Raw genomic sequence first — 144,179 nt, 5'->3', positions numbered from 1 at the left:
TTGGTGGGCCAATTAACAGTCTGGGCTGCACCTGGAGGGGGAGCCAGGGAATAAGGAGGACTAAGCTGGAGAGGAACAGGAGGGGCCTGTGTAAAGCCCAGTAGTGAGAGTAGAGGGGGATGGTCAGAGAGGGTATATCTGCAGTCACTCTCAGGATGTGAGAAGACAAGGTAGGAGGTAGCTCAGGGATACAGCAGTAAGGTTTAAGACTGTGCAGACCTTGGCTGCTGATTGTAAGGTCCCTGGGCTGGAACCCAGTGTAGATGGCGGACCTGGGTTCCCCTACCAGCCACTGGGGAAGTGGCCCCATTAAGGGGCAGTGAATGGGAAGACTGGCTGGGACAGTGGGTCTCTAAAGAGACTTTGATACACACACACACACACACAGCTGGAAGGGGGAGCAACTATGGTGACCTGGCTGGAGGGCCAAGCCATGAAGCAGGAGCAGACAAGTCCTGAGAGAGAGAGAGAGAGATGGAATGAGCAATTGCAGGAAGGGGTGTCAGACTGACAGAGCTAATCCCCAGATGTGACTACAAGGAGGCACACCAATGGTGAGTAGAGCACCCCGTGACACCTGCTGATGGGGAATAGAACACTATGTTGATTCATAATCCCGCTATGGTGTCTGGGTGTAGAGATGCTTCACCTGCATTAAGCTTTGCATAGAAGAACCTGCCCCTCATACTTGCCTACCATCAGTAGATCTCAAAGCACTTTAAAAAAGAGATCAGTATCATCCTCATTATATACCTGGGGAAACTGAGTCACAGGAGGCAAAGGCACTTTGTCACCCAAAAGCCAAGAATTGAACCAGGTCTTCTGCACTCCTGTCCAGTGCTCTGTCTACTCCATGATGCTGAATAGACTAGAGGGGGGATGGAGAGTTCAGAGATGCTTAGATGCAAAGGAGACAGTATTTGAGCCCCATTGTCCCTGTCCAGATTCACTGAAAGTATGGGATAGATGTCTTTTTCCTGATTTAAAAATTTTAAAAAATATATTTGCTGTCAGTGATGGCTCTGCAGTTTCATATGGTAAGTATGCCATGGAACTATGATGGCAGCAATACCGCAAAATCAATATCTATGATACGGGATTTGAGAGAGGCTTTTGTTGGGCAAACTTTTCTTACATTCTAGTTCTGAGAGTTCTGCATCTGTTAGGGAAGTTGAATAGCAGTCAAATAGAAACCATTCTTTGTCTCTCACAACCTTCTCCGATGTGTTGCTTTTATAGTAAAAAGGAGCAAAAGCTAATGAAAAGCACCTTAGATGCCTGGCTTGCTAAAGCAGAAGTCTTAAAATGGAAGAGGCCTATAAACCACTGTGTTTTCAATATGTGAACAACATATTAGAGTGTCCATATTAAGTAATAATGTTGTACAGAACAATCGTGTATTAGATGCCAAGGAAATGTGAGTTTTACATACCAGAAAACCTAACATGGACTCCCTGCTGGCTTTTTCTTCTTCTTCCCAGTACTCACAGCAAGAGAATATGTATCTGAGCTAATGAATCAATTAGCTTTGAATTAGCTGATTGAAGGTCTCGTTGCTATACCAAACAGCCAAATAAATCGTCACAATCTGGGTTCGCAAACAGATTTTTTTTTTAAACACACACATCTTTCTGCCTTGTTTTTCCCTCACTGTAAAAGTTCATTTATTAAACGTTATTGCTGTGCAAAAAAAAACAAAAAAAAACCCCACACCTACTTCGTTTTCCTAGGGCTCTGTGTAGAGTTTCTTTGACTTTTTTCCCATTCTGGTGGCTTTAGAAACCTCAAGCTTTTCTCTAAGTTTTGGCCTTGTGTAATTTCAAAAGCCTAGAGTGAAATTCATTTGAAAGTTCTGAGTTTATTTTGGATCCATGAGGAAGCAAGAGATCGGTATGATTTCAGTACAAAACCGTCCTGGTCTGCTTATTATTTATTGATAATGCTTTTGTTTATTTGTGGTACCATCCACTCTTTTGCTGGATGCTTTCCTATTATTGGCAACCCTAAGCATTCACACATCATGAGTCAGGCTGAAAAAATCATGAGATTTTAATATAATATATATATGGGTTCTTTTTATTTGACCTTCCGTCTTTTGAGGCTTTAGGGTGCACTCAGGTCATGTTTACTAGTTTCTCTCCTCAGCCATATGAACTAAAAACTTACTCTTTTTTTTTTAAATGAAAGCTGAGATTCTCACATACTCGTATGAATTCAGGAGCTGGGATGTGAGGAAAAAATACCGAATATCATGAAACTTGGGATAATATTGCAAGAACTGGCAACCTTGCTTTCCGGATAGACAAAGCTTTGCTGCTGGGAGTTTAAGGATGGACAGAAAAACAGGTGAGAGGGAAGGTACAGCCAATTGGTACAGCCAATAAGTAAAGTGGTTTAGATGGTCCTTAATCTTATTTTTGCCAAAATGGCCAAGATCATTTAGATTCAGGTGAGTATAGGTTCTGTCAAAACTCAACCCAAGTTCACTCAAAAGGCTTAATAAACCTGGTCAGTTTCTAGTTTATAACAAACCTCAACCTGGCATATTTCATGTGTTGTGAAGTTTTGTAGCATATGTTCTACATACATTTTTAACTTATTTGCAATTAAATACCTCTCCAGGATCTGGGAAGAAACACTGTCATGGTCCCATCTTAGTGAAAAGAGGGGACTAAGTTAAGAGAATCTGTGTTCAGCACAAATGGGACTATAATCAGGATGGAAGTATTATAATATAATGCCGTCTTCTCTGTGAGAAGGGGAGATTTAAATCTGCCCTGTTTTTTAGTAAAAATAGTTTTCTGACAGCCAGGAAAGAAGTCATCAGTAGTAACTGAAGAAGTGGTTGCTTGCCTGCAGAGAGAGAAAACAGGCTAGAATAAAAGCAAGGGACTAAAAAGTTTAATAAATTTAAAGGCCAGGGAGGTAGCAAACTACTGTCATTAGTCACAGGCTCACCCTTAGTGAAGAAATCCTGGTTATAATGGCTGAGACTAAAGCTTTGTATAGCTAATAATCCTCAATATTCTCATAATTTCCAGAGGAAAGGGGGAAAGGCACAAGAGGTTGGTAATGTTGTCTCATTCCTGAACCAATGAGCCCATCACAGCTTGCAGGGACAGACCGCACAGGCATGCCAAGAGGTTAGTCAAAATATCGCAGAGAGTAAGGTAGGAGGGATGGTCTAATAGAGACAAAAGGAGATGGTCTAGGTCAGTGTGTCACAGGCTTGTCAGATTGGAGACCTTATTTAAAGTCAAAATTTCATGATCCCCTTACTTTTATAATAAATGTAAGGGTAGAACTTCTATGAGTGATAAATTTATATAATTTGTGTGTGTGTGTTTCTCAAGAGGTTGACAGAGAATATTTGACTTTCAAGTTGAAGGGGGATGTTGTTTTTTTCTTGGACTGGAATGTGATTGTTATTTGAAGAGTAATGTAGGTTGGAGGGGCTCTAAAGTAATATTTTGTTTGATTTCCTATGATGATCACGATTCACGGTAGCGTTGTCTTGTTTTGTATATAAAACTATGGACTTTTCATTCTTGTGTTAGATTCATGGATGACGATTCAGTTATGTTTGGGAAGCGAGGGAGACTGCAGACCTGCCAAAGCTAGTACCAGAGGACCAAAAGAGGCAACTGATATTCTTCGCACCTGGTAGCTGCAGGAAGTGCTATTGCTTTCTTCCGTTTCACTTGGGACATGATGTAAATGTAACACAGATGCTCAGGAATGGGATAAATAATTGAATGGGAAACAAGGGATATAAAATTCATGAGCTGTGAACGTGCAGTCAAGACAACTACTGAAGTTGCATTTTTCATCATTGTGCAGGCAATATCAGCATTTGAACTTCTTATCCCGATGTTAATCGCTAATGGGGACAAAACTGTATATTTTTTCTTGGAACTTTGCTGCAGCCATGACATTTGTACAATAATGCCAGTGCATGCCCATTCTCCAACACGCTGTTTTTATAGCACAAAATACACAACTGTAATGCCACCCTCTGGCTTTCTCAGATACAGCTTTCCCATTTGAAAGAGTTAAGCAATGGCTTTCACACTTATTACAAGAATAAGCTGTATTGTTGACAATGGGCTAATTTTTTTCAGAGCCTCAACCTGCCCTCTATCTTTGTGCCATCTAATTGTGGGTACAAATGTTATACTTTAGCATCATGGGCCAGATCCACAGCTAATAGAATTGGTGTCATTCCATTATTTTCAGTGAAACTACACGGATTTATGCTGGCTGGGGATCTGGCTCCTACCTGTTACATCCGATCTATGGTCACAAATAGCTTCTTTCACGGGCACCTACCCACAGAATTGAAGTCAATTAAACAAAGTCAAAAAAAGATGTATTAGAATTGGAAAAAGTACAGAGAAAGGCAACAAAAATGAAAGGGGTATAGAACAGCTTCCATATGCAGAGAGATTAAAGAGACTGGGTCTGTTCATCGTAGAAAAGAGGGGATATGATGGAAGTCTATAAAATCAGGACTGGTGCAGAGAAAGTGACTAGGGAAATGTTATTTACCCCTTCACATAACACAAGAACCAGAGGTCACCCAATGAAATGAATAAGCAGCAGGTTTAAAAACAAACATAAAGAAGTACTTCTTCACACAATGCACGGTCAACCTGCAGAACTCATTGCCAAGCGATGTTGTGAAGGACAAAAGTATATCAGGGCTGAAAAAAGAATTAGATACATTCATGGAGAATATGTCCATCAATGGCTGTTAACCAAGATGGTCAGGGCTGCAACCCCATGCTCTGGCTGTCCCTAAACCTCTGACAGTGCTGGGTCTGGATGACAGCGGATTGATCGCTCAAAATTGCCCTGTTCCATTCATTCCCTCTAAAGCGTCTGGCATTGGCCACAGTCGGAAGACAGCATACTGGGCTAGATGGACCATTTGTTACCACACAAATATGGGGAGGTCTCAGACCTACACATTGGTCTGACCCAGCATGGCTATTCTTATGAATTTTATCCATTTTTGAGAATTTCATTCCAGTGTCTCCATAGTATGCAGCTTGTCTTCTGAACGGGGCTTTTGATTTATCAGTTTGTGCAGGATATGACAATTGATTAGTATACCTGCTCCTGTTTAACACTGAGCATGGAGGCTTCCAAAGTTCAGCTCTTTTATTACCTGGAGTATACGTGGAGAAAACTGCTTCACAATCCTATTGGAAAATGTTGAATGAGAGGGAAAGAGGATTAATTAAAAAAAGCAGTATGCGAGGTGTTTAGAGACTAATCAAGGTCACATGGGATTTAAAGGAAAATTATTCATGTTGATTAGTGAGCTCACTTCTTTGAGAAAGGCAGCTAAGCAAAAGAACAGTCTCAAGCCTATAATAAGGACCTGTTAAATAGTTAATACCATTTCACTCCAAGGGGCTGGCAATAAGATAGTCCATGTTGGAAATGTTTGTTTTTTTGCCAAAGTGATCTCTTTAGCTCATTCCAATACCAGTAGTAAGTATGCCCCACATTGGGATTGTTGAGGTGGTTGGAGAGGTTGCAGAAAAGTCTCCCTATCCCATTCAGTTACATTTCCTTTAGTCAAGAGTCTTTCTTTCCCTACGTTGTGCAGGGTTGAAGAAGTTCCAGGCAATCATACAGAGAATCCGCATCTGGGCACATCTGGAATGATGCAACAGAATTAAAATGCCTACTACATGCAGGGGATTGTGGTAGCCTGCTGGACTATGTTGACCTTTTCAGTATTCCGTATTTTGATTGATTGGCCATTTTTCCTCGTTGCCAGATTGTAAACAGAGGAGCAATGAAATAGCTGGCCAAAATGAATGCTGCAAGTTGCATAGGCTAAAGCAGAATTTATATAGAATTTATGAGATGAAATTCTGCTACCTTGTTCTCATAAAAATTATAAAGAGAACAGAAAATGACATAAAATCAATCAATTTTCATCACAAAGATCATTATGAGAATAGAAAGTAGTGTCCTGTTTTAGCTCATTCTCATTACAATTATAAGATTATCATCTCAAGTTGACACACAAGGGGCTAAGTGGAAATTCTTCCTTATCTTGGCACTGGAAAAAACAAATAAGCTAACTTACCCTCATCTTGTCCTATGTGTGATCTTGTCATATTTCACAAGCCATGTAGGCATCAAGACAGATCAAAACTTCGATAGGAGCCTCCCACTGGATGCTTTGGTGGTTCAGTGGATGACACTCCTCCTCCTGAGTTCATAATAAACCAACTCTCCAGCATGGTCTTTGGAGGCATTGGATGTTGGTGGTGTCATTTGTTTAAGTAGATGCAAAACCAAGGTCCCATCACTTGTGTTTGCTAAAAAACCCAAGGCACTATTTTCTAAATAGTATCAACTTTGCTGAACTGCTCCTCAGCCACCTCCCCCACATCCCTCAATTTAGCCGTTAAGCATTGGCTGACGTCTTACAGGTATTGCCTACTAGATTTTTCTATTGGTTCATTGATATTTTTGTTTGTTCTTGAATTCCTTTTCTGTAGACTAATAAACACCATACAAATCAAAATATTGACTAACAGACATTGTGTGTAGTCTAAACATCTCTTGCATGCCTACAACGTTATCTAAGTCCTCCTAGCCAAGGTGAAAGAAGTCTGCGGTTAGGTATGTAACATCTCATGTTGCATCAAGGTCAGTAATAGACATTCTACATAAGTACTTCCTGCTCGTGGGGATGCATTTAAGTATCCTAATGTACAATAATGTGCCACACTAAAATGGAGAATATATTGCTTTATTGCTATACTCTTTTTAAAATGTAATTTAAAATGCCCATAATATGTGGTGATTGCATATTTTTATAGCCATTTACTGCAAATGGAGATGTTGAGAACATATAGATGCCTAGGGTTCTTCCAAGGGTGCTATTAGGTCTTGCAAGTTTACTGTAAAACATTTAATTGGGGGCAGCAGTTGTTTGCCAAGGCACAGGGTTATGGAGGTCAAAGTGGCTGCAACTTTAATATCTTGATCCTTCTCCCGTTGACTTAATGAAAATAGGATCAGGTCCTTATTGAATAACCCATTGAACCTATTCAACCAAATTTAAACCGGGTTGCATGTTCTTGCAAAACTCAGCTCAGATCCATGTACACTGGTAACTGGTGCTATCACAGTAACCTGGGAGCTTGTTAAAGGGCCCCGTCCATATGATAATTCTAAATGCACACTGTACTAGGAGCAAATGAGATTTTTACCCTTCTGATTGTTTATCTAGGCCTCATCTATAATCCAATCAGATGCTAGTTGATTTAAGACCTCCAGTATGTTTCTAGTAGGCAGGTACAGATCCAATTGCTGTTCTGAATCATGCTTTATTGGCAAGGACTGACTAGCAGGATATGCAGTCAGAAGCGGGCGGGTGGATGGTATGTAAATAAGGGGGACTGGGGTACACAGAACTAGAAAGGCCAGTCACTCCTGGACCAACCCGATAGGTCAGCTGTTTGAGGGGACAGCTGTAAATTCCAATCAGTCCCTGCAGCTCTGGGTCTCAGTACTACTAATGCAGAATAACAAGCCCAAAGTGTTCAGAGTAGCAGCCGTGTTAGTCTGTATTTGCAAAAAGAAAAGGAGTACTTGTGGCACCTTAGAGACTAACAAATTTATTAGAGCATAAGCTTTCGTGAGCTACAGCTCACTTCATCGGATGCATTTAAGGTTTTTTCCACCAAATGCATCCGATGAAGTGAGCTGTAGCTCACGAAAGCTTATGCTCTAATAAATTTGTTAGTCTCTAAGGTGCCACAAGTACTCCTTTTCTTTAAGCCCAAAGTGGAAAGCCCAAGCCTTTCACTTTGCAGAGAGGATGGTTGCACCATTTGTGATGCAAGTCCACAGCACTGGATCTTGTAGGGTACATTCAAAAATCTAATCTTGTCTCTGCATGCATTGTTCCTCGTGTACAGCTGAACAACTGTAGTTCATTTTGGAGCTGACATTGGACGGTGTCAGATTGTATAAATCGTACTGACTTGTAATGAGAGCTGAACATTCTGATCTTTATAATATATTTATGGGATATGATAGTCCTTATTCATAACATAGATACAGTAGTCATTGCACAGCATATGTAATCCAGGAATTTTGCATGCAATTATGTTGAGAGAGAAAAAAAGAAAGTTTATGAAAAAGAAGTCTTCCAAACGTGGCCAACATAAAACTTCACCAACCTGCCGAAGAAAGGATGAATTGACATGGTAAATGTAGGGCATAATGCCCTAATCAAAGCAGACATTTCCTCATAGCAGGATTACAAATGCTGCTTCTCAGTTCACCCAGCCCATGCACATAAAGTTCCCAGACTTCACCTAGGACCTGCAGAGCATGGAATGTGATGCCTTAATTCTCTCCAGATGGCTGCATGCAGCCACTGAATATATAGAACTCCACACACTTTGCTTTGTTTCAAAAGAACACCTGGGTATTAATTTAAGTCTAAAGATGGAACAGTTAGGGAGGTTTGCTGAAATCTCCCAGCTTTACTTAGAGTGATGTTATTTTAGGGTTATTTCCTTTGCCATCTGTTGATAACATACCTAGCTGTGGTGCTGTTATGTAGTTGGAATCCTTGGGATATTTTAGTTCAAGTTATTTATCTGGTGCCTATTGTCATAGTATGTGAGCACCTCACAATACCCACATGATGTAGGGAAGTGATATTACCCCATTTTTCAGAGGGAGAACTGAGGCACAGAGAGTAACTGGCCTAAGATCATATGGGAAGTCTTTGGGCTGCAGGGAACTGAATCCAGGTCTCTCAAGTCCCAGGCTGGTGCCCCCAACCACTGCACCATCCTTACTCTATGTAGACTGTTACGCTGAGTCCTGTATTCTGTCTGTGGGCCAGCTTGTGCCTTTCAATCACTGCCCTGAATATAGAGTGGTGTGGGCTCATGCTGTGACAGGCATTGGGGAGACATGACAGGCCAGATTCTCTACTGATGGAGCTCTGCCTAACTACACAATCTAAGGGTCTATCCTAGTGTCTCCCAGAGAGCCTCAATGCAGATGTCAGTAGCCTACTGCACCATCCTTAGGAGGGTGAAGGGTGCAGTAGGACAAAAGCATGTTGCTACCTCTTTCCCAGCCCTTGGCGTGTTAGCAGCTTTTGGTCCCTGCACACGTGACTGCACGGGAAGTGCAGTTGTTGCTGGACCCTTCTCCCCTACTTCCACTTCTTAGGCACATAGAGCTCCTCCTGGTGCTCCCTAGGACACAGTGAGGGTATGGCCACTGCTACACTCTGTCAGAGTGCAACATGCTTTTCCCTGTGCACCTGGCCCATAAAAATACTTGGCCTGCATTTGTGTAGGAACTCAGACCAGATGATCATAAAGGTCCATATGAATGACAGCTAAATACACAATCTGATTTTTCTTCACAAATGTTTACTTTGAAAACTTGTATTTGAAAAAAGCGAACTCAAAGCAAAAGTCCAGTGAGTACCCAGACAGATTCTTTCTTGCTGTGAATTCACTCCTGTTTTTATTCATTTTCAATATTATGGCCATTGAGTCTTAGCACTGACCTTTTTCGTGCCAGATGCTATAAAATTATTGCCATTCCTCATTTAGAAATCTGCTGGAACATGTCTTCTAAAAGCATGGGATGTTTCTTCTAATGGATCTTCGTTTTTGACTGTGCAATGGAGAATTATGTTGCTGACCTTTCTTTGTGCTTAATAGGATTCTTTCTCATGCAATTGGTTATAATTAGGACAAAGAGCAGTATTTTCATGTTTGTGTGTGTGCTGCCATGTGTTTAAATGTTTATGGAGTTGTGTTTCAACAGTACTTACAGCAGAGCATATTGGCTAGGAAATCTCCCTTTATCGTCACTTATAGAATACTAATGGCTAAGAAATCTTAAAAGGTAAAAATGCTTTAAAAGGTATGGGTAGGTAAAAAAATGGAAACACCGGTTCACATCGTGTTCTTCCTCATGCAGATAAAGCAAAACATACTGTGTGGAAAAGCAGCTAAGTTTTCAGTCATTTCCCGGCACAATTAGCTTTGTGTGTATTCAAGGAGAATTTTGTTTGACCTCTCCAGTTCAGTGGAAGTTGGACTTGAGCTTTGCATTTGTGTGGAATGTCCATTCTATTCTCCTCGGGGGGCTGGTAGCTCTGCCTACTATTAAGGTTGCTCAACACTTCCCTTTATAAGAGCCTTGTTTCAGTTGCTTAAAACTCTTGCCAATCGCTAACCATTTAGAATGATATTTTGCATGCTGGGCAGCTGCTTCACACTGAATTTGTCCGGACAGTTGGAGCCAAAATGGTTCTCTTGTTTCTGAGAGTGAGGATAGAGGGGGGAAATGCTGTTTTGCCAATGTTTTAAAAAAAATTCTGGTGACTTTTCTTTCTTTTTTTCTCTTTAACAGCTCTACCACTCTCATGCTTTGGAGCAGGGATTTGAAATGTGGCATTTGTCAGAGATTTGCCTTTGGCCGTCCCTGTGAAACTGCCTAAATTGGGCCGGATGATAAGCCGTTCTAAAAAGGCAGTTTGCATGTGTTCAGTAGAGGCGTCTTCAATTTTTAGCAGCTACAATCTCCAAAGAGTCATCCTCGCTGATCGTACTCAAGCCTCTGAGAGCTTGTCATGTGGATGAGACTGAGCAGGTACCAACCTCACAGGCAACCTTAATTCTGGGGTTTCCAAACTTGTGAATGCTTGACTTTACAAGTGTAATAATGTTCTCTTAATGTAGTGTGTGTGTGTGTGTGTGTATGTGTGTGTGTGTGTGTGTGTGTGTGTGTGTGATATATGTCGATTCTTGTACCTCCTTCATCATTGTAGTGTCTGAGTACCTTCCAGTAGTGCATTAAGTGCCATGATTAAAACCTCATGTGCCATTTTTCGCCCGTCCTATCCCCAGAAGAAGAATTATGTGTGCACTGGAATGGTTTTGTTGTGATAGGGTTTGGTTTTTGTTTGTTTTTATTAGCGAAAGCAAGATTGAAGTGTGCCTTTTGCACTTGGAGCAGAAGGTGGGGGAGGTTTGTGATGGTTCTTAGTTCCTGTCAAAGTTCATTATGCACTCTCAGACGGGCCCCTCAGAAAGCTCTGTTTCCTGCACAGAAAGGCTTTACTTCTATGGCACAGTGCAGGATTAGGCCCTTTGTGTGAAACAGATTTATCCTGTTTTGGTCAATTTCAAGTCTTGTTTCTTGAGGCATGCTGCAAACAGACCAGTCTTAACAACTTGGAATGTGATGATGTGTTTTGGAGACATCTCCGTACAGCAATAATAAGAAAACTTTGCACTGGCAAGGACAGATCCTCAGCTGGTGTAAATTGGCATATGCCACTTGAACGTGACACACTTAATACAAGAGACAGCTGCTTTCTGCATCAGGAATGCTGTATCCCAGTTCTCTGTGCTAAACACTACCCTTTGCAGCTCTGTATTCAGATGCACAAGTTCTTGTGTTTGCTTAGGAGCTGCAACTCAATTTGGGGATCTCATTTTATAGAGAAAGTGAGAAATCAAACATGTCCAAGGCACAGCGATTGAAATACACGGCCCCAACTCAGTCCCACAATGGGACTTCTGAAGCACATGCTTAAGCATCTTGCTGAATCGGGGCCTAACTGACCTATAAGCATTCAATTTGTACTCCTCCAGGCAAATTTCAGGAGCCAAATTGTATCTTCGGATGCAGGTGTCTGAAGTTCCTTTGCAGAATTTGGCCTTAATCAAGGCCCAAATAAGTGGGGGACTGGATTTGAATGTGCCATGGTGGACCATAATGCTCAGCTCCTCCATGCATAAAGCCTGCTGGAAGGGCTTCTCGCCTCTGCCCCTCTTTGTATTTAGCAGTGTTGGAGCAGAAGAGGAAGGATTTTTCCAGTAGCACCACTAGTTTTCTGTATCGCCACCATGCTCTACCTCCAGCTGTCCTGCACTGCGATCCAGTGACAATAGATATAAATAGCAGCAGTAAAGGAAATAGTAGCATCATGCTGTCACCAGGAATGTTAGCTGACATTCGTTTTGAGCTGTACGAGTGGGTCACAAAACAGAGCCTCATCCTGCAGATGGTTCACATGTAAAATTTCCATTGATTTCAGTGGAACACCTGCAAGGCTGGGCCCATACTATCTGTGTTTCCACTGACTTTCTGCTTTTTGATTCATCAAATGAATCCCCCAGAACTGAAGCATTTAAACTTAGTGTATTTCTTGTTTGGTCATAGCATATAAATCTGTCATTCTTCCTGCCTAATTAGATAGAGTGCAAACTAAAACAATCTCAATTTGCTGTTATATTTTATTCTATACTTAATCAGTGCTTCTTGTTTGTCTCTAAATTGCCACATAAATACAAATTAAATGCCATGACATCTCTTTTTGGGTCTCAGTCAATACTTTCCAGTTAATTTCTCTCTTACAGCAAGATTAGGATCTTGGATATATGATTGCATATTTGTCACACTTCATGTAAAATCATCTACAGCATACGCATGAGCAGATTCAGTAGCTAATATGATAATGCTCCTCCTCTCCTATGTAGTGACAAGCACTTTTTCAGTACTAAGCAAATACATAATGATGATATGTCTCCATCTGCTGATTGTGAGATCAGAATCAAGTTCTAAGTCTGGCACCTGCGGAAGGAAATAAGGCGATTTGGGAGTAATCACTTGTGTGATTCCCCATTCTCCCCTTTTTCCTCCTCTCTTTCTCCATCTCACAGGGATCCTTTCTGAGCAGTATCTTGTAGTTCCAGCAGAACTGCTGGCTCCTGCATTCATTGTAATTTCCACTCCTCAGCAGATGCATACTGTGATTTTTGGCATTTCAGAGAGGCTTGAGGTTCATCACAAGACTAATGGGTGAACATCAACTATTTAGGCTTTCAGGGTGGAGGTTTCAGCGTTTCCAGGATCTGAATATCTGACAAGCAGATGCCTCTTCTGCTCATCATAAAATAGCCATATGATGCCATGTTGGCCAACAGTCAACTCTAGAAATAGACAAATGCTAAAAGAAATCTCTGACGATGTTCACTTGAGTTTGTAAACATATTCGTGTCCCTTTTGTGCTCATTCTCCACAAAGATTGAAGGTTACTGGCGCAAATGTTTGTAAAAAGTGGATTTCAAAACCTTGTGCACAAACGTTTGCAGAAATGGAATTTTAAGTTTGCACACTCTGGAAGGAATTCAGCATTCATTCAACCAGGTGTCAAAAAAAATATCATGTGACTTTTGTGACTGCTCAGAGCTCACCAGGCCAGCTCAGGTGATGAACAATGAATATTGGATACCCAGAGATCATTGATATTTTTTAAAGGTTTTCAAAACCGTTCTTGAATAACAATCACAATTTGCTCATAGCTAGTTTGCAAGAAAACAGGATGAATATAACATCTTATTTGCTCAGCTCTAGTTACTTCTCAGGGCTGCAGTCTCATCTCCTTTACAAAGAAAGCAGACTAGACCAAGCACTTCTGCAGATTTCAGCTGTGGCAGTACAGCACAGGCAGTCTGTCATTTAGGAGATATGTGAGATACCACAGTTATTCCATCTCTTAAACACAGACTAATCTGATACTGTGGTGTTTTGGATACAACTGTACAATGACAGAAATGGAGTACCAGACCTCTGAGACCAGAAGGGGTAGCTTGAGAGGCCAGTCACCCTGCTCCAAGTAACCAAAGCAGACACTGAGTGAAAGGAAGATGGTTGCAGAGAACAGATAGCGTGAGGACCTACAGGGCTAGAACCTGGGTTTGCTGGTCCCTCAGCTACTGCTGTATTCATGTCACTATCCAATAGCTCCAGCAGAGCAGCAATCAATGGGCCTGAGCCTTGTGGGGCCCAGCACTACAGGCTGAACTGGCCACAGAGGGTCTGACTGTCAGTGGTCCCAAGGTCCTGGCTTCCGACTCCAGCTCTGACCCTTAACCCTGGTTCTTTGTTTCTGGTTCTAGCTCTGGTCCCACTCCAGCTTCACACATTAGACTTGACCATCCATGCCCTGGCCATGGGAAATAGTATCTTGGAGGGGAAGGCATAGAAAAACCCAGCCTATTATTCCTTTAAGGACCCTGGAGCAGGAACCTTGTTGAGTGCATGAGACAAAACTCACCTATTTCCTATTCAGCCCAGATAGGTGTTTGGGGGGTATTAGACCCACTTGAGAAAAATTAAGGGAGTGGTCAGACAACTGGGTGGGTGGATCTCAATAGAAGTTTCCAAGCCCAGTTAAGGGGGAGCTGTTGAAGCCAACTGATAAGAGCCCAGAAAAAGGAAGAATTCAGCCAGCACACAACCTTTAAGAGGAAGGCTGTGAAGTCCTGATCTAAAGGGGTGAGTTTGTGGGCCCCAGAGGCCAGGACTCCGATGATACAGTCTAGAAGGAGGTCTCTGAAGCCCTGATCTAAAGGGATGAACTTGCAGGCTGAGGAAACTAGGACTTGAACCACACAGCCCCTGAATTAGCAGCAGATAAATCGGGGCTCACTTTGGGAAGTGGGACCTATGAAGAATAAATTAGAGCCCAAGAAAGGGGGAACATGACTTTAAAAACATTGTTGTGAGTGGATTATTTTTGGAAACCTCATGGAAACTGAGGCAGGGTGCCTGCAGGGCCACCCCAGGCCACAAGGGGGTGCCCTGGGAAGTCACAGATATACAGTGAGTATTAGCAAATATTGACTTTCTACAGGTGACCACACTCTGTAGTAGAGACCTAGCTGTTAATCCTTGATAACAATGTTTCCCTAAATACATTGTTCTGTTCAATCTAACGCTCCAGATTTAAGGAGACATGTTCAATGCCAGATGTTTCCTAAAACATTAAGACAAATTCTGCACTCTTTGCTGAGTTTGAACTCAGTCACTGAGGCAGACTCGCATGGCATATCAGTGGCGTGACAGAAATCCAGAGTTGGAGCACAATTTTCAGCATGTCACTTCCCACCCCCCTCCACCCCCTTATTCCCTGTGCTTTTCAGTTCTCCATGATAATTCGTCATGGCTGGTTACATTGGCACATCATGTTCCATTTATCACTGAGAAGCAAAATGAGAGAGGATTAGACAACTTTGGGAAATATTTGAAACTGAACTAACGGCTAAGACACGGCACTGAGCTAGAGGGCAGAAGGGACAGCTCTGTTTGAAGGCAGTCCAGCCGCTGTGTCACTGCTCAGGAAGGTCAAGCGTGTGTGTGCTCCTATCTATAGTGAGGGTCAGGAGTTCCACGCAGCATGGGGTCAGCTTCCACCAACTCCAGTGGCTACAGCTGCACTATCCACAGTCCTGAGAGCCAGTGTGGAGGAGTGGGGGGAAAGGGCCTCCATCTCTCCCCACGTCAGAGCTAGTCCCCAAATACAACAGCTCCTATTATGCTTCTCCCCTACTCAGGGGACAGAGCAAAAGCAATGGATCCTTGTGATCTCTCCCTTCCTTGCATATACTGTGTGCATCATCCGGCCATCGATTTTACCTCTTTGTTGTGAGACCATTTTAATCACCAATCTAGTAGAAAATCACTCTGGGTAAATATGTCTGCCTGTAAGAACTGGAGTCTGCATGGATGGTGCAGGGAGTGGAATCTTTCTGCTTTGCTTCTTAGTATTTTCCAAAGATTTGGGTTTTTTTAAAAAAAACAAAACAAAACCCTCAGTGGTAATCTTTTTAGAGGTAACTCTGTTTTAAAATATTATTAAATGTAGGTTGTAATATGATATGAAAACTATTCTGTAGCTAAAAAGAGAACTGATGTGAGATTTACTACAGCATGCTAATGGAACCAGGGGAGTGAAGTGAAAATCTTCTCAGGGCTGGCTCCACAACGTGGGATTATTCATGAATGCCTAAGAATATACACATGCTTAAATGCTTTGCCGGATCGGGGTTTATGTGGTTTGATGCTATGAGTGTATGTCAATGGACATTTATGTGGATAACCGGCATACCCAGTAAATATTACAAAGAAACAAGGGTTTTGGAAGGGATATAAATCATCCTGCTTCAAATCCTATCTCTGACGATAGGGGTGAGGAAGAAACTTTCCCTGGGCCCAGATTATCCCATAACTGCCTGTGCTGTAGGGGTCTTGTGTAAACCCTGTGGACTGAAGATCTAGAGGGGAAGTAAGCTCTCCATTGGTGAACAGGGGGAAGTATGGGTTACAGAGAGAGAGTTCATTTGCATAAGCTTTCTACCCAGAATTCCTTTCAGAGCCATCATAACTGTACACAAACTCGGAATTGGTTGGGTTATGGAACTACACTAAGGCCCCTATATCTATCAGTTAAATAAAGCTGAACTCATTATACTGGGTTAAGTGGTGGAGCCTCAGAACAGGACCAGGTGGCACTTTCCAATGGCCTGGAGACATGAGCAGATGGAGAAGGGGGAAGTGATGTGGTAAAGGAATGTTTGCCTACTAGATGTTCACATAGGCAGGTGGGAAAACCCAGTTAACAGACTTCTGCCAAAGTTACCATGGGGGGATGTTTTATTTGTCGTTTATTTAGAGGTATTGTTGCTGTGCTTTCCCAAGTTGATGCTCAGTTCGCTTTTCGCCTAATAAAACATTCCTTTTTTCATACACAGACTCAGAGCTTGCAAGTGGGGAAGTGTTGCCTATTAAGGACACTCAGGGACGGTATTTAGTAACCTTAGAAATCTGGGTGGGGGCTCAAGCTAGTGGGGTTTGTGAGTTTTACGAATGACTCTTAGCTATTTGAACCAGGCAGGAGCGTTAGAGTTGTAATCTGGTGCTGGCCACTGTTGGTGATATGACACTGGACAAGAGAGACCACTGGGGTGGCTCACTATGGCAATTCCTATGTTCTTATGACAGGTTTCAGAGTAGCAGCCGTGTTAGTCTGTATTCGCAAAAAGAAAAGGAGTGCTTGTGGCACCTTAGAGACTAACAAATTTATTTGAGCATAAGCTTTCGTGAGCTACAGCTCACTTCATCCGATGAAGTGAGCTGTAGCTCACGAAAGCTTATGCTCAAATAAATTTGTTAGTCTCTAAGGTGCCACAAGCACTCCTTTTCTTTTTATGTTCTTATGAATTTGTAGTTTTCAAAAAACTACAGAGACCAGAGCACCGAATAAGGCTACTTTATATCAAAAGGCTGAAGAACCACTTGCCTCCATTTTTTGCCATACTTCTTTGCCCAAGAGAAGACTTGATGAATACTGGGCACTCCAAAAAATGGTGTTAAAACCTATTATAATTTTTACTTCAGTGAGGCTCTGATGGGCACAAAGGTCTGCCTGCATGGCTCAGCTTGCAGGAGCAGGGCCAATGTCATCAGTGCTTTGACCAAAGGAGCTTTGCTTGTGTTCAGAAGATAGAGCTGGGCTGACCTAGGAATGTCCGGCTCCTAATCTCAATGTCAGCATTCAGGCCTGGGAGCCACTGCAGCACTCTGGATCCAGAATCCAAACCAAAATGAGGAAAGTGTCACCAGAATAGATAGATAATAGGACAGAAAATATCATATTGCCGCTATATAAATCCCATGGTATGCCCACATCTTGACTACTATGTGAAGATGTGGTTGCCTCATCTCAAAAAAGAGATACTGGAATTGGAAAAGGTTCAGAAAAGGGCAATAAAAATTATTAGGGGTTTGGAACGGTTTCTGTATGAGGAGAGATTAATAAGACTGGGACTTTTCAGCTGGGAGAAGAGACAGCTAAGGGAAGATATAATTGAGGTCTATGAATCATAGAATCATAGAATCATAGAATATCAGGGTTGGAAGGGACCCCAGAAGGTCATCTAGTCCAACCCCCTGCTCAAAGCAGGACCAAGTCCCAGTTAAATCATCCCAGCCAGGGCTTTGTCAAGCCTGACCTTAAAAACCTCTAAGGAAGGAGATTCTACCACCTCCCTAGGTAACGCATTCCAGTGTTTCACCACCCTCTTAGTGAAAAAGTTTTTCCTAATATCCAATCTAAACCTCCCCCATTGCAACTTGAGACCATTACTCCTCGTTCTGTCATCTGCTACCATTGAGAACAGTCTAGAGCCATCCTCTTTGAAACCCCCTTTCAGGTAGTTGAAAGCAGCTATCAAATCCCCCCTCATTCTTCTCTTCTGCAGACTAAACAATCCCAGCTCCCTCAGCCTCTCCTCATAAGTCATGTGCTCTAGACCCCTAATCATTTTTGTTGCCCTTCGTTGTACTCTTTCCAATTTATCCACATCCTTCCTGTAGTGTGGGGCCCAAAACTGGACACAGTACTCCAGATGAGGCCTCACCAGTGTCGAATAGAGGGGAACGATCACGTCCCTCGATCTGCTCGCTATGCCCCTACTTATACATCCCAAAATGCCATTGGCCTTCTTGGCAACAAGGGCACACTGCTGACTCATATCCAGCTTCTCGTCCACTGTCACCCCTAGGTCCTTTTCCGCAGAACTGCTGCCGAGCCATTCGGTCCCTAGTCTGTAGCGGTGCATTGGATTCTTCCATCCTAAGTGCAGGACCCTGCACTTATCCTTATTGAACCTCATTAGATTTCTTTTGGCCCAATCCTCCAATTTGTCTAGGTCCTTCTGTATCCTATCCCTCCCCTCCAGCGTATCTACCACTCCTCCCAGTTTAGTATCATCCGCAAATTTGCTGAGAGTGCAATCCACACCATCCTCCAGATCATTTATGAAGATATTGAACAAAACGGGCCCCAGGACCGACCCCTGGGGCACTCCACTTGACACCGGCTGCCAACTAGACATGGAGCCATTGATCACTACCTGTTGAGCCCGACAATCTAGCCAGCTTTCTACCCACCTTATAGTGCATTCATCCAGCCCATACTTCCTTAACTTGCTGACAAGAATGCTGTGGGAGACCGTGTCAAAAGCTTTGCTAAAGTCAAGAAACAATACATCCACTGCTTTCCCTTCATCCACAGAACCAGTAATCTCATCATAAAAGGCGATTAGATTAGTCAGGCATGACCTTCCCTTGGTGAATCCATGCTGACTGTTCCTGATCACTTTCCTCTCCTCTAAGTGCTTCAGGATTGATTCTTTGAGGACCTGCTCCATGATTTTTCCAGGGACTGAGGTGAGGCTGACCGGCCTGTAGTTCCCAGGATCCTCCTTCTTCCCTTTTTTAAAGATGGGCACTACATTAGCCTTTTTCCAGTCATCCGGGACTTCCCCCGTTCGCCACGAGTTTTCAAAGATAATGGCCAAGGGCTCTGCAATCACAGCCGCCAATTCCTTCAGCACTCTCGGATGCAATTCGTCCGGCCCCATGGACTTGTGCACGTCCAGCTTTTCTAAATAGTCCCTAACCACCTCTATCTCTACAGAGGGCTGGCCATCTCTTCCCCATTTTGTGTTGCCCAGCACAGCAGTCTGGGAGCTGACCTTGTTAGTGAAAACAGAGGCAAAAAAAGCATTGAGTACATTAGCTTTTTCCACATCCTCTGTCACTAGCTTGCCTCCCTCATTCAGTAAGGGGCCCACACTTTCCTTGGCTTTCTTCTTGTTGCCAACATACCTGAAGAAACCCTTCTTGTTACTCTTGACATCTCTTGCTAGCTGCAGCTCCAGGTGCGATTTGGCCCTCCTGATATCTTTCCTACATGCCCGAGCAATATTTTTATACTCTTCCCTGGTCATATGTCCAACCTTCCACTTCTTGTAAGCTTCTTTTTTATGTTTAAGATCCACTAGGATTTCACCATTAAGCCAAGCTGGTCGCCTGCCATATTTACTATTCTTTCGACTCATCGGGATGGTTTGTCCCTGTAACCTCAACAGGGATTCCTTGAAATACAGCCAGCTCTCCTGGACTCCCTTCCCTTTCATGTTAGTCCCCCAGGGGATCCTGGCCATCTGTTCCCTGAGGGAGTCAAAGTCTGCTTTCCTGAAGTCCAGGGTCCGTATCCTGCTGCTTACCTTTCTTCCCTGCGTCAGGATCCTGAACTCAACCAACTCATGGTCACTGCCTCCCAGATTCCCATCCACTTTTGCTTCCCCCACTAATTCTACCCGGTTTGTGAGCAGCAGGTCAAGAAAAGCGCTCCCCCTAGTTGGCTCCCCTAGCACTTGCACCAGGAAATTGTCCCCTACGCTTTCCAAAAACTTCCTGGATTGTCTATGCACCGCTGTATTGCTCTCCCAGCAGATATCAGGAAAATTAAAGTCACCCATGAGAATCAGGGCATGCGATCTAGTAGCTTCCGTGAGTTGCCGGAAGAAAGCCTCATCCACCTCATCCCCCTGGTCCGGTGGTCTATAGCAGACTCCCACCATGACATCACTCTTGTTGCACACACTTCTAAACTTAATCCAGAGACACTCAGGTTTTTCCACAGTTTCGTACCGGAGCTCTGAGCAGTCATACTGCTCCCTTACATACAGTGCTACTCCCCCACCTTTTCTGCCCTGCCTGTCCTTCCTGAACAGTTTATAACCATCCATGACTGTACTCCAGTCATGTGAGTTATTCCACCAAGTCTCTGTTATTCCAATCACGTCATAATTCCTTGACATCACCAGGACCTCCAGTTCTCCCTGCTTGTTTCCAAGGCTTTGTGCATTTGTATATAAGCACTTGAGATAACCTGTTGATCGCCCCTCATTCCCAGTATGAGGCAGGAGCCCTCCCCTCACAGACATTCCTGCCTGTGCTTCCTCCCGGTATCCCGCTTTCCCACTTACCTCAGGGCTTTGGTCTCCTTCCCCCGGTGAACCTAGTTTAAAGCCCTCCTCACTAGGTTAGCCAGCCTGCTGGCAAAGATGTTCTTCCCTCTCTTCGTAAGATGGAGCCCGTCTCTGCCCAGCACTCCTCCTTCATGGAACACCATGAAGCCATGAAATCATGACTGGTGTAGAGAAAGTATATAAGTGTTGTTTACTACTTCTCATAACACAAGAACTAGGGGTCACCAAATGAAATTAATAGGCAGCAGGTTTAAAACAAATAAAAGGAAGTATTTATTCACACAGCATACAGTCAACCTATGGAACTCCTTGCTGGAGGATGTTGTGAAGGCCAAGATCATAACAGGATTAAAAAAAGAACTAGATAAATTCATGGAGGATAGGTCCATCAATGGCTATTAACCAGGATGGGCAGGAATGGTGTACCTAGCCTCTGTTTGCCAGAAGCTGGGAATGGGCGACAGGGGATGGATCACTTGATGATTACCTGTTCTGGTCATTCCCTCTGGGGCATCTGGCACTGGCCACTGTCGGAAGACATGATACTGGGCTAGATGGACCTTCGGTCTGACCCAGTATGGCCATTCCTAAGTTCTAATAGCTGTTCTTTTGAAGCGTCTACTGTTTCTTCCTCCCTCAGGGTCTCCACTCACCCCGTCTGTGTTGCATTCAATCTGGCCAGGGGTGTTGTTATAAATATAAAAGGAAGGATAAACACTTTTAAATCCCTCCTGGCCAGAGGAAAAACCCTTTCACCTGTAAAGGGTTAAGAAGCTAAGTTAACCTCGCTGGCACCTGACCAAGATGACCAATGAGGAGACAAGATACTTTCAAAACTGAAGGGGGGGAAACAAAGTATCCTCTCTCTGTCTGTGTGTTGCTTTTGCCAGGACCAGAGCAGGAATGCAGGTAAGAACTCATGTAAAAAGTTAGTAAGCAATCTAGCTAGATATGCGTTAGATTCTGTTTTGTTTAAATGGCTGATAAAATCAGTTGTGCTGAATGGAACGTATATTCCTGTTTTTGTATCTTTTTGTAACTTAAGGTTTTGCCTAGAGGGATTCTCTATGTTTTGAATCTGATTACCCTGTAAGGTATTTACCATCCTGATTTTACAGAGGTGATTCTTTTACTTTTTCTTTAATTAAAATTCTTCTTTTAAGAACCTGATTGATTGTTTTTTCCATTGTTCTCAAGATCCAAGGGTTTGGGTCTGTGGTCACCTATGCAAATTGGTGAGGATTTTTATCAAGTCTTCCCCAGGAAAGGGGGTGTAGTGCTTGGGGGGATATTTGGGGGGGGGGAGATGTTTCCAAGTGGGCACTTCCTCTGTTATTATTGTTAGACACTTTAGTGGTAGCAGCGTTTAACCTAAGCTGGTAAGAATAAGCTTAGGGGGTCTTTCATGCAGGTCGCCACATCTGTACCCTATAGTTCAGAGTGGGGAAGGAACCTTTACAGGTGTACAGACTGTCCACTCACTTCTTGGTGGGGATTGCCCCTTTTGAGGGGCGGGATAGCTCCGTGGTTTGCTAAACCCAGGGTTGTGAGTTCAATCCTTGAGGGGGCTAGTTAGGGACTGGGGCAAAAATTGGGGATTGGTCCTGCTTTTGAGCAGGGGATTGGACTAGATGACCTCCTGAGGTCCCTTCCAACCCTGATATTCTATATTCTATGATTCTATGACAGGCTGCCCAGACCAACAGATATCTCTTGGGGATGGGATGGGAGTTGTGCTAGAAGGCCCAACACATACATACATGGGGCAACAGGCAGTGGCACCTTGTATTCCTTCACTGGAAATATGCATTCTAGGAAGAACTGCTAGTTTCCCCTTTAGTTTTCTTGAGATTTTTTTGTATAAATAGGAAATTAAAACACAAATAGATTGCTATACGAAGATGTGGCACTAATAAGACATAATGAAAACAGGTAGGAACATAATAGAAAAATAAATTCTGCATAAAAATCTTGCCCCCAGACTGAAACATTCTGAGAGGAGAGTGCATCTCTCCTGTGAGGCAATGGTTAGAGTGTATGTGTATCACATACAAATGCGCAGACATTGCTGTGGATGCCAAGCACAGATCCTCTTGACCCCTCAGAACACATACACATAAAGCAAGATGCACATCTCTGCATCCGATGAAGTGAGCTGTAGCCCACGAAAGCTTATGCTCAAATAAATTTGTTAGTCTCTAAAGTGCCACAAGTCCTCCTTTTCTTTTTGCGGATACAGACTAACACGGCTGCTACTCTGAAACCTGTCAATAAAGCAAGTGATTATTGACTGAGGCCGTACTTACAGAGAAACAAAACCTATCCTAAAGAAAAATACGTCATTCATCTATAAATTGCCTGTAATTAATTAATGACACCCAGGCCTCAGAAGACATGTGACTATCCTCTAGGAAAACCTTATGTTCCCTGGGGAGAACAGGTACATTCAGAAAATCAGATCTTAAAAGCCAAAAGGCATGCTCTAAATGAAACTCTTTCTTTCCAGCCTGGCATCGAATGCGGAGGGAGACTGATCTCTAGTGGTTAAATCCAAACACTGCATTCAGCTAGAGAAATCTCTTTACAGCCAGAGCAGTTGCTATAAGACAAAAATAACCCCTCTTCTCCTCAATAGAATACATGTTCAGCACGTTAGTCTGTGTGCCATTGCTCGCATTGTGCAGATAACTAATTAAAAGATAAAATAGACTGTTTAAAAAAATAAGAATTACAAAGGAGAGGTTTAGGTTCTTACATGTTGGCTGCTGTTTTGAAGGTACAAATACCAGGTACATGTAACTGGGTGGTGCAGTTTTCCACCGATTACAATCGAGGCCAGGTTAAGAGCAGACTGAAAATTTGCCCCTTAGTATCTTTACCAGACAACACAAATGTACCAATATATATTTTACCTCAAACAGAAGTAACACCTTTCCTATCACATAATGTATTTCTTGGAACATAGCTGATGACAGACCATCAGAGCTGGCTGAAAATAAGGATTTTGCATGAAAACTTTTGGAATAATAAATAAAAGAAATATTTTGATTTAAGTCATTTTCCTGGAAATCTATTTTTTGTAAAAAAAAAAAATAAAAAAATAAAAAAAATCTTGTTTCTATTCAAAATGAAAAAAATGCTTTTCCGGCTGTGTTTTTTCTTTTTTCTCTAAATTTTCCCTTCTCCCATTACCCTCTTTCCCCGCCCCCCAGGATAAGGAGGGGGAAAAGGAAAGAAGAAACCCAAAACTGAAAACCAAAATATTTTCATTTTGGTTTAGAAACAGAATTTTTTCTTTCACTTTGAACAAAAATAACCAAACAATACAAAAATTTTCCACAAGAAATGCTTATATTGTTTGAAAAGGGCATTTTTAGTGGAAAAATGCCACTAAAGAAAAATAGAACCAGCTTTTTAAAGCATGCATGTTTTCAGTCCTACCCAAATCATTCTTAATGAGATATGTACCACAATGTTAAGGCCAGAAGAGACCATAATGGCCCTCTAGTTTTATCTCATACATAACACAGTCACAGAATGACGCTAAATAGTTCTTGTATCAAGTGATTCCTGCATAACTTCCAGCTGAACTAGAGCAGGGGTGGACAAACTTTTTGGCCCAAGGCCACATCTGGATGTGGAAATTGTATGGTGGGCCATGAATGCTCATGAAATTGGGAGTTGGGGGCAGGAGGGGGTGAAGGCTCTGGGGTGGGGCCAGAAATTAAGAGTTCAGGATGTGGGAGGGGGATCTGGACTGGGGCAGGGCGTTGGGGTAAGGGCGGGGGTGAGGGCTCCAGCTGGGGGTGAGGGCTATGGGATGGGGCTGGGGAGGGTGCTCTGGGCTATGACCAAGGGGCTCAAAGGGCAGGAAGGGGATCAGGGCTAGGGAAGGGAGTTGGGGTGCAGGAGGGAGTCAGGGGTGCAGGCTCTGGGCAGTGCTTACCCTCAAGCAGCTCCTGGAAGCAGCAGCATGTCCCCCTCCGGCTCCTGTGCAGGGACATGGGGAGGTGACTCTGTATACTGCTCCATCTGCATGCACTACCCCTGCAGCTCCCATTGGCTGCAATTCCCAGCCAATGGGAGCTGGGGGGGTGGCACTCAGAGCAGGGTCAGTGTGCAGAGCCCCCTGGTTGCCCCTATGTGTAGGAGCCGGAGGGGGGACATGCCACTGCTTCCAGGAGCTGCGCAAGCCCCGGACTCCACTCCCCAGCAGGAGCTCAAGGGCTGGATTAAAACATCTGAAGGGCTGGATGTGGCCCCCAGGCCGTAGTTTGCCCACCCCTGAACTAGAGCATATCTTTTGGAAAGTCATCCAATCTTGACTCAAAGACTTCAAGTGATAGAGAATCCACCATGTCCCAGGTAAACTGTGACAGTAGTTAATTACCCTCCTGTTAAAAATGTGTGTCTTATTTCTAGTTTGAATTTGTCTAAATTCTGCTTTCATCCATTGCATCTTGTTATGCCTTGACTGCTAGATTAAAGAGCTCTCTATCAGAAATTTTCTCCACATGTAGTTACTTATAGACTGTGAGCACATAACCTGTTAACCTTTTCTTTTCTCTTCTTTTCTTTTCTTCTTTCCAATGAACTGGTCACACCCACTCACCTTTTGCTTCAATTCTTGAACTACCCTGGCCCACATTTTCAAAAGTGACTTAGGATATTTGGATACCCAGTTTGAGTCTCCATAGTCTAGATTTTCAGTGAGCGGGTGATCAGCACTTTATGAAAATTAGTCCCCTTTGCTGTGCCTCTGCTTTGATACCAGGAAAAAAAATGGAGGAACCCAAAATCACTAGTGGCTTTTGAAAACTTTTGAGCTTTTTGGCTTGATCTCTTTGGTGTGACTCAGATTTCTGCCTTCATATATAGGTCACACGCATTGAAAATGATTGCATTCTCTGGGATCTACTTGCAACACATGTCATTACCCCAGGGTACTTCTGAATATTCCCCTTTTTTAAAAAAATGCTCACATTTAAAAAAATTACATGAGTTGTAATTTTTGTCCTTTTTTTAAGTTGGCTTTGATATGCATAAATAAGTACTTTACAGGCTGCACATAAGACCCATTGGAATCACTGGGAAAAGTCAGTTCTGTCTCAGAGTTCTGGCCCTGGGTAGAATTTTTAGGAGAATTTACAACAACAACAAAATAAAAGTAATTAGTATCAACTTAAAAGAAATATTGGAAGTCTTGAGAGGAATGGATTTCCATTGAGTTGTGATGTATAAAACAAAAATATAGAAACACCACTTTGTTCACATGCTGTAAGTGACTCTGATTTACCTGACTATTTCTGTTGACAAGTGCTTGAAAATGAACAAACGCTTAGAAGTGCATCCTGACACTGATTTAGTCCACACCTATCTTTAATCAAGTGGGGTTTTTAAATTATCTGATAAAATAACAATAGTGGTATCATGTATATTTGTATATGATTCATTAGCAACCATTACTTAATGTTGATTGATGAACTTTTGAAAAACTCAGGGGAAAAGACTGGAAAGAGTACAGAAAAATATGCCTTCATCTATAGCTCTCACATGAAATAGCAAACCAATTTTCCCCAAATAATTAGGAAAGCAGTTTATTAATCCTTTATATTGTTGTAGTACGCTTCATGCCGCAGTACTCTGCACACAACCTTGATACCATATAAGCCAATCTAAGTACGTAAGTGCCTTGGGGCAGGGACTAGGCTTTTATTCTGTGTTTGTACAGTCCCTAGCACTATGGGGTCCTGGTCCATAACTGGGACTTCTAAGTGCTACCCTATACAAATAATAAATAAGATCACTGAAAAAGCGGCCATTTCCGGGGGGGGGGGGGGGGGGGGAGAGGGAGGAGTAGCAGCCAATCAACACATTGCAATAATGCACTGGGAGAAAAGTTGGCAAAGAACACGAATTCTTGCAAAAGACTGGATTGTTAACAGTGCTCAGCATTGGTCCAACTCTACTCCCATTGAAGTCAATGGTAAGCCTCCCATCAACTTCAGCCAGAGTAGAGTTAGGCCAATGTTGAGCATTTTTGAAAATCCTATCCTCACTATCCATCCAGAGCAGACAGCATGTCTGGGGCCAGATCCAGTCCTGGGGTGAAGTCATTGGAGCTATGCCAGCTTACACCAGTGGAGGAGCTGGTCTAGTCTTTAAGATATCATTCAAAATGCCTCCACATAGTGAACTGCATGAGACTCTATTTATCTACTTTGGAAGTCGAGTTTGTCTTGGTGGGATTTGAACCCCGGGCACCAGGGAATCTAGCTATTCCTATCCAGTGCTAAAACTATTAACTCTTCCCCTCCGGCAAAGGCAAAGCTGCTTTTCTAAATAGCATTTGCATGGGGTGAAATGGGGAACTTCTAGAGAGCTTAAACAGTTTTCCATTGCATCCATCCACCCTGTAATCTACCAGCTGATTGGGCAGGGAGACATTCAAGGCAGGCCAGTTGGGCATGTAAATGCCTTAACATATGGCATACAGGCTTTTCTGGGACTGTAAGTATAGCAAAGCAATGTATGGCAAATTTAAATTTTGCATGAGTAGGCCGATATACAGTAGGCTATGCCATTACCTGGTCGGATAAAGGCTCCTGGAGTTCTCATGGGAAACGCACTGGAATTTATAGCACAGACTCCCTTATATTAAAATGCTGCAAGCACTGTTTTGGTGTAGGTGGTTATGCAATGCTTCCCTCTTCTGCAAAACGAGAGCACAAAACTATATAGAAATACCCCATCAATTTTATTGTCTCTTCTGCCACTTTTTGATGAGTGCTGTCTCTCTCTTTCTCTCTCTCTCACACACACACACGTGTGTGCGTGCGCGCACTCGTGGGGAAGTATATCCCCAAAGTCTCACTTGGATTAGGAAAGTGCTGGTTTCTCTATCCCCTGCAGTGAGAGAGCCTGCACTTGCTGCAGGTGAACTGGGAGGCATCTTAACCAGGGCTGAGGCCCGTGGCGTTGTAAAAACAACCCTGCATGTTTGCTGGCCACTTCAAAGCAGATCTGCACATTTTGCTGCTGGCCGTCGCTATTGTGTCTCCCACAGCCAGCACTGAAAGCATTTGCTGCCTTGCGACAAAGGAGCATCTCAACATGCATCAGGCCATAAAACGCCTTAGGCAAGCTCCCTACTGCAGGCCAGTTCCTGCCTCTCTCTGCAAACACTCGCTCACCAGTGTAAATGAGGAATAACTCCGTGGCACTGCACTGGCAGAAAACCAGCTCAAAGACGCTGACCTGAATCCTCTGATTTGGGGCCTAATTCTTCTGACCCTGATATGTTTGAAGAATAATGTAGTATGCAAAGATGGCAGCTTAAGGTCAGGGAGTATAAGGTGGGCAAAGATGTGTGGTGGTTATTATAGGACAGTGACGTGCAACCTTTCCAGAACAAGGACTCCCCTCCCCTGCCCCTTCTCCCAGGCGTCTTCTCCCATGGAACAATTCAGGAGAGACAGGCTTGGTCAAAGTTCCATGGCTGTAGTTAAAGTAGAGACGGCGCTTTCTATTCGACTCTCACCCAGACTAGAGGGTCAGGTTTAGGGCTATTCTTGTGCCTGTTTCAAATGGTTTCTTGTTCTAATCTGACAATGATGCTGACTAACTAGAAATCTTTTACTTACTTATTTGGCTGTTACCGTGAAGTCAAAATGAATGTTATGGGCTAGCTTTTCATGACTTAAAGAGCGAAGGCATTTCTACAAAAGGCCCTGTTGCCTACATGCCTTTGCTGTACAAATGGTCTCTGTGGACTCTTAGCCTAGGAACGCACCAGAGCTGATTCTGCACTCACTCACACTAGTGTAAATCCAGAGTAACTCCACTGAAGCCAAGGGGAGGTACACCAATGTACAAGTGATGTGAGATCTGAATCAAGTGTCTGCATTAGCTGGTATTGGACATTTGTTCTTGCACAAAGCCATATTTTTGATTAAATAGTATGAGTGAATAGCAGAAAGAACAATGGAAACAATGTCAGATACCGAGGGCATGTGATGGGAGAGAAATGGGTAGGGAAGAATGAGTCTAAAGCTATTAGGCCAGATTTTCCTTTGACTCCCACCACAGGTTTTACTGTCATGGAACACCACTGGCTTCTGTCGAGTTGCTTCTGAGCACATCAGGGTAGCTGGCACTTCCATGAAAGATCGTGAGGCTCAAGCCATCACCCTGGTGCATCCAAAAACATGATGCAGCTTAGCCCCACACCCTCCTCGAGGTCTCTCTATTTGCAGGCACATTTTACACTCACTGAACTTCTGCTCACACTCTGCCACACTGAATTGTCGGAGCAAATCCAATAACTTATGCCCCCTGCTACCTGATTTGGGCTTGCAAATTTCGCCTGCAAGGAGGGAGGTTCTGGCCAGTTTATAGTCACTAGCATTTCTGAGAGACAGGTTCTTTTGCTGAATGAACCCCCACCCATTTCTTCAAATGGTACTTATAATGCCTACGTGCTTGGGAGTAAAGCAAAACCGTTGGCTTTAACATATTTCCATCTTTATTTTTGTGCTATAAGATCAATTTCACAAACTTTTCTAGGTAGGCTGATTGCCAGCATCAGGAAGAGCTTAGTAAATTAATTATAGATGTATGTTAAATTACTTTCATTACTGTCCTCCATTCTGGGATGGGCTCCCGCAAGCAGGAAGACTGATGAAATAGCATTTTTATATTGCCCACTGGTAGTGGACATTTTTACTCGACTGGCACTGTCGTTTCTGAATTCAGGAAAGCTGGAACTGTGTTTCAGGAAGCCCAGGGCCAATCTAACATAAATGCCAACCATTGTAAGGGTATTGTGGCTAAAATATACGCACTAAAATTTGAGCTATCCATCTTGATTCTAATATTGGCACCCCTTAATGGAGTATATGGCTACAAGCCCCTTATTAGAATCTAAATAGTGTTTAGAAGTTGACTAGAATATTTAGACATCATTCAAGAAACCTGGTTAGCTAACTGGGCATTATTTCTATAGACATGCCCAAGACATAGCTGCTAAAAACTGAATCAGCTATGAAAGAAATCCATGTACATTTTTCCTTCGTTCCCCTTTATAGCAAATTTGGCAAAGGGTATTTTCTAGGGAGACATGACCAGATGGAGTTAATAACCCTCAGCTGAACTTCAGGCTATCCGCTCTTCACAGGCAGTCATTAATCCCCAGGAACTATCCTGTTCTATGATTTTTTATTAAAATCAGTACATTACATTATCACCAGCCCTAATTATTAGCTTTAGATACACTTCACAAGGCAAGTAAATTATCTACAGTGTAGTTAGGTTGCAATTACAATCCAGTTACAGTACTATCCTAATCCTTGTTACATGTGATTACCACTAACTCCTATAAGTAGAAGCAGTGCTTAATGGCTGAATTACTTAGTATTATCCCTCCAGTCTCATACCATAATGTAACTATACTGTATTTAATGTACCTGCATTTAGTTTATCCAAACTTGTGAATGACTAAGCTAATTTTACATTGAGCAATTTACTTAAATAGTTCATATAACTGATTATTTATAAATGTTTTAAAATAAACTGAGTAGCAATATTTTACTTGCAATAAGAAAATCAGAAAAGTTAATACGTTATGAAGAATTTAGGCCAAGACTAGAGGACATCATAGAAAAATGTGAGAGATGGGGCTAGTGTAGACTTTGAGCACTGCATGGTGTCTTCCTCAGAAGACGTAGATGTTTAAACGAAGATTTAATGGTGGGTCAGCTGCAGAATGAGCACCTAACAAAGTTTAGGCAAATCAATCTTGCCACATTCAGGGCATATTTCAAGACCCTCCTCTTCAGTAACCCATCCTGATGTGTATATACTACTAATCTCAGCCTATATTTACTATTAATGTATCATGACTAAGATTTTCAAGAGAGTCTAGCAAAGAGCCAGTGAGTTAAAACACTGCTCCCCTCTTGTATGGCTAAACACTGGTGGCAAGCTTGACCCAGAGAGATGTGATGTAGACCCAGAAATAAGGGTACCCATAATTAGAGGCCACTTTAGCAAAATGTGTGGCTCAGTAAGTCTGCACCCTGTGAAAACAGGCTCTTAAAGATAGAATATGTTGGGCAGCATAAATGGAGGTACCCCCAAATCACGCCAGGTACATGGCATTATAACTAGCTAGCTCTCAGAATAGGTTACTGTTTGACTATGGTAAAATGGATAACTTGTTTGCACATCATTCAGAAGCCCCACAAAGCTTTATCCCACTCACAACACAACAGGGAGGTCTCGCTCCTGGTCTTCATTTATCACTACAAGTAATTAAGAGAAAATGTATCTTCTTTATTAGCTTCTTGAATGAAACACAAAGACTCATTCATCTTCAATATATCAACTTGCTAACACTATTGCCAGAGAGAATAATGACACACATTGTGAAGAACACAATCTGTCAGGAAGGAATATATTTTCTCCTAAGTCATTCTGCATCAATATACACCCCCTTACTCTTACTAGACTGGCTTGTGAGAGTAATGCTGGAGGAGCTACAAAAACTCAGTCACAGAGAGGAAGAAGAATGTGGCATCCCAAAGCTCATCCCTCAGAAACGAGGCCTACATCCATGTTAAAAATCTCAGCTCATGAGCTGGAAACAAACCCTACATTTTTGAGGGGGGGCCACAGCCATGGTCAGTCTCTTCAGTCCCCTACTGCCCTATGCTTGTGAGAATAAATATGCATAGGTGTTCCCCACTCTCCTTGGAGTGCAGTCATTGTTTGGATTTCCCCGTACCCTAAGATGCTGTCAGAATCCATCAGTAGGAGGTAGCTATCTGCCTGCAGGACATGTATGGGCCTATGATCATAATATCTGAGCACCTCACAGTATTTTCATGCATTTATCCGGACGTCCCTGTGAGGTAGGATTGCCAACTTCATAATATTTAAGAACTGGACACGCCAGCAGAAGCGCCAGAAGCCCCCCACTCCACCTCTTCCCCCTGAGGCCCCATCCTGTCCCATCTCTTCCCCAAGACCCCGCCCCTTGCCCTATGGCCACGCCCCTCATTCACTCCTCTTCTCCCTTCCTCCCTGTCGCTTGCTGCTTTCCCCCCCTCTCCCCGCACGCCTGCCATGGTCAGGGACCGGGGTTGGGAGCTGCAGCTGTCCGTCGCAGGTAGGAGGTGGCCCTGGCTGAGTAGGAGCTGGCGCGGGTCATGACCCAGCACCTCCCCACCTCCTCCACCTGCAGTAACCAGACTTTGGGTGTCCAGTTTGTACTACTGACCGGACACTGTCAGTAGGGTGACCAGACAGCAAGTGTGAAAAATCGGGACGGGGTGGGGGGTAATAGGAGCCTATATAAGAAAAAGACTCAAAAATCAGGACTGTCCCTATAAAATTGGGACATCTGGTCACCTAACTGTCAGGTCCCCTTTTTGACCGAAATTTCCGGTCAAAAACTGGATTTCTGGCTACTCTACTGTGAGGTAGGGCAATGCTGTTGTTCCCATTTTACAGATGGGGAGCTGAGGCACAGAGAGGCTTACGGTTACGCAGGATGTCTGAGGTACAACTCTGGTCTCTCAAGTCCCAGGCTAGCTCTCTAGCTGCTGGACCATCTTTCAGGAGAAAAGGACAAGGGGTTCCTTCAGGGATGGCTGTCAGCTGCAAAAGCTCTGTCAACATGGCTCCTTCAGAGATGCATTCCTGTGGGAAGAGGTGCCAGTGGAAACCAAGAGTTGGCTCAGAGCGAGAGCTTCTGCATGTGTGGATCTAACCTCCTGCTGTTCCTCCATGATCCACTGGGGATTGGGTGAGGGGAAGGAGGCAACCAACCACCCTGATGAAATAATGGGGGCAATTTTGCAGATTTCTTTCTCTGTCATGCCTCTTCCATGATCAGGCCTTCAGTAGTTCCCTCCAGAGCTGTAGAAGGTGCAGAAAAGTTTTCCAAGAGCTGATGACAGATGCTGGGTTGTAAGGAGGATGTGGGTCATCCTGGACATTCTGAGAAACTTTGTGCTGATACAAAGGATGGTCAGCATTGATTATCAGTATTGATACTGAGTTAAACACAGATTAAAAATGTGAGAGGGTCATCTGTTCAGGAAGAGAATGCAAGCCCTGCCACTACTAGTAGGAAACTTCCACACCCCACCCCCACCTCACTTTTTCATTTCAGCTATCATTCTGCATTGCACAAGAAAGAGAAGGCAACATATAATACAGCTTTAATATGTGCCAGTTTTAATCAGAATTAGATCCAGAAGATAAAGCTCACTGATGCGTGAATGATTGTCTTTTCTCATAAATACACGGATTGCGATGATAAAAGAATGAAAAGTATGCTAATTGAGGATGACTAGCCTATCAAAAAGAGCGATACTCCCCTATCTTCTGGTCGTGAGCCAAACGTTTCCGTAGTAGAGTGTTTTGGCTGCAAGGCTTTGTGCTGACCATCTGCAAGTGCAAAAAGTAGCGCTGTCGCTTAATCACAGTTAACTCACATGATTAACGCAAAAAAAATTAATAGTGATTAAGAGTTTGCAGCCGCAATGTAGTTACATTTGGCTAAAGGCACAGACATGCCATTGGTGGATTCGATCTGACATTGTGGAATGAACTCCCACAGTAAGGAGGGGGTCATCACAAACCTCACCACTTTCCACTTCAAGTGCAAGGTGCATTTCTTTACCTGCCTTCACTAACAAAGCATATGGTGGGTGGGTGTGTGCGTGGGTGGGTGGGTGTGTGTTTAAAAAAAACCACAACACTCCAGTGCACACACTTCTTCCCCCTGGAGATGATCAAAAAACAAACAATGTGACAGTCATAGCACTTAATGCATGACTGGAAGACTCTTAGGTCAAGGGTGGGCAAACTTTTTGGCCTGAGGACCATATCTGGGTATGGAAAGTGTCTGGTGGGCCATGAATGCTCACAAAATTGAGGATTGGGGTGTGGAAGGGGATGAGGGCTCCAGCTTGGGGTGCGGGCTCTGGGGTGGGGCTGGGGCTGTGGGGTTTGTGGTGCAGGAGGGTGCTCCAGGCTGGGACAGAGGGGTTCAGAGGGCAGGAGGAGTATCAGAGCTGGGGAAGGGGATTGGGGTGCAGGAGGCAGACAGGGCTCCAGGCAGCACGTACCTCAAGCAGCTCCCAGAAGCAGCAGCACGTCCCTCATTCTGGCTCCTATGCAGAGCCATGGCCAGGTGGCTCTGTGCACTGCCATGCACAGGCGCCGCCCCTGAAGCTCCCATTGGCTGCGGTTCCCAGCCAATGGGAGCTGTAGAGCGGGTGCTTGGGGTGGGGGCAGCATGCAGAGCCCCCTGGCTGCTGCTACGTGTAGGAGCCAGAGAGGGGACATGTGGCTGCTTCTGGGAGCCTCACGGAGCCATGGCATGAGTGGAGCAGGGCAAGCCCCTGACCTCGCTCCCCGGTGGGAGCACGAGAGCAGGATTAAAAGGTCTGATGGGCCAGACATGGCCTGTGGGCCGTAGTTTTCCCACCCCTGGCTTAGATCCTATGGTGATGAACATGGTATAAGAATCTATTTAGAATATAATATGTAAAGGCAAGACAGTAGGGCATCAGGAACAGGGCTGGCTTGGAAAAGCATTAATCTGAACTTCACTTAAAACGGCATGTGGAAAAAATGTGTAATTGTCCCATTGCTTATAAATGTATCATAAAATGTTGACACCTGCCAAGAATGTGATATCACATGACATGCCAGGTATGATTTTGGTGTCATTTGGATCCACTTTGATGCCATCAAATATAAATAATAATTAAATTATACCCATTATAAATGCCAAGGCAGATAGATAGGTAGCAGTGGATGGCAAATAGGCCCTTTATTCCTGAGATATAGTGTCATTATGGAAGGTGATGTTGACATTGATATATATTATACATTTAAACACTCACACTGGTTTCTGGTGTGTCTAACTCTGCCTGCTCATATTTTATAATCAATGTTAACACCACTGCTGCGTGGCATGACAGTCATGCCTTAGCTAATGCTTATCAACCTGTGCTTTCTGAATGCAGCCAAAGAAATCTGATGTCAACTGCCATGGGGGAAAAAATAGCCTTGTTGGCCAGTCTCTCGTGCAACGGTTACATAGTACTACACAAAATGATTGTATCATTCAAATACACATGTGGTTAGGCTATGGAGGTACATAGAGGAAGCTTGTCCTGCACTTGTTTAACATAACTAACATCTCTTCCATTCAGCTTTGTAATGGAACGTTTGGATTTGATTCACCCAACAGCTGCCACCATTAAAAGGAGCGCAAACACGTCTTTTTGTTTGTGCGTGGGCTGCTAAAAAGCCTCTTCCCCTTCCTAGGCTTTAATTTATCTCTGTCCCATGCACCAGTGTGCACAGCGAGTGGTAAATGTACCTTTTTATTTGCAAAACCAGGCGCCGGCTGAATGGACATTGCTACCAAAGTTCTCCAGTCAGCAGCCCAGGAACGCATGTCCACCTACAGTGGAGTACCCCTGGGAACAGCACTGCAAGAAGAATCAGAAATGGCAGCTGCCTCTGCTGGCTCAACAAGAAAATCTTGCTGAACCATTTTGTTAACTATCGACCATTGACGCCATCTTGGCTGGCATTTCGCTTCAGGCAGGGTTCCCTCGCAACAGAAAACATTAAAAAAAAACCCAAGAAGGAAAACGCTTATAAACACTGGCTTTCTTTCTGGAAGATATGTTTTAGTTCAGTTAACAGGCTCAATACAGGTGTCCCTGGATGAAATTTGAGGCCCTGTGACATGCAGGAGGTCAGACTAGATGACCTAATGCTCCTTCTTGCCGTAAACTCTGTGGGGGGCAATCTTTCATCTCCGGCTACTCATGTGAGCAAAGACTGCAGGGTTAGACCCTGTATCGCTGGTGTTCACCAAACCACAACATGAGCGGAAATAGGCCTGGACTACACTTCAGTCTTAGATTGACATAGCTGTGGCACTCAGGGGTGGGAAAAATTCAGCTGCCACATCACCACTGTGCTTTTAAACCATTTAGCTAGATGAAAGTTATCCTGGATAAGGTCTACATGAGTTGCAATCACACCTTTGATTATAGTGTAAACAAAGCCTGAAGCAGGGAAAATTCAGAGGTGGTGTGTCCACTTGAGTAAATTAGGCTCCATCACACTAATTTACACTCTCTCACTCTGTCAAACATACACTTCCTTAGACTCTCTCTCTCTCTGCTGGGAAAATGAAGGAACCCAGATCAATGCAGCTCATAGATTAAGGAACAGGAAGAAAGTATAATCAAGTTTAAAGGTAGAGATTAGCCTACTCTCACTAACACAATTGTATACTCTCCTGTTAGTTGCTTATCTTGTTACATTCCTTTACTTTGGCCCATCAGTGTAGCATTCAGCCAGCTGGGGTCCCTTCCATTGCATTAGATTCAGTGGGTCAAATTCAGAGGCAATGTGTAAGGGAATGGGGAAAAGACCTGTAAATTACAAGGTAATACGTGGGATGAATCTAAGTCTAAAACCATCTCTAAAGTATTATAAATTACACCAAATTATCCCACATTCCTTGTGCTGTGGTTATCTCTTAGGCTGTGATACATATAATTGTTTATGATTGATATAATTGTTAATGGAGAAAAGGGATAGCTCAGGCATTCTCTTGCATATGATGAGGTGGAGTTGATCGGAGAGGAAATTTTGAGATATTGAAGTTTTGCACATCTCATTTTGTGTGAGGAGCTTTCTTTGAAGCAATTGGAGAGACAAGGTGGGCGAGGTAATATCTTGTGTTGGTCATCTTCTGTTGGTCAGAGAGAAAAGTTTTTGAGCTACACCGGGGTAGGCAAACTTTTTGGCCTGAGGGACACATCGGGGTTGTGAAACTGTATGGAGGGCCGGGTAGGGAAGGCTGTGTCTCCCCAACCACCCTGGCCTCCTATCTGACCCCTCCCACTTCCCGCCCCCTGACTGCCCCCTCACAACTCCCGACCCATCCAACCCGCCCTGCTCCTTGTCCCCTGACCACCCCCTCCCAGGACCCACCACCCCTAACCGACCCCCAGGGACCCCACACCCTATCCAAACCCCCCCCCCCGCTTCCTGTCTCCAGACTGCCCCAACTCCTATCTACACCCCCCACCCCCTGACAGGCCCCTGGGACTCCCATTCCTATCCAACCCCCACCCGTTCCCCCTCCCCGACCGCCCCCCCCACCAAACCACCACCCATCCAACTGCTCCCTATCCCCTGACTGCCCCCCAGGACTTCCTGCCCCTTATCAACCCGCTACCCCCGCTCTCCGCCCCCTTACCATGCCACTCAGAGTGGCAGGACAGGCTTATTGGAAAGCCTTGGAGGTGGGTAGGCGCAACCCACGCTGCCCGCATGGCTGCGAGGCAGGAGGGACAGCAAGGGCGGGGCCGGGGTCTAGCCTCCCCAGCTGGGAGCTCAAGGGCTGGGCAGGATGGCCGGCCCGCGGGCTGTAGTTTGCCCACCTCTGAGCTACACAGAGCTCTTCTTCAGTCCCAGGCCAAATCTGAAAGCAATTGCACAGCTTCATCCAGCTCTCTTACAAACCCAGAGCTGGTGTAGGTCAGGCCTTCCTGTGAAACAGCTGCCATTTTTTAAAAAAGACAGGGCAGGCTGCAGAGTAGAGCTAGTGAAGCTTGCACGGCTTCTGTGAGCGAACACAAATGGGAGTCCACCCCATGAGAGTCTCCTGGGAGTCCTTGACAGGGCCACTTCAGTAGTAGAGGGGCAGGAGAAATCTTTCCCAGTCCTTCCTTTGCTTCTGTTTCTTCAAGGACTATTTCGTTGATCTGGTTTTGCCATCTGGCCTGGATTTTTGCTACATAAAAGGGACTTTTTGGCTAAACAACAAAATAAGGCTTCTTTTAAAACCCCAAGCAATCCGTGCGTGTCTGAGCAACACACTTTCCATACGGTTACAAGTTAATTTAATATAAAATGTATGTCTGGTACCTGAACTCAGGTGAAATGGTTTGAAAGCCATCCCTGCACATCTAAAATCTCAGTCATGCTCCCATGTGCCTGTTATGTATGTTTATTAACCAACATTCGTTCCTCTTGACTTGCATTCACAGCTGCTTTCCAGACTCGAGCACGCAAGTAAATATGATTTGTGTGTCCGAGTTGCCATGCAAATCACCAAATTAGATGCACACTCAGAGTGCATTGCTTCTCAAGAGCACACTCTAAAGGATGGTTCTCATTACATCACTTTCATTTTCAACAACTGCAAAATGATCCAATAAAAGTTTACTTGCAGTGATTGTCTTTGGAAGCCCAATTTAAGGCTTGATCCTGCCAGGTGCTGAACACGCTAGCCCCAATTCAGCAAAGCACATATGCATATGCTTAACTTTAAACCTATGAGTAGAGATCACTGGGGCTATCCATATGTTTAAAAGCTTTGCTGGATTAAAGTCAGAGTGTTCCGCACTTTGTAGCATCAAATCCTTATAGAGCTGGGGAACAGCCATTCAAAAAGTACTTTGGACCTAACGCCTCTATTAAAACATGCTGGTCTCTCGTATGATAGAAATGGTGTCGTAATCTTACAGAAACAACATAAATATGTACTAAGGAGCTGCCCAAGTAATAAAGAAAGAATATAGCTTGAAGGAAATTATTAGAGAACTGGTGGTTTAACCTAAGGAGCGTTATTAAGACATAAGGAACTTGTTATTAAACATACTGACAGCCTATTCTGCACATGTGCTGTGCTAACATTAAGATTTATACGTTTATGCTTTACAAATATGGATATGTTTATTTATCTGCATTAGAAATGTTACTGTCTCTGGTAGTTTTATTTTTATTTACAATACTTGGAGCCCCATTAAATCATGGCGCCGATCCTCAGCTGGGGTAAATCAGCATTACGTACATTGACTTCAGTGGAGCTATGCTGCATTATGACAGCTGAGGATCTAACCAATTGTTTCTAGAGTGAACTGATTGATGGGAGCTGGTGAGAGGCTGAGCTACGAAAGCAGCCCTGGTGTAGTGGAGCCACCGGAGATCATTCTCAGCTGCTTTCAATGACGTCAAGGAAAACAGCATGCAATTAGGAGTGCTAGGCTAGCGCGGTAAATTGAAAGACTCAACACTGGTGCCAGCAGTCTTTGAATTCTGTCCCAGAAGAACTAGATTAATGAGAAGGAGGATGGATCCTCATCTTACCCCAGTTCTTCATCAAGGAGAATGTGGATGCTGTATCTGCTGGAGCTGATGATATTTGGTGTGGTAGAGGGAGTAGGTATCCTGGGGTTGATGTTGGTTCAGGCTGACAAGTGAGAGCTAAGCAGGAGGCATCCATGAGTTGCTGGCCTACAAGGATCTTTAAACACAGAAGCTTTTAGAGGAAGAGAAGGCACAGCTGGTGAGATCCTGCCATTATTGAAGTCGATGAGAATTTTGCCCCTGACTTCATTGGGACTAGGATTCCATCTAATATCTTGCAAAGCATTGTATTTCAGAAACTCTGCTCTTCAACACAACTACTGGGTCAGCTTAAATTTAGACCATGACACTTCAGATACCCAAACTGAGTGTGTCTGTTTTGAAGATGGAGACACGTCCGTTCTTTCCCCTGCCACCAGCTGCATGTACAAAAGGGGGTGTGGGGAGGAATCAGCAGGGCAAAGCTGAAAATTATGCCAATAAAATGTGCTTGAATTAGAATCCTCTTCTGTCATAGGTTTGCAAGGTCATGTGTACTGACCCAGCTAAGGAGAGTAGAGAGCAGATGACTCTCTTGGTAACTGGTGTGTATTTGGTATGTTAGCTTTACATACCGCAGAATATTTGTTACTCAATTATGCCGGGTCTTCTAACTTTTAAAATAGTTACAGCAGACTAATATAATATAAAAACACTTTACAAGTGACAGAAAATGATTAGAAGAATGGGCTGACCTTGATCAAGAAAAGCAGTATCAAAAGAAAAATACAGATATTTCTGTAAAGGCCAGTAGAGTGTTCCAGGCCTTGGTAGGAGAGATTATGGCTCTGCTTTTTTTTTTTTTCATACTTACGTATCAATCTGATTTTATTAAACCATTCTGAAAATGACCTTTCCAATATGTCATAACGTTTCTCTGGGCAACTCTTTATAAAGAGGTTGAGACATTATTTAACCTGTCAGGTTGTAGCTATTAATGGAAGATAAAACATGTGATGGTCCAAGAGGAAGATAGTAAACACTTGACTTAGATTCGGAAATCCTGGCCCACATTATATCTATATCTATCTATCTATCAGAGAACACGTGCAAAAATATGGGGGGGGTGACATGTCTACTGCATGTATTGTGATAACCATCTTGGTTTAATCTGTCTGGAATATGAGTGACATCAGAGTTGAAAAGCAGGAGCAAAGGATAGCTGTAATATTCCAGATTAGGTACACTTTTAAGGCACAACCCAAACCATGCAATCCCGAGCTCTGAGTGGAATTTTGCATGTTCAAACTGTTAATAATAAATACTTAGTCCTTATACAGTAAATTAAGGTTTATTTCCTGCCCATTATTAAATCATGATATAGATGCTGGGCAACTGGCGCAGGTCGCTGGCCTACCTGCGTCAGTTGCACAGCGTCCGTACCATGATTGGCGGTACATGGCAAGCACGTTCATAATAATCTTGTTAGGACAGTACCTGAATTGCATATGGGTTTGGTTTAATTAACATTCCACCAAGAACTGAGCAACAGGCATGGTGACCAGAAAGTCTTTTGTCCTGTTTGTTTAACTGCCATTAACGCTAACAAGTTATGCACATGGATCAAAAGGAGATTAGACCCCAAGGTTTCTAAATACATCAGGGATCACAGCTAGCAAGAAGCAAGTCGGTATTAGACCTGGTGATGCTTGCAGAAACAAATGGAAGAGATTGCTTAGTCTGGAGAAGCTCTTAGAATCATAGAATATCAGAGTTGGAAGGGACCTCAGGAGATCATCTAGTCCAACCCCCTGCTCAAAGCAGGCACAATCCCCAGGTTTTTTTGCCCCAGATCTCTGTATCACTTAAACCAAGGAGTAAAATATTTCCTCTTCCAAAAAGCTATAGTAAAAGGTCACTGTGGCTACTACCTGTGCCAGGTACAGGACCTGCTCTAAAGCCCATTGAAGTCAAGGGAAATCTTTCTATTTGGTTCAGTGGGGTAGGAAGCAGGTTCACAATCCTATTCCCATTGAGGGCAAAGGCAAAGGTATCATGTATTAGTGCAATATCAAATGCAATTCACCCCCTACCCCACCCAGCTACATTAAAAAACCCCATTCATTTTAAAAACCAGGGGTGCACTTAGGAACAGCTAGACTACATCAGATCAAGGGTCTCTCTAGCACACTAGCTTCTCACTGATAATGCCCAATACCAGTAGTTTCAGAAGGCGGCACACTAAACCCAGCTGCATACAGGTATGGGATAACCTGTTGTTCTTCAGTAATTAGTGGCTGATTTATGCCCTGAGGAAGGAAGGTATATATCCCTGCTTGAACTCTTGTTTAGGCTTAATATTTACTACTATAATGCTGTATATTCTGGTTATCCATATAAATATCCAATCCTTCTATGAATCCTGCTTTGCTCTTCGCCTCAGTGTTACCCTGTGGCAATGAGTTCCACTGGCTTTTGGAGTGGAAAAGGATGAAGCTTATTCTCCCCCTCTGTTTGCAGCAATCTATATGCCCACGTCTATGTAGCTGGAATGGAAATTACTGTATGTGATGCTATCACCAGACTCTTAACAAAGGGAAAGCACAACATTATCCTCATAAACTGACACTGAATCAATTACAATTTTTGTTAAAAGAGCTTTATTGAATAGCTTAAAGCTTTCAAATGACATGTGCTTTCAGGAAATGTTCTGGCACCTCCATCAACACCATTAGTTTTGTTCATATTTACATGACTGTGATAAAGAGTATTTAAAAAAAAATCTAATGTTACTGTCCACAACAAATACAAGATGGTGCCTAAGGATGAAAGCCTAGCCCCACTGACTTCAATGGAAACAGCATTTCAACCCCACTGCACGTCCTCGAGTGTTGTGGTGGAAACGATTGGTCTGACCTACGTTTAAAGGGCAGCAGAGTACATAGAAAAGATTCATTTTTTAAAAGCCATCATTCACAGCTAAGGCTTACTCAGTCTGTACATTGGGTGTAATTAAATACTGTTCTCAGATGACAGAGCTAAGAAATATGATTTTTCTCCAATATTTGCAGAGCGCCAGGAAGTCATTAATAATACTTAGGCCCAGGTTGTCAAAGATATTTAGGTGCCTAATGGCAATTGAAAGGAATAGGAGTTAGGTGCCCAAATACTGCTCAGGACCTGCGTGTTGGTGTTTACACAAACCGTTATAGGCTTAACTAATGAGCCTTCACAACTCCCTGTTGTTATTATCTGCAGTTTATTGATGGGAAAACATGTGGATGGGGAAACATACATAGAACTGTTGATGGTGAGTGAAACTCTCTGGAAGCCAGTGGCCTTGAACCCATGGGCTTATCTTTATTCACATGAATCGTCTCACTGAAGTCAATGGGACTAGTCAGGAGTAAAGTTAAGCAGATGTGTAAGCAGAGGTGCTGCCAGAACACCTTGGCTTGAAGTGGTTTCCATCATATACAGGGTTTACAGTTTGGTTCAATGGCTCCCAGCACCCCTGTGTGTAAGTCGTTGCAGGACTCCAATTGTTCCCACTTCGTTTTCCCTGCTTCTTGACATCGATGGAATTAACTTTGCCCTTTTCTTGAAGGTTTAAGTGGTGCACGGGCTCACGCTGGTCCTCTACACAGAGTGAATTGCACCTTTGTTAAGTTACTCTGCTTATGGTGCCTGTGGATTTGGCTCAGAGCCATTATCCCAAGACCATACAGCAAGTCGTTGGTCTAGCTGGTATTAGAGCTGGCGACTGCCTCGCTCCAGATCCTGTGCCCAGTCCACAAGACCATGAACTACTTTACACACACAGCCATGTACCAGCGCATACTGCCTTGTTAGAAGCCAGGGCTTTAATTCAAGCTGAATCTTTAAACCGAGCATGGCTTCAAAATGAAGATGATTGGTATTAAGCCTAGTTAATTTTCCCTGTGATGAAGGTACATTAGTAAAAGTGAAGTGGCTAAATGAGGGTGGCATTTAAGCCTTCATGATAGGTCCTTGAGCCCTGATCCAATACACACTGATGTCAGCGGGAGCCTTGCTATTGGTTCCGACGGACACTGATCAGGCCCATAATGACAGTACTTAAATGGCTCCCTAGCAGTGGAAGATTCCTCTCTGATACGATCGAATTGAAAGCTCACTGAAGCCAGTGGAAGGTTTTGCATTGACTCTGGCTACATCGGCACTACGAGCGAGCGATGTGATCCCCCTACTCGTGTACTCATCCTTCTGCTAGCTGTCGTTGAGCTAGCACGTGCATTAACAGCAGTGGAGCTGCGTCAGCCTGGGTGGGGGCAGTGGAGGTATGGCTGGGCCATGCTGAGTACAAACCTGCCTGAAACTGGTGGGTATGTACTCAGTTCTGCTGCCACTCCCTGTGCTACCACAACTACACTGCTCTTTAGACTCATGCTAGCTCAGTGAGAGCCAGCCCGAGTCTGTGTACGCAAGCAGGGAAATCACACTCCTAGCTCATAGCGTAGATGTAGCCTTTCATGGACATCGGAGCAGGCCTAAGAGCAGAATGGGGATTAGGTGCTTTTAAGGTCCCTATTGGTAACAGAAAATAGTTAAAGAAAAATGATGCAGCCCTCCAACAATATAGGAACAGGTATTGCACTGTAAGTTCCAGCACTTCGTAAGAAGCTAGACTTTTTTTTTTTCCTTTAGGCTTTTCCTAGACAAAGCAAAGTGTAGAAATAGAGCAGTATCAATGCAGAATTAGAAATTTAAAGTCATGTCATTATTACAGTCAATTTAAGAAACACAAAAAGCATTTTCCCAATCAACCTGTTAAACCAAGCTTAGACTTCACTTTTGCCATTCACTTCTTTTTTTAGTCCCTCTTTTTCATCTCTCAAAGGTTCCACCTCCGGACCATCCTGCATCTTTTCTTTGGCCCAGATATTGCCATCCTCTGTTTCTGTCCTTAAATGTTTGTTGTCCTTCATTGCCTCTTCCATCGCTTTTCTTTCCTTCTCCTCTTTCGCCAGCATACGGTAATTGTAGTAATTCATGATGAACAGGAATGTTCCTGCCAAGACCATCACAGCTCCACATTTAATGAACATGTATTTGTAATCTCCAAAAGTATCTATAAGCGTTCCTGTGAATTGCAAAACAAAAACGTAGTTTAGACGTGAAGGCAAAAATCGAAATATCCATGGTGGCTTCCATTTCTGAACACCAGGGCTATTATTGTGATTGTAGCACAGAATAGGATATTTTCTGTACTTTCTAATAACTTAGGCTCTGATCCTGCAAAGGCTTAGTGTATGCTTAACTTCACATCCTGTGAGTATCATATTGAAGTCAATTAAACTATTCACATTGCGTAACGTTAACCAGGTGCTTAAGTCTTTGAGTGATGGAGGCCTTGTACTGTAGTTTCCAGATTTCTTAGGCACATGAAAAATAGAACTATATAATAAAATATTAGAATTCTTTATTAGCAGATGTTTTTGTGCTATTAAGTGAATTTAGGGCTTGTGCAAAATACCAAATTACTGAAGTCCTTTTGGCAGCACCAGCTTGTCTCCATCATCTTGCCATCAAGCCCCTGCCTTAGCTGCAAGAATCACCTGATCTAAAGGCCACTGAAGTCAATGGGAGTCTTTGCATTGATTTCATTGGGCTTTGGATCAAGCATGGGGTGAATAAGATCCACCTCGCTGAGTCAATCCTCAGCCTTTCTGTTGGGGCTGCAGACCGAAATTGTGACAGTGGCCTGTCTTATGGGACACCTGGCCATTAAGAAATGGGACTGAGTCCCACCAATTCAGTTCTTCACAAGCCACTAAACAGCAATCGGGTGGCAATGACATTCAGTCATTACCAGCCTTGCCTGGACTTGAACTGGTGAACTAGAAGCGAAAGGGCTTTCCATAGAACTTGAAACATTAGTTGCAGGGAAAGCAAAGAGGGTGCCACCAATGTTAAATATTTTCAATTAGAGCGGCAAAGAGGGTGAGGTAATAATCTTTTATTGGACCACTTCTGTTGATGAGAGAGACAAGCTTACACAGAGCTCTTCTTTAGGTCACCTGTATAAGTCCAAAAACTTGTCTCTCTCACCAACTGGTCCAATAAAAGCTATTACCCCACCCGCTTTGCATCTCTAGTATCCTGGGATCAACACGGCAACAACAACACTGCACACAGCTATTTTCAATGACAGGAAAAATGTGACAGTTTCATCTCAAAGGTTAATGCCTTGGCAATGGATTATGGAAACATTGAAGAGATTTGGTTTAATTGAAATGTCAATGTTCTCCATTATGTCAAAATGTAACATAATGTAAACCTTGTTGATACTGTGATGCTGAGTATTAATGCCTGTCCATTGGAGCAATATGGACTGAATTTAACATCCCAAATCCTAATTAAAATAAGATTGACCTCAAGCATAGCCTTTTTAGTTCTTTCTTGCAATTAACACACTGTATATAAGCCCTGACTTTTTGAAACCATTTTTTCCTCATTGAGAAGGGTAACCTTTAATTATTTCCTGAGTGACAACTGATCTGTTGAAAGTCTGGGGATTAATTATCCCAAAGTATGCTTACACTAACTATGTATTTTATGGCCACTAAATATATTTACTGATTGCAGAAATTATTATTTCAACTGGTTTTCATCACCAATCTGCTTTCTTCTATAGACATCCTGGTACACAGCTTTCAATATATTGTCTTATGGATGGTTTCAGAGTAGCAGCTGTGTTAGTCTGTATTCGCAAAAAGAAAAGGAGTACTTGTGGCACCTTACAGAATAACAAATTTATTTCAGCATAAGCTTTCGTGAGCTACAGCTCACTTATTCATAAAACATCAACCAAAGGCTAATTACAGCAATTCTTCCTTCTTGGTAATCAGGATGATCTGAAGTCTGTTAAATAGATTTCAATAAGGGTTTTAATGAGTAGAGTATTGGAAAATTCAACAATAGAATAGTCTCGCCTTTTGTCCTTTGAGAATAAGAAAAGCCATAAACCACACAGGGAACAATTTGCTTAGTTCATTAAAGCAGAACCCCGCAGTGGGTTATTAAATGCCAAAGAACCAATAAATTTGTTGCTTATTAAAATGATGAAAAAAATACTCCAAAACTAATATTACTAACTATTACACAGCACTGTTTTGGCCTCATTGGCAGTCTTTGGCAATTAGCTTAATCTCTTGCGTAAAAATGACAGAACTTAGAAAACAGTCACCTTCAAACCGTCAGTTTGCCATGAATTATATAATGGTTCTGTGTGAAAAGAAGAGACTGCAGCTGCTTCTGCCACACAGTGTAAGCTGCACAGCGAAAGGAAGAATTAAACTGCTCTGTACTATGTGTGAGAATGAAGCTTAGTCAGCTCTTAGGTTGTCATCCTATGGAAGTCAAACCCATATTAACTCTACCTTTCCCTTGCAAGTTTCTTGGATTTACTATCACGTACAGTTGTGCTGAAAGGTGCTATAACTGGTTAGCAGTTTTATATCCAAATACCTGCAGAACACTGAGCCTCATTCAAAGTTGACGGCCATTCAGCACGTGTAAAGGTGACAGATTAACTGTACTAGCAGCAGACAGTTACCCTATCCAGATCCAGGTGCTGTGTAAGCCGCTCCTCCTCGCCTGCACCACCCTCTGCTATTCCAGCGATAGATGGAGAATAAATGCCAGCTGGGTGTCACATACAAACTCATTTAACTCATGGCCACATCAGGTTTGATGAAAGGCCCGGAGAGGTGAAAAGCATGTTAAATAATTATATCATGTAGATATTGTTTGCTCCTCGATGGGAAAGGAATTTACAGTACATGCCACATAATGACACAATATAAGGCAATTTTTTTCACAGGAGAATCCTACCTCCTGCCAAGTGACTCTGGGCATTGCTGCAGGTTTGAACACGTATTGTTAGTCTGGACCCTTGAGGAGAATGAACTTAAAGCTAGATGTTATAAACTAGACTGGTGCACATCGTTAGCAGTTGTGTTCAGTAGTACTGCTCACGTGTTTCATTAAAGGTGTGTTCAAGTACTGGGCTGGGGCAGGTGACAGCTGATAAAGGTAAGTGCTGCTCTGTTTGCTTTATCAGATGGAGCACACACAGTGACTGCAACCAACTTGCAAGCTGTTCAAAAGTGGGACTTTTTTGTACTTTCAAAGCCAAAAGGCACTGAAAAGGCACAATGAGAGGACAGACTATTGGAGCCTGGGTTCTCAGGGTGTATGTGAGAGGGAGGGTTATAATCATAAACGAGGTCCCCAGATGCCCATCTACTGACAGCAAATGGCCTCGTTTTTGCTTGATGTCATCTTAAATTATCAATCCTTTATCAGAGAGGCACTTAGAGCTGTGAATGATTTAGGACTCTTACTCTGAATACTAGACAATATCTAGGGCTCTCATCCTCAATGATATTTAGGTGCTTAATTCCCATTGATTTCACTGGGAGGTAGGCCCAGAGCCTCAAAAGTATTTAGGTGCTTAGCTTCCTTTCCAAGAGTGCTATCACATTCACAGAGATGCTGCATACCTTTCCTGCAGTATTGATCCGGGGTTGTTACAGCTTGTTTTTGTATCATCAGCTTGCAGTGCAACAAATTGTAAAATGGTGCTTGATAACAGAGGGAAAGCCGTGTCTGAGGAAACCTTGTGACAGAGCTGGTCAGTGCTGACCATTTTGCCCCATATATCTAGCACTTAACAGTATGCTAGGCACTTTACAATAACATAGGTCCCTGCTCTGAACTGCTTTTAGTCTAAGATAATGCACAAACCGAAGTTTTTCATGTGACATATGAGAAAACAATAAAGGCACCCAGATCGCATTCATATTTATTTTCTATTTTGTCAAATGTTTTAGGAATATATGATATATTTTTAAAAAACTGTAAGAAGGAGAAGCAAAAATTCTCAAATCTATTCAAAATAAATTATTTTTCCTTTTAAAAAACAGCCCGTTTTCTTCATTACAGTCTTTACAGCTGGAATGCTATTGGCCAAGCTGAGAGGATGGAAATCTATAAATGGAAGTGTGCCAAGTTCCTTTACGGCCAGAAAGTACACCTGCACAGAAATTAAAAGCATATACATCTATGGTTACTTGGATCTATTGTGTCCTTGCAGACAAATAAAAAACATCAGCTAAAATTCGGGGGGCTTGATTCAGCAAAGGGATTTCAATGGGATTATTATCATGTTTAAAATTAACCATGTGCTGGATGGTGGCCTTAAGCAGTCAATGCTCTGCAGGGTAGAGACCCTGGCATGTTAACACTTATGCATGTGAATAAGTTTACATATATGAGTAGTCACATTGCGTAAAGCCACTTACACACCTACGTTTTTGACAGATGAGGCCTAAAGACATCAACCTGCATCCATGTCACACACACACAACTGTTAGTTCCAATGGGAATTTTTACATATGGAACATATGCAGGTTCAAGATCCAAGGAACAAACACATGAGAGATGATCTTTTTGTTTTTAATGTTGCTAAATCCTCACTAAGAGAAATCACGGAAGACAAATCTATGACCTTTATTACTCTATACATAATTACTTGCAAAAAAAAAAAAAAAACCCCAAACAAAGTGGGATTGAAATGGAGAAGATGAAGTTAGACTCACCCCTCTGCAAAATGTATTTATCTCAATATCAATCTGGGAATTAGAGCAAAAGCTGACATGTCACTAGAGTTAAGTATAGAAACATGCTCACCTCCAATAGGTGGTCCAAGAAGTATAGTGCAACACTCCACTATGGTGACAAGGCCAACAGCACTTGTGAATCGCGCAGCTCCCACGAGATCCATGAGGGTTTCAAAGAGCATGGCACAAACCATACCAAAGGCCAAGCCAAAAAAGACGGCGTATATGACTAGACCCGTGTAGCCTGTGGCTAAGGGGCACAGGAGATGGCAGGCACCATTAAAAGCAATTGAAAAGCTGAAAAAATACTGGATCTTTGGCCTCACCCATTTACTGTTGGCAATAATTCCAGTGGTGGGTCTGGCGATCATATCGACTATTGCAAGGATAGAAAGGAGGAAGGCTGATGAGTATTCATCAATGCCAAGGTGCTTTGCGTAAGGGGCCAAAAAAACAATAGGAGCAAAAAATCCCAGAAACATGAGCACATTTCCAATCAGGTAAATCAGGAAACCTCTGTGCTTAAAGAGGGAAAAATCAAGGTACTTATTAAACTTCTCACAGCAGTCTTTGTCCTCCTCTTCTTCTGTTCCGCTCAATAAACTGACAGTTTTGGGATGGACCATTTCAACCGAGCTTTTATTGGGCTGCTCTTTTACAGTCTTTTCAGCTTGCTTGATGGTTTGTTCCTGAGCAGGGTCAGCTGCCATTCCAATGGGCCGGAAGAGAGCACCAGCCACACAGCAGTTCAGTAAAATTGCCCCAAGAATAAAAAAACTGCCTCTCCAGCCAAAATTGTCAAAAAGGAACTGGTTCAAAGGAGCAAGGGTACAAAGCATTACGGGGCTCCCAGCCATGGCAAGACCATTGGCGATTGGTCTCCTTTTCAAAAAGTATTTCCCGATGATTATCACTGAAGGCTGAAGGTTAAGAGCAAGGCCAAATCCTGTAATGGAGGGGAAAAAACAGTGAGAAAAGGTAAAAATTATACTGCCAGTTCCTCCATTCAGAATATGGCTCTGTCTAAGTCAAGGGCGAGATCCTCACTGCACTCTGGCCCCCTTTATATCAGGTGCAAGGACTGGACTGGCATGAAGCAGCCCTAAAAGCCCTAGCTCTGGCCAGGGGAAGGATTCACCCAATGCAGGAACTGAGGAAGACAGCCATAAAGCTGCCTCCAGGGACCCCTTTGCAAGCCTTGACAAAGGGGGCATGCTAGGGGCAGAAGGCCCAAGTGTTTTTGTTCTGTGTTTGTACAGCACCTATCACAGTGGAGCCATGACTAGGCTCCTAGGTGCTTATGGTAATATAATTAACAAGAAGTCAGGGCAGCATGCAGTGCTAAGGAGTTTCCAGGCAGCATTGTGGCCCATAGAGTAACCTTGAGATGCTGCTGAAACTTTGCAAGTCCCCCGCTGCTGTCCAATTTATACCTCGGGCCACTTCAGCCCCAGAGCAACCCAAAATCAGGAGGTGCAAAGGCGGCTTAAAGCCACTTTCCAGCCCCTTACCATGGGCTGCAAATCTCACCCTTATAGTCATGGCTCACAGAATATGGAAATCTGTATCCCTACAAGACCAAATAGAAGTTAACAGATCCCAAGTGCTTTTGTCCAGACACAACAGCTTCGCATGATAACAGTACCCATCTATTACAAAAAAACGATGGCCGCTTTGCCACTGCTAGCATCTTATATTATGGCCTGGTCTCTGTGACCTGATCACACACACTTTAGTGACCATGCAACTAAACAGACCTGGACTTGACTGGCGCTTTTGACTTTAAACCAGGCTTTTGACCATCTCCTGGTGCTGAAGTTGTCCTAGTTAATATAGCTGCTGCTAAACGCATTCTGCCAATGAGCAATAGAGAATGGTATTCAGTAACCACTGTAGCTCCATCAGAAGTCCTGGAGACCACTGACCATAAAGTGTTGGTGAAGATGGTGTGGTCTCTGGCTCAGAGCTGTAGAGCTGCTTTCAAGTGGCCAGGATCATTCCTGAATAGAAGAACTGCTGGGGGTGCTTATGGGCACTCGCCTTTTTCACTGAGAGGCTTCTGGGGAGTTGCAGGATTTCACTCTGTCCCCAATGTTGTTAAACTGCCAGAGGGGAGAAAGGTGTGGAACTTGAGGAGTCAAACGAATTTGAACCTTCACTTCTTTGACAGCACAGAGGGCCATATTACATAGCTGGTCAAGGCTGCTTTCTTACCACTGATCAGTTGCACACATACTAAATGGGAAATGACTGCCTAGGAAGGAGTACTGCGGAAAGGGATCTGGGGTCATAGTGGACCACAAGCTAAATATGAGTCAACAGTGTAACATTGCAAAAAAGCAAACATCATTCTGGGATGTATTAGCAGGAGTGTTGTAAGCAAGACACCAGAAGTAATTCTTTCACTTTACTCTGCTCTAATTAGGCCTCAATTGGAATATTGTGTCCAGTTCTGGGTGCCACATTTCAGGAAGGATGTGGACAAACTGGAGGGAGTCCAGAGAAGAGCAACAAAAAATGATTAAAGGTCTAGAAAACATGACCTATGAGGGAAGATTGAAAAAAATGGGTTTGATTAATCTGGAAAAGAGAAGACTGAGAGGGGACATGATAACAGTTTTCATGTATGTAAAAGGTTGTTACAAGGAAGAAGAAGGAAAATTGTTTTTCTTAACCTCTGAGGAAAACAAAATTGAAATTTCACCCTTGAATTGAGAATACTGGAAAATGTGAATCTTGAAAACAGCACCATGCCGATTTTTTCCAGTTCGTTAATCTATATAATTAATTTGTTTAATTGTGCAGTACTTGATTAAGCATATCACTTTACAGCATAAAATGTAGGAATGTCAAGGCCCTTCAAATTAATTAAGGAAAACTATTGTTAATAAGAAATATTAGCTACTCAGAATTCCATTGGTTTTGTGCAGCTCAAATTCCATATATACTATGATAACCAAGATGGTGTTAAACAATTGCTTTCCAGCTGTCAAGCTTCCATTTAAAAAAATTAACCTAATGTTCTGAAAATGCAAAAGAAGTTACAAAACAAATAAATGCATCCGATGAAGTGAGCTGTAGCTCACGAAAGCTTATGCTCTAATAAATTTGTTAGTCTCTAAGGTGCCACAAGTACTCCTTTTCTTTTTGCGAATACAGACTAACACGGCTGCTACTCTGAAAACAAATACATGTTCAAATAACCTTAGGGCTATATCCTTGGTAGGAAATTCAGACATAGGTATGAAGCACAGTCCTTAACTTGACCTGTTGGGTCTAAGTAGACCATAAATGTGGTGGGACAGATCCTCAGTTGGTATAGATTGCACAACGGGTGAAATTCCCCACTGTGCAAAAGGCTAGTTCAAGGCCTCTAACACTAAAGGCCAGATTTTTCAAAGTATTTAGGCATCCAACTTGCATTGAGAGTTAGGCACCTAGATACCTTTAAAAATCTGGCCTAAGATCTCCAAAAAAAAAAAAGCAAGCATAAGTGAGATTTACAGGATATAGTTCTCCTGCTGGCTCTCAGCAATAGCAGTAAATTTCCCCTGCTAAGATAACCCAGTAATCATAGAGAGCTGCACAAATGGAAGTAACTGCAGTTTTAACTCCAGATTTTCCAGCCTCCCTCAGATGAGTCTGGAAATTTACCATTAATTTTAATGGACTGTCTTTCACAGGAATCTACAATATGCATTGGCCAAAAGAGTCACTTTGAGGAGAATAAAAATTGGGTAAGAAGCCAACTATCCTTTTAACCAAATCAATTAGAATCCTGTATTATCTGACCATTAATTTACAAGCGACACAAATTAATTTAATATAACCTCATTCTGTTCCTGCTAATTAGGATCCAAGTTTCAAACTTACTGACTGGATGTTCTAATTACTTTAATCTTTTTGCTAATTTTATTCTGAAATATTTATATCCATTTTCTTCTCATTTGCTCTCACAGCAAGAGGGATCCCAGACCTTAAATTGATCCCAGCACATGGCATTTTGTTCCAAATAAATTAGAGAGGCTGTATCATGGTGGCCTAGAAGAGAAAGTCTGAGATGAAGAGAAGTAATTTGGGTATGACGGAAACCATCCTTTCACCCATTATTCTGAGAATTTGTCCATAAAATGGTTTTATCAGGAGCCTTGCTCAATAACTACTGTTCTCTGTTACATATCAGTAAGGGTATGTATGTCTATACTGTAATCACACCCTGTGATTGCAGCTGAAGACAATACACCCAAACTAGTTTTACTGTCAGTAGCTCAGGTCCTGGCAGCATGTGTTTCAGCACAGGCTAGCCAGCGACTAACTACTCAGGGCTCCAGGTGGGTTTGTACAGCCAGGGCTGCAGCTCGTACTGCCGCGGCTTTGTTGTTCCAGAGCCCGAGCTAGCAAGATTAAAGCTAGCTGCAGTAGGTCATCTCAAGCTGCAATCACATCCTGTGATTACAGCCTAGACATAACCTAATGGGCTAAATTTCAATGGCCTCATAGGAGGTGTGATTTTCCATAGAGCACAGGGCCACATTTTTCAAGCGCCCAGCACCCACAACCAGAGCCAGATTTTCAAAAAAAGCTCAACACAAGGCTGTGGTTTTCTGACATCTCCGTAGTGTCTGATATTCAACGCCCATTAAAATCAATGTCTTTCCACTGATTTCCATGGGCTTTGGATCAGGCCCTTAGGCCAAAATCCTCAAAACCTTTTCTTGAAATGAATAGGAGTTAGGCACCTAAATACCCCAGGCCCTTAGTCTTTACTCAAGCAAAACTCCCATTGAAGTCAACAAGAACAAGGGTTGGATCCTGAAACAGGGAAGAGCTCTCTCAATGCCAGGAATAATAATAATTAATAAACCAATATTTGCATTTCTATGGAGGTCTTGCCTCGGAGGATCTCAAAGTGCGGTGTAAATAAGGGTTGGCCATAAAATTTTCACAAAAACATTTAGACAAAAAAACCCAGAAACAAACATTTTTGACAATGTTTGTGAATTATTTCCGTTTTCTTGCCAGCTTCCTCTGCCAGCATTAACCAATGCTCATGACCCCCCCATGACTTCAGTAGTAGAGATAATGGGATGACATCACACAATCTGAAAGGCTGCAGCCTCTGGGGTGGAACACGGCAGCTGTTAAAAAATACACAGCACCACCTCAAAACTGCTTTGGAAAGGAAGTGAAGATTACAACCCTGCCCTACTGAAACTGCAAAGGCAATTAGAGTTAGGCAGAATGTACATATCTGAATTGGCCAGAACAACAGGGCAACCACCACACATCTTATTATAAGTGCTCGGGGATATTTAATGACCACTGGTGGTCAGGTATTTGGTTTTATGTCTCATTCAAAAGATAAGGTGGACAAAGTAGTATGGTCTCTCTAATATCCTGGGGGACACACGGCTACAACAACACTGCATACATCATCCGAAAGATGGCAGCTCCCTTGCATCAGGCAGGGTACCACTTCCCCGACTTAGTGATTACATGAATTTGCATCTGACCTACATATAAATCAGGGGTGGCCAAACTGGCTCATTAGCCGCATGCGGCTCTCTTACAGTTAAATTATGGCTCTCAGAGCCCCCTCCCCACCGCTCATTCTCTGCCTACCAGATTGTTTGGGGCAGCTCAGGGCTTCTGCCCTGTGGTGCGGTGGTGGGACTAGGAGCTTCTGTCCAGCAGGGAGCGGGGGTCTTGGGGCTTTTGCCCCGTAGGAGGCACCTTCCGGGGCTTGGGACTTGGAGCAGGGCTGAAGTCTCGTGCCCCAGCAGGTGCACCCCACAGGGCTGAAGCCTCGAGCTTCCTGACCCTGCACGGCAGAAGCCTCTAGCCCCATCACCTTGCTGCAGGGCAGAAGCCCCAAGCCCTGGCAAGTGCACTCCAGCTCTCAAACTTCTGAAGATTGTCGTATGCAGCTCGGAGGGTCAGTAAGTTTGACCACCTCTGATATAAATAGAAAAAAGACAGACCTCAATTGAGAGAGCAGTTGAGAATGGTGTGTCTATCTAGACAGTATGAACTGATACATTCATGTTTCTAACCTATACCTCTGAAGAGATGCTATTAACATGCCAAAGGCAAGGGCCACTAGCAGAGATCTTTTGCTGGTGGGTTTCTCGTTTTAACTCTATCCCTTGGAAGTACACAGGGCATGCTCTTCCCAGTCAAAGTGTCTCTCCTTGTCAAACTAAGCAGGACCCTAGTAGAAGTGTAGTTCACTGTAAATTGCTGTATATGTATCTCTCAGGTAATTACTTTTCCACAGTCATGTGATCAGTAGGATGACTTTATATTTATCCTTAAATGCTCCCGTGTCAGATCTGAACAAACTAGTTGAAAAAACATTTCAAATATAACTAGGAGCATCGAGCTAATTAAGAGCATTGAAAGCATTTTCTTCTCTCCTGAGAGGATTCTCATTCGCTCCTGATCACACTAGCAGCAGATCCCAGGAAATTATAGGTGTGTCTAAGGCCTTGTGCACTTGGGGGAGTTTTACCAGTTAAACCAGTACAGTTATACAACAAATAAGTAGGGGGGTGAGTTCTGCGCTTGCACTATCAGATAACACCACTCCCTGATTTTTGTTGGATTGATGGATCTTGTGAGGCAACTTGCAACTGCGTCATTTAGTCTTATCAGCACAGTGATGCAAACCTCTTCAAAGAGACTCAATTCCTGTGGTAAATTCTTTGGGGCCTATTGGGATTTTTAAAACCATGTTGGCCCATTTGTAGTTAGGCACTTTGCACGCTAGTTACTTAGCAACATCTTTAGGTGCAAAAATCTGGACCTGAAGCTTCTTGGGTGTTTGTACAGCACCTAGAACAACAAGGACATGATTGTGATTGGGGCCTTTGTGTGTTAGCCCAATACAAATAATAAATAATTATAGTTTGAAGGAGACGCTACCCCTAGGGGCAACTTATTACATAATCGTCCATTATGGGGAAGAGTCTAGTACCTTCCTGTGCAGCAGCTGGTATGGGGCACTGTCAGGGACAGGATACCAGATGAGACAGTCCTCTGGTCTGATCCACTGTGGCAATTTACTGTAGCTCAGCATTTATCCCAAGGCATACAATGTTCCATATTGGTGCACATCTATTCCTGGTTGATAGTGTGAAATGCTTATATCGTCTATAACAAAGGATTTGTGTTTTACATTAACTATTATGATTTCTTACAGGGCATTTGTTTGTAAGGGAATGCAGCAATCAAGTGCTCGGCAATGGCTTATAGCTGGATCCATTGCCTCTTTGACTAGCACATGAGGTTAAGAATTGCAGGTTATTTTTATTTCTAGACTCTCCTTCCAAGAAGCTGTGTGAATTGTTGCTCGCTCAGTGACAACAGGGTGTCACCTAAATGTGGTGGCACAATCAGAACCGCGTAAGAAATAAAAAAAAACAAGCTACTTAGGTGCATGAAGTAACATTTCACAACCAGATTTAATGAGACAGTCTGGGTGTAGGGGAGCATGGTCATAAATTTTCTGTCCCAATTTATGTTTTTCCCCATTGCCAGTAAACTGTGTTATTAATCTTACAAGTTTAGCCCCTGGAGTTCATTATCAGACATCAGGGCTATCTGGTGCAGCCACAGTGGCACGGAGTATATTAATTCCACATCTCAGATGCTGTAAAGTCAGTACTTTAGCGTAACGTGTCATGCTTTCAAACAAATGTTCTAGTTGCACTAGAGGCAACATTATAAACATCTATTCTAAAATGATCAAATGGATGCTGAAAATTAGGCACCTAGAGAAGCCTGATTTTCAGAGCCCCCATCCCCATGTGCCTAGTTATGAATTTCAGAGTCTAATTTTAGGCATTCACACTAGAAGATGCTGTTCGCTCTAGTGCAGAGCCAGCCTTAACCTAACTGGGAACTGCCAGGTTTGGCTCACTCTGAGGGTTTAACAGAAACAAGCTGTATAAACTGGAGAGGGAACAGATTTCACCAGCAATCAGTGGATTATTTTTGCTGTATGGGAGTGGGAGTGAGAGGAGGAGGGTTCAGAAAACACAGAGGATGCCTGTAGCTGGACTTGATTGCTTCCTCCCTGCCACACTTCTTCCCAGAGGCAGCTGGAGAACTCAGGCAGGGCCGTTTCTCTGAAGCTCTTCCCAGTGACTAAAGTGAAATGTAACAGGAACAAGGGGAAGCGCTCACGGTACCAACCCAGAAGGGGGAACTATAGGGAAGCAATTCATCCGAGCCAGGGAAATAAGTGGGAGCACCTCTCGGCAAACCTTTCCTATAATCCTGGACTCTTTCTGCCTCCCAGAATTCTTGCTCTAGCACACACAACCTGACTTCTTCCTCCTGGTGAACTCTGCCCAGGGGTGCTTTGAGGTGTGATGTACCGACCCAGCTATACATGGATTCTGCTGTCCCCATACACAGACGGGCAGACGGAGGGCTGTACCAACTCTCACTGAAGTCAACAGCAAAATCCCTGCTGACTTTAGCCATTCAGAACTGAACCAACCGTTGAACTCCAGGAAAAGAAAACTTCTTGGCTTAAAGGGTTATTAGAATTCCACCTTTTCAATGAAAAAAAAGGGACTACATTTTAGGAAATTTTTAAAGGAAAAATTTCTTGCTTTCCAACCAACTCTAGTTTTTATTATTTTTATATAAAAGAACCCCTCTCCCCTTTCCCCACCAAAATGACTATCAACAAAACCTGAACTCTCGTAGATCCACAATTTGTATACAAATTGCCATCTTCAGAGAGAGAAAAATATTAAGATAGGTCTATCTGATCATGCAAGGTGCCGTGTGGTCCACTGACTTCAGCAGGAGTTGAGGGGCACTAATAACCATCTCCATTATTGTCCTGAATTGTCCTCATCTGCAAAGAGCCTGCCACACTTTAGACTCACACAAAGTAAGCTGAAAACACAGTTATGAAGAAGTGTAAGCCTGGTCATGCAAACATTTAAGCATGTGTAACTTTACTTGGGTGAGTAGCCCTGGTTGTGAGACTACTCAGATGTGTAAAGTTATGCACTTGTTTAAGTATCCGCAGGAGGACAGAGGTTTGCCTTAGAAAAGAAATCTCAAGAGAAAGGGCAAAAGGAAAGCTTGTTTGTTACCTGAAATGACTCCAACGCAGATGTAAAGCTGTAAAATGCTAGTGCAGAACGCCGCCGAAATCATCCCAATTCCACACAGCAGGCCTCCAAAAATAACCACTGGTCGGCTGCCAAAACGATTCACTAAAATACTGCTAATAGGACCTGAACAAAACAGGCAGAAGAAGAATCCAAGTGTTAAATAGCTTCCAAACACCCTGCCTTTTGAAAATAAGGTGGTTAAAGCTCACTGTAGTTTCATTAATACTTAAGCTCTTGGTAACAGCTGCTTGAATTTGCTCATGCTAAGAAGTGAAGAAGAAAGCAAGATGATTTGTATGGTGGTGGCATGTAGAGGCCCCAACCGAGACAGCGCAAGACACTCTAGATACACATAAAATGTGCAGGAATGGGACAGAGAGGATGGTGATCAATTGTTCTGTATAGTCACTGAAGGTAGGACAAGAAGTCCTGGGCTTAGTTTGCAGCACAGGAGATTTCGGTTAGATATTAGGGGAAAACTTTCTAACTGTAAGGATGGGGAAGCTCTGGAACAGGCTCCCAAGGGAGGGTGTGGACTCTGTCATGGGAGGTTTTTAAGAATAGGTTGGACAAACCCCCATCAGGGACGGTCTCAGTTTACTTGGTCCTGCATCAGTGCAGTGGGCTGCATTTGATGACCTCTCGAGGTCCTGTCCAGCCCAACATTTCTATGAGTCTATGATAATAACAGATAGTCTCTGCACCAAGGAGATTACAATAGAAACAAAGAGTGGGAGGGGAAATAGAGCCACAAATTAGTTGTCCATGGTCAGACAGCAGGTTGGGGGCAGAGCTGGGAACAGAATCCAGGTTTCCTGGGTTCCAGATCAAGCATTTCCGCACACTGCCTATCTAGCATTTATGGTCTAGTGATCCCAACTGTCAGTGTCAATGGGATTAGGAAATAAAGGGCTATCAAGAACATTGGTCCATTTGGGCAAAGCAAGTTCTGCTCCCTCCCCCATAAGAATTTCATGTGTCTTTTACTGAGAGCCTGTCTAGATACAAAAGTGGTAACGTGTTAGTTAAACCAGTATAGTTAAAGCGGTACCGCTCCACTAGTGTGGATGCAGTTATACTGGTATAAGATGCGTTTGATGGCACAGCTATTGCCACACAGGAAGGGGAATAAGCTATAGTGATATGCTTGTACATTGACACCAGTATAATTGCATTCACACTAGGAGTTGTATAGGTATAACTATGGTTACAAAAGCACACGTGCGTGCGTACACACACGCACACACACAAATATGATAGACTGGTACAAAACCTGTGTGTAGACCAGCCCTGCTGCCTGACACAATCTGCACTAATGACAGTTGTAAAAGCAGCAAATAGCTAGACAAAAGGTCTATGTTTCTGTTTAATAAGGGGCCAAAGGAGCAACACTGTAGAGCACATCTTGGTTTTGTAGCCCCCCTCCGTGCCCCTATTCCTGTGACAAAGCTGGTAGCCTTCAATGGCCCTGCACACTCAGATCAAGTCTGGTTATAAAATGCAAATAGTGAAGGAGCCTATGGAATTTCTTTATACAACATTTGATCAGTTCCTAAATATTCCTACGTTATTTCTTGCCAAAGCAGTTTTCATCCTTGTGGGTAAAAAGGAAAAATAGCCTAATACATGCCTGATTCCCATCCCAAACAAGTCTCAGCACCTTTGTTAAATTCACACCATAAACCGTACCCATTTACCTTTTTTCTAGCTAGATGCATGTGTCTATGATTTCCAAAGGGACCTGCACCTCTATTTGACAATTTTTGGGGGTCCGCAAATGAAAAAAGGTTGAAAACCACTATCTTGGATACAAGTAATCATCTCCAATGTGTTTTTCATGTTCGTTGGATAAACACTGATTTCATTGGGGGGGGGGTAATTAGGGTGTTTTATTGGCGTTTGCTGATTAAAAGCTAAAATCAGTACCCTGTGTACAATGTACACCTCATATAAATTTTCTTCTTTCCCCCTTTATGTCGCTTTTCCTGGTGAGGTTCGCAGCAGCGGCAGCATGGAGAGTAGGGAGGTCCAAACCTCCTTTTCCTCCACAACAGGTTCCAGTGCCTCCTGGGGGTTTCCCCCGAGTTCCCAGGCCAGCCGGGGGATATAACCCCTCTATCATTAATCTCTGTATGTTACATTCCCTTTAATTAAATGGTGTGTTATATGGATCCAGTGACTGTATTATTCAGTTAAAGGAACCATGTGTAGATAATTAAGATTTCTAGTTTTATGCCCTAATCCTGCAACAGGATCCGTGTGAACAGCCCTTTGTGCTCCACTGAAATTAACAAGAGGACCTGGGGGTAAGAGAGAGACACTAGATCTAATTCAGCCCTGACGTAAGCAGGTACAACTTTTACTGAAGTGCCATTGACTAGGAGCTGTTTTGCTTACATCAGTGTTGAATTTGTCCCGATGCGCCATGCAATTCAGTAGAGAAAGTGAGGATCTTTGGCCATGGCTGAGAAAGGCACCAACCCTCTGAAACTGGTCTGCAGCCAAAGAGGGCATGAGCCTTACATTTTTCAATTTTACAAAATGTTCATGTCTCATTATGCAAACCTAATTATGCAATTGGGAAAAATGTGGCTCCAATTACATTCTCCTGCAAGCTTACATTAGGGCTTTGTAAAACAGTGGAACATGCCAAAGAGGACTGGGGCACATAAAGACCTTTATAGCTTCTCCTCTGCCTCATATCAATCTGTTAACTCTGTCCTCAGTTACAATAATAACTGAAGTCCTGGGATGGGAAGACAGTATTATGTCAAATGCCCTAGGGTAGATGGTCTTGGGTTAGTGTTTTCATAGCTGCTAAGAAAATGGAGAAAAGGATGGGTGCCAGTACACAGCCTTGTTTTACATCTGTTCGGATGACAAAGGCCTCAGAGGTAGAGCCACAGCACCGGATGGAGACAGTCACCCGGTCATGGAGGAGTCATACATTGGTGATAAATTTGCTTGGGCAGCCAAACTTTGACATGATTTTAAACACAGCCTCATGGTTGACAATTGAAGGCTTTGGTCAGATTGATGAAGGTCATATACAGCTTCTGGTGGCCTCACACCTCTGGGATCCGAAGATGGTAGGACCCTGCTTAAAGATAACAAATCCATCACAGAGCGCTGGAAGGAACACGATCAAAAGCATCTAAATTGAGAAATGACAGTGCCTGATGACACCATCAACTCCATCCTTCAGCACCCAATCTGGGAAACTCTTGCCAACCCACCAACACCAGAGGAGGTCTGCAAAGCAATTAAACAAATGAAGAATAATTAAGCACCAGGTCCCGATGGCATACCAGCTGAAGTACTGAAAGTGGGGGGGGAGAAACACTGACTAACAAGCTTCACTTGCTGCTCCTCAAAATCTGACGCACTGAAGAAATCCCTGCTGATTTACGTAATGCTAACATCGCCACCATTTTCAAAAAGGAAGACAGGGCCGATTGTGGCAACTATCGAGGTACTGCTCTCCTCTCCATCAATGGGAAGATTCTTAGGAGAATCTTACTGAATCACCTGTTCCCTCTTGCAGAGGAAGTACTTCCAGAGTCCCAGTGGGGTTTCAGACCATCATGAGGCACAACCGACAAGATTTTTGCAGCCAGGCAGATCCAGGAAAAATGTCTGGTTTCTATTCTGTACCTACCAACATACCTGATCACCTTCCAATAGTGTTAAGTGACATGATTAGCATCTTTAATTGTGGTCTTTCCTTATGTCTGTCTTCCTCTCCCCAAGGGGAAAACTGTGTGTGTGTTTTTTTCAAAATAGCTTATTTCTGTGTGCTGTGCTGTGAGTTTTTCTTAGGCCTTATCTACACTTACGGGGGGTTCGACACATGGCGATTGATGCATCAGCGGTCAATTTAGTGGGTCGAGTAAAGACCCGCTAAATCAACTGCCAATTGCTCTCCCATTGACGGGAGAGCATCTCCAGTCAACATCGCGTAGTGTGGACTCTGCAGTAAATAGATCTAAGTACGTCAACTTCAGCTATGTTCTTCATGTAGCTGAAGTTGCGTTAACTTAGATTGATTCCCTCTCCCCCATAGTGTAGACAAGGCCTGAGTGAAGGCAGGTACCTTCTATGAGAATACAAGGAGAGGAGTTTGTGGTGGTTCCTACTTCCTTTGAGAGTTCGTTCCAGCCCCCAAGAAAGCTCTGTCTCCTGCCCAAGCAAAATACGACTTACTATCAAGAGCCTTGTTCTTAATTGTATTTCCATCTATTGATGCATGCCGTAAGATTGGATCTTCAATGATTTGCTTTATAGCAGGCCCATGTGATCTTCAGTGACCTGGCTTCACCTTTATGATCAGTGTTATAATTTATACCAGATGATAACCAGATTAATTTGTGTATTTTTACTGATATATGAGCCGGAATCTCAGAGGTGACGTAAGTCACGCAGATAGCACCACTGAGATTCTAGAACATTGGCATTAATTACCATTTCTTTTTGTAGCAGCCATGGGTGGGATTTCCAAAGGCACCTAAGCAAGTTGAAAATCCCATACAAATTATTTCTGCTTGAATAGTTAGGGCCTTGTCCTGCACGCACTGAAGCCAGTCGAAGATCTGCCATCAACTTGAATGGAGCAGGCTTGAGAAAGCTGTGAGAGGAGATGGTATTTAATACACTATCATCACTCTCCAGAAACACCCATGTTCTGTGGCTAGCACATCTCTGCAGCATATCACACGTCTGTGCTCTGTGCAGCACACAACCCCAGCTGATTTTTGCAACTATGAAAAACACAGACAAATACACCCCCACCCATTCCAATGTCTTTTCATGATCAATGTTGCACCCACCAGCCTGAATGCACCTCACCAGTCCAATATACCTACATTTCATCCCACCACCTTCCAGATGGGGTTACTCACGTGCTGGCAATCCAAAAAATGTTACATAAGTAAATCTTCCCCTGAAATATTCTGGGGAGCTTCAGAAAACATCAAACAGCTCAGTACCATGGAATGGAATTAGAAGCAGCTAGCAAAGGAGCTGGTACCCTAGCTACAGAAAAAGGAAACATGATTATTGCTTCGCTTGAGGCTACAGCAAAAATTAAATCTGTGACAACATCTCTAGGAACTGCTGGAGTTGAAAGGCAGGACCTGTCATTTACAAGCTATTTAGAGCACATGGATGGAATAAAGATACTGAATATTACCACACGGAAACCAATTACAACAGCGGTGTGCATAGTTCAGATCCCAAGCCCATATTCCTTGCAGATACCTGCGTGGCCAAATGTGCAGGAGCCGTAGGCTTCCTGTCCTGCAGTCTGTGCTAAATCATCCCAATTTCTTGTAAGTAGGAAAGAATGTGGGGCTAAAATGAGCCTCTGTGATTTTTGCCTCTTAATTAATAGAACTAGGGGAGGACAGGGCATGAGAAACAGCTGGCATATCTCTACCATGCACTCATAAAGCTGCCACTTACTTGCCTTGACCTTGCAGAAGAAACAATGCAAGCTCTGACAGATCCTCTGAAAAGTCTCAGAAATGAGGAAAAAGCCTTTGAGGTCTATTCAGCAGCTGTTGAGTGTGTCACCAATAAAGTGCAGAGCTTTCAAAACACTTGAGATCCATCATTTTTAGCCCAGTGCCTCACAAAGGATGATCACCTGGTATCTTCTAATGAGGAAATATGACATAAAGCTGAATACCGTAGCCTCTTATTAGTCCAAAATATATTATGTTTGGTAGATTGCTTGACATGGGGAATAGACATCAAGATTTTTGCAATGGATATTTTGCTGATAAAAATGGATGAACATTTCCCCCCCACCCCAGTTTAGTGAGTGAAGCAGACAATTACATGACCCAGGAAAATGCTTCCTTCTCGATGAATTTTCAGTCTCTGTGAATTTCATTAATCCTCTGTCAAAAGAAGTGAGCCAGCAGAGGACATTCAGAGATGGGCCTGTTTCCCCTCTCTCTTCTGTTGGAATTATCCCAGTAGTACTCCATTATATTCAGCGGGGATTCTCCTGGTTTGTCCCCATGTAAATGAGGGGAATTGAATCTGGACACGGCACATTATCCCCTATGTTAAACCATTCAGAGCATTCAGTATTGTAGCTCCAACATGTAGTGGGCAGAGCATTTAGTGCTGCTGGAGAATACTGGAAAGCTATGCAAGTGCCACCACTTGGGTCTGTTCTTTGCTGGTTCCTTCCTAGATTCATAGTTTCATAGATACTAAGGTCAGAAGGGACCATTCTGATCATCTAGTCCAACTTCCTGCACAACACAGGTCACAGAATCTCACCCACCCACTCCTACGAAAAACCTTACCTGTCAGTGCTACTGAAGTCATCAAATCGTGGTTTAAAGACTTCAACAAGCAGAGAATCCTCCTCAAGTGACCTGTGCCCCATGCTACAGAGGAAGGCGAAAAACCTCCAGGGCCTCTTCCAATCTGCCCTGGAGGAAAATTCCTTCCCGACCCCAAATATGGCGATCAGCTAAACCCTGAGCATATGGGCAAGAAAAGGACAAAGGAGAAAAGGATCCAGTTGAGGTGATTAAGAGATTTGCAAGATTTACAATGTGAAGGCTCAGAAACGGAGATATGCATTAACTGTTTTCCATTCCAGAGTCCTTATGCAATGATGAGGAGCTGTGTGCACTAGCAAGATGTCCTGTCCTCCAGAAAACCTTACGGACTGGGGAACAGTGGTCTATACTAAGCATTCCCTAAAGGACTATGGGAATAATATCCACCCATCACTCCTGGAAGACTGATAGAATGTAAAGCACAGTACTTAGCCCATATAAATCACACCAGTTTAATGCCTGGCCTGCTTAAAAGATCTATTTTCTCATACCTGTGCCAGGTTTCCATTCATCGCTTGCTTGTACATAAAAGGCCGTGTCAAAGAATCAGATTTTGGTGGCAGCAAAATACAGTAACTTGCCTACGGGAAATAAACGCAGGCACCTTCTCATTTGTTATGTTGTCCAATTACTTTTCACCTTGAGCTTTGAGTTTTCAAAAAGGAAAGTGACTCTTTAAAAGGAGTCTGTAAAAATCCACATAAAAGAGCTAAATGACCTGGAAGCCCAAAATCCAGGCTACTCCTGAGAAGGAAGGAGACCCAAATTATAGTTGCACTAACAAATACTCGTTTGGTGTTATTCACCACTGTGCAAAGGGCTTACTCAAGATCTGTCCCTTGTCAACACTGGATTAATTAGCATGTATGAATATTTATTGTTAAATAAATGAGCAGAAGAGTGACACATGTGGTGGCAGCTCTGACAATTAAGAAGACACTGGTGTCAGCCACCATTCACTCTGGGTAAGAAAGGTGTTCGTGTGATAAACCTGGATTGAGACAATAAAATCATTTCTTTTAAAAGCTGAAGCAAATGTTATGGGGCTGGTAAATTTTAATGACATTAACATTATCCAGTGTTGTGATGCTAATTTGTGTGCCATACTTCTGAGATATAGAAGGGTGGAGTCTCTCACCTCTTATCAGTCTGCCACTCACTGTAAAAAAGAGGAAACAGCTTTGAAGAGACAAAGGATCCTAGCTCTGATCTACTGGATTTATGGTTTTACAATTTTAATTTCCAGGATACATGTCCTACGTGCATGGGTTCAGATGGCATGTTGAAAAGCTTTGGGCCCAGATTTTTTTTTTTTAATGTCTAAAGTTAGGCTCCTAAATTCATGTTAAGGCACCACAATAAGTGTACCTCAATACTTTCAGGAGCACCAAACATGCAACAGTTTTAACTGACTTCAGCGGGTGCTGCTTAGAAATTCTGAAAAATCAGACTGCTCATTAGGATGCTCACATATTGACATGACAGCCTAACTTTAGACTCCCAGTTTTACAAAATCTTGGCCTGGCATTTTTGTGAATTCCTCTCCCCCCGTCCCTCCTGATCTTTGATGAAATTTTGACAGAAATATATCCCTCTCATAATCTGTCTCAATCCAATGTCTAAATGCAGAAAACTAGTTTGCTAAACCACTGTGACACCTATTTGCTGACCTCAAAAGGCTTTGGTTTACCTCTTGCTTGAGTCTACAAGGAAGCTAGTTTTCTTCATACATGTTTATAAGGATTCTTTGTCTACATCCACAGCCCTATATAATTTGGCCTGAATAGGCAGGGCTAATAGGTCCTGTTCAAGACACACCTAGGGCTAAAATAGTTGTAATATGGCTAGTCACCACGAATTGGGGTGGGGGGGAGGGCATGGATCAGCATTCACGTCAATACCCAGCCCAAGCCAGGAAAGCTAATCATCGAAACAGCAGACCAAATTTGGTGATGAATCCTGGTCACGTGCCACCTGAGGCACATTATGCATATGCTAAGAAGACACTAATTGTGTTAGTAAAGCTTTGGGAAAGCCCTAGCAGACCTTTCTTGCCTACATTTGACACCATCTGTCTAATGGCAACCATGTGGCTGCAATTGCATCACCAGGATGAAATTCATACTATACAGATTTAATACAATAAGCTTTAATAAATTGGCTTTAAAATTTACTTTTTTGAACAGATTGTAATTTACCACAATACCTAGCCCACCACTCCAAAGGGTTAACAAAAATCCCTTTGATTTTTTCCTTACTAGCACATAGTATTCTCCTTTTTTAAGTCTGTCACAAGTCTGTTACTCCTGTCTGGTGACCTTTCTAGCTGCACTGAAGGACAAAATGATAAAGCTTTGTGATGACAGAAGACCAAGAACACCAAAATATTTCACCTGAATCCATGGTGCTATTATTGCTGTTAACTAGAATGGAGTTATTTAAAAAAAATAAAAAATGAAGTGCACAGGTAGTGACCTTGTAGGGCTGGAGTGGTCTTTGATGTTCAGTAGATGTGTACAAATTTACTGACCACCATCAATGACAGAACCAAAATCATTATTTATATGTATTCTTAATATAAATCAGCATTAAAATGAAGATCCTTTCCTGGGGACTGCACCTCGATTTGGTGGGAAGGCTTATGTACCCCAACGATCCAGAGAGCTATGCTGGTGGGAGTTTTAGTTCCTGGTAGGGCCACCCACGCCAGACAGGCAGGGACCAAAGGAAAAGCAGCCGACTGGTCCTCCACATTTCCCACGACCTAACCTTGTCATAGCATCATAGGGTACGTCTACACAGCTAAGTGAATCTCAGATCCTGGGTCAACTGCCTTGGAGCTTGTGCTGGGAATCTAAAAATAGCAATGTAGCTGTTCCTGCTCAGGCTGGAGCCTGGGCTCTGACCCGCCCTGAATTTTAAAGCCTGAGCGCCAGCCTAAGACTGAACGTTTACACTGCCATTTTTCGCCCTACAGCACCAGCCCGTGAGCCCAAGTCAGTTGACCCGGGCACTGAGACTCGCTTGCGCTGGTCTTTTTTTGTTGTGTGGACGTATCCATTGAGTTTAAGGCCAGAAGGGATAATATATCATCTAGTCTGACCTCTTGTATATTACAGGCTGCTAAATGTTACCCAGCCATCCCCGTCCCAAGCCCAACAACCAGATTTAGACCAAAGAATTACAGCCTTCAGGAGACTAAACTATTGTCTGCTACAGGCAGAGAGAACAGTTAATACAACAAGGGAGCCTTTCCAGTAAACAGTACAATACACAGGGATGGCGAAGTCTTGTTCATGCCCTATAGGCCATCTGATGGCACAGGAACCATTTGGATTATAATGAAGTTCTTTAACTGTCAGGGTTCTTGTTCTTACAGCAAGTTAAGGACTTAGTGGTAGATTTTTAAAGTATCTAGGTGTCTAATTCCCAATGAAATCAGTAAGAGTTAGTTAGGTGTCTAAATGCCTTTAAAAATCTGGCCCTTAGTTCTGCATCCTTACAACACCTACATACATGCATCTCTTTATTTATGGGAGTAGAATCATTGAACTCAACGGGTGTAAAGTGAATTATGTGTTTAAGTGCTGGCAGGATTGGGACCTTAGATCCTGGGAATTAAAACATGACCTATAAATGCTAAATGGAATCAAGGTCCAGAAAAAAACTACTCAGTATGAAAAGGCAACAGAATTAAAAGTCGTGAGAAAATTACTGAATAATGATTATTTATAATTATTTCTGTTGCGGCAGGACTTAGGAGTCCCAGTCATGGACCAGGACCCCGTTGTGCTAGATGCTGTACAAACACTGAAAAAAAGATCATCCCTGATCCAGACAGTTTACATCTAAGTAGACCAACATGTTTTTTTTTAGCAACTGGCATTTGAGGTTTGGAACAGAGGAGACTAAGGGGGGATATGATAGAGATATAAAATCATGGGTGGTGTGGAGAAAGTGAATAAGAAAAACTTATTTACTTGTTCCCATAATATAAGAACTAGGGGCCACCAAATGAAATTAATGGGCAGCAGGTTTAAAACACATAAAAGGAAGTTCTTCTTCACACAGTGCACAGTCAACCTGTGGAACTCCTTGCCTGAGGAGGTTGTGAAGGCTAGGACTATAACAAGGTTTAAAAGAGAACAAGATAAATTCATGAGGTGAAGTCCATTAATGGCTATTAGCCAGGATGGGTAAGGAATGGTGTCCCTAGCCTCTGTTTGTCACAGGGTGGAGCTGGATGGCAGGAGAAAGATCACTTGATCATTACCTGTTAGGTTCACTCCCTCTGGGGCACCTGGCATTGGCAACTGTCAGCAGACAGGATACTGGGCTGGATGGACCTTTGGTCTGACCCAGTATAGCCATTCTTATGTTCTTATGTCTGCAGCTACCCTCATTATTCCAGTCCCTCCCTAGACATCACATCTTCAGAGATGGCCACAAGAAGCGAGGCGACAATTAGTTATTTTTACATATACAATACAAAAAATCTTTGTAATTGAACCAGCACTATGAAATTGAACACATCTCTATAGTGAGTCAGCAGGTGATGGTATTCTGTAAATACTGACTTTTCTTCTCTCATCCATTCCCCACTCCGCTCTGTTGTTACCCTCAACTTGATACTAAATGTCTAAACCTAGCGCTTGATTCTCCATCACGTCCCGCTTTTGCCAGAATTTAAAAGTGCCCAAAGTGAGTGCAAATTATTAGTAGTATTAAGGTAGCGCCAATAGACTCCCTATCTCACTGTGCTAAACTTGTGGTGAGACAGTCCCCGCAAACACACAGACATGGCAGTCAGAGGGCACAAGGGGAAACAGAAGCACAAAGTGCAGATCGGTGGCAAGGCCAGGAACAGAAGCCAGGTGCAGGACCATGGAAAATCAATCCCATTGATTATAAACTGCTCAGCGCAAGGGCCATGCACTTCTTTTTTTTTTTTTTTAGAGCACCGGGCCTGACTTAATCATAATTAGACTTGGCAGAATTTGATTTTTATTTATTTATAACAGAGAATATCAATGTTTATTGTTAAGCATTTTTTCCAATTTTTATCGATTTCAAGTTTCATGGTTGCGCAAAATTATGAATTTTAAGCATTTTTTTTTAATTGTTATCAATTTAAAAGTTCACACTTGTAGCAAATTATGGGCAGGGTGAAACAGTAACTATTTAATGAGAGTAGATATTCAGTTTCAAAAAGTTTTAGCCTTATAATCATTCAAACACAGATTGTCAACATAACATGTCAAAATATATAGTAAATATTCTTAAATCAAACTCTAATAAATTCTCAAACAGCATTTTTCTTACTTTGCCTGTGTGACAAAGTTCCTCCTCTACCTTGGTGGGTCTTGCGCTTATTGGTGGATTTACTCACCTTGGAACTTCACGGCAGCCCTCAGTTTGGACGTTTTCATGAACCCACAGTCCAGGTCAACTCCTCCGTGTCTGACCAAGAGTTGGGAGGTTTGGGGGGAACACGGGCCAGCCCTCTACTCTGGGTTCCAGCCCAGGGCCCTGTGGAATGCAGCTGTCTAGAGAGCCTCCTGGAACAGCTGTGTGACAGCTACAACTCCCTGGACTACTTCCCCATGGCCTCCCCCCAACCTTCCTTATCCTCACTAAGGGACCTTCCTCCTGGTGTCTGATAATGTTTGTACTCTTCAGTTCTCCAACAGTATGCGTTCTCACTCTCAGCTCCTAGCGCCTCTTGCTCCCAGCTCCTCATGAGCACCACAAACTGAAGTGAGCTCCTTTTTAAACCCAGGTGCCCTGATTAGTCTGCCTTAATTGAGTCTAACAGCTTCTTGATTGGCTTCAGGTGTTCTAATCAGCCTGTCTGTCTTAATTGTCTCCAGAAGGTTCCCGATTGTTCTGGAACCTTCCCTGTTACCTTACCCAGGGAAAAGGGACCTACCTAACTTGGGGCTAATATATCTGCCTTCTATTACTCTCCTGTAGCCATCTGGCCCGACCGTGTCACACCTGTCTGTAAATTTCTATTATCATTGATGGAAATATTTTTTCATCGATTTGGATGTGTTTGGTGAAATTGACATTTACCAACATTTACTGATTCCACAAACAACAACTCTAATTCACGGCTATCCGTGACAGTATTATGGCAAAGACTGGAGATAGGCCAGGAAAGAAATAGGCATTACAAGCATGTAACAGTGAGTACCAAACAGCTGAGTGCTAATGCTGCCCAGGGATTAGATTCATCAGTATATCCTGAAGTGGTGGTTTTGGCCAAGATCCTCAACGGTATTAAGTACCTAATTCATAGGCACTTTGTCTCTATTTAGACTAAGTTATATAGAACCTTGGGCCCCAATCCTGAACCCACGTAAGCACGTGTATCTTTACTAACATGCGTAGTCCCATTGGTTTCCCATGAGTAGAATTACATGCATAAGCGTTTGCAGGATCCGTGCGGTGAACTGTTTCTGGAGAAGGCAATGCAAGAGTTGCAGCACTTACTGCTGCAGCTGTCAAACCTCAATGACACTAGACTAAACACACTGGTATCAGACCCTGCTGGAGCAGAATGCCTGCTAAAATAACTGCAGTTTGGAAGAAACATTTCTTGCCCTGGAGCACACACCGTATCTTTCTCCCTTTGAACAGATCTGCATTTAAGTGGGGAGTTGAAAAGAGAGATGAAAATACCATATGTAGTAGAATCTTTGTAAAATGTTAACAAGCAGCGTGATCTAATGGATAAAGCTTGGGACTTTCGGAGTTCTTACCTGATGTGCTGAGCAAGTAACTTACCCTTTCTGCTTTTCCATCTGTAATGAGGAAAATACTATGTACATTTGGCATAGGGGTGTCCTGAGGATTGATATTTGTACAGTGATTTGAAAGGTTAAAGGACCTGTTCTACGGCCCATTGTAGCTGATGGAATGATTTCAGTGACTCTTGAATCAGGCCTAAGGTTACCTTTGCGCCTGATCCCACAGCCTTTATTTTATGGTGAATTTTGTCTGAGTTTGCAGAATCAGGCCCATTATCCATAATGCCTTATGCAGTTGCATGTCCTTTCTATACCCCTCATTGTAATGTATAGTACTAGCAGCATAATACAATGGAACTATAAAATTCTGGATTAAAATGTGCAAGGTCAATTGTTGACTTTCAACCTCTCAAGTCCAATATAAGCCCCGCCTTGCTGTTTTAGCAGATGCTGTATTAAGAGTTTACAAGCTTTGCGAGAGAAAAAAACATCAATTTAGGGGATCTCCAGAATTAGATCATTTGGCTTTTTCTTCCAAGTTCAAATTGATAAATAATAAATAATGACAGTAATAAACACTGTCTAGCTCAGGTATCACAGGTTTATTAAAAAACAAATCATAATTTCTTTGGAGTTTTCAGACGCTGGCTTGTATGTTCTGTATGTCAGAAAATTCAGACAGTGATTCTCAAAACAGTAGCATAAATATTAGTATGTGGACATTGCCTTGATTGACCTTTGGTTTATTTATTAATTGTAGTACAGTAGCAGCTAAAGGCTCTAATAGAGACCAAGATCTCATTGTGCAAGATGCTGTACAAACACACAGTTTTGTTTTTGCTCTCTACTCATCATTAAGAGTATGAGGAAACCACACAGACACAGCTAGGGTCCAAATAATTGTCATTAAAAACATACAAGGCCTACGTACATATACACCCTGCTACTCTCTTAGGTTCTGGTGGCTTCTGCAATAGAAGACAGAAAGGAATCCCTAACTATTTAAAGGGATACTATGTAATTCCTATAAACTACAGACACACATAGTATACAATCCAAACAGACAAAGGAATGAGTAGCATTCCCATTTTACAGATGGGGAGACTATGGCACACAGAGATTAAACAGCCTCCCAAGGATTTTTCAGCAGAGCTAGGAATCAAAAACCAAGTCTCTTAAGTGGCTCTTCTGTGCCTTAACCCCACAACCAACCTTCCTGTCACAGCATCCATGAAGAAACTGGTTCCATTAAGAGCCATATCCTATCACTTTGCTCATATTTTTCACCACATTCGTATCTGTGCTTCACAGGTGCAAACACCTGCACAAATTCTAATGCATTCTAACAGTGAGCCCCAACAGGTATAGTAATACTTTGCATATATATAATAATACCTCACTGGCATATATTGCTTTTCATCTATAGATCTCATAGTGACACTGACCTACCTTGTGAAGTGCTAGCTCCATTCTAAAGATGAGGAAACTGAGGCACAGCGAGGGGAAGTGACTTGCACAAGGTCACTCAGCTAGCCTGTGACAGAGCCAGGAATTGAACCCAAGTCTCCTGCATCCCAGTCTAGTGCTCTCAATTGGACTATTTAAAAGACAAGTGGAAGTGCTAGTGGGCATGCCGTACAAGCCCTCAAGTTTCAGCGGAGAGCACATTTGCCCCTTCTGCACGCTTTGCCTATGAGCATGATGAGCATATTTAACGAGAAACTGCACCAACTGCCTCAACAGGTATTTTTAATAGACTGTTTGGCCAGTTAGACCCAGACACCTCATGTGATTTTGGCTGAAAATGACTACTCTGATAGACCCCCGCGTTGCAGAGCAATGGCCTCTCTCAAATGTAACAGTGAAAGGATGGAGCACCATTCCAGCAAGGATCGTCAGGTTTGTTAGAAACCACATTGCTTGGCGTAAGGCTTCCAGAACAGCTTTAATCCTCAAGGAGGAGGATGGTCCAGTGGTAGGTAGGCCATTTGTCTGGCTTGAAGCTGGACGGTCCTGTTTTGGAGTGGTTTGTTCCTTGTCTGGGACCGAGACAACACCAGGTATGGTTTTGTCCAGTATTTCGCATAGAGGACACAATGTATCATGCACAGAGGTCATGCCAACAGAGGCAATGTAGCACACTCTTCAAAATGGCGTCTTCCATGTGGCTTGACCTTGCACCTTCCCACGTGTACCAGAATGTCCGGTATTCTGGGGATGCATCAGTGGCCATCCTATCCAGTAATTAGGCTGATCGCCTGGGACTCTGGAGACCCCCATTCAGTTCCTTCTTGTTCTGCAGATCTCCAGTGTGACTTTGAGGATCTGGGCCTCAGTTACTTGTCCAAAGGCATTTAGGCGCCTGTTTCCCATCTGTAAAACAGGGATAATACTTGGCCTCTTCTGGCCTTAAAAATCTATGAAAAATTACAAGCAGTTGGTTAACTAGTAGTGTTAGAACAGTGCCACGAGAGGAACGGGTATGGAGACTGAACGACCCACTCTCTGGATCAGGCCAGTGGAGGGACAACTGTCTGTGTGCTGCCTGTTCTGTGGCTAGAAAAGAGGTCTGTGAAAGACAGACCAAATTCTACACTCTCTAGGCCTGTCAATCTAGAACCCAGCAGTACAATGGGCACAGTTATGCAGGACATTGAGTGCCCTCAACTCCCACTGATCACTGGGTGTTCAGACTCTGCTCAGCACTTTGCAGCCTTCACCCCTGGACTCAGGACTAAAAGGCCCCTCCTAGTCTTTGAGTCCAAGCCTGCTATTGCAGGAACTCCTTCACAGAATCCCATTCATAAGCTTACTGAGTTCCATCTTAAAACAAAGTCTGTTGTTTGCCTCCCTGAATACACGTTAAGGAAAATGTAAATTGTTTATAATGATTAAACACAAGAATTCCATTTCTTCAATCTTATTTCCCAAAACCAGGGCTGCTTTGATATTATGGCGCAGCCCCTCAGCTGCTATAAATCAGCAATGCTCCAGCAAAGTCAACAGATCTACACCAATTTCCACCAGCTGCAGGTCTGGCTTGGTGTATGAAAGAAGTACCAGAAAACAAGCTCTTTCTGATTCATTTGTGAAATGTAGACAGAAAGCATGGTATAATGTAAGCAGTGAAAGATCATCTTTATAATGACAGGTTTCAGAGTAGCAGCCGTGTTAGTCTGTATTTGCAAAAAGAAAAGGAGTACTTGTGGCACCTTAGAGACTAACAAATTTATTAGAGCATAAGCTTTCGTGAGCTACAGCTCACTTCATCGGATGCATTTGGTGGAAAAAAAAAAAGCCTTTATCTTTATAATGAGGATCATGTCAAGGTAATGAGGGACAGCAGGCCGAGGATGTCTGAAAATAAAGGCTATTATTAATCAGAACATCATTTTGTTGAAACATACAGGGTTAGTTCGTCAACTGGTGGAGAACTGACTTCAGTGGAGCTATGCTGGTTTCCAGCATCCCATCCCAATGCCTTTCAATCTGCTGTACAGTTATTTCGCTCTGTCAGACTTAGAAATCCCATTTAAAGAAGTCTTTCTCAAGCAGTGCTACCACTTCAATCTTCGTCAGCACAAATGCAGTCAGTTACTCAAGCCGGTAATCAAGGATATCCTTCTGTTCTCTATCAGCCCCGCAGGATTAAGAGGAATTCCATGAAGGAAAGTTGCTCAGGGCCAAGTGCCAGTGGAGGACAGTGACCCGTCAATGAACTGAGATGAACAAACAGCACAGACTGTTGACTTTGAATAAAGCTTTTGATCTACATGGCTGGATCCCAAATAACTGCATTTTGCCCTTTCGCTGCTGTAAAACATAGCCAACTTTGGGTTATCATACATACAGGGCTGCACTGGCGTGGGGGGTTGGAACAGAGCCACACCACTCCAGGGGGAGGTTCGGTAAGTCTTGTGCCTTGATTTCATTGCTAAAAGGCTGATTGTTGAGGTGTGAAACCAGTTACTCCTCTCACTTCCCTCAAAGCACAGTATGGACATATGACAGTATGGCTCTCTCAGATCTTGGGAGACAGACCAGTCCTTGCTTACAGACAGCCCCCCAATCTGAAGCAAATACTCACCAGCAACCACACACCACACAACAGAACCACTAACCCAGGAACCTATCCTTGCAACAAAGCCCGTTGCCAACTCTGTCCACATATCTATTCAGGGGATACCATCATAGGGCCTAATCACATCAGCCACACTATCAGAGGCTCGTTCACCTGCGCATCTACCAATGTGATATATGCCATCATGTGCCAGCAATGCCCCTCTGCCATGTACATTGGCCAAACTGGACAGTCTCTACGTAAAAGAATGAATGGACACAAATCAGACGTCAAGAATTATAACATTCAAAAACCAGTTGGAGAACACTTCAATCTCTCTGGTCACTCGATCACAGACCTAAGAGTGGCTATACTTCAACAAAAAAGCTTCAAAAACAGACTCCAACGAGAGACTGCTGAATTGGAATTAATTTGCAAACTGGATACAATTAACTTAGGCTTGAATAGAGACTGGGAATGGATGAGTCATTACACAAAGTAAAACTATTTCCCCATGGTATTTCTCCCTCCCACCCCACCCCCCACTGTTCCTCTGATATTCTTGTTAACTGCTGGAATTAGCCTACCTGCTTGTCACCATGAAAGGTTTTCCTCCTTCCCCCCCCTGCTGTTGGTGATGGCTTATCTTAAGTGATCACTCTCCTTACAGTGTGTATGATAAACCCATTGTTTCATGTTCTCTGTGTGTGTGTATATAAATCTCTCCTCTGTTTTTTCCACCAAATGCATCCGATGAAGTGAGCTGTAGCTCACGAAAGCTTATGCTCTAATAAATTTGTTAGTCTCTAAGGTGCCACAAGTACTCCTTTTCTTAGTATGGACATACACTCTTTCTCATGCTAACACCAACTGTATAATCTAATTTAATTCAGTTTCACACTAGTCAGTTACAACATATTTACACTGGCATCCAGGCAAGGTTACTCCCCATCCATTTTAGACTGCGTTGTTTTACAACGTCACAGCCAGACACCCCACATTCACCCCATGTTTCAAGCAGGATGAATATATGACCGAGGCTTGCAAAAGTGACCAGTGATTTTGGGTCCCAACTTGAGACACTGTGAAAGGGCCTGATTTTCAGAAAGTGTTAAGACCTGCCCTCTGAAAACCAGGCCTCTTTAAAAACGTCTCAAGTTGGGTACCCAAATATACAGATATGGGGTGGGGGGGAAGGTTTGCTTCCTTCTTTCAGCATATTGAAGATACTGAGGGAAGATCAGATGTTGCACCGGCAGCCAGCTGAGCAATCCCTGTCAGGAGGTTGAAGCCACTGGTAGATCTTTGGGTCAGATAAGCCAGGGCCACTGTGCTGGAAAGGCTGTGGCAAGGAATGTCCTTGAACCGTGGCATTCTGTCAAAGGAGTGTTGCCTTTCAGTTCTGTTTCTTGGTCTGAGTCAACCACAACGACTCATAAGAGGATATTATTAAGAGGAGCGGCTCATAAGAAGATATTAAAGTTTCATGAATCTTCGTTTAGGCTAAATGAATATTTGGAGACCAGTTACCTCTTCCTACAGTGTATATTAGTATGGCACTAGGCTCGATTATAGAAATTACAGCAAGATAGATTTGATTATATAAAGTATAACATGACTCAATGGCTAGAAGCTAAAAATAGACAAATTCAGACTGGAAATAAGGCATACATTTTTGACACAAAAGTAATTAAACAACTGAACAACAGACTAAGGGTTGTGGTGGATTCTCCATCATTGACAATTTTTAAATCAAGATTGGCTGTTTTTCTAAAATATCTGCTCTAGGAATTATTTTGGGGAATCTCTGGCCTGTGTTATACAGTGGTCAGACTAGATGATCACAATGGTCCCTTCTGGGCTTGAAATCTATGAATTTATTATTCCATTCAAGTTTGTTTTTCATGCTCATCAGTGCAATATCTAGTCACCTGCGATGGCTTGGTTTTCTCCTAGTTTGGAAATAGCATTATTTAAAATTCTCCACTGAGGACAGGATACCATTATCGGTCAGAAAAATAATAAGCACTGATGCCAGCATTTGGTATTATTTAGAAATAATAGAAATAGCATTTGGTATTATTAGACCCTGAACCACAGAGTACAAATCTAAATCCAGACACAAACTTCTCCAAAGTTCAGGGCAGTTGCAGTCTAGAGTTCTGGGTTGGCCCTTCTGAGGCATTTCAGAATCTAGCTCTGGGTTCCGTCTCTTGCATCAGTAACTACAGCAAATGTTACAAGATTTTTGTTCTGTTTTGCTGGTTGAAACATATTGAAATTAGAAATTCAGATGACATTTTCATCAAAATTTTAATAAGACCAGCAAACAGTAGGTTACATTTTTGTGAAAATTTACATTTTTTAAACCAGCTCTAGTAAAGTGCACATATAAAAAAGCTTATGTTCTTACTTTATTATTTCAATTAAAATAACAAAAGTTACAAAACCTGATGTCAAACTACTAACTAGCTTGCATAGTAAAACAGGCTTTATTATATTGGCTTGCAGAGAATTGCAATAGCTGCTTTAGCAGAAAAAAACTCTGAAAACTCATACAAACTGGTGCCCTGTTCCTTTAATGACATCTTCTAAATCACTCAAGCTGTTTATGTCAGCCTGCTCTAGTGTTAAATGCCCAGTCAATCACATGAGATGTGTTAAATACACTCTGGGGCAAGTGTGTTTCAAGTGTTTAATGTTCTGTAAACTTCCACTGCTGCCTTGTCTGCAGTCACTAAGCAATTTGGCATCACCAACTTGTGGAAAACTGAAGCAAACATAAACCCAATGCAGGAATGGAGAAGAGAAGCAGAGGACAAATAAATGTACATAATTCTGAAGGATTGCAAGACAAAGGTGAAGGCCTTGATCATACAGCTGCTCCAAAGATGGATCTCTATGCACTCACTGACCCTGTGTTACAATTGTGGTAGCAATTCATATGTAACATTTAAGATCCTTTCAAAGGGACAGTTAGCTAATTAGGATAAAATGCCTTCCATTCCAAGGTCCTATTTAAAGAGCATATACTGTATTTTAGCCCTATTGTTTTGAACAATGTAAGAGCCAGAAGAAAGTGAATTGCAATGTAGGAACATGGGAATTGCCAGATTGGATCAGAACAGTACTGTATCTAACCCAGCATCTTTTCTCCAACAGTTGCCAATCCCATGTGTCAGAGGAAGGTGCAAGAAATCCTGAATTAAGCAGCTAAGCAATAACCTACTGAGAAGGAAAGTTTCCTTCTGATCCCCAATAGTTAGAGGTTAAATTGACCCCTGAAGCACAAGGGTTTATATCCCTCCCAGAACTCGTTTCTGGTTTAATACTTATGATTCTAACTGGATATTTTCATTACCCAAATAAATATACATGCCCTTTGTAATTCTGCTAAGCTCTTGCCCTCATTGATATCCTGTGGCAGTGAGTTCCACAACTAACCACATACCTGACATTCCCCAACCACCTAATCTAGCCTACATCTCCACAGTGTGAACGTCCCCACAGTAGCACTTCCGCTGGACATGTGGGGATGTCAGGGCCCAAAACCTGTGCTGTCTGACCTTGTGGTTGGAGCTAGGAGTAACGTCAGAATTGTGGTCATACCAAGGGTGAAAGCTGGAATCAGAAACTGGGTCAGGGAGTGGTGACAGGGTCAGGGACGAGGTGTGGTGGGAGGAACAAAGAACAGGGCGAGACAGCAAGAACAAGGAGCAGAAACTGGGCAGGGAAGCAGGAACTTGGTCTCAGAGGTCTAGGCCTAGAGACTAGTTGCTCAGATGGGACAGGAACAAGAAGCTTTGCACCCAGTGATGCCCAATCAGCAGTGTGTTGTTAGTCATCTGACCTGGCTGAGTCAACCCATGCAGCTTCTGGTAGTGGAGTATTAGCAGCAGTTTGCTCAGTGGCACAGATGATAAGGCCCCCATTCGGTGGGCCTAGGTTTGAGATGTGTGCTACTTGACAGAAGATTCGTGGACAGGAGGCCAGCTTCCCCCTGAAGCCAATGGAAAGGCTGCCACTGAATTCAGTGAGAAGTGGAACCAGGGATTTCCCTACACTTCCCGGGGGGGCGGGGGGGTGTACACTCCGTCTGAACTCCCCCTTCATCCCCCTAGTGGTCAAACCAACCAAAATGAAGAACATTCCAAGAACCAAGAATATACCAAAATGACATCTGAAGTTTCAAGAGCCGTATCTACATTTGAACAGACCGAAGCACAAATACAGCTACCCACTGAAGAAACAGTGTCTCCACAACCTAAAGGCAGCTCCCAATGTTTGTCAGTCAATTTTTTCTCATTTATTGAAGTTAGGAAAGAGAGCTACTGCTGCACCTCTTACAAAAAAGCTTAAGAAGAAGGAAAGCTTCCCACTGCTACAGTTGGTAAAACTGGCGGAGCTTGGTTTGCCAGACTGATTAGCAAAACCAGTGCTGACAAACTATGTGAAAAAGCTGCAAAACACCAAGCCTCTGGACTACATCGAGATGCACAAAGCCTTATAAGCCAGTCACTGTCAAAGCCAATTTTAGAAGTGCTTAATGAGGCTGTTAAGAATGCTGGAGACACAAGACAGTTTATGTGAACAAACATGGCTGTTGCATCACACTTTCTTTTTAAGCAAGAGATAACACACACTACAAACTGGAAGCCAACATTAAGTGCATTGTCACTTATTAACCCTGAAATTGGACACTGTTTCCGAACAAGACCAGCAAATTCTCACTATCTTTCTGCAAGAAACGCAACTGACTGGTTAGAAGCATGCCGTGCAACAGTGAAAAACTCAACAGTTGAGAAAGTGAAGAACTCTCACCACATTCAAAAAATTTGCATACATGGCTGATGAATGCACTGATGCAAATAGGCATCAAGTATTAAGTCATTGTATACATTATCTTGATGTCATTGGTAGACCAGTAGATGCATTTCTAGATGTTCAAGTTATAGAAGACACATTGGCTGCATCTGTGACAATCCACATCTTAGAAGAGTTAAATGCTTGTAAACTGGACCCCAAACAGATGGCTGCTTGCGCATTTGATGGAGCTGCAAACTTCCCTGGAAGCAGGCCGGCCTTTGGGGCGCCGTACACAGGGTTTGCCTGATTCCCACCTGACCTGCCAAGAGCCAGTTGGGCTGACAGAGGCGGCAGGCAGCAGGCGAGTAGCAGCATCTGGAGAGGGCAGAGGGACCCAAGCTACAGCAGGTCAGTTGGATGATCAGCCAGGTGACTCCTCCGGAGCAGGGGTGCCCCTCCTCCCCCTGCTCCACTGCCTTGTGCAGCCGGTGATGCTGCTGTTCCGCCCTCTCAAGGTCCCTTCCAGTCCTATGATTTTGTGATCTACTCAACTAGCACTAGTACGAGCTGCAGAATCTTCAAAAGACATTTAAAGAGTCATAAATGTAATGTCTTTGTTATATTCTTTTTTCAAGAAGAGTCCAAAAAGACTGAACATCTTGGAAAAAATAGAAGATTCTCTGGGATTGAAGTTCAAATTAGTCCAAACTGGGAAAACTTGCTGGCTTTCCCATGCACAATCCTTGGCTGTTTTCTTAAAATTACTGCAACCATTATTACCGGCTTTATCTACCAAGATGGGACGGATCTAAGTAGTGAGGCTGGTGGGTTATGGCTACTATGTTCAGAGAATACAATCATCTTTTCTCTCTTATAGGTCTACTGTTGAAACCACTTGGGTCATTAAGCAATGCCATCCAGGCATCTGCTACAACAGTCGTAGAGCTTTCTCCAGCAACAGAAGCTACACTTGGATCAATCAGAAAGATACCCATTGAAAACGTACTGGAAGAAGCAAAGACGTCAGTCCTGAAGTAGACTAATGAAGGCCCTTATATTGAATCCTTAAGTGAAGAGGACAAGAAGTTTCAGAGTGGTAGCCATGTTAGTCTGTATCAGCAAAAACACCAAGAAGTCCTTGTGGAACCTTAGAGACTAACAAATTTATTTGGGCATAAGCTTTCATGGGCTAGAACCCACTTCATCAGATGCATGGAGTGGAAAATACAGTAGAAGGTACATATATACATAGTACATGAAAAGATGGGTGTTGCCTTACCAAGTCGGGGGGTCAGCCTAACAAGACAATTCAGTTAACAGGAAATGGGCCACCCTCATTACCACTACAAAAATTATTTTTCCTCCCTTGGTATTCTACTCTTAATTGAATTGTCTCGTTAGACTGACCCCCAAATTGGTAAGGCAACTTCCAACTTTTCATGTACTGTGTGTATATTTTATATATATATATATACACACACATACACACACACACACACACACACACACACCTGCTACTGTATTTTCTACTCCATGCATCTGATGAAGTGGGTTCTAGCCCACAAAAACTTATGCCCAAATAAATTTGTTAGTCTCTAAGGTGCCACAAGGATGCCTCGTTGTTTTTTCAGGACAAGAAGTGTTTGTTAAGCCAGCTGAAAAAGTACACAGACTTGATTCTTACAAATCTACAACAGCAACTTCTGGATTCTACTCAACCTCTATGTAGAAGATACCGATCTTATAAAATATAAAATACCAACAGTTGAGTCAGGGGTGCTGGAACAATTTGTAGAGTGAGGCTGCTGAGAGCCACTGAACCAAACTGTAAACCCTGTATACAATGGAATCCACTTCAAGACAGGGGAATGCAGCAGCATCCCCAGTACCTATGAGTTGAATGGAGTGAGGCACTACCAGCAATGGGGCTTCCAAGTGATCAGGACAACATAGAGAATCTGATCACAGAGTGGAATGTCATACCATGAATGAATGAAGATTTGACTTCAACTTCTTTAACACCATCTCTAGAGGCTCAACCTGATCTTTGTGCTATGTTTCCTGGGATGAAAGAAATGGGAACTCATCTCTTGCTACTCTCAGTCACAACAGCTACAGTTCAGAGTTCTTTTTCGTCATTGAATAGAATTTTGTGTTCTGAAAGAAGTCGCCTTCTGCCTGATCATGTGAATGAACTAATGAGCATATCAATTGAAGAACTGGAAGTATTGGACACATGAGAAGCCACCAAAGATGAACGCATTGCATTCGAGAAGTTTGTTAACAGAGTTGTGCAAAAGTACAACAAGAAACCAAGAAGAATGTAGAAGGCTTGAATAACCAACTTTAATTTGTGTGATTTTAAAACATGAGTTAAATCTAATAAAATGGTTGTGAAACATTTTTCAGTCACTATGTTACCATACAGCTCTACATTCGCCCTCACGGTCTCACTCCTCGGCCCTCACCCCACATAACACATTGTGGGCCACATATGTGGCCCACAATGGTAAATAGGTTAAGAACCACTGAGTTAGAGAGCTTGTTTTTAGCCTCTAAGATGCCTGATTATGATTACAATGTCTGATGGTCAGTGTCAATGGTTCACAGTCAAACTGGAAGGGCATATCAAGTGGGATCTCACAGAGATTTGTCCGGGCTGTGGTTCTATTCAAAATCTTCATAAATGATTTTTATAATGGCATAGAGAGTACACTTATGAAGTTTGCAGAAGATACCAAAGCTGGGAAGGGTTGCAAATGCTTTGGAGACAGGATTAGAATTCATAATGATCTTGACAAAGTGGAGAAATGGTCTAAAATACATAGGATGAAATTCAGTAAGAACAAATGCAAAGTTTTACATTTAAGAAGGAATAATCAGTTGCACAAATACAAAATTGGAAATGACTGCCTAGGAAGGAGTACTGCAGAAAAGGATCTGGTGGTTATAGAGGGTTACAAACTAAATATGAGTCAACAATTTAATACCATTGCAAAAATAAGCAAACATCATTCTGGGATGTGTTAGCAGGAGTGTTGTAAGCAAGACACGAGAAGTAATTCTTCCACTCTACTCCATGCTGACATCTGGAGTACTGTGTCCCGTTCTGGGCACCATACTTTGCGAAAGATGTGGACTAACTGGACAAAGTCCAGAGGAGAACCACAAAAATTATTAAAGGTCTAGAAAACTTGAGGAAAGAATGAATGAAAAAATTGGATTTGTTTAGTCTGGAGAAGAGATAACTGAGTGGGGACATGATAACAGTCTTCAAGTATGTAAAAAGTTGTTATAAAGAGAAGGGTAAGAAATTGCACTCCTTATCCACTGACAATGGGACAAGACGTAATGGGCTTAAATTGCAGCAAGGATGATTTAGGTTACACATTAGAAAAAACTTCCAAGCTGACAGGATGGTCAAGCACTGGAACAAATTATCTAGGGAGGTTGTGGAATCTCCATCATTGAAGGTTTTTTAAAAACAGGTTAGACAAACACCTGTCAGGGATGGTCTGGATAATACCTTGTCCTGCCTCAGCGCAGGGGACTGGACCAGATAACCTAGTGATGTCTCTTCCAGTCCTGCACTTCTATGATTATTTATCAATATCAATGCAAAAGGATTAAATGCACAGCACATAATGAGCTTCAAGGGGAGGAAAGGAACCTCTCACAGCACTCCCCAGCCCCTGCCAAGCCATGCATTTCATGTATGGGGAGACTACAGTGGTGAGGGAGAAGGGGGTTGGGCAGGGTAGCTATGCCTGGGGTTGGTGGGACAGAGTTTGAGTTGCCAAACTACTACTGTGTGAACATCACCCCGACCACTGACCTTTCAAAAATTATACATCCTTCCTGTGGGTTGGCGCTAGTGGGCCTGCATGTTTCTGAGCACTCCTCTGAGGTGAGGAGAGCCCTACAGGCTGATGGAAGGATGTGCCCAGGTCCTTACAAGGCTGGGCTCTATGGGACTGACCCACTGGAGTCCATTGAAAGACTCCCATTGATTTCAATGGGCTTTTGAATCAAGCACTAGGTCAACAAATACAAGCCCTAGAGCATTCAGCATGTGTATGCCCTTAATCCTGCCAGAGTGCATTAGTCCACGAGGGAGGAAACCTGTAGTCATTTTATTTTTAAAGAATACAAAGGGATAGTTTATTGCCATAAAAAATGGGAGTGACCACCTGTAATTCCTATTCAGGATTCAGTATTGACATGCCGTTACATTAGTTTAATCAAAGACTGCCCAGGTTGTTCACAGCCTGTTACAATGGAAGTAGCAAAAAGTAACAGTTACCTAATATGCTCTGTTTTGTGAGCTGATGAGGGTGACTAGCTATTGCTATTGTATTACAGAACTTAAAACCGGTCCCAGTAAACAATAAGCTACAATTCAGGGGACTGCTTCATTTATTGCTCTGCCCAATGTTTGGCTTTGCCCGAACACCATAGCCAGCTACTCCTACATGGGCATTATATCAAGGCCTTAGACATTTGACAATGCTACTCCCAAAGACATTAATGTCCTTGCTGTACATGCCAAATTGTTTCACAGCTGCTGTCTTGATTGGGAAAAGTTACCCGCCAAGGCCAAAACAAGGAAAAACATTTCCAGCATGCTGTCAAAGCAGGCATCCTGTGTCTCCTTCACACTTGGGAAATAAAGTGGGGCAGGCTTTCATTGGCTCCTATGGACAGAACTCAACAGGTGCTTTATCATCGGCAGAGAGGGTCAAAGTCCAAGTTCCTGCCAATAAAGGGCCAGAAGTGATGTAAAATTTGCTCTGTGAAGCCAGACAAAACATGAGGTCAAATAGGTTGTTCTCATAGCGTGTAGCAAGCAGAAAACCATCTCGGTATCATGTACGCCGCAAATTGGGGCAAAGGTGAACAACCGTGTAAATGATAAAGGAGGACACCCAAAACATCTTGCACGTTCCATCAGACTGAGCAGAAAACTTACCAGACTGCACTGCCGTAGAACAGAAGAGTGCAGTTTCAAGGGTGCATTGAGCAACGCTGCTAAACCCCACATATCCTGCGCCCTCAGTACGATCACTCAGGCCAGTCACCTGCAAACACTCAAGGCTGCTGGACCTGGCAGGAACTTGGTGCCTGGGGCTAATATTTTTTAGGTTTGAGTCCCACATCACATGTCCCTCGACTCAATTTGATATTTTCCAGCATTGACATACTTGGTTTTTGCCCATTTCTTTCAGTCCTTCTGCTCTTCCGGCATTACAGCCCCACTTCTCCCCATCCCTGACCATGCAACCCAAGTCCCCCCACAGCCGCACTCCCCTCTCACTACCCCATTCCACCTATGTTCTCCCACATACACACAACCATGCTACACCCATGCTCTCTCTCCTTCCACGGCCACCCTGAGTCCCCATATATTGCATCTGTTCACACAGGCAATAGGATGTTGAGGATGAGAGCTCTGAATGGAGGCCATGGGGGACAATGGGAGGATAATGCACATTAATGTTGATAACTGGCCATGTGACTTACCTATCAATACTGATATCTACCTATTTAACAAAACAGGGAATTTCCCCCAAATAAACACTTGGCTGGGTCAGAGTTAAGGTTGCTCAACTGCAAATTCTACAAAGACAATCACTAACGGTCAAGCAGATCTATAATCACCATAGCTTAGCTCTTAAACATACTGCAACATTTAAAAGTCTTAGAACAAGACATAAAATAAATACCACAATGCTTTATAAAAGGGTAAAATTTTCAAAAGCACCTACCTGACTTCGGAGGCAAAGTCCTATTTCCAAAAGGGACTGAGTCACTTCAGAGCCCATTTGAAAGTGAATGGGATTTAGGCTCCAAAGTGCCCAATGGCCAGAATTTCAAAGGTTATGTAGGCACCTAAAGATGCAGACAGGCACCTAGCACGATTTTCAAAGCTGCCTAAGTAGATTAGGTGCCCGACTTCCATTGATATCAGAGTTAGGTGCCTAATATAAGTGCTTATAAAACCCATTAAGCACCTATCTGCATCTTTAGGCACCTAAATACCTTTGCAAATCTGTCCCTAAATCACTTTTGATACTGGCATTTAGGCTCCCAAGTCACATTTTGAATTTTTTACTCAAAGCAGCATCTTAAACATGATCTGTGCAACACAAGATTTTTGATTTCATTATCCAAGTACAGGTCACTAAAAGATGCATGATACTCAAACTCACACATGAACAGAGTGCAATCAGAATCTACAGTTTCTTTAATCTGTAGGTACCTGTACTCCCTTATTAGAAGAAAACAAAAACAACTGGGTATTTCTGATGTACTCACCTCCACCGTAGGTAGTGGCCAACATAATTGAAGACACCCATGCAATCTCACTGTAGGATGTGCCAAAGAAATCCTGGATTTCTTTGAAGAAGATTGCTATGGCTTTAGGAAAAGCATATGAAAATCCAATGGAAATGAACGCTCCAAATACTACTGCCCAGCCCCATCCCCCATCAGGAGCAGTGTAGGCTAGGCCTTTGTTAGCTGGAGGCGACATGGCCAGGCTAAATTAAAGCCCAGAAAGCACTCCTCTGGAAGCCCTGAAAAACAAAGTGTACACACACAAAGTTAGTCCTGGGGCAAGTTCTCGCTCGCTCGCTCACTTTCTCGCAGCGGCCAGGGTTTGGAAAATTTGCAACTACAAGAGCAGAGTCAACAGAAATTTCAAACACTGTTTTAGAAAAACACAATTCCTAGATAAATTGCATTGTAGGTTATTCAGGGCAATGGATAGCAGCTAATTCTAAATCTATTAACACCTCCTCCCCTAGTGACTCTGCCTGCCCCACTTGCTTTTATCTACGAAGGATGAGATACCTGGGATCTCCATAATTATTCTTTTGGGGGTGACTATTACTTAAGAATAAGGCCAAGATTTTGTCACGGAGGTCACAGAATCTATGACTTCCAGAGACCACTGTGACATTTGCCACTTCAGCCCCGGGATGGCAGGGCTGCAGCTGCCCGGTCGCCACAGGTGGACCCCAGAGCTCCCAGCCGTGGGCCCGCAGCTCCGAACTGCCACAGGCAGCTGTGGTGGGGGGGGGGGCGGAGGGGGGAAGGGGAGAAATACCGTGAGTAGCCCCTGGAGCCCCAGCAGAGGTGAGTGCTGGACCCCCTCCCTCCCCATTTTGTCAGTTATTTATAGTAAGCCAGGGACAGGTCACAGGCTTCCTTCATTTTTGTTTATTGCCTGTGACCTGTCCGTGACTTTTACTAAAAATATCCATGACAAAATCTTAGCTTTACTTAAGAATAACAGCCCAAATTTTGACCATTTCCATACCCCTTTGCAACTCCAGTGGCTTCAGTTGGCTCACTCTGGGATGCAAATCCAGGAAAAATTCCTTCTGTGTGTAACGTTCCACTCCTTTGGAGAGAACAGAATTGTATCACTGTATCTCCTTCCTCCTGCTGTGTGTATTCAGGGAAAACCTGAACCCCCCTTATCATCACCACCACCACCACACACACATAAGCAGGAAAAGGCAGAAAGGGACTGCTTGAAAATGCCACCAGGAGCACAAAGACAGCGTGACTGCTACAGAACCATCTGTGGGAACATGCACACTCAACACATACATGCATAATCATGCACACAGACTACACGTAGGACATGTGCATACACACAGAACACACCAGGGGCAAATCAGATAAAAGGATTCTTAATCAAGGACCTTATTATGTGCAATGCACATGCCTGAAGAACACAATAGGATATGCATATGCAAAGAATATCTCTGCATCCAAAGAATGAATATGCACATAGAACACACAGCACATGCCTATGGAATACACATAGACCAAGTACATGGGAATCACATACACACCCAGCACACATGCAAAAAGAAAAGGAGTACTTGTGGCATCTTAGAGACTAACGAATTTATTTTATTTATTTGCTCGAATAAATTGGTTAGTCGCTACGGTGCCACAAGTACTCCTTTTCTTTTTGCGAATACAGACTAACACGGCTGCTACTCTGAAGCACACATGCAGGCCTTGTGAATGCACATGGATACACAGAAACAATACAAGAAACATGCACATATAGTATACAGATGCTATGTGACATACACAGGCACATAGCCCACAGATTACTTGAGATACATCAGCTTACAGCACACAGAGGACTCATATGCATATGGCCCAGCAACAATACATGAAGCACAGGGGCATATGGAACACACACAGTGCTCAGGCTACATAGATATGGGGCAAACACACTGGACTCACACACATGGCACTGTACATAGAGCGTACACCCACAGGTACATCCATATGGCACAGTGATAATACATGAAGCTCACGTGAATGTGGCACACACAGGGTACACAAGAAACAAGCAGGTTCCTGCACCTAGCACGCACAAGCAGGCAGACGCATGTGGCACACAGGGTGCACATCGGAGTGCACAAGCAGGCACATGCATGTGGCACACAGGGGGCGCACACTGGCACGTGCAGGTGGCACACGGGGGCGCACACTGGCACGTGCAGGTGGCACACGGGGGGCGCACACTGGCACGTGCAGGTGGCACACGGGGGGCGCACACTGGCACGTGCAGGTGGCACACGGGGGCGCACACTGGCACGTGCAGGTGGCACACGGGGGCGCACACGGGCACGTGCAGGTGGCACACGGGGGCGCACACGGGCACGTGCAGGTGGCACACGGGGGCGCACACTGGCACAAGCATGTGGCACACGGGGGCGCACACTGGCACGTGCAGGTGGCACACGGGGGCGCACACGGGCACGTGCAGGTGGCACACGGGGGGCGCACACGGGCACGTGCAGGTGGCACACGGGGGCGCACACGGGCACGTGCAGGTGGCACACGGGGGCGCGCACACGGGCACGTGCAGGTGGCACACGGGGGCGCACACGGGCACGTGCAGGTGGCACACGGGGGCGCAGAGCGCATGGGCCATGTGGCACCCGGACTGTACAGGCAGGCCACAGGCAGGCACATGCACGGGCACCCCGCTACCAGCTCAGCTCCCTGGCAAGTTCCCAGCTGGAAACACCCCGCAAGTCCCTTCCCCGAGCCAGCCGGTTCCCGGGCCCCCGCGCCGGGCCGGCCACTCACCTGCGCGCTGGGCCTGGCGCTGCGCGGGCAGCGGCGGCGGGAAAGCGCCAGAGTTGGCGGAAAATCTCAACGCAACCGGCGCGGGGGGCTGGGGGGGGGGGAGTAAAAGAAACTCTCCGCGGGGGCGGGGCCGGGGAGCAAGGTCCCTCCTCCAGCCTGCCCGGCCCAGACCCGGGGGGGGGGGTTTCCTAGTGGCTCCCTTGCCCTGGCACAAGTCCCTCCCGGTCCCACCCCAGGCGGCAGGAGCAGCAGCTGATCAATCCCCCCCCCCCACACACACAGGCCCGCCCTGCTTCTGCATGGGGCAGAAAATCGCACCCCCCAGCCAGAGAGCAAGCCCCCCCCAGCCCCTCCTGCAGCCACGCAGGGGTGCAGGCCGGCGGGGGCGGGGAGCTCAGCTGGCTTTGGGCGGTGCAAAGGTGCCCGCTCCTGCCTCCGTTTCACTGCACGCCCTAAAAAGGGAGCCCGGCCCCGGCAGGGAAAGTCGCGGCGCCCCCTTCGCGGGCCGGCTTGGGAAGCTCAAGAAAGCGGCCCGAGGCTTCAGGGGCCTTTGCGGAACGGGCGCCCCACGTCTCCCTTTCGGCCGAACTTGCCAGTCCAGCGCCGGGCGCACGAGGTCCGTGCCCGGGCCAAGCTCTCTGCAGGGCGAACCAGGAAGATGCGGGGCTTGCCCTGTAAAACCACTTTCAGAGGAGCAGCCGGGTTACTCTGTGCCCGCCCAAAGAGTGGGGCACCGTAGAGACGAGCCGATTTCGTTGAGCGTACGCTTTCCTGAGCCACGGCCTTCCCCCCCCCCCCAGCTTGGGGGGGTGCCGGTGCAGGGAGCTGCAGCTCGGGGAAGCCTATGCTCAGCGAAATCGGTTCCTCTCGAAGGTGCCCCAAGGCCCTCCCGTTCTTTTTGTAAAAACCCCGATCCGGTCTGAAAAGCGGGAACCCTCCCTGGAAGGGGCCCCCCGGGTTACCCAATATCCCCACCCACTATTAGAACCGTGAGCGGGGCGGGGGGCGCCGGGCAGCAGCTGCGTTTTGGGACTGGGTTGCTCCCTTCCTGTCCCTGGGGTTCCCTGCCTTGGTTGCCTTCGCGCGGGGGAGCGGCACACTCAGCGTTTGCTTCCTCGTTCTCGGGCGCCGGGGCCCAAGGCTGCAGCGTCCCGCCTGCAGAAACGGCAAGGCCCCTTCCAGCTAAAAAGCTGTTTAATTCCATTTTTTTACAAAAGCACTGGCGTTGAGAGTACTAGGGAGGGCCACGCAACTCCCCCCCCTCCCAGAAAAAAAGTGTACAACAGTTTTGAAAATAGGTTTCAGAGTAGCAGCCGTGTTAGTCTGTATTCGCAAAAAGAAAAGGAGGACTTGTGGCACCTTAGAGACTAACAAATTTATTAGAGCATAAGCTTTCGTGAGCTACAGCTCACTTCATCGGATGCATTTGGTGGAAAAAACAGAGGAGAGATTTATATACACACACACAGAGAACATGAAACAATGGGTTTATCACAGGTTTCAGAGTAGCAGCCGTGTTAGTCTGTATTCTCAAAAAGAAAAGGAGTACTTAATTTGTTAGTCTCTAAGGTGCCACAAGTACTCCTTTTCTTAATGGGTTTATCATACACACTGTAAGGAGAGTGATCACTTAAGATAAGCCATCACCAACAGCAGGGGGGGAAGGAGGAAAACCTTTCATGGTGACAAGCAGGTAGGCTAATTCCAGCAGTTAACAAGAATAGAAAATAGAAAAGCAGTACTTGGGGCACCTTAGAGCCTAACAAATTTATTAGAGCATAAGCTTTCGTGAGCTACAGCTCACTTCATCGGATGCATTTGGCTCTCCTCTGTTTTTTCCACCAAATGCATCCGATGAAGTGAGCAGTAGCTCACGAAAGCTAATGCTCTAATAAATTTGTTAGTCTCTAAGGTGCCCCAAGTACTCCTTTTCTTTTTGCGAATACAGACTAACACGGCTGCTACTCTGAAACCAGTTTTGAAAATGTTGCCAAAGGAAAGATTTGAAGCACACAATAATAGGTCTTTGAATATAATCTATTTTCCACTTATTTTTAATATATTCCATATACTATTTAAGTTCTTTTATGTATAAAAGCAAACCTAACTGCCTAAACAGTGGGCCAAAACCTGATTGATCAAGTTCTCTTAAGGTTCAGTTCCATTTTCCCCCCACACCATGGGTGCTGCCACACCCCCTGGTTCAAAGTGGTTTCCATTATCTACAGGGTTTGCAATTTGGTTCAATGGCTCTCACCATCCTTACTGTAAAAATTGTTCTAGCAGCCCTGCTCCACCCTAGTTTCTATGACAGGCAAGCCACATCTCCACCCACCTCACACATCCTAAATTGCCCTAATAAACATTGTAAAATGCAAAACAATCATGAACCAAAGAGCATTTGGGTCTTGTGTTATTTGTTTAATATTCTTTTATGCCCACTGCTCTCCATAACCAGGTATCGTAAAAACATATAAATAAATGTTATTTCTGAATGATTATGAAATCTGAAATTAAACTGAAAGCCTCGGACCTTGGAAGATACGAGAATTTATAGAAAGTTTAAAATATTGATCACAAAATCCCAAATATTATATTCTATGCACAAAAAAGTGTTTTAGAGATGAAAGAAATACCACATAAGGGAAAATTGCCTAACATTAAGTAAAAACAATGTATCTTAACGTTTAACAGTTTGGTTAAAATAGATCTGATAAGGTGAACATAGAAACGGTTTTGTAGATTTTGTTAAATAGTATCCCTTCACTTGTTTGTGTAGAAAAATCAATGTTTCTGTTTAGCAGGTAACATCTCCTTTAACACTAATTTCCTTCTCAAAAAACTGCACATGTATTGCTTTTAATCTAAAAATCTCATATTACAAATGCATGTATGTGTAATATAACAGCAATCATTTATGTTTTGTTATATCTCACCCTGTTTATGCATAGCAGTTTGCTATGCAATACATAATTATATTTAAATCCCTACATATCAAAATTATCTTTATGAAACTTGTTGGTAAAAATTTAATTCTTTAGCAGCACAAGTTGCCAGTAAATTACAGTTGCCTTCTCACACCTGTATTTCTCACACCTGAGGAGTCCAACTTTGCCTCCTCAGTTCTGGTTTATATAAGGGCCTGATTCAAAGCCCTTTGAGATCAATAAAAAGCCCTTAAGGCCCCCATCTACCACCTTTGGGATAAAGTAGCTATTTCTGAACCACTCCAAACTTGTGGAAGTTCACATCCAGATCTGAGTTATACAAAGAGGGACTAGTTGCAAAACACACTCAACCAAAACCCATCTCCAAACCAGAGACATTTTAATCTGGATTTGGAGACATGCAGGTACAGTTATCAATCTGAATTTGGTGATTCAAGCCAATCTCTATTCTCAGGAATTCTGGGACTATACAATATTTATTAGGGCAAACAAAACCCAAAATCACCTTCAGGGCTTGTGGAATAGCACCCTGTTGTGTTTATTTATTTATTTGACATAATGTGATGATGTTCCTATGCAGTATCATCATGCTGTGCCGTGACATGCTGGCATATCACAACATTGCGGTCTGTTAGATGGTACAGGGCAGGTCTCCTTTCTAAGAGTCAGAAGAACCACACAGCCTGCTTGCCATACATATTCTCAGAGCCATAAAGCACTATTTTGACTCCATGCATCTGAAGAAGTGTTTTTTTTACCCATGAAAGCTGATGCCCAAATAAATCAGTTAGACTTTAAGGTGCCACCAGATTCCTCATTGTTTTTATAAAGCAATAGGTACACTGTATTTATGGAACATTTAGTATTAGGGAGAATATTTTCCAGCAGGAAAGAAGTTCATGTAAGTAATTTCTTATTTCTAGATTGTGTATGTACCACATCCTGACGGTAACCTAGATAGGCCTAACTTCTTTAGGCACCCCCACTGAAATCTTAATCTGGTTCCCCCGAATGACTAACAGCTCTCATTTGAGAGAAGGTTCCTTTCATACCCTGCTATATTCCTTTTGTTCTTCTGTGTTCTGGGGCTTTGGCCCTTCCTTTAAAAAATCAGCCCTGTAGGCTCAGCAGGAAATCAAGCCAGAGTCCTCAGAGCCACTGGTTCTGGTCCCTTAACAGCTCTTGTGTTTGCTGAAGGGCGACTATCTTTTAATTCCTGGCTGATTTTCCAGCCAGCCTTATATTGAGGTAACCTAATGTATTCATATAGTAAACATCCCAACAACCAGGCCAACATACCACATTGATAATTTATCACAGGGCAGCTCCAAATCCATCACAGTTATAACCTGCCTTTTCAAGAGAGCCTGGTGATTGTGATTTTAAAAAAGTATCTTATTTAAAAGGGGCCTGATTGTCAAAAAAGGCTAAGAACCCACCCTCTGGAAATCAGGTCTCTTTAGGTATCTCGAGTTGAGTACCCAAAACCACTACTTTTGAAAATGTAGCCCTAACTTGCATTAATATCTTATTAATCCACTTAATGTGCATTGCTTTGTGGCATACAAGCAGATTTACAGCTGTTTAAAACGGCAAAAAAATTCCATTTAAAGAGACACTTCTTTGGGGCTGAGTATATATGTCTTTATAATGCCACTAATCGAAGAAAGCTTTTATTTTCTTTTAGTTACATTAGTAAAGTCATGGGGAGGAATACTGTCCATGCATTTCACAGGAAGCATGGTCATTAGAGTCCAAAGGGAAAACCCAACCATACAAGAGTGCAAGAGCTAATATGAATAAATAGAGTCAATGTTTCCTTAGACCAGTATTTAAGGCAGATCTTTCATGTGCCATTGAATTCTCACGAGGGTTGAAGGTTATCTTTCAATTCGAAAATTACCATAGATAAATCTTAAATCCCTGAACCAGTCTAAGTTCTTTACTCACTGATCTCCACAGAAACAATTTATTATCCTTACATAACAAAGGAGTTTTTTAATTGTAATTTTTAATTACTATATAGGGTCAATACACAAGATGGCAAAATAGATTACACTATGCTGAGTAATCACTTACATCTGAGATATCAACTTCAGTTCAAGGTAAACATTTGGTAGTTCAACCTGGCAAATAGGGTGAAATTCCCCATAAACTGTAACATCAGTGGAATCCAGATTGTTTTTCATGTACAACAATTCCATTAATTTCCTCAGTGTGACCTCATTTTGGGAAAGAGATTACCTGGTACATTTGAAAATGGTCATGTGTGTTTAGAGTTCTTACAATATTCTTAATTTTGCTGAAGGGATCAGTATGTATTACTGTGGATTATCGTTAAACATTTTTTAATTCCATAAAGTCCTTTGCACTAGATCTAAAACAGATACAATCATTACATTCAAGCTTGAAGACATATCAATAGTTTCTCTCAATAGCCATAGCAGAACTCAGCAGTGTTAGCTTTATCCTCTTTTGACCAGGACTTTGGATTTCCTCATCACTGAGCATGACTAAACAAAGTTAACACAAAATGCCTTCCAAGAGCGTTTAGCCCACAGGCCCTCCACCCTTAGGGGTTTATTAGCACTAATTGCAAGTTAGGAGTTTTAATTAAATGAAAACTTACTTATTCAGTTCCCAGTGCTGTGATCTAGTGAGAAGCCAGCAATAAAGAGGACTGCAAATGAACAGGCTGCCACTAGCTAGTCATGCTCCAAATACGAGTGGCGGTTGTACCACACTGCCTCACACATCTAGGTCAAGCTGAGATTCTTGATGGGGCAAAAACTTAGACTGTCATCAGCTTTATCAGATATCAGGGTCAACCACTCATTTTGGGGTGTTTGCCTCATGCACTGAATTTCAGTTTCGGGAGTTATCCCACCAGTTAGATACTAGATCTCACAGGGTGAAGTTCTGTAGACTGTACAATTGCTCAGATTCCCCATTAACTAGAACTAGGTGGACATTACACAGGGAAATCTGAAAGCAAACAAAGCTCTCTCCATCCAAAATTCAGGCTCAGTTCCCCCGAAGATTCACATTTTCAGATGAAATTGGGCTGAGACCCCAGGTTCCATCAACCTGCTTAGCATTTGTACATTCTGTGAGTGAGATGCTGGTGGCCTGAAGTCCTCCCAGATATCAGATACATTATCACTGGAGATATGTTTGGAGCCTGGGCAGCTTGCTCACTCTCCTCACCCCCTGAATTTCTCTTTAGCAGAGAAGTAATTAAACAGTGCAAATAAAGACTATAGGTATAACCCAGGGTGCTGGATATTCACAAGAGCTACGAGGAACAGATAATGGATCCCAAATTTGGGATGGCATCCACAGTCACCGACATAGGCGAGAAAAAGAAACCTATCCAATAAAGCAAACTATGTGACAATACGGGACATTGCATCCTCTGAACTCTGCATTTGCCATCTACTAACTAAATTAATTCTTGGGATGGTTAGTCCCAATTCAGAAAGAGGGCTGTGGGGAGCTGCAGAGGTAGAAGAGTGTGGAGATAAGTGTGCCAGAAGCAATCCAAAACCCACTCTTGGGCATTTATGATACAGGCCTTTGGGAATCCAAAGATTGTGCTCTTTGGAATTGTGAAATATACAGTTGGCTATTTTATTAAACTGTCTCACTTAGAGGATAATGTCTGAGAAAGGCTGAGACACAACATTGGGGTAGCTTTGTGGATAGGCCCATTATTAGGAAATGCTTTAGGGTCAGATCCTTCTGTCCATTCCACGATATGGAGAGGAGGAAAGCTGCATCACTACCAGTAAGGAGGAGCCAGCTACTGAGGAATAGCTACCAGCAGACTGACTTAAGAAACATGAAGCTGCATGGGAATTAAGGATGCATAGATGACCAGAGAGGGGCAACCAACCTCGACAGCACACTTGCCTAGCAACCCAATGGGTATTTCGGTAGAAAACTAGCCCCCCTCCCCCGAAATCCCTTGTTCCTTCTGCAGGTGTATGGGACTAGCTGCCACAAAGCAGGGATGCATGGCAATTAGGGTGTTGAGTCACACAGGGTGTGTCCACTCTGCAATTAGACACCTGCAGCTGGCCTGCTCCTGCTGACCTGGGCTCAGGGCAAGGGGCTGTTTAATTGTGGTGCAGACCTTTGGGCTTGGGCTGCAGCCTGAGGTCCAGCTCACAGGGAGCTAGAGCCCAGGCCTCAGTCCGAGCCTGAATGTTTACATCGTAATTAAACAGTGCTGCAACCAGAGCCCGTGAGCCCAAGTGAGTTGGTACAGGCCAGCCACGGGTGTCTAATTTCACTGCAGACATGCCTGCAGGCACCCTGCTGAGCTCAATTGCACTGATCCCGCTACATTTCCATCCTCACTCGCTTCATGCAGGATTGGCAGGGGCAGCAACTGGCCCTGGAAGAGAGTTCTAGTGTATTGGTATGAACTGATAACAGTACGCAAGTAGCTAGGGACATGGCAATCTTCTCCAGCTCATGTCCCTTTCCATTTAGTAATGTTGTACAAGGGGTCAAGGAGAGGTCAAAACAGAAACTTGGTGTTTGCTAAGATCCAGTATTAATAGCAGAAAAGAGGCCAAACTGCCAGAGGAATTCATACACGAAATAATTCATTTGTTATCCAGGGAAATGCTTAAATACCACATAGACCTGGGCCTAGAGCTAACGGCAGATGGGTACATACACCATCACTGCTAGAAAGGATGGCTTTCTGTAAACCAGAAACTAGATCTAGCAGTGAGATTTTTGTTTTAGCAAGTGTTTCAATCAGAATAACCTGAATAGAGCTGTTGTAGCCATGTTGATCCCTGGATATGAGAGAGACAGGGTAGTTGAGGTAATATCTTCACTAATAAAAGATATTAGTTCACCCATCTTGTCTCTCTAATAACCCAGATAGAAAGTTATATAGATAAAACAGATATGATTCCTTTAAATCTAATCACCAGAATGTTTTCACTTAGGAATTATTCCCTGGCTACTACATTGCAAATATTGTTTGCCTTTTAACCCTAGAGTGGACCCTATTCTGTTAGATTTGGAAAACAGTTACCTAAGAAGAGGGAAATAACATGGTTGAGGTTTTCAAAGCAGTGTAGGGGACTTAGCTATTCATTTTAAAAAAGAGGATGTGGGGCTAAATCCCCTCCACAGCTTAGAAAATCTCAGCCTCTGTATTTAATTCTATCATAACTGGGAGTAAAAGCTGGCAGTATTTAAAATTATGTACATACGTGGACAAATGCATGGCTTGTGCGGAAGGATGTATAAATAATAGATTAGTCAGTGGGTGTTGCAGTGTCCCTCTGGACAGAGAAGAAACAGGACAGTTGTTTGCAATGAATAAAGGGGCTTGTTTATTGAGGTCACTGGACATAGACATTCGCTGTTACATGAAGTCTTTAAATCATGATTTGAGGACTTCAGTAACTCAGCTAGAGGTTAGGGGTCTATTACAGGAGTGGGTGTGTGGGTACCTGTGACCTGCATCATGCAGAAGGTCAGACTAGATGATGCTGATGGTCCCTTCTGTCTTAAATTCTACAAATCTAGGATATCCTGGTCATTCCCATTCCATGGTTTTCTGCTCTCCCATTAAGGCCTTTTCTTCACTACCAAGAAAAAGGTACCTTAGGGTTGCAAACACATGTGAGCTATTCAGAGTTAAAAACCACAGTGAAGACAAGGCACTTCAGTGTTACCATAGGTAAATGAGGTGAGATCAGGCATTTTAGTTTTATTGCAAGGTAAACTAGGGCAGGATTAGAGTGCTGAGCTTGCCTAGTTTACCCTGCTGTAAAACTAAGGGCCTAGTATCACCATGTTTTTACCTCAGGGTAACAAACCTGTGCAAGCTATTCTAAGGCTAAAGTCATGCCATTTTTAGCAGTGAAGACAACACCTAGCTAAACACAGGTTGCGTTGCATAGTGTCATCACACAGGGTGTCCCTAAGAGACAGGTGCAAAGGAGTCTAAAGATCTTGTTGACATAAGAGAAAGTTGTACCAGTTTAACTTGAATTATGAATCAGTATCTTGTTCTCTCTCTGGCTCAATGAATGTTGACAAAGTGGAAATCTTAGAAATGGAAATAGGCAGACTGACTTTATAGCCTGGTGGCTAGGGGCACTCAGTTGGAACATGGGGTAACAGGTTCAAGTCCCTCTTCTGGCTGTTTTAGAGCCAGGACTTAAACCTCGGTCCCCCACACCCCAGCTGAGTAGACTGATGATCAGGACACTGGCAATTCTGAGCGTCTTTCCCTTGTAAAATTTCTAAGGGACTTGGTTTCAGCTCAATGAAGAATAGGAAAAAAAATATATACATCTTTGAAATAGTTTTCCCTTCCTGAGAAAACTTTTGCCGTTTCCCACCCAGCTCTAGTCACTTGTTCTAACTAATTGAGGAAGAAAACAGAGATGCTTTATTGAGTTTACCTTTAGGACATAGGAAACGCTCAGATAGGACAGTGATGATCGCTGCATTAAATGCCTAGAGAGATTAGACTGCACATCAGCCATGGCCTGGTTTACTTTGGACTACAGCTGTGAAGAAAATACATGGCTGTCTGAAACAGGATCAGACCCCTGAACTCATACAGAACACTGCAACTTGATATTCCTGTGGGTAGAGATGGTTGACTGTTTGCTTTTCCCCATTGCTTTGCTCTTTGCACTCGTTGGCTGTTGTCCGCCACATCAAGCATAAGGTTTTACTATTAACTTTCAAGGTCCTACCTGGATTGCTCTTCAGTGTCACTGAACTGTCTTTTGACACTTTTGTTCCATTGTACCCTGTTCAAACAGAAAAGATGAGGCTTTTGGTCCCAAGGGTAGTGCTTGTTCAAGCTCTCTGCAGCCTTGGGTCAATGGAATGGCCTCTCAAATAGCTCTAAAAATGTCATAGTCTTTTAAAGAAGGGGTTTGTCTACTCACAAGCCCACTTGATCTACTGGCTCTAAGCTCAGGGGGTTAGCGCAAGTCTCAGCTGGAGCAGTTCAGCCTGCTAAATTGAGGCAAGCGAGTGCTATTCCATCAACGCAGGCTGGGATGCTCATTCCGAGCTGCAGGATAGATAATACCCTTTCTTTCAAGTGCCTTTTGCCAGGCGCTCCATTAACATGGTTAGAAGCTACTGTGACAACATTCTTATAATGATCACAGGCATGGAACTTGCTTCTAAAAATTACATTAAGCCCTTAGCCTCCTCTTCATCCCTTTGGGAGGACGCTTTCTATGCTTCTAGCACTCATGTTAAAGGCGAATGTTTGAGAAGAGAGGAGGAACTAGGATTTCAATGTCAAAATGCCTACTGACTTCAGTAGAGCCAGGCTTTCAACCAGAAAATTTCAGCCATGTCTGTTAAACCATTTTGGAATTAGCCAAGTGTGGGGAAAAAAAAAATTAACTTGTCCTGCTAAAAATAATTAAGATGTTTTTCCTCGGCAGAGTTAGCTCAGAAGTTGCTGGGTTAAAAACTGAAGTTGAGCTTTCCAAAGACTTGCCCACACGATTCTCACTGTAAGTAATGGAAGTGGTGTCTACGCCCACATGGAAACTTTTATAATCTTAGCCTGAACTTCCCTGTGTCTTAAGCAAGAAATACTCAGAGCTGGTCAAAATTTTCCACTGAAGAATAGTTTATGAAAAAATGGCCTTTCAAAATTGAAACTTGTGAAAAAAGTTTCTTTAAAAAAAATGTTTGACCAAAAATATAAACTCCATAAGACCTCCAAATTTTTGAAAATTTGGAATTGAGATTGTTTTCACCTTTTTGCTTTCTTCTATACCCCCTCCCCTTTTTTACTATTAAATACAGTAGAACTAATACTAGTGGGTACCCATAGTCCCCCTCCTTCTCATTTTCTCTTTCAGAAATGTCCTCAACTTTGGAAAAGTTAGAGGGGCAAAAAGTTTGAGGAGCAGAGAGTAGAGAAGAGAAAAGAGAAAAACCTACCCTGCAGATTATATAGGGTTCCTAGGTGCCAATTTTAAAAATAATAAAAATAGTGTATGTGGTGTAAAAGAGGGGAAAAAATTGCAGTAATGACAATTTGAAATCTAAAATTTCAATTTTTAAAAAAAAAGTTTTATAATTTTAAAACACAAAAATAAGCCCGTTTGAGACAAAAATGACTGAAATTTTGCCACTGTCTTTTTTCAACCAGCCATATTTATCCTTAAATATAAACAGCAACAGAAAGTACCCATGTGCAGTGATTGCACACACCTTTCCCTTGATATGATCCTATTTTTATTAAAATTTAATAATAATTCAACCTACATTTTGAAGACCTGCTGTCATTTTTTAAATAACTCAATTTTCCCAGTCATTTATCTGAGTGGAACTTGAGGCCCACAGCACTTCACAGGATCTAGCCCCAAATAAATAAAAAAAATTTTTAGTATATAAAAAAACATTAGGTGTTCATAATAAATGCCAGGAAAATGTGATGTAGAAAAATTCCCCTTATGAAAAAAGTCATTAAATCAAGAAGTTTGAGTAAAGGCAATTATTGGCTTGAAAAAAAAGTTATGTCTCTAGCCATGGGAGCATCTCACCCTTTCCCATTTAAAATGGTACTTCTAATAAACTTGCTTGTTGAGAACTCCTATTGACTTCAATGAGGCCAGGATTTCACTCTAAACATAACAAGACTTGGAGTAAAACCATGTGACCTGGCAATTTATATATTGATTTCATCACCAAAACATTTTCTAATGTAAACATTTATCAATATTCTCTAAAGTGTCATGGTAACACTTTATGTTGTTAAAGGACAGCCTCTAGAAAACCAGAGTTTCAGTTTAAGCCTCCCCAAAACTTTCTAGAAGATAACATTTTCCCCACCCAGTTTTGAAGGAGAGACCCAAAAGAAAAAGCCAGTCTAGTTTCACTCACCTCCCCCGTAGGTAGTGGCACACATGATGGAAGTCACCCATGCAATCTGGCTGTAGGATACATTAAAAACCATCCGGAGTTCTTTGAAATAGACTGTGAAAGCTTTAGGGAAGGAATATGCAAATCCGACAGAGATGGAAGCTCCAAATACCACTGCCCATCCCCATCGACCATCAGGAGGGGTATAGCCTAAGTCTGTGTTAGCTGGGGGAGACATAGCTAACCTAGACTTCAGGCAAGAAAGCAGGTCTCTGGGACTCCTGAAAAACAAAGTGCATACCTACAAATTAGCAGTTCCTATTTAGCTCTCAACTTTATGAAGGCATGTACTAAGTGCAATCAAAACACACATAAAATTGATAATTCATATGTAATAAATGGCAGTCTCTCTCAAGTCACCCATTTGTTCTTGTGGCAGGGTTATGGCATGGCACCTGTTCTGCCATGTTCACAACTGCCTCTTAAAACATCAAGACACTACTCCAAGCGTGATGGCCTGAGAGTTTCTAACTTTTTCGAGTCGGTTAGTGGTAAGGTGTGTACAGCTATTCAGAGCTAAGAGGTGAATTGACATCAGTCTTCAGTGCAGGAGTCAAAGTCCCCATTGAAAATAATCAGTCATCTGATTATGAGGACTAAGATTACTTTTCCATTAATTTGCAATAATCATTTATGTGATCTAGCCTGTAAAATGTTTCCTAAGCAGCACATATTTTATTTAGTTAGCATCTTATTTTAAAAGCGCAGATCTATTTTGTCCCTTCAAAATGTTTGTGATAAAAATTTGAGGAAAAACAAATCTGTCACTTAAAATAATGTAGGTCTTCTGATTTTAGGTTTTAACCATTAAACACTGATAAGACACTACTGATACAAAATTTAAAAAATGAAATCCATGTTTATCCAATGAACACCAGAAAAACACTAGAAATGGTTACTTACATGCAAGTACTTGTCTACATGGAGCAGTAATACACAAGAACGTAAGAATGGCCACAATGGGTCATACCAACAGTCCATCTAGCCCAATATCCTGTTTTCTGACAGTGGCCAATGCCTGGTGCCCCAGAGGGAGTGAACAGAACAGGTAATCAAGTGATCCATGCCCAGTCGCCTATTGTATACCGGAGTATTTTGGAAGCTCCACACCAGAAAAGTGGAACGCTAGAACCTTGATGGGGTTTAGATCACTGTGTGCATGGGGGGGCGGGGGGAGGGAAGAGAAGGGGGATGACACTAATGCAGGTCCCTGACTCGGGGAGAGGATCTCAGGAGGGAAGAAGGTACTGGTGAAGACTGGGGGGACTGGAGAGCAATGCTGAACCTTGGAGGTTCTCTGCACTTTGACCTGGCAGGTGCTGAGATAGGAATGGGGGGGGGGGGGGCTGCTGGCTCTTGGGGACAGACACTCAAAGATGGGAAGTGGATGAGGAAAGGCTTGGAAATGAGGACTACCTGGGAAAGGGCTAGAGAAGCAAGTGTGGTGGGAAGGGGCTCAGATGTCAGGTCTGAGGAGTAAGGTATGGGGTCCCTGAAGCTTGGCAGTGCTATAAATAAATACCCCCGAGTTTGGGGGTCTCAGGGATCAGTATACACAACAATTCAGGAATGGGAAGTTGGGTCATCTGAGACGTGGAGGGGCTAGGAGCTGGTGGCCTGTCCTTTTGTGTCAGGGCCCCCATTTATGTCCCCAGAAGTTTGAGGATCTCAGCTAGATGGTCTCTAAAGATTTTGGCAGCAAAAAGATGGGGGCTATCATCTAACAACGGCACAGAATCACAGAACAGGGAGTCTTAGGGGTAATGCTGGTTTTCTTATTCTCATACAGCTTCTCTGCCTCCCCACTCCAATGTACAGATTCTCCTAAGAACCTTCCCCAGCCCCCTACTTGATTTCATTCTCTAGATTTAAAGACCCACCTCCTCAAAGTTCTCTTGGGCTAAATAATGGGCACTCTGAGCCCCAGGAGAGCTTGGCAGCTCAGAGGTACATGGGCATGGAGTTGAAGGACAAGGGGAGCCCAGAACCTCTCCCTACACTAAGAGGTGCTAGAAACGTTACGGAGGTGACTTACCTTAGAAGCTGGTTTCTAGGAGCTGTTCTTACCGCAGTCGAGCTTTCCCTCCAGAGGGGGAAAAAAACAAAGCTTGCCCTCTTTTTAGGGTAAATGCTTCATTGTACAGTTTTCAGATGGGAGGGAAAAGCCTCATGATTTCAGGTTATCCCTGCTTAAAAGAATAATTCCATTGCATAAGCAGCAGGTGATTGGCCCCGCAGGGTGTCCGTCTCCCAGCGTCGCATGGGAGCGAGGATCCGACTCTCCCAGCTAGTGACTTCCACAGCATCTCCAGCAAATGACTGACAATTTCTGGAGAGCTGACTGAAAGTTCCTGGTGAGCAGCTCTTGGAGTATGCCGGACTCTTGCCAGAATATCCGATTATGTCTAGAAGCGAGACAAAGCAGAGGGGATATTGCATAGTTAACATTCTTACCATACTCCCCCATCACTCAACTAAAATAAGAGTTAGAAGATCAGTCACCTCCCTGTGCCTTTTAGGAGCCACTCCAGACGCCTTTATTGAGATAAAAATCATTTAATTACTGGGAAAGACCAGTTCCACAGCAAGGAGGGAAAAGGAAGGTGGACTGCCACGTGTGGGCTCAGCAGAACTGCATGTTTCTCTTATTTGTTTGCAACAAAGGGAATAAAACTAAAGGAAAATTGTGTCTTCAGAGGAAGCAGATCAGAATGTCACCCTGTCCCTAACTGATGCTGACCACCCTGCAGAATAGGGAGTAAACAGTGTTCAGTAAAGTGGCAAGAAGAAAAAAAAAAAAAAAGAATTGGGAAAGTTTAGCTTATCCCTCAAAGAAAAAAAAAAGTTCAGGGAGAATACAGCTAGGTCAGTTTATACCAGCCGAGGGTCTTTCCCCATCAATTAAATAGCTTTCTCTCAAGAGAAGGTGACTGGATTGGCTCCTAAAAGGCATAGGGAGCTGGTTTCCTTCTAACTCTTATTTTAAATGACATTCCGATTCATAGGATTCAAAACATAATTGTTGAAATAAATATAAAAAAAATCTATTCTTTTTCAATTCTGTCGCAATAATGTTTACAAACATTCTGCTAGAAATGCTCCACTCCCCCTTCACTTAGGTTTTCCTAAAAGTAGAATTATTGCTTCTAGCCTGGTAACGAGAACACATGCATCCTGACGCGGCATGCCTTGTTCCACCCCACTGAGCACTATGCCTGTGAGCAAGTATTGTCTGAGCAGACCCAAAGGATGGGCACGTGCCAGGTCAGGATAGTGTCAGTTACGCCATAGATTTGTTATTTGGTATGAGGCTAGCTGGCCGAGAGATGGTACAATAGCTAGGCCAGCATAACCAAGCATCCTGAGAGTGTGTTATTGCAAGACGATATCTAGCAATTAAAGGATGTGAAAAGGTACATGCTCTTGATAAAGTGGTTTCAATGCGTTAAGATTATAATCAGTGATAATACAGACATGAATCAATACTATATATGCAATACATACATCAACGTTACATACCATCCCTCCACTTTTACAGTGCAAAATTGGATGTTCTGCTCTGAACAGCCACAGTTATTTCTGTGTCACCCCCAGTATTGTTCCTCACTGACTTTCCTTTGATAAGAGCCTGATCCCGGGAGGTGCTAAGTACTTTCAGCTCTTAGAAGTTGAGGTTCTAATTCAGCAAAGCATTTAACCAGGTGTTTAACTTCAGTGGGACTTAAAGTTAAGCATATGCTTAAGTGTTCTGCAGCATCAAGGGGCAAACGGGTTTTCAGTATCATTTGTATTTCAGTATTGCTGAAAAACAAAATGGCAGACTCACATAGGGCCTCCTGGGAGAGCGAATATTTTTTCTTACAATAACAATTAAATCATTTTCACACTCACCTAGAATCACTGAATAGGTCTAGGGCAACCTGCATTTTGTAAAAGGTTAACAGCCTACTTATCTCCACCCAGGGAACAACTGCAACCTACCCACCTCTGCTGCCGCTAAACATTCTTCCCAGGGAATGACTGTCCTTTCCCAGCAACAACCCCTGTTTGCTGCCAGCTTCCTGGCTTTATAGGTCCCGCCTGCTCCTGCACAGCTGAACCTGCTTCTGGCCAATTCCCTGCCCTCCCACCCCCTTCCCCCAGGTGCAGCCTGTAGAGTTAATAGGCTACCTGACCACCTTAACCCCGCCAGTCCCGTGTGGGGTGGACACCCTATCACAAGACCATGTTCAGAACACACTTCCTTAGTGTTCTTTAGGCTGTCGAAACCTATTCATAACAAGAAAAAAAGCGCTAGCATACAAAGCTGGTGTTTTATTTGATGGAGTTAGCACTAGAGAATTCGGAGTTCTGCCTAGGTAATAATCATGGGTCAACAGTTCATCACCACACCAAAGCAGCACTAACTTATGGTCCTATGACAAGAAATTGTCACAGTCACACTATGCAGGATTTTCAATGGCGCATTATGATTTTAAGGTCTGGGAGACAAGCATTTGCAAACCCCCAGTCTCTTACCATGGCCAGGTCTGATGACTGTGGCACAAAATATTCTGGGAAGAATTGGTGAAACCATGCTTGCGTCATGTGTTCTTGATCCAAAAAATAAACAAATTACTTTGATACAGAATATATTCTCTATTCAAAACTTCCCATTTTCCTGATTTTTAAGGGGGGAATTTTGCACATTGTCTTTTCTGGTGATTATTTTTCACTAAATTTTATTACTGTTGGCATGTCTTTCTTTCTGAAATCCAGCTCTAAGGCCAGAGGTTTGGAATGACTCTGTTCTCTTCCACAGTGAAATCTCTTAAGGGTTTTGCTAGCTGTGGCATTATGGTAGGTGCATTTCTTATTGCACTGAGCATGTCCCTTATTATAGTCTGGTGCCAATGGCTATTCTTCACAATTCAAGCCAAATTAGAATAAGGCATTGGTTATTATAAACATCATCAAATTCATAAATGTATCCCAAAGGTTATATAATTCTAGAGAAGCAAAGTAATAATGGTGCTCATTTTTAACAATGGGTAATTTTTCCAGGATAGGTTGCCTTTAGGAGGCATCTTGCTTGATTTTTAAGGGTTAGAATAGAGGTATGGAAAATTGACCAACATTCCAATACCCTTGGCCATCTCTGCTGGCCCCTGCCATTCAGAAGGGCTAGCTTTGAATTGTAAACTTAGTTTTGAGAATTAACTGGAAGATAACATTTTAGTACAGCCAAAGCATTGACCTTGTAAAGTTATAGTTAAAATACCTTTAAAATCTCATGTTTATGAGTGTATTTATTGTTAATTTAAGTCCATACCTTTTGTTAAACAGCATTTATGTAATTTGACTAAATAAGATCAAGTACTGTATATTGCTGTGTTGGTCCCAGAATATTAGAGACAAGGTACGTGTGGACTGAGAGGTCAGATATGATCGTTTTGTGAAAAGTGTTCACCCATGGGTGATATGGTGTTTTTGTCTTTTACCATTTTTCTGTGTGAGGTCATTTGAGAGGCTAGTGATTGTTTGGTTTGACCTACACAACTGTTAATTGGGCGTTTCGTGCACTGGATGAGGTACACCACCTATTGTGATAGGCATGTGTAGGACCCATAGATCTTGAAAGATGTTATGGCAGGTCTGGTGCTGCTTTGATTTGATGTCTCTTGGTCTGTGAGGAGCTTGCCTCTGATGATGAGGTTGGGGATTTGTTTGAAGGCCAGAAGAGGGGGCTCAGGAAAAATTTCTTTCAGGCTATGGTCTCCATCGAGTATGGGTTGTAACTATTTAATGATAACCTATATGCATTCCAGTGTGGGGTGGTAGGGGACAGCTAGAGGTGTGCAGTTAGAAGGTTTTGGTTTTTTTCCAATACTGAAGCAGGCTTTCTCATGGTATTTGAGTAGCCCATTCCATAATGCAATCTACTTCTCTGGGGAGTGTCCCTGTTTGGTTTTAAGTGTGTTAAAAAGTGTGTATTGTCGACTTTCTCCTCAGAACATATTCTGTGGTATCTGAGTGTGTGGCTGTAGATAACAGATTTCTTTGGCTGTTTGGGGTGGCTACTGGATCTTTGAAGGGGACTGTGGTGATCCAGGGATTTCTTGTATATAGATGTTTGTAGGGTTCCATTGTTGAAACTTATCATGGGGTCCAGGAAGTTGATGCTGGTATTGGCATGTTCTAGAGAAAGTTTGATGGATGGGTAGTGGTTGTGGTGGAAATGTAGGCAGGAGTTTAGATCATCTGTCCTGTGGATGAAAATATAATTGATGCATCTCAGGTATATCATTGGTTATGTGGTACATTTGTCCAAAAATTCTTCCTCAAGATGGTCCATAAACTGTTGGCATCTTAGTACCCTGGCTGTTTCCATAGTTCGGACAAAGTATTTGCTGTTGGATGTAAAACTGTTATAGGTGAGGATGACATGGATGAGTTTAGTGATGTGTTTGGCGCGAGTATCTCAGTGTTGTCTGTTGTCTTGTAGATATAAGGTCAAATATGTTATATGCGTCATTGACCAAATGTAATACACAAAGACCAGGATACACTTAATATAACAAAGCGAAAAGAGAAACTGAGTGAAGTTAAATGAGAATGTACTTTACACTAAAAACATGATCATACAGCTTTTCGCATACACACATTGACAGTGGTTCCAATAGCTAAAATGGAAAAGTAAAAAAATATATATTTAGATTCTGTTAACGCAGTTTAATAGCTGGAAAGGAGAAACAGACAGTACCGCATCACAAGACAGCTATCCGTGATCCATCACCAGTTGGTGAACTATTGACCACAGTTCAGAAACCATTAGGGGACGGGATCATAAACTTCACATTTCAGAACTTTGGAACATAGCTGGGGTGCACACAAAATAAATAGGTTGCTTAGGAGTATTTAAAGATCTATGTCAGGTAATTCAGGTGCACACTTTCATAGAAGAGTTTTGTACAATCCAATTTTAATAGGAATGTTTCCATACTACTTACATTGTAAAACTCCATTTTGGGTATTTAAAGCATTCCCCTGCAGTGTTCGTAATCCAAACACTGCAGCAGATTAGTGAGAACGGTGACCAGATAGCAAGTGTGAAAAATCAGGACAGGGGGTAAGGGGTAATAGGTGTCTATATAAGAAAAAGCCCCAAATATTGGGACTGTCCCTATAAAATCAGGACATCTGGTCACCCTAGTAGTGAGGCCCAAGAAAATAAAGCTGATGATATGCAGGTCAATATGATTTCATTGTCCAAGCTGGTGAGAATTAAACTGCACCAGATATGAGTATTCTATTTAAGTTGGACTGTTAAGAAGTTCTATAGAGATCTGACACCCTCCGTAATGCATCGAGACACAAGGTTTCAGCACTGAAGAAGAAATACTCCTCTATATAGTTGATTCCCAACATTTGCCTTCCATGGACCAGCTATCATGAAGGAACTTAAAGGAACATTCAAGTAGTTCAAGCCAAAATCTGACCTAATTTAAGATTATAAACATTCTGGCCAGTAATGACTTCTGTATCCATCCAAAACAACATAGGAACAAAATACCGCACACTGGAGATTAAAAGCCATTAGCCACCTTTCCCTTTACAATTTAGTTTTAATAAATTCTTCTTGTTCTTTTCCCCCAACAGCTACAGAAAACTTTGAAGAGCTTTGTAGAGGCAAAATGCCAACTAATATTATTCCTGTTAGCATGGAAACAAATCTTCCACTGGTTAAAAGTGAAGCCAGAAGTGAGGCCAAATTATTTGTTTTTTTAAAGGCATCTCTTTGAAGTACAGTAGTAGAGTATATAGACAGAGGGAAAGGAGCTTACGGTGCACCACAACAGATCTCCTGTTTGACCTTGGACAAGCCAGCTAGCCTATCTGTGTCTCAGTTCCCCATTTATAGAACATGGATAATATTTCCTACCTCACAAGTGTACCACAAAGGTAAATACATTGAAGACTGTGAGACACCAAGATGCTATGGTAACAGAGGATCACACAAGCACTTTAGATAGATATGGGGGCAAAAAATTCCATGTGCGAAGCACATTGCTCATAGCTGGTTCACAACTGTGCCTGGCCCTGTACAAACACATAGTGAGAGTCAGTCCCTGTCCTGAAGAGCATACAGTCTAAACTGGCAAGACAGACAATAGGTGGGAAGGGAAACAAAGAGGAAGTGATTCACCCACAGTCATACAGCTAGTCAATGGGAACAGGACCAGGTCTCCTGAATCCCAGCCCCACACACTAGCCCATGCTACTTTCCATCTATGGCTCCTTTCCTGGTGGATCATAATAAATGTGTAAACCTACCTGTTACCTCCCAGTTTTCATCTGCTACAGGAACCTGATTAGCACTCTGGAAGTTGGACTGCATGCCCAACTCCATTTTAAAATATTGACAGCTGGCATACGTCTGAATATTTATCCCTTTGTATATATTGTAAATTAAATGATATCTCCAAGAGCAATTCTTCCTACTTTAGAATTTCCTGTCTTATTTATTTATATCTAGTGTTCCAAAACTGGATTTACAAAGCCTCCTGGACTGACAAACTGGATGGGCAGATGATCTGGAGAATTGGCTCTCTCTTACATCATGCTAATCCCAGAATATTGTGCAGTGATAAGTAGCAAGTGACAGATTGAGATGGTGCACAACACATATTATGTCCTGTTATTTTTGTACTGGATTGGAATCTGTCTGCTCAAGCGATTGTGGTCACAGGGGAAATAGAGTTCATAGGATCAGTTTCTCCTGAGATTAAACCCTTTAGAAATAATGTTTTTGTAAATCTTACTGGCCTTGCAAAAGGTGAAATTCCTTGAGACTTTTAGAATTAAGCAGCTTCTGCATTGCTGGCCTTTGGCCAAAAATGTTGTTTCTTCTTTGCTCAGACATACCAGGGTTTAAAGCTTCTTTGACTCTGTGCCATTCCAGGCTGGTGCCTTACAACTTGTACCAGCTAGGATTTTTCATTTATTAAATATAAATATTTGTACTATTTTTCTAATGTGTGTATATAACACATGGGTAAAGTGGAGCTAAATTCTCTTTCAGTGGCTACTATTATTGCCATCAGCTAATGAAGTTGCTCCGTGGGCTTAGGCATTAGAAGCTTGTACTTTTGCAGCCAAATGTTTCAGGGTGAAACCTTGCAGACCACCCATGAGGGAGTACATTACATATACATAGTGGATTCATTCTGCATTACTTGTCTACACAAGATATTTTGAGTGATTGCTGAAAGGAGGAAAATAATGGTAAGAAAAGATTAGACAAGTAGAGTGGTCAGACTTTTTCCAGAGACTTATATGTCTACTTTTATCTGGCTCTCTCATTTAGATTTCTCCAAAGAAGGTGCATTACTTAGTTTGGTTTTTGGATGCATATTCTAAATAGAACTGAGCAAATAATTTATAATAATTAGACACATTCTTCCTGTTTTTGTACATAAAATGTTGAAGCAGAATGTATTTCTGTTTGTTATATGCATTTTTAAAAAAAAATTATTCAGATTTTCCACAAGCGGTTCTTGCACTCTGGCTTGTTGACATGCAGTTCACGGAGAACAGAGCTGTTCAGAAATAAATAGAGGTGTTGTTTGTTTTTTTAAAATTCACAAATCAAAAAAGTTAGATCAGCTTTATAGTCGGTTGACAAATATAAAAGGTGAAAATTTGCAAAAGTTATGTTGAAATATTTTCCCTTTTCATTCTTTCAAATTTCACAGTTTCATTGAAATTCCAACACTGGAAATATTTCCACTTTGAATATTTGAAATTGGAGCTGTGTTGGTTAGTTTTGCTATGACGTACTTCCCACCGCTCCTATTTGGAGGAAAGTAACTCTGAAAATCAGGGTTTTGGAGTACATACAACATAAAATGTATTTTACTGTAACGTTCTCTCAAGATTTATGCACAGTTTGCTGTTCATGTAAACATTCCTTTCAGTAAACTTGTGCATCAGTATATTTGCAGAAATCCATCACTAACACAGCATAAACAGAGACCATCTGAATTAGTTGAAAAAATTCAAAATATTTATTAAAAGTTTTATTGCAGAAGTTATCCAACCCTAATCCAATATATGAACAGATTTCTTGGATAAAGTAATTGTTCTATTGTGTCAGCTTAGGTTAGACTGTCAATTGTTTGGTAAAATCTAGCAAGTTAATTTTACCAATATGCATGAAGTTTCTGGAAACCTCAGTCTTGGGATTTTCTTTGTTAACTACGTAGGTGCAGTATGTTTAGAATGTGCACTGACAGCATTCGGCAAAAGTAAATGAGCTGTAGAGCAGAGATCACAAATTGTTTCTACAAACCAGAATACAGGATGCTGGCGTTTGGAAAATATTCCTTTCTGGATTTATTTGGTACTATTCTGGTGGGTGGATTCTAAGTATTATACTATCTTTGCTGGGCTGCTCTAACACTTAGGGCTCTATATAAGCACTTGTCTTTTTATCGGTTCAGAGTCCATTCATCAGATTAAATGATAAGAAGTTCTAGCTAGGTGCCTGCTTTTTCCATTTGCTCTACTCAGGTTATGAGATTAGGGCCAAACTACATGATGCTCTTAGCTGTGGAAGGATGTACAAGAAACCTCCTATCTTCTGGGGCATTTCCTCCAGGGCAGGACATGACAGCAGTCTCAGCACAGTGGGGCTGCTCACTCCTGCTTTGGGTGGGGGTGGAGAAAGAGACCATGGCCCAACCTCCCCTGCTGCACCAGATCAAAAAGCAGGCCTGAGCCGCAATTAATCTTCCCTGTAGTTCTCAGAGAGCCACACCATCCTCTGCTCAAGGTTAGACATAAGGGACACAATCTAGCCCTTAATGTCTGAACCTTGGGAAACATTTTAGGAGTATTACATTTTCAAAATGCAGCTTGGCCATGTAAAGTTAGCTGAACATTCATAAATCCATCCATAGCAGATTGTGCTAATGAAACTGTGTTTATTGGGTAAATTTTTATTTTTTTTTTTTTAAACAAGAAAAGTGTTGGGTCCTACATGCTGTGCTGCAGGTTTTCTAACTGGATTTTAAATAGCCTGAGAATAGTAACACGAGCTTAACTCTAGTCCCACTGAAACATGTGGCAAGGAGCATTTTCTTCAGTGCTGCAGGAAATAGAATAACCTGCCCTCATTGCTTGAAAGCTTTTCCAGGGAGATGGAGAATGGGAGAGCCAGTAAAGAATCCCTTTTCTGAGACCGAGCACTCAACCCATGTTCTGCTCACTCTTCCTCTTTTGAATCTTATCCAGGGTTGGATTTTTTTTATTTGGGGGGGAGGTGGGGGCAGGTGGATAAGGTCCTTTCTCTGATATTCTCTTTTTCCATAAGGACTAAAGGAACATCTGGAGCTCATGGTGAAAATTTAATTTTACTCTATGGAGTTTTGTCTTGCCTTTTTGGGGGGATGGGGCAAGAAAGCCAAATAATGTGCATTTCTTTGCGGGAAGGGGGTGATCCATTGCAGGAGTGTCTTGCCACAGTTTCACCTGGGTATCTCCTTTAGTATTCTTAACCAAAAGTGCTTTCTAGATACCCAGCTAGTGACCAATACACTGGCTGAAAATTTACAGGCATCTATAGAAACCTCTCCTCTGAATGACGCTATAGCCAATTTTGTTCATAGCTCCTTTGATATCCTTTGGAAATAGCCATGAACTCCACAGCCAAGCAAGTACAGAGAACAAAAAACATTCAGACAAGGCTGAGGACTATAGGGCACTGATTGATATACATGTTCTGCTTCCTACATTTCTGTGCAGTGATCCTTCAGTTCTATTGTCTCTTTGGTTAGAAATCCCGTGCTGTGGAGAGAATAGGTTTTAGTAAGCTTTTGAAGCTTCAGCTTTGTCCACACTGAAGACTGGGACTTAATCTGATCTCCCTATTGCAATCTCTCCCTATTTGGCTTTGATAATTTCCTCACTTAGGGAATCCAGAGGAAGGTTGGTGTTGTTCTTGGAGGTGAAGTATTTTTTTGTCAGCTTCACTTCTTTCTGGATGTGGATTAGTCTAAGGGGTTTATACTATCATACCAGAGAAATCATCCTTGTGAGTAATCCGAGTTTGGGGGCTTTCCCGTCTTTTCTTTCCATCAACCAATGGAAAGAGTGGAGGGGAGAATTCAGGTTAATCCTCCCTTAGCAGAGGATTCTTAGACACTGGACCGAAGTTGTATGGGAAATAAATCATCTGCTATTTCAAACCCTCCTGGGATCAATTTGAACTCCCATCTACCTCCACCACTGGCTGTATGTTAGTTCACACTAGCTCGGGCTGGCTGTACTCTGTCTGGCCTGTCTGCCTAGTGCAAAGTCATCACTCCATCCCAGTCTTTGGTGGGGACACTGGAAGTGGAGATGAAGCAGAGGAATAGCTACTGGGGAGGAGAGTAATTTAACGTTTACTCTTAACGTATTCAGTCCCATACCAGACACACAGGAGGACACAGACAGACTTCACTGACCTCCTCCATGCTGGTTTGATCAGCCTTTTAGCTTGGACTTCATTGGGAAGCATTCCTGGGTTTTGGCAGAAGCCTTTCAGGCTTGGCCAGAATTGCCTGCAATATAGCCTGGGCAAAATGAGGCTTTCCCTTCCTATGGCTCCCTCCCAAGTATGAGTCTCTTACAACCATTGGCAAGTTTGTAAACAGAAAAGGCACCAACATTACTGAGTACCTGTGAGCAGGGAGGAAAGTAGATTGACTATCAGAGGAAGGACACGCCAACCATTAATTAAGGCAAGTGGCTAAACCCTGCCAAGAGTCACTAAAAAAAATGCCCAGAAACTGAACACATTGTAAGGGTGCCAAAGCTAGAACGGGTTTCATGTGGGAGCTGCAGAATACTACTCAATATTGCTGCGGGAAGCAGAATATTCTAAAACTGATGCTCAGAGTGTGCTCCAGTCAGCACATGGTCACGGTCACCCAGGATTGACCGCTTCACCCTGCCTTCCCCAGAAACCATGGAGCCAGCCCATCGGCGCTAGGTCAGCTGGTATTCCTTGAGCAAGAATGCAAGGCTCACAAACAAACCATGCAACATACAAGCAGAGATTCTCCAGATGCAGCTTTAAGTACTGTGAAATTCATTACAAGGAGAGAAATCTTGGAGAATGTACTGTGCTGACAAGGGTGCTACAACCCCTTCTGTTCTAGCGAGTTAACTAGTTACTTAGAAGGTGGACTTGTGGTTAAAGTCAAAGAGCAGGAGGTCTCAGTAATATTCCCAATTCTGTCCCAATTCGCTTATGTGAACTCAACCATGTTGCTTAACCGCTCTGTGCCTCTCTTTCACCACCTGTGAAATACTTCCCTACTTCATAGGGATGCTGGAAAGCTCAATATAAGGTTTGTAAAGTACTCAGTGACCTTAGGATAGGGAGCGCTATGCAAAAAAGGACAATTTAACAAAATTGTCAACAGTCTTGCAAAACTGGCACAAGTCTTAACAGCCCAAGGGAGGTGTGAGATGGGGAGACCCTCAAATTGGTCCTGCCTGCACTGGCAAAGGCAGTAACTCGCTGCTCTACATTCCTACATGTGTATGGAGCAGAGATGTATCAGAGGCCCCACCAGCTTCCCTCACCACAGTGTGCCAGGGTACCTCAAAGTGCAGGGATGGCAAATATTTGGGATGTAGAATTGCAGAGCTGGGAAGAGAGCACACGGATGAATTTCTACTTGCTCGCTCTACCAACTTCATTTTAAAATACATTTACAATTAAAAACTGTTGAAGTCCATTGTATTTCAACAATAGGTTTATTTTAAGAAACGTAACATGACATTAAGTAAAAATGCAAAAATTGTGCAATTATGGCAAAATGTTTAAAAATCCACACATTTGCCCTCATAGGACTACAGTACTTCTTACTAACATACCTGAGCACTGAACATTGGATGCCATTTCTAAACAGCAACAGGGAGCTCCTCAATTTCTTGCAGATCATACGCACCACACGTCTGATGCACCAAGATCAGTTTTAGTGATTTAATCAACATCAAAATTTAGAAGAAAATGGGGAGTACAAATTATTTTGTATTTTGATAAGATTGGGAGGGGGGAATGTTTACATTTAAAGTATCAGCATAAGAGTAAGTGTCAATTTAATAAGGGCAGTCTAAACCAGAGCAGAAGAAACGATAAATGGGCAGAGAGCCATATGTAAATTACGAGTACCTTTGGTGCAGTTTTAATCAATTGTTCTCACACTGTGCAAGTTTATTTTTAAAGTCTGATGCTACAGCAAGACTTCACCAGTTATCTGACTTTTAAAGAATTTAAAAGCATTTAAGAAGTGGCAAAATGTCTCAGCTATATTTCTGTTTAAACAAAGTATTCATGCATAAGATTCAGTATTTTCTCCTCCTATGCAAGTTCCAGGATTTAGCTTTTAAGCACATTACAGTCTTGGATCACAATCTTATTTTGAATGGTTAAAGAAAACGGAGATCTTCGTACTTTAGTGCAGATAAACAAAATTAACAAACCTACTGCAGAATTAACCACAGCACATTGTACTTCTATACATCACATGAGCAGTCAATTGTTAACTCAAAATTCTATTTAATATGTTCAAGTAATATATTGAAATTTGTTCTACTAAATAAATATAGAAGATTGTCAAAAAGCAGCAAGAAATCTTGTAAATAGTCAATCAAGCTTTTAAAAAACAACAAAGAGTTACATAACACTTTTTGGAAGAAAAAAGGTTTTACACACTAATGCAATATTGTAAGGGAGGGTGCTTCAGAAAGCTTGCAGCTAGAGTCCTACAATAGCACAAATAGAGCTAGCTAACGAAAATGTAAAAAAGCCATGGAAATAGCCTTATCAGAAAAATTCTTATTGTGGGCAGTGGATAACAATAGTATCTTGAAGGAACTAAACAAAAAGAGAAGCCACATACCTTAACATTGTTTAAAAATGCATTCTTAGCAACTATTCATACGCTCTCGATCTTAAACGGTTTTAAGGGATGTTCCAGCACCCACACCTAAAAGAAGCAGTCTGGTCAATCTCTGGACAATGAGGTATGTAAATGCAGAGGCGCTTTTTTTTTTTTCCTTTTAGTTTCACAGTTCATTTTTTGATATTTTGTGCAAGATTTAAAAAACAAAACCAAGTGAGTTTGTTTCTTTAAAAAAAGAAAACCCTACTTTGTGACAACGAGGCCATATACTGAGTTAATGTTATCCCAAGTCTCTCAACAGTTATGCCAGGGTGTACTGAGTGAAACATTTGGCTTATTGAAACAGCTGTTAATCCAGATAATGGCCATCCTTTGCTACAATGCTTACCATTAACAATTTAAAATAAAACAGCTTTCCTTTACCTCAATTTGAGAAGTTAATCAGTTAAATATATAGGAAGATACAACATGCCTCGTTCTGGAGAGAATAAGCTTTGTAACAAATTACACCTAGCAAAGCAGAGCTGATATGAGCTCTAGGATTAAACGTTTCCCTTTTACATCCAGTTTTAACGATTGAAGAAGAAGCTAAACTTTAAACTTACTTTGTCATTAGAAAAATAAGTTAGATGTTCAATCCTCAGACAAAGTGTTATAATATATTGGATCCTTATTCTACATCTGCATTTAAAGTTCTTTAAACCATGGATTTCTGTGGACAACTTTGTTTTAATAAATTGGATCATGACGACAGTTCAGTAGTGCAAAATTTTCACATTATAGGTCAGAACAGAACAGTAAAAGGTAATTGGGGATTTGGAAAAAAAGGAGAATCATCAAGTTAAGCCACATTTTTCAATATTACTTGAGCACATGCAAACACTTTATGAGAGGCAGAATGAGCTCTCCACAAAATTAATAGCCACTAAGGCCATATCCTGTCATCAATCTATACAGGAACTCCCACTGCAGTAAAATGTTATTAAAAAAAAACCAAAAACCCCACAATGGCAGGATAGGGTCCTAAGAAGACAGACTCCATTAATAATAGCAAGCTGTTTTAAATAGTGGTGTAGGGTTGGCCCATTCATTTCAGTCATACAAGTATTAAAAATGTATTAGCACCATCAACTTTTGGGTTTAAGCCCTTTATGGGATGGAAAATGTTTTTAAGCAGTGTCAAAACTACTTTTCAAGCACTACATTTACTGGTAATTGGCAGAAAATAGCTATTTATACTGTTAGCTTGATTTTAACAAAGCCCACAGATAGAAAATGACAGTAGGCCTTCTCTGTTTCGAACAAATATACTTCGTGTTCTGCGTCCAACTTCAATATTTCTCTCAAACTAAGGTAGTGCACAAACATTATGAACATTTTAGTAGACTTCAAAACAGTACAAGAATCAGGAGCTAGCGTTCCTCTATGTACTTTCAGTTGATCTAAAATAAAGACCTAGTGATATTGCCTCAGGATTTTACCCGTATTTAAAAAAAAAAAAAAAAAAAAAGTCACATCAGACTAGCTTGGATGTCCTTAGCTATTAAGGCTAATTTTCTTTCATTGTAGTGCATAGTTATCCTGGCTCTTCTATTCTTGGTTTACTTTTATCACAAACACACCCCTCAAGAATGACATGATTAAGTGTTTACCAGAAAAAAAAAAAAGTGCTGATAATTGCAGTTTGTAACCTCCCTCTTGCTCCCCTGGAAAATATCAGCAATTTTAAAATGAACCAGTAATTCCCTCCCAAGCCTGCAACCTTTAAAGAGCACCCATCCCCATGTACAAAAAACTGTCTCTTTCAGCTTACATTAAATACTGACAATTGCTTTGATTTCTTTTAAGACATGTTTTCTCTAACATCAGATACCACTGAAATCACTAAGGCTTGTTACCAAATAAAATTAAATAACTTTCTGAAGACACTGTGGATACAACTTAGCAACAGCACATTCAAAATGCCGGCCTAAATCCCAAAGCCTATCTGGAGTCTCGTACACTTTTTGCCATTGGTCAGTAACCTCATCATACTGATAGAGTGAATTCTTCCTGCTGGTTCTGAAAACATGTTCTTCAACAGTGACTTGAGTGGCTCTGACAAACAAATGAAGTTTGTTTTTGAAGAGTACCAGTTTAATATAGGGATTAATGGACTGATCACATGGGAAGTCCTTTTTTCTAGTCCACTTATTTAGCTCGATGTCATAGGCCTCTACGGTAAACATACGCTGATGATTTCCACAGGTTCCAGCGATGTAGTAGATGGAGTCATTGTATACAGCTGCCAATCCTTGGATTCTAGGCACAGTCATTGGGGTTAAAAAACCCCAGTAATCTTTCTGTGGATCATAGCAGAGGAAAAATTCTCCTACAAAGACAAAAACAAAAAACAGACCACAAGCGTAAGACGGAGGTTATGAGTTATCGTTCTGAACACTGAACACAGTTCCATGTGGCTGCCAGACTCTGAAATCAGGTTGAAAAGGGGGGAGCTTGAAGGCTGTCAGCAGTGCAATGCTTTATCTATGTACATGTTAGCGATTCTTTCCTACTTCTAAACCATGTTTGAGGTTCTGGGAAAAGTCCTTCAAGGCTCTAAAGCTTAAGGTGTTTCAAGTATTCGCTTGGTTCTTTTATTTCCCGGTAAAATAAAGACTATTTAATCATCTATAGCAGTGGTTCCCAAACTTGTTCCGCCGCTTGTGCGGGGAAAGCCCCCGGTGGGCTGGGCCGGTTTGTTTACCCGCCACGTCTGCAGGTTCGGCCGATCGCGGCTCCCAGTGGCTGCGGTTCGCTGCTCCAGGTCAATGGGAGCTGCTGGAAGCGGCGCGGGCCGAGGGACGTGCTGGCCGCCGCTTCCAGCAGCTCCCATTGACCTGGAGCAGCGAACCGCAGCCACTGGGAGCCGCGATCGGCCGAACCTGCAGACGTGGCGGGTAAACAAACCGGCCCAGCCCACCGGGGGCTTTCCCCGCACAAGCGGCAGAACAAGTTTGGGAACCACTGATGTATAGATTATAAAGGACTTTGGAATGAATTGCATGAAAGATGCTAAACCTGGGAAAATAACTGTGCATCTTAGACTCCATACAGACTTATAAATCTTTTGTGTTGTGTGCAAGAAGGGAAATGGATGGATTAGTCACTTGCAATGGTTTGTTTAAAAGGATACCAAATTGAGTCCTTGCATAAACCTGCTAACTAATTCAAGATTACTTCTTTTTGGTTTGGACAGTAATGAGCTTCATATATTGACTGCACAGATTACTAGCTACAAGTTGAAAACGACAGAAGTTCAGACACACGGAAACTAAAGCTGGTGCTCTTCCAATTTGGGTAAGGATAGTGCGGATTAGAAAACATTCTTGGTGAAGCTATCTTTTACAGCTTAAAAAAAAATAAATCAATTTCCTCAAAGGGTAGGGAATATAGTATAACAAACTTATTTTTCCCCTCACACGAGAGCATGTACTTCAAATTATATTTAATAGCATCTTCCATATACATTTTAAGACATCTTGCCAAGCAACAGTGTAGATAAGTATCCTTACTCCTATAATTGAATGGAAGAAAAGTCTGCAAGAATGGCAGGAAATTGAAAGGGGTGGGGTTTAGTTTAAAAGATTAAGCTACATGGGTACCTATAGATTTCTCTACACTGATACACAAAATTAAATAAATTAACAGTTGCATTCCAATGGGTCTTTTACAGCCAAAGTCAGCCCCCGTACTTGAATCCTATGAACTTGTTTGGTGTACTTGTGTGTGGCAAGTGTATATTTTTATGGCAAGTGCACAAGACTACTTACTTGTGAACAGTAGCAATTGCCATGCTGCTTCTTTCTAGGTAATGGAAGTTGCAGAATGCAGTTTTTGCACCAATACTACAGTGGAAATTAATAATGTTTTGCCCATGAGGCTTAGTGTAAGGAAAGTAATCGACAGTTATACTGTATGTAACCGGGGGCTGGGTAGCACAATAAATTAGCTTCTTTATTTGTGTAAGCATCAAGTTAACCTATAGAACCATCCAAAAGCAAAAGTTGCATAGGTGCATTCTCATGCATCTGGTAAGATGTGAGCAATAATACTCTTATTCTGAAGTTTCCACTTGGAAAATACAGGATTTTTTTAGTGAAATACGATAGTAAGTTTTCTACCAATTAGTTATTTCAGAAAAATAGTAAAAGGTGACATACTTTCTGTAAAAAGCTTTTAATAAGAGGAATGTAGATATTTAAGCAACAGGCTGAAACAAAATGTTAATGGATGAACAACATTCTATGCATTGCACCAAATCTACCCCTAGCACTCCCTTTCAATAAGACACACCCTAAGGGTCATTTGACTTAAACCCAAATAAAAAGTTGGTAAACTCAGAATTCTAGCTGAAACTCCAGACTGACATACTACCACATGGTTTTCACTAACAAAATTTGGCTCTCCCTGCTCACTTAGTCCAGGCACAATAAAAAGAAAAAGCAACCACTCTGTAGAATTCTTTCCAGATCCCACGGAATCCTATCAATCCCACTCAGAGCAGCTGTGGTGTGCAGCTGGGAGGGAATCATGGCACTGATTTACAATATTGCCTCTTTGCAAACCTACATTGGTTTCTTCTCCCTCTGGAAGTAATGCTGAACTGTCAGCATCTTTTGTAGTTTCCCCTTCACAAAGATTGGCAAGATCAGAGAGGGGAGTCTGTCAGGAAAAGTAGCCAACAGAAGGCCCAGGACTGACATATTGAGCCCTGAGCCTCTACAGGTGCTTAAAGAGATGTGTGGGATTTCTCTGCAGATCTTGGGCCTCCCACTCAAATAATCATCTCAAATTCTACAAAACCAATTCTTGGCTGTGTCCAGTTCTGGGCACCACACTTCAGCAAAGCTGTGGACAAATTTGAGAAAGTCCACAGGAGAGCAACAAAAATTATTAAAAGGTCTAGAAAACATGACCAACAAGGAAAGATTGAAGAAACTGGGTTTGTTTAGTCTGGAGAAGAGAAGTCAGAGGGGGGACATAACAGTCTTCAAGTATGTAAAAGGTTGTTACAAAAAGAGGAAAGTGAGAAAGTGTTCTTAACCACTGAGGAGAGGACAAGAAGCAATGGGCTTAAATTGCAGCAAAGGAGATTTAGGTTAGACATTAGGAAATAAGGGTAGTTAAGCATGGGAACAAATTACCTAGGAAGACTGTAGAAACTCCCTCATTGGAGGTTTTTAAGAACAGGATAGACAAACACTTATCAGGGATGGTCAACATATACTTAGTCCTGCCTCAGTGCAGGGGACTGGACTAGATAACCTATTAAGGTCCCTACCAGTCCTACATTTCTATGAAGTATGTTACAATTAGGTCTCCATATATTCTTATAGCAGAGTGATAGAATTCCATTGGTAATGGTTTAATAACAAAATAACTGAGGCCTTTAATTATGGCACAGTAGTTGACATCACTATAATGAATTCAGGATCTCAGAACAGACTGCTGCATATCCTACTGGTAAACTCTGTCAAGTTCCTCAGCATTTCCCCTTCACTGTAAAATCTCTTGCTCCTTGGGCATACTTGTAGACTCCATCTTAGACAACACATCGCTAGGGTTTGTAAATAATCACAATTTCATGAAGTCTATTTAATCTCCTCCAATTCTCCTTCACCTTGTATAACCTTGTGTTAAAATAGGAGGCTCATCGCCAGAGGTGGTCAAAAACTGGATTTTTTTCTCCAATGGACAAAAGTTTTCTGACCAGCTGTACTGAGCTTACTAAGCCTCTCAGGAAGTAAGGAGAGGTTGTAAAAGCCCCCAGTAAGCCTACAGATTACATGGGATGTGGAGGCAACAAGTTCCCCCTCACAATGAGCTTCTTAAAGTGTACAAGAGGTGGAAATGCCACCGCCCCTTGAGGAGAAATGTCACGTTTCCATTCTCCACTGCCTCTCCCACCTCCCCTCTGTTCTCCCCCACTCCCATTTTCTCGGTTCCCTACTCCTCTGGCACTCTTAAAATCTGCAGGAAGTGAGCAATTTAGGAAGTTCAAAGGAGTAGAAGCACTGGAACTAGACAACTCCCTTCCCTACTGATAAAACAAAATTGCTTACACAGTTAAAGCACCTTACCCTGTAAAACATAGATGTGCTCTTTATATTCCACAGCACTATGAAATTCCATTGCTACAGGCATTGGACAGACAGCTGTCCAACAGTTCTCTCTGCTGTCGTAACACTCCACAGATTTTAGTGAATTTCGACCATCTCCTTCATAAACACGACCACCTATTGCATACAGTTTACCACAGCAATGAACCAGTTTGCAGCCTATTCTGGCTCGTAGCAAAGGAGCTTTAGGTAGCCATCTATTGCCAGAGTGATCATACATCCAAAAGTCACTCTCTGCTCTGTGGTCTATGGAGACCTCACTGCTGCTTGGCCTGTAGCCTCCTGCAATGTAAATATCATTATCAGGTGATACAAGAATTCCAACTTCCCTCAAATCATTTGGTGGTTTGCATAGTTTAAACACTCTCCCTGTGACTGAATCTAAACAAGGCACTGTTTGCTTCTTTCCTGAGTGTTTGTGGGCAGCATCAAAGCACATGATCATTTCAGAAGCAGTCATTCCAAGCCGTTGTGTATAGCCATTGGCACTAGGTTGTCCCTTTTGTACACAGCTTTTGGCTATAGCCTGTGCAAACAGAGGAGGGATTCTCTCTAAAAATGTTTCTTCCAACAGAGGCATGCGGATGCATTTGGCAAATATTTCTGGAAGGTGCACTTCTCTTTTATTTTGTTCATGTTCAAACCACCTTATAACGCTGTCATAAACATGCTCTTCTTTGTCTACGTTTAAGTCATCACTGTCCAGTATACTTATGAGTTGGTCTTTTCTCAACTGGAGAAACTCTTGCTCTTTGGTGACACTCAGAAACTTTTTACGAATGTAGTCTTGTGATCTGTCTTTGAGTTCCTGATGACCATAGTGATCAGCAAAGATAAACACCCCAATAGAGTTTTGTGGGTCCAAATGACTGATCATATATTTAGCACACTGGTCCTGTATGGAAGGGATCTGGAAGATACTAGCTGCAGTGAACAAAGCTTGGACATTGGCCTCTGTCAGCATTACTCTGGAGGTATATGCATAGTTCAATACTAAATGCATTGACTCTGCTTCAACACCAACTATACGAACTTCTTTCTGGGTACTTTCTGTAAGGCCGCTAGTGAACATAGATCTACAAAAGAAAAATATTTAGCAGTTTAATTTTCAATTCCCTTCTATCTACAGGTCTAAAGATAACTGTAATATAGTTTATCATAATGTGCATACCATTCTAACAGCTAGGGCTGTCAATTAATCGCAGTTAACTCACGGGATTAACTAAAAGAAATTAATCACAATTAATTGCAGTTTTAATCGCACTGTTAAACAATGGAATATTAATTGAAATTTATTAAATATTTGGGATGTTTTTCTACATTTTTCAAATATATTGATTTCAGTTACAACAGAATACAAAGTGTACTGTGCTCACTTTATATTATTTATATTACGAATATTTGCACTGTAAAAATGATAAAAGAAATAGTATTTTTTCAATTCACTGCATACAAGTACTGTAGTGCGATCTCTTTATCGTGAAAGCACAACTTACAAATGTAGATTTTGTTTTGTTACATAACTGCACTCAAAAACAAAACAATGTAAAACTTTAGAGCCTACAAGTCCATTCGGTCCTACTTCTTGTTCAGCCAATCACTAAGAGAAACAAGTTTGTTTAAATTTACGGGCGATAATGCTGCCTACTTCTTATTTACAATGTCACCGGAAAGTGAGAACAGACGTTCACATGGCATTTTTGTAGCCAGCCACATGCCAGAGATGCTAAACATTCGTATGCCCCTTCATGCTTTGTCAACTATTCCAGAGGGCATGCTTCCAAGCGTTCAAAAAATAATGCGTTAATTACATTTGTGACTGAACTCCTTGGGGGGAGAATTGTCTGTCTCCTGCTCTGTGTCTTACCCACGTTCTCCCATACATTTCATGCTATAGCAGTCTCAGGTGATGACCCTGCACATGTTGTTTGTTTTAAGAACCCTTTCACTGCAGATTTGAAAAAAATGCAAAGAAGATACCAATGTGAGAGTTCTAAAGATAGCTACAGCACTAGGCCCACAGTTTAAGAAACTGAAGTGTCTTCCAAAAATCTGAGAGCGACAGGGTGTGGAGCAAGCTTTCAGAAGTTTTAAAAGAGCAACACTCTGATGCAGAAACTACAGAACCCAAACCACAAAAAAGAAAATCAACCTCCTGCTCGCAGCATCTGACTCAGATGATGAAAATGAACATGCGTTGGTCTGCACGGCTTTGGATCATTATCGAGCAGAACCCATCTTCAGCATGGACTCATGTCCTCTGGAATGGTGATTGAAGCATGAAGGGACATATGCATCTTTAGCGCATCAGGCACGTAAATACGTTGCAATGATGGCTACAACAGTGCCACGCGAATGACTGTTCTCACTTTTGGGTGACATTGGAAACAAGAAGCAGGCAGCATCATCTCCTACAAATGTAAACAAACTTGTTTACCTGAGCGATTGGTTGAACAAGAAATAGGACTGAGTGGACTTGTAGGCTCTAAAGTTTTACATTGTTTTATTGTTTAATGCAGTTATTTTTTGTACATAACTCTACATTTGTAAGTTCAACTTTCATGATAAAAAGATTGCACTACAGTACTTGTATTAAGTGAATTGAAAAATATTTTTTATTTTTACAGTGCAAATATTTATAATAAAAATTATAAAGTGAGCACTATTCTGTACTGAAATTGAAATCAATATATTTGAAAATGTGGAAAACACCCAAAAATATTGATATAAATGGTATTCTATTATTGTTTAACAGCACGATTAATTGCAATTAATTTTTTTAATTGCTTGACAGCCCTATTAACAGCAAATATCTGATCATCATTCATATAATGCTGTCACGGTCAGTTACCTAAATATAAAGTGCACTTGTAAGAGTATAAGTGACTCAGAAATGACAGTTTGGAGTTTCATGTTTGTGTCTCATTAATTCCATATCTAGTTTGCTCAATTTACATATATAAATAGGTTCTCTCAAATTTCCAGTCTGCACACTCAACCCAGGATCATAAGTTGTAATGCATTGCATGTCAATATGTCAGAATGAATGATGTTAAAAAGGAAAGAAGTAAATTTTGAATGCTATGATAATAAAAAAACATGGAATGGATCTCCCACAGAGAAGAGGTTTTTTGTTTTGTTTTTTTTAAAAAAGACGACAACATGAAGATGAAATCATTTCCAAAGTAAGTTTCCTTGAAAATGCAGGTGCTGCCAATTCATTCATTTTAAAAGCAAATTGGAAGAGATCATTAAAGAAACAGAGATGTTTGTTAAATCTGAAATGTCATCACTAGCAGAAGTCACATAGAATACAGCTGCAGATAGGTATAAGTTTTATAATTGCTATCAATAATTAAAATATTTAATAAATTATAAAAGTGTTTTTGCACTTGGTAAATATGAGTGCAGGGACATACATACTATACCTGAAATAAGGACTGATTGCAGCAAGAACGTTCCTATGACAGGAAAATGTCTTCCCATGATCAACTTCCACTACAATATCTGTCAGCTGTCCTTCATCGTACATTGTTTTAAGTTGTTGGAGAATACTGCAGGCGTGAAAGGGATCCATTCCACTGCTGACTGTGTTTGAAGAAGGAATTCCATTCAGTGTTTGTGAAAACTTACTTAGTTCTATTTAAAAAACAAAACAAAATAGTCTTACTGGTATTGCAATAAAGAAAAAGCAACAGGGCACACTATCAAGAATATATCCATATTAACACAAATACACCATATATCAGCATTAAGAATGACTATTGATTTGAGATTCCTCATTTCTCTAAATTCCACAATCTCTTATGTGGCTAAATCTTTAAATTACACCTATCAACTTTAAGATGAAACAGTCACATGATAAATATTTTGCATTTATATATTACATAACCTTTCGCCCAGTTATCCCAATCCTTACTGAGCTATATGAATTATTTTATTATCCCATTTTTACAAAAGAATGAAACAAGTCAGTGACTCAGTTTCTGATTCTCCAAACACTTATGTACATGCTTAACAATGAAATGGGAAATAAACATTGGCTACTGACTTTTTCAAATAACTGGCAAGATTATAGTCCTAAAGTACAGTTTACATTTTCAATAGCAAATACGTACAACCACAAATATTAAATAACATTATGTATAAATATGTATGTATTTTACAAAAGTTATTTGGCTAGCACTTAAAATTATTACTCAATTATTACTCAAATGTGAAAGGACTCTACGTCTATCATGAAAAAAAATGAAAAACTGTACACTTCTGAAAATATCTGATGGTTCCTAATAAAGTAAAGCCCAAAATGAAAATTGAGCAATGTTTCCAGCTCAACAACCTGTTTCATAAGGGAAACAAGTCTTCTGTTCAACAACAAAGGAAAGCTCAACAGGAAAAATGAAGTTTTGAAAACTGTAAGTCAGATAATGCTGCTGACTGCACAGAAAATGGTCCTAATGCATTCAGGGCTAAACACATTTTTTAAAAAAAAGACATGATAGATGGGAGATTTAAACCCTGTCTTGTGCTAGTGTGCTGCAGTGTTTCCCCTATTCAAAAGCCAGACACAACCTTGTCCCATAAGTCCCAGTGAAATCAATAGGGCTCTGATGTGCACAAGAATCTGCTGGTAGGCTTGGGGCCTAAGATTCTCAATATCTCGTTGAATCACTCTCAGAGTAATTCTCAAAAAATGCTCCTTTTTCCAGAGAGAACTTTAAGCACTTCCCTTAAAATAAATATTCAGTAAAAGAGTCTCTTCACAGCACTGAGCAAGATGTGACAGCTTTGATATTCTAAACTAGAGTGCATTCTCCTCAGTACAGGTGAGTCACCTGTCCTTGTTTAGTATTGAGAAGTGATGCTACTCAATAAAAAACAGCAACACTTTAAGTTCAAATCCAACCCTTCCTCATGCCTCGAAAGACAGCACAAACTCGGAGAGCTGCAAGAAACATATACTTCCTTCTGTAGGTGTGAGACGGGAATGCAAACTCCCGCATACCAACACTGGACAGGTCCAGAACAACTCTCCCACCTGCCAGTCGCCTAACCAACATGCAAAACCAAAGAAGCTCTCCATAAAAATGGAGCTGGCAACATATAGCTTCTCACCCCTGCATCCCAGCTTCTTTATTTGTAGGATTTGACACCACTGACCTGCAAACTCCTCCCACCAGTTCTCTCCTGATTTCCTTTTCCAATCAGTTCCATGACTGCTCACCTCCTCACTCTGTTCTCCCCAACATATATTCCCCTGAGCTAGCACCCCACACACTATGACCCCCCCTTGTTACTCCTCCTCCCTCATTCTCTTTCAGGCAGCCCTCCCCTCAGGTAGGCCCCCAAATCTGAACCCCCAACCAGATACTCTCCACCAGACACTACTCCCCAGACACCCCACCCACAATTCTCTTCCCCACTCACTAACTGCCTTCAGACACCCTTCCCCCCAGACACCCCCAGCTCTGCCCCTCCCTCAGACAGCCTTCTCTCCTCCTCAGACACCCCAGACACTCTTCCTCCCTGGGCACCCCCAGGTCTGCTCCCCCTCAGACACTCCTCCCCCCAGGCACCCCCCAACTCTGCCCTCCCCCAACGCCCTTCCCCCCAGGCATCCCCAGCTCTGTCCCCCCCAGACATTCCTCCCCCCAGGCACCCCCCAGCTCCGACACACCTCCCCCCAGGCACCCCCAGCTCTACTCCCCTCCGGCACTCCTCCCCCCAGGCACCCCACAGCTCTGCCCCCCGACACCCTTCCCCCCAGACACCCCCAGCTCTGCCCCCCCAGAGAACCCTCGCCCCAGGCACCCCCCAGCTCTGCCCTCCCTCAGACACACCTCCCCCCAGGCACCCCCCAGCTCTACCCCCCCCGGCACTCCTCCCCCCAGGCACCCCATAGCTCTGCCCCCCCTCAGACACCCCCAGCTCTGCCCCCCCAAACACTCCTGCCCCAGACACCCCCCAGCTCTGCCCCCCGACACCCCTCCCCCCAGGCACCCCCAGCTCTGCCCCCCGACACCCCTCCCCCCAGCTCTGCCTCCCCTCGGACACCCCTCCCCCAGGCACCCCCCAGCTCTGCCCCCCCGACACCCCTCCCCCCAAGCACCCCCCAGCTCTACCCCCCCAGACACCCCTCCCCCCAGGCACCCCCCAGCTCTACCCCCCCCTCCGGCACTCCTCCCCCCAGGCACCCCATAGCTCTGCCCCCCCTCAGACACCCCCAGCTCTGCCCCCCCAAACACTCCTGCCCCAGACACCCCCCAGCTCTGCCCCCCGACACCCCTCCCCCCAGGCACCCCCAGCTCTGCCCCCCGACACCCCTCCCCCCAGCTCTGCCTCCCCTCGGACACCCCTCCCCCAGGCACCCCCCAGCTCTGCCCCCCCGACACCCCTCCCCCCAAGCACCCCCCAGCTCTACCCCCCCAGACACCCCTCCCCCCAGGCACCCCCCAGCTCTACCCCCCCCCGGCACTCCTCCCCCCAGGCACCCCATAGCTCTGCCCCCCCTCAGACACCCCCAGCTCTGCCCCCCCAAACACTCCTGCCCCAGACACCCCCCAGCTCTGCCCCCCGACACCCCTCCCCCCAGGCACCCCCAGCTCTGCCCCCCGACACCCCTCCCCCCAGCTCTGCCTCCCCTCGGACACCCCTCCCCCAGGCACCCCCCAGCTCTGCCCCCCCGACACCCCTCCCCCCAAGCACCCCCCAGCTCTACCCCCCCAGACACCCCTCCCCCCAGGCACCCCCCAGCTCTACCCCCCCCTCCGGCACTCCTCCCCCCAGGCACCCCATAGCTCTGCCCCCCCTCAGACACCCCCAGCTCTGCCCCCCCAAACACTCCTGCCCCAGACACCCCCCAGCTCTGCCCCCCGACACCCCTCCCCCCAGCTCTGCCTCCCCTCGGACACCCCTCCCCCAGGCACCCCCCAGCTCTGCCCCCCCGACACCCCTCCCCCCAAGCACCCCCCAGCTCTACCCCCCCAGACACCCCTCCCCCCAAGCACCCCCCAGCTCTGCCCCCCCTCCGGCACCCTTTCCCGGCCCGGCCGCACCGACCTCCCAGCGCTGCCATGCTCGGGGCCCGGGCTGCGAGCGAGGGAAATGTCACGGCCGGGGCCGGGGCCGGGGCCGCTTCCCCTGCTCCTCTCCGGGGGGCGGATACTGCCGCGCAGCCAGCCAGCCGCCCCGCACCAGCCAAGCTACCACGCGCGGATTGGCGGGGGCCCGCAGTGCATGCCGGGACGCGTAGTCTTTCCCCTCCCCACGCGCCGGGATGGGGAGGGGCGCGGGCTTGTCGCGCGCGGTGCACGCTGGGATCCGTAGTTCCTGGGCCCGCCGCGGCGGCGCCGCTGGGACTTGTAGTTCGCAGCGGCTGGCTGGGGCGCGGGCCCCTGTCATGCCTCCCAGCGCTCCGGGCCCCGCGGGGAGCTGGCCCCTCGGCCTTGGGGGCGGGGCTGGCGGGGCCACCAGCTCCCCCTGGCCCCGCCCGGCCTGGGCACATGGAGGAGGGCTGCCGGGTTGCCAACTGTGGTGGGACGTGTTCCTGGAGATTTCACCCCAGGGCCTGATCTCGCGTTCCGGGTCCATCTCTCATTCCTGGAGACTCCCGGCCACTCCTGGAGGCTTGGCAACCCTTCCGTCTGAGGGCGCATGGGGCGGCAACTGCGTGACTGGCCGGGGTGGGGACCGAACCCAGGGCAGGTGTCCTGCCCCAAGGTACTTGTCCTGCGCCACCTACTAGGCCAGGGGCGCTTAGTCCTGCCCCACCTCCCCACCCTGGCACGCTTAAGGGATAGCTCAGTGGTTTGAGCATTGGCCGCTAAACCCAGGCTTGTGAGTTCAATCCATGAGGGGGCCATTTAGGGATCTGGGGCAAAAACTGGGGATTGGCCCTGCTTTGAGCAGGGGGTTGGACTAGACACCTCCTGAGGTCCCTTCCAACCCTGATATTCTGTGATTCTTCTTCTTCTTCTCCCTCACCAGCGCCCGGGCCCAGTTTAGCTGCCGTTCTGAGCTAGTTCCCCTATAGCCAAGCCACTACATACCCGTCCGCACCGCCTCCTTCTCAGAGTCACTCAGAGGCTTCCCTTTCTGTGGCCCCCCATCTCCTTTCTCTTCTGCACAAAACCGAGGCCGTGGGAGCCTGAATGCCTTAGGACGGACGCCACAGCTACAGACTCACTAAGGGGGAAAGCCTCCACGGGCATGCTCGTGATTTTTTGTGCTTTTTGACAAGACTACTCCCGGCAGTAAAGTTAAGCATGTGCCCCAGCGTTTGCAAGATTGTGGCCAAATTCTGAAGCAGGCTTGGGCTCTGGTCCCGGCAGGCAGATATCGGTTGGTGCCCACCCAAAGACTGGCTGACTTCAGTGAGGCATCATCACAAAGGTACAGTCTCTCCTGCATGTGGTTGCAGTTGCAGACTTGGAGCCTTGGAGAGATTAGTTTTTAGAAAGTTTGTTCCCATCTTATTTGGGGCTCCAAAAATTGCTACATTCACTGGAGAAGAATACCAAGAGCATGAAACAGAAATAGAAAACAACGGCAATATTCCCAACACTATTTATAGGGGATATGGTCAGTGGTGTAATACACTGGATAATACAATCAGTAAGGACTTCATTCCATTTTTCAGGAAAAAAACAGCTAAAAAGGTTTAATTAGATTGTAAGTGCTTTGGGGCAGGGACCATCTTTTCTACATTTGTATAGTCCCTAGCACAATGGGTCTTGGTTCATGACTGGGGTTCCTAGGTGCTTTGGTAGTAAATAGAAAAGAGGCAACCAAACTAATTTAATGGACAAAAAACTGTTTTGTCGTCAATGACCTAGAACAGTACAAAGCACTATCTCTTTTTCAGAATAGAGATTAGTGGTTGGAGGCTATTGGTTTTGTTCAGAGTTATTTGCAATGACCAAATGATAGCCCATTAGGAGAAAATAACAATGAACCAAGTTTCACTTTTGTGACTTGAATGGTTATCAGAAGGAACATACAGAACTGTTTTCCTTTTGTGAACTGCAGGTTAAATGAAAGGAGAAGCCACTACATTCTAAAAACAGGATGCTGATAGTTTTTTTCTCTTTCTTTGATTTAACAAGATCTGCAGTTCTATGGTAAGCAGATAAGTGTAACACTGTAATTTTTAATTTTTTTTTTGTATAAACAAGACAAGCAAAGAAAGACACTATTAATTTAAATTAAGACCTTAGATAATAAAGTCTTTATCTTTGAATCTCAGAAATAATTAAACAAGTGCATTACTGATGTCCTGCAGAAGCATACATTGAAGGTAAAAATAGTACTGTTCTATGTCATGACTGCTGCTTACATGGTTCTACTTTCTCTTTCTGGGAATGGTTTTACCCTCTGTTAGCAATTATCAGCAGTGCCCAGAATGCTGCCGATAATCATACCACACAACACAGGAATGATAGTGACTCTGATGAGAGAGGTGTAAAAGAAAATAGAACTTCATTCCTGCAAATCGATTCTGCAGTCTTCCAATTTCCCCATTCAGTACTGGTAAAGGCTGTGAAATTGACCAGAGCTATATCAAATGAAAGTGAAGGGAGAATAGCTACAACTCTTACCTTTTAGAAAATGACATCCTCATATATTTGTCCTTCTCTGACCGCAGATATCACCTGCATTATGGCCTCAGTGTGTCATTTGTTTTGCTGTGGAGACTCTGGCTTGGCTGGATTAGTGTACAAAATGAAGGAATGCAATAGAGAGTGTTTTAAATATAGATATAGCATTTAATCTGATACTTTAAAGAGGAAACATTTCTTCTTGCAATAGCTCACCTTTATAATGGTTTTGGTGGATATAAAATTTGTCACACACATAGCTTTAAATATTTGTTAAATATCATATATATATAATCATATATCTCAGCAAGAAAACATACCAGATGGAAACATTTTATGGGAAAAGTGTTATTTACCATTCAGTAGTCCCACAATCCAAAAATAGGATTATGTTATGTCTCAGAAGTGACTTTAATTCTAAGCCCTTTATTTTACAAATGATTACAACTTTTTTTTTAAAATAAAAGTATCATATTTAAATTTAGAGCCTGATCCTCCTTGTGCACTCAGAACTCTCACTGACTTCACTAGGAGTCTTGCCTGCAAAAGAAACTTAGGCTAAGGTCATTTACTTCTCTCTCATTCTTGTGAGGAAGCCAAGTGGGTTAGGATGCCAAGTGGAGGAAGGAGTAAGAAGGGTGAGGAGGAGTTTTAAAGGAAGAGGAAGAAAAAATGTTCATATATTTGTGAATTAGCTGATCAGAGGGGAAAAAAACTTTGTTTGCACACATAGTTCTGTCACTTACATTTTTCAGTACCCGACTGCACCCACAAATTAAGTACAGTATTTGGTATATCCACCACAGAAATAGGGGCTGACTGCAAAATTCAGATCATTCTGAAACAGCCTCTCTTTCTTCAAACTGTTCAGATCCAGAGCTTTGGGTTGAACTGATCACCAGATAAGATGCAGTTTTTAATGAGATAGTTAGACTACTGAGCAGAACTGGTCTCCTTGAAAACCATGCAAGTATTCAAAATTCAAGACTGAGTGTTCTGCCTGAGCAAATGTAATCAGGAAGTGATGGAAAGTTCTTTGGTAAATGGTTAACTCAGATCTGGGATATCATTCTTCCTGGAGGACGTACTGAATTTATTTCAGCCAGAAATATGCTTGCCAGAAAGGATGTTTGATTCACCAGCTCTCAGAATTGCAGTAGGATGATGTAAAACAGTAGAATTAAGAAATGACAATCTTGCTGCTGCAAGCACCAAGGATGAATTAGAAGTTAAAGAGAATTGTACTGGAATCTCTCCATATTATGCCCTACAGATGATGAAGAGGAGGAAAATCTTTGCTGATGTGAAAAACACAATTCTAAGTGCTTGGTGTGTCCTCAATGGTCCTGTACCCAGCCCATCTACTATTTGAATGTATAGGAAACGTTCATTGTTAGAACACCTGGTAGATTTCAAGACTTTGTCTCGACCACACAAAGTGAAACTGTAAAGGGAAATGCTTGAAGATCCTTCCATGTCCCAATTATCAGAGAAACAAAATGGAGGAGAATATTGGCAGTGCACTGTGGCTTGAAGCCTTCTTTTCCCCTAGCACCCTCTGCAGGATTAGAGCAACCTAGACTCAAAACCTCTGCGTGGCAACTGTAGGTTGGTCCTGTGTCTCTGTTCTTGAACTTCAAGCAGGATTGGAGCAGAAGGGTGATGGAAAAGGAACTTAAAGTCACCTTTGTGCTCCCTATAGTCTCAGGCAGCCTCAGAGCAGCTCTCACTTATGTTTAGGCTACAATAGTATTCTATGTGTGGACAGATGAGAATAGCTAGAGTCCCCATGCTCTGACAATGCCCCTTCCTCTCCCTCCCTACACCAAGAGGGCTCACATGAAGTTGTTCCATCACCTGGAGGGGGTGAGCCCCCTTACCAATAGGTTATAAAGGCAGAAGGGATCATTGGGATCATCTAGTCTGACCTACTGTACAACACAAGCCGTACGACTTCCCTGAAATTAAAGCACAGCTTTTAGAATAACTCCCCATTTTGATTTAAACATTCCCAGTGATGGAGAATCCACCATGATGCTTGAGAAGTTGGTCCAGTGGTAAATTACCCTTTTTGTTAAAAATTTGCACTTTACTTCTAGTTTGAATTTGTCTAGCTTCAACTTCCAGCCATTGAAACTTGTCTTTTAGATCAAAGAACACTATTATCAAATTTCTGTTTGCCATATGGGCATTTACTGACTGTGATCAATCACTCCTTACCCTTCTCTTTGTTAAAATAAACAGATTGAGATCCTTATGTCCCTCACTTCATGTTTTCCAGTCCTTTAATCATTTTCATGACTCTTCTCTGAGCCACAGCAATGGGGTACATATGTCTGGGGAGCTGTTTCCACCCTTTCATTGGCCCCTTCAAGACACAAAACCAATATGAAGGGCCAGCGGGGAACAATCAGTAAGAACTGCTATGTTTAAGTAATCTGGGATCTAGCGAGCCAGAGGGAACTGCCAGATTCTGTCTGTATCCAGCAGCCTCAATAAAAATGGGGGCTGATATTATTTGCAGCCAAGTCCTACCTTTTTTCTACTTCAAGGGACATTATGCCGGTCAGTCAGGTATTCGGAGGACATGATTATATTGTGTAATAGTTGGCTCTAGCCATTTGGAATGAGGCTGCTCCTGCTGATGCTGCTCCTATTAATTATTCTGACGGTGACGTAAAGGCATAACAGCCCCATAGTAACTGATTTCCTGGGTCATGTGGGATTCAGCAGGGACTCCAGCTCTGTGTCTCTGATTTCCATAGTTGGCAGATTGCATCAATGCAGGTACACAAGAGACAGAGGCTGTTGATGGCAGCATCACACAGACACCAGATTCCAGTCCCCTGAGACTTTTTTTGTTAAAGCTGCCATTTGCTCATGGAAGTTTTTCCAACTTAATAAAATAGCGGAACCTCTCCAGTTCGAAGCAGAGCCAGAGCTGCATTGGACACTGTGGTGAAAGAGGGAAGACAGGAGAGAAAGTTTAAATCTTGAGAGGAAAATCAGCTTCACTAAGGCTAAGTCTACACAACCTACACTTCAGAGTTAGGTTGACATAAGGCAGTTTATGTCAACCTAATTATGTCAGTGTCTTCACTAGGCTGCTGCTTCCACCAAAGTAAGTGGCCTGCTACACCGACATCGTAATTCTATCTCCATGAGAGGTGTAGCACTTATGTCAGTGTTGTTAGGGTGACGCAGTGTCATAGCTAGGGTCACAAAACAGTGACACTGCAGCACAAAAAGAAAAGGAGGACTTGTGGCACCTTAGAGACTAACAAATTTATTTGAGCGTAAGCTTTCGTGAGCTACAGCTCACTTCATCGGATGCATTCAGTGGAAAATACAGTGGGGAGACTGCAGCACAGCGAGCATCAGCATGGGCTGTACAAACCCACCCAGAACCCTGGGTAATTGTGAAGCTAGCTGACGATGACATTCATGCCGCGACAGCTTCTCAGTTCTGTGGCCTGAGTAAGCAAGATTAAAACTAGCTTGGGTATGTCAGCTCCAACTGCAACCACCCCCCGAGACTACAGTCTAGACGTACTCTGAGGAGGAGAGGGAGTTACAAATCGAAACTACCGCTTCCTTGCGCCTCTGTGAATTAGAGGCCAAATGCTTCTTGATGGTCAGAATCTTCCCTCTACTAAGGACCAGATCTAGGAACAGAGACAGCCTGATTTCTAATCCTAGCTCTACTATGGATTTGTGGCTCAGTGCTAGAGAATGCTGAGCAACCTTCCCTTAGTTCCAATGACTTCAAAGGGAGGTAAGGGCACTTAACACTCGTGGCATCTGGTGGCTGCTGTGTAGCATCCAGCCAAGTCACTTCACTGCCTCAGTTTCCCTGTGTGTAACATGAAAATAATAATTCCAGCTCATTAACAAACGGTGTAAAATTCAATATAATTTCCACTCAATGGGTTTAGAATAGGAACAATTTTTCACTTATTTGAAAATATTTAATTTAAAAAATTTGGGGGGTTCATTTTTTTCCTCTCATTTTGGCAGTTTACCACTGGAAAAAAACAGATGAGGGGGTGAAATGTTGGATGGAAAACCCAAAAATAAAAAGTGAGAAAACAACATGTTTTTTGTTTCAGAGTTTCTCTTAAGAAATGGGAAATTTTGAAAAAGTTAATTTTTTCATAAAAAAATTAACTTTAAAAGGCCATTTTTTGACCAAAAAAGATTTTGACCAAACAATTTTGACCAATTAAGAACATAAGAACAGCCATACTGTGTCAGACCAAAGGTCCAGTATCCTGTCTCCCAACAGTGGCCAATGCCAAGTGCTCCAGAGGGAGTGAAACTAACAGGTAATGATCAAGTGATCTCTCTCCTGCCATCCATCTCCACCCTCTGACAAACAGAGGCTAGGGACACCATTCCTTACCTATCCTGGCTAATAGCCATTAATGGACTTAACCTCCAAGAATTTATCCAGTTCTCTTTTAAACCATGTTATAGTCCTAGCCTTCACAACCTCCTCAGGCAAGGAGTTCCACAGGTTGACTGTGCGCTGAGTGGAGAACTTCCTTTTATTTGTTTCAAACCTGCTACCCATTAATTTCATTTGGTTGCCCCTACTTCTTATATTATGGGAACAAGTAAATAACTTTTCCTTATTCACTTTCTCCACACCACTCAGGATTTTATATACCTCTATCATACCCCTCCTTAGTCTTCTCTTTTCCAAGTTGAAAAGTCCTTGCCTCTTTAATCTCTCCTCATATGGGACCTGTTACAAACCCCTAATCATTTTAGTGCTCTTTTCTGAACCTTTTTTAATCCCAGTATATCTTTTTTGAGATGAGGGGACCACATCTATACGCAGTATTCAAGATGTGGGCGTACCATGGATTTATATAAGGGCAATAAAATATTCTCCATCTTATTCTCTATCCCTTTTTAAATGATTCCTAACATCCCATTTGCTTTTTTGACTGCCACTGCACACTGTGTGGACATCTTCAGAAAGCTATCCACGATGACTCCAAGATCTTTCTCCTGATTAGTTGTAACTAAATTACCCCCATCATATTGTATGTGTAGTTGGGGTTATTTTTTCCAATGTGCATTACTTCACATTTATCCACATTAAATTTCATTTGCCATTTTGTTGCCCAATCACTTAGTTTTGTGCGATTTTTTTGAAGTTTTTCACAGTCTGCTTTGGTCTTGACTATCTTGAGCAGTTTAGTATCATTTGCAAACTTTGCCACCTCACTGTTTACCCCTTTCTCCAGATCATTTATGAATAAGATGAATAGGATTGGTCCTAGGACTGACCATTGGGGAACACCACTAGTTACCCCTCTCCATTCTGAAAATTTACCATTTATTCCTACCCTTTGTTCCCTATCTTTTAACCAGTTCTCAGTCCATGAAAGGATCTTTCCTCTTATCCCATGACAACTTAATTTACGTAAGAGCCTTTGGTGAGGGACCTTGTCAAAGGCTTTCTGGAAATCTAAGTACACTATGTCCACTGGATCTCCCTTGTCCACATGTTTGTTGACCCCCTCAAAGAACTCTAAAAGATTAGTAAGACATGATCTCCCTTTACAGAAACCATGTTGATTTTTGCGCAACAATTTATGTTCTTCTATGTGTCTGACAATTTTATTCTTTACTAGTGTTTCAACTAATTTGCCTGGTACTGATGTTAGACTTATTGGTCCAATAATAAAAATAAAATAATACTACTTACCTACCTTCCAAAGGTGGTGTGATGACTAATTAGTTAATGTATGTAATGTGATTTGAATAAGTAAAGTCCTACTGTATATGAATGACAAGAAGTAGCAGTATTAATACTGTTGCATTCTGAAACAAACCTAATATTTTAACTGGAAAAAACCCCCGGCATTCACTTTGAACAATCTAACCTTGGAAAATAATCCCTTTAAAATTGTCTTTTATACATAAGGCATACTGTGTCATTGACTGCACTGCTATCACAAGCAGACACATTAATTTAGTTGTACTACAATAATTTAATACATTGATACATTGATTTAATTAGAGTGTTTTATATTTAATGATTTGAAGAAATAACACATTTTGCTGGAGGAATCTTTTAAAAGACACTACTCGTAGTTTAAATTGGGGGGATAGAAGATCATTAGGGGAAGTTGCCCTTGAAAGCAGATTAATCTTATCATACTGAGCACAGTGGGCATTACATTAGAATAGAGCAAAGACTGGCAGGGGGCAATTAATGGGGCAGATATTGGAGTGCCTTTCCTGATCACCCCATACTGTACAGTGGATAGGGCCTTGCTGAGACAGGCGGGTGGAAACAAGAACCCTGCTGAGATATGGCTCTGCTAATTTCAAGAAGTGCCACCTCCTAGCTGCAGGGGTAACTTTATTGAAGCCATCTGTTGTTTTGGAAAAACACACACACCAAACTCTCCTCTCCTCCCCTCAAAGCATTTAACCTTTGTTTTAAGGCAATACAAAATTACACTGCAAATCCTTCCTTAATCTGAGAATGACAGGCCCTACTGTTTCCAACAAGTCTCAACAGCTACCAAAAATCTGACAGACTGCTTTGGATCAGATGATTTTAATCTGTGGGAACAAATGTATTTGGGAACAAGTCTTTTAGAACAAAGTATACACTTATACATTTGACCTTACACCCTCCTAGAATGTAATAATATAATTATAAACACACTAATAACGCTATATGTAAGTGAGAATCTTACAATGCATAATCACAGGGCACTCTGTGATTTACGGACTGCCTGAAATACTTGTTCTACACAGAGACGCATAAGAAGAAAAACTTTGATTCATGTAGCCCCAGTGAAAGCTATTGAAGGAGAGACTCCCACTTGGGCTACGATGGGCTTTGTATCTGGTCTATGGATCGGGTTCAGCAAAGTATTGAATCATGTACTTAAGAAGTCCAACCCTTTAAGTTCCTGGGACATAAAGTAGTATGTGATTACAGCAAAGCACACTGTTGAGTGCCTTGCTGAATCTAAGCCTCAGACTCCAATAGCACTACTGGCCACAGCAGGACATTCACTGGGTCTAAATGGACCAAAGCTTTTTCACTGGTAAATTTCCATTAGGTACCGTTGTGAAATCACACAACTCCATTATCTCATTAAGGGGTAGATTGCCATAGCACTTAGTCAGCACCCAGGGGAGTAAGCCCCCTAAACACGTACACACTTAGTCTTCTGCTCAGCCCAGCTCAGACTAGGATTGCACCTCTTGGAGGGAAACCAGTACTGCCATTGTGCGCAAGTGGCCTGGGTGGGAGGGGGACAGAGAGAGGGAGGGAATGGGAGGACCTTTGGTTCCACCCCTCCATCCTCTCCCCATTCACTAGCGGGGACACAGTGGGCATTAAACTGCTCCATATGAAGGGGTGAAGTAATTCTGCATGCGTGTGCATGTGCACACACACACCACACAAACACATACACACACACCCTGATGTAAAGAGCAGTGGTGCATAACAAGTGCGGTGCATAACAAGTTTTATTAGTTGGTCATACAAAACCCAGGAACTGTGCTACGTATTCTTGAGTGCCATTTACTGGCACTTTTATCTATTAAATTTTACATTTCTTCAGCTAGAGCACTCCTGTAACAGGAAGCCAGGGAGGAATTGGTTACAGTTTCACTCCAGAGATATTTCTGAGGCAGCACAGCTACCTGCTGCCCCTTAGGGCAGACTGTAAAATTACAACAATCTCATTGGCATTGGTCATATATGCAAAAAAAAAAAAAAGTTGCATTAAGCTTGGATTGCTCAGTGCCTTTTTACAGTATGTTTTTCTTGCTTGCTTTCTCTTCACCGTGTGTTTTTAGGAGTCTTAAATATGAAAAAAACAGTCCCTGGGGCCAGAACAGAAAGACAGACCTTCAGATTTTTGATTTGCATTAAGTCTCTGGCTAAATGCAGTGGGTTTATTTTTCATCTCTCAGAAAATGTTGTAAATTAAAGACAAGCCTCACACATATTCTTTTTTCAAGTTATTTTTGAATCCACGCTAAGCAAAAAGAAAAAGTTGAAATAATTTGGTTTTACCAACCTACTTGCTGAATTTTATAAAATAGGAAGGTAATGTTGACATGAAAACCTTAAAATCCTTGACAGGCTAATGCACAATGTGTGTGTGCTTTTTATATATATACTAAAAAGCAATGTGTCATTATTCATTAAAAAAGCTGTGTACTACCTGGTATTGGGTTTGCCAAATAAGATGATGTCAGAGGAATGTTTCAATACACATAAATATATGCAAAGTGCAAATTCAACTGCATAGTTTGTATGCCATGAATTCACTCAGAGTATTTTACTGTCTGTATGTTAGGACTTCAATTTATTTGTTTATTTATTTTTTGAGCTGGTAATTTTTATTTTCTATTCTGCAAGGTGGGTCCACTCCATTTCTAACTGTAATCTACGGGAGTTTTGCCACTGACTTCAATGATAGCAGCATCAGGCCCTATGAGCATGTATTAAAGTTGGTTACCAATGTTTAAAGGAAGGTTTAGGATGGGTACTAAGGAGAATTTGATGTTATTTCTCTCAGAAATCTCTACTGCAACAAAAATCAAAGCAAATTGTTGAGATCCTGGAGATTACGTGCAAATACTCTTTCAGAATACTCTTCAAAAAGAAGACTTCATGTCCTGGAATCTTGATAACATAACTTTCTCAAATTTGATTGTATCATATTTTCTCACTGTGTTAATTTCATTAGCATAATTTTCCCCAAGAAAGAAGGAACCCAAATTGTATAGACAAAAAGTCTTTATTTCTCCCCTATAACTGCAGTCTTCCTAAAGACATATGGATGTTAAATTAGTAGTTTAAGAAAGCCACTCTCACAAATGCCTTTTTTTCAAAATTCTAACACATGGCATTATCTCAAAGCCTGAAACTGTGTTCTTTATACAAAAGGCCTTGAACTCTCTTTGGGTAGAACACTTTCATATCCTCTTGGATGGAACACTTTCATATCCTCTAAACTCATACATTTTATGGTAACAAACTGTGGAATTTAGCACTTCAGTGACAACATGCATGCTTTGTGCGTAGCAGAACAGAGAAGGGTTTTCCAAGCAAAAGATGGTAGGATAAAATGGATATAAACCAATGACACCTTGTCTGATGCTGTGTTTACTTCTTACTGTACTTATTACAATATTAACTAAGATCTCGAAGCTGAACTTCCAGCAGTTCATAGTGCATAGTGTTTATCCGCGATGGGTCAAGTTCATATCTTCAGCAGAGATGGGGATCCATCCACTACTTCCTATAAATCAAGGGATGTGCCAAGCTATTTAACTCTTTGTATAAGGCTACTTGCTATAGTGTCAGCACTAAAGCAGTTTAGCAATCTTCAGTATACTTTCCCAATAGAGAAAACACTCCTTTAAAACAAACTCGTACTAATTAGTATTTTGGATCCGATAATACCACTGCTTCCTAATTGGCATGACACAGATTAAGGTGGCAAAGCCAAAGGATCGTGTCACAGTTTAGAAACAGAAAAACAATTATTTTATACCTTCTTGCAGGGAGAAGCACCGATACTCCAGCTAAATTAGCTATTTAATATAATCCTACTAGTTCAGCCACCTAAAATGCTGGTATTTTAATATTCTCTTTAATATTCCCATCTCATCTAAAAAATGGAGAGAATTTTCAAGAATTTTCACCTGTTGTGCTAGCACACGGTACCAACAAAAGAAGTCTATTGACTATATGTATCAGTATCAATAAACATCATATCTGTGTATTTTACGGTGCTCCATCCTGCAGCTCTTTCTCCTTTTGCAGTCAATGGGACTACTCACATTAGTAAGGGTTGCATGTTCAGGCCCATGTAGAGTGCTCTGCTGGGCCTTTAAGACCATGTGGAGGTGTCCCATCCCTTTCTGAGCTCTAGGGCACTGTGCCTGTAAAGCCCCATCCCTGCTGAGGCTCCATGGTGCATTCTTAAAGTAGGTGGCACTCTTAAAGTAGGTGCTCTTCCCTCTGCAACCAGGCAGCTTTGCCTTGCCTTGCTCATCCCCAACTTTGTTGAAGATGCTAAAAGCTGGGAATGTAACTGTTCCTGGTCTGGATATGTCTACACTGTGAGGGGAGAGGATCTTAGAGTCTGGCCTACAGCCCAGCCTGAATGTCTCCACTGCAATTTTATAGCGCCCCAATGCCCAAGCCCCACGACCCCAAGTCAGCTGACCCAGGCTGAGAGACTGAGAGAGTGCTGCAGTCAGAGACTCAGTGCTTTTTTTATTTCAGTGTAGACAGACCCTGTGTGTGACTGCAAAGGGCTTTCTTGCTTTCTGTCCCCTTTGCACACTCGTGCAGGGTCAGGCTCAATCTTTCCCAAACCCCAACAGGGCACTACAGATACAGCTACAGAGCTAAATAGATATAAGCAGATCTCAATAGGCAGATATACAGAGAGAGAGAGAGTTATATTACTCTGTTGTGTAACACCGCCAGTGAAAAATAAATTCAAGTCAAGAATTTGGGGTTCTTTAATTATTCTTTTTATTTGCTGTAAAAAAAAAAGTGAACCTTAAATGGACTGCCAATAACAATGAGCACATAAGGGAATTCACTAGACTATGATGATTATTATTTGTATTACTATGGAACCCAGAGACCTTGATCAAGAGTGGAGCCCCACTGTGCCAGGATAATGTGCGTGTGAGTTTTTGTGAATCTCCTTGGACTCCTGTACTGCAGGCAACACTCTATCCGAATTCACATTGCTATTTTGTTGTAGTGACCCTACGAGTTTCCCTGCTTTCTTTGTTCTCCTCTCTCAGCAGTGTAAGAAACAAAAGGCAGGTCAACAATTTGAAATTAGCTGCCTCTTCAGTGCTGAGTGTTGCCAGTTTCACTTCCTGGAGGTTGCACACAGTGAAAAAGGCTTGCAAAATCCCTCAATTCATATTAACTAAAGAAAGGAAATTGGCTAGATCTGCTGTGTGAGCACACAGCCAATGACCCAAGAAGACTGATCTGACAAGTGTGGGGAAATGTGAAGCTGTAGCTCGTCAATCCACCTTTCAGGATGGATCTCAAGGGACCACATTTATAAATTTTTAAAGTGGCACTTTGGTGCTAAGAGGTCAGATGCTGAAGTCAGGAAGTTCATTTCCCTTAATTGATGCTCTTTGTGGCTGTGGCTGTTGCTGTTTTGTTTGCTTGTTTGTTTTTTTGGGGGGGCAGTTGGTAATATAGAGGGGTTATTTGATTCTTAGTATTTATTTATTTTGTTTAAAATTATGGCAGTGCTAGAGGCTTCACTCAAAGATCAGGGCCTCATTGTGGTAGGCCCTGTAGGCAAACAATGAAAAACCAGTCCTTGCCCTAAAGAGCTGATTTGGGCTTTCTTGTTTCTTTTTTGGCTGCTCTGATTGAAAGGCAAATGGCATTAGCCTGAGCCAGATACAATGCAAGCAGAGGCTGTGCAAATGTCTACATCATCACAAACCCTGAATGATGTCCCCAGGAACTACGGACCATCACAAATTTCACCACCTTCTGCTCCAAGTACAAGGCTCACTTCTTCTACCTGGCTTCTCTAATCAAAGAGCAGTGTGTTCATTTAAAAACAAAACTCCCTAAACAAAACACTCCAAAAAAAAAGAAAAAACCTCATGACACACATGTTAATCATCATAATGCACTAGTAGAAGAGGCTCAGATACTTACTATGGTGGTGAGGGCAGTATAAGAATCTATATAAAGGACAGAATAGAATAGCTCTGCCATCCACAGTCATGTCAACTAACAAACTCTCTTATTCTAGCCCTGGCCTCTCTGAAACATTGTGCTGTGAAATTTTTTTAATGTGACTTTGTGGGGATTCAGGTGTTACCTCCAAACTTGTGACTTAACCTAGGGTCCAAATCCAGTGCTTCCGAAGTGAAAAGCAAGTGCATTAATTTAGTACATTAGCGAGCACTCTTCGCTTCAGAGCTTTGGGCCAAGTTCACTCCTGGTTTAACCCTATGGGATTGGGGAGGAATGTAGACCAGATGGCACAAGTTGAACATTGTGGGCAAAGTTAATGAACTCTGTTGCTGAACAGACATTTTACATCATTATAATATTGTGAATTGTGTCAAAGTGGTTAAATTTATAGCTCAATATTCTTAGCAGCATAAACTGTGGCAACATCTAGTTCTAAATAAAAGAAAAAGCAATCTTTGTATGTTTTATCACTATTATGATAATCATCATAGGTGTCCATAGGTTTCCCGACACTGGACTGATTCTTCTCTCACTCACACCAGGTAAACTACACTGAAATCAATGACATTACAGTGGTGAAAACTGTTAGTAGTAGTATTTATTATTTTTATTCCAACAGCACCTAAAACCCCAACTGAGTTGAGTGTACCACTGTGTTAGGCACTGGACACATATTAAGAGAACATAACATAAGAATGGCCATTCTAGGTCAGACCAATGGTCCATCTAGCCAGTATTCTGTCTTCTGACAGTGGCCAATGCCAGACGCTTCAGAGAGAATAAACAGAGCAGGGCAATTATCGAGTGATCCATCTCCTGTCATCAGTCTGGCAGTCAGAATCTTAAGAAGTCCATTGAGTTTATAATCTAAACCTCTAATCTGACCGCTGCTGGAATCCTGTGTCCAATTCTGGTATCCACAATTCAAGGACGTTAATAACTTGGAGAGGGTTCAGAGAAGAGCCACAAAAATTATTACAAGATTAGAAAACATGCCTTAGAGTGACAGACTATCAATGAGCTCAATCTATTTAGATTAAC

General features: G+C 42.8%; 2 protein-coding genes across 4 annotated transcripts; both read right to left on the bottom strand.

The window, feature by feature from the left end:
- Positions 1–41,527: 41,527 nt before the first annotated feature.
- On the bottom strand, positions 41,528–103,216 carry LOC119859385 (monocarboxylate transporter 2-like). Of its 3 annotated transcripts, XM_038411450.1 has the most exons (6): positions 88,794–88,929; positions 86,989–87,072; positions 85,983–86,242; positions 57,670–57,813; positions 48,624–49,499; positions 41,528–44,010 (listed from the first exon to the last, which is right to left on the bottom strand). In XM_038411450.1, the coding sequence occupies exons 3-6, from the start codon at positions 86,197–86,199 to the stop codon at positions 43,709–43,711; spliced, it is 1,539 nt and encodes a 512-aa protein (XP_038267378.1). In that variant the 5' UTR covers positions 86,200–86,242; positions 86,989–87,072; positions 88,794–88,929; the 3' UTR covers positions 41,528–43,708. The 3 variants fall into 3 exon arrangements, with proteins under 3 accessions (XP_038267378.1, XP_038267379.1, XP_043374599.1); XM_038411451.2 differs by lacking the exon at positions 86,989–87,072 and having other exon boundaries at positions 41,539–44,010; positions 88,794–88,966; XM_043518664.1 differs by lacking the exons at positions 85,983–86,242; positions 86,989–87,072; positions 88,794–88,929 and adding an exon at positions 102,720–103,216 and having other exon boundaries at positions 41,539–44,010.
- Positions 103,217–114,453: 11,237 nt separating this feature from the next.
- KBTBD8 (kelch repeat and BTB domain containing 8) lies at positions 114,454–129,007 on the bottom strand. The gene is made up of 4 exons (XM_038411440.2): positions 128,844–129,007; positions 125,213–125,423; positions 121,746–122,860; positions 114,454–117,994 (listed from the first exon to the last, which is right to left on the bottom strand). The coding sequence occupies exons 1-4, from the start codon at positions 128,857–128,859 to the stop codon at positions 117,531–117,533; spliced, it is 1,806 nt and encodes a 601-aa protein (XP_038267368.1). The 5' UTR covers positions 128,860–129,007; the 3' UTR covers positions 114,454–117,530.
- Positions 129,008–144,179: the final 15,172 nt, after the last annotated feature.

Source organism: Dermochelys coriacea, chromosome 7 (genome assembly GCF_009764565.3).
Source record: "Dermochelys coriacea isolate rDerCor1 chromosome 7, rDerCor1.pri.v4, whole genome shotgun sequence".
Taxonomy (NCBI): Eukaryota; Metazoa; Chordata; order Testudines; family Dermochelyidae; genus Dermochelys; species Dermochelys coriacea.
Note: the sequence above shows the minus strand (reverse complement) of the source record. Positions and strands in the feature narration are given on the sequence as shown.

Coding starts and splice junctions, on each gene's coding strand:
- LOC119859385 (XM_038411451.2), bottom strand. CDS start 86,199: ATGTCGCCTCCAGCTAACAAAGGCCTAGCCTACACTGCTCCTGATGGG. Junction 49,500..57,669: donor CTGCGTTGGAGTCATTTCAG/GTAACAAACAAG, acceptor CCTCCATTACAG/GATTTGGCCTTGCTCTTAAC. Junction 44,011..48,623: donor TCTTGGACCACCTATTGGAG/GTGAGCATGTTT, acceptor TGCAATTCACAG/GAACGCTTATAGATACTTTT.
- KBTBD8 (XM_038411440.2), bottom strand. Junction 122,861..125,212: donor GCAATCAGTCCTTATTTCAG/GTATAGTATGTA, acceptor TTTCTTTTGTAG/ATCTATGTTCACTAGCGGCC. Junction 117,995..121,745: donor GCACATCTATGTTTTACAGG/GTAAGGTGCTTT, acceptor TTGTCTTTGTAG/GAGAATTTTTCCTCTGCTAT.